The 144,179-nt window shown below is 34.1% G+C and overlaps 5 protein-coding genes across 7 annotated transcripts; 2 read left to right on the forward strand and 3 right to left on the reverse strand.

Annotated features, from left to right (window-relative positions):
* The first annotated feature begins 4,758 nt into the window (after window positions 1–4,758).
* LOC120180958 lies at window positions 4,759–19,663 on the forward strand. The gene is made up of 5 exons (XM_039186225.1): window positions 4,759–5,473; window positions 5,635–5,963; window positions 6,070–6,625; window positions 19,284–19,370; window positions 19,461–19,663. The coding sequence occupies exons 1-5, from the start codon at window positions 4,759–4,761 to the stop codon at window positions 19,661–19,663; spliced, it is 1,890 nt and encodes a 629-aa protein (XP_039042156.1).
* Window positions 19,664–24,829: 5,166 nt separating this feature from the next.
* On the reverse strand, window positions 24,830–45,008 carry LOC120180959. The gene is made up of 3 exons (XM_039186226.1): window positions 44,814–45,008; window positions 28,537–28,821; window positions 24,830–25,172 (listed from the first exon to the last, which is right to left on the reverse strand). The coding sequence occupies exons 1-3, from the start codon at window positions 45,006–45,008 to the stop codon at window positions 24,906–24,908; spliced, it is 747 nt and encodes a 248-aa protein (XP_039042157.1). The 3' UTR covers window positions 24,830–24,905.
* Window positions 45,009–64,024: 19,016 nt separating this feature from the next.
* On the reverse strand, window positions 64,025–70,205 carry LOC120180828 (heavy metal-associated isoprenylated plant protein 6-like). Of its 3 annotated transcripts, none has more exons than XM_039186121.1 (6): window positions 70,100–70,205; window positions 69,836–69,986; window positions 69,349–69,593; window positions 69,166–69,244; window positions 68,455–69,030; window positions 64,025–64,040 (listed from the first exon to the last, which is right to left on the reverse strand). In XM_039186121.1, the coding sequence occupies exons 1-5, from the start codon at window positions 70,106–70,108 to the stop codon at window positions 68,459–68,461; spliced, it is 1,056 nt and encodes a 351-aa protein (XP_039042052.1). In that variant the 5' UTR covers window positions 70,109–70,205; the 3' UTR covers window positions 64,025–64,040; window positions 68,455–68,458. The 3 variants fall into 3 exon arrangements, with proteins under 3 accessions (XP_039042052.1, XP_039042053.1, XP_039042051.1); XM_039186122.1 differs by lacking the exon at window positions 64,025–64,040 and having other exon boundaries at window positions 68,437–68,742; window positions 68,785–69,030; window positions 70,100–70,204; XM_039186120.1 differs by lacking the exon at window positions 64,025–64,040 and having other exon boundaries at window positions 68,437–69,030; window positions 70,100–70,204.
* A 10,082-nt stretch (window positions 70,206–80,287) lies between these two features.
* Window positions 80,288–88,487, forward strand: LOC120180994 (transcription factor-like protein DPB). The gene is made up of 11 exons (XM_039186254.1): window positions 80,288–80,372; window positions 80,604–80,847; window positions 81,244–81,323; window positions 81,421–81,464; window positions 82,316–82,378; window positions 82,470–82,616; window positions 82,721–82,789; window positions 82,903–83,001; window positions 83,185–83,255; window positions 83,523–84,044; window positions 88,416–88,487. The coding sequence occupies exons 2-10, from the start codon at window positions 80,606–80,608 to the stop codon at window positions 83,755–83,757; spliced, it is 1,050 nt and encodes a 349-aa protein (XP_039042185.1). The 5' UTR covers window positions 80,288–80,372; window positions 80,604–80,605; the 3' UTR covers window positions 83,758–84,044; window positions 88,416–88,487.
* An 18,369-nt stretch (window positions 88,488–106,856) lies between these two features.
* LOC120180856 (ABC transporter B family member 1) lies at window positions 106,857–113,478 on the reverse strand. Its single transcript, XM_039186142.1, has 10 exons — window positions 112,660–113,478; window positions 112,505–112,559; window positions 112,260–112,435; window positions 111,965–112,165; window positions 111,615–111,874; window positions 111,209–111,525; window positions 110,813–111,036; window positions 109,251–109,624; window positions 108,421–109,135; window positions 106,857–108,264 (listed from the first exon to the last, which is right to left on the reverse strand). Exons 1-10 carry the CDS (start codon window positions 113,110–113,112, stop codon window positions 106,978–106,980), a joined length of 4,062 nt encoding a protein of 1,353 aa, XP_039042073.1. The 5' UTR covers window positions 113,113–113,478; the 3' UTR covers window positions 106,857–106,977.
* Window positions 113,479–144,179: the final 30,701 nt, after the last annotated feature.

Below are 144,179 nucleotides of genomic sequence, written 5' to 3' on the forward strand. Positions count from 1 at the left end.
AACACCAACATCGAACCCTTTAACCAACAAAACCACACCGACATATCAACCTTCCAGCACCACCTCTGAACCTTTCTCAAGACACAAAATTTTCTCGATAAATGCCTCCCTCCCCTCCTTAAATGAAATGCCTAACATCTAACATACCTCCCATGTTTCTAATGCTTCCTCCAACAGTTTATTAAAGGTACTAGAATACACTGTTGAAATCTCTGCCAAGCCCAAAGCTTCTGTAATTAAACCCCTTCTTTCCCTTTAGAAATTTCTTCGATAACTAGAAGCAGAGAAGGAGGCCGCTGCCTTACTAGGAGAAACTTTACTACTAATCAAAGGAACCATCGAAGTACTATGCTTATGATTCAAATTACCCTCAGAACGCGTGATTTCCTTATCAGTACCCGAGCATAACCAGACTAGTCTAGCTTTTGACCTTCTATAAACTCTAACAAAGCATCCACAACCCCTCCTACCATCCGGTGCACTTCTTAAAGACATGCTTTTAAAGACTTGGTAACCCAGCTTCAGTCTCCTGGAACTCTTCACTTTCACATTGCTGCAATCACCCTGAAGTGCAGGTCCTTCATTTAGCTCCCCCATACCATTAACTACACCATCCTGAAGACCTTCAAAACACCCATCTGTAATGTTACAACCATCGTCCACCATACAACATGAGTATTCTGAACCTTATTGGGACTGTTAAATCTGTCCGAAAAGTACTCCACAGCAGGCCCCACAGGCAAAATTTTAGAAACAGATGAGTGAACCTCCTAATTAGAAACAGAATGGGCTGAAAAACTCTGACCCACTGCCACTCTCAACCCCAGACCCGCATAGTCCCTAGTGGGATCTAGCTCCATTCCAAAATTCGCTGACACTCCATTACTATTGGATTTCGTGCAAGAATTCTGTTTCAAAGAATGTTTCCCACCTTCAATGTGCATCCCACTATCTTGCCTAATCTCACTCCTCATGCCTACCTTTGACCGACCTCCCTCAACCACCACTCCCCTTATGTCATCTTCAACCCTTAGAATCCCTCCATTAACCTTCTCTGAAAAATCTGCATTGTGTCCATCCACAGAAAAAATCTGCACCTCATCTTCGTTTGCAACAGAAACTTCTGAACACTTGGATCCCATAATAATCTTGACTTTAAATGATCTACCATAAGCTCTAACTAAAATATGTTCAGAAACATCAAAGGGACTAGCTACCCTAATCAGCATTTTTGCCGAAGAAAGGTCCTCCCTATTTCTTGTTTCTTCTGGGATACTAATAAAAGTACCCCACTTTCATACTAAGATATTTAGAAATGATTCACTCCAGGTAAGGAGTGGTAATCCAACCAGCTCGACCAAGCAAAAAGACAAAGGAACACCATATTCACTCAACAGCGGGGCTACCCAGTCGAACCATAAATGAAACACCTCACGAAGATTCGACCAGACATTAACAAACTCTTCGTTTGAATTAAACACTATAGCCATGGCATTCCTTGCATACCCCCACCTAACTATTCTAACCTTGAAACCCTCCTTGCCCTGGTATTTTTTTAATACATCTTACTACCCTCAATGCAGCATCAAATGTGATTTGTTAAGATGTTGCATGAATTGACATAGGTAATGCACAACAAAAGTTATGTCAAGTCTGGTATGCGTTAGATAGATTAATCTTCCTGTAAGTCTTTGGAAGATACTCTTGTCAGACAGCAATTCATCATCCTTCTCACAAATACTATCAAACTCAGTTGTAGTAAGTTTTACATTCATTTCTAGAGGTGTAACTGCAGGTTTGGCTCCCCTACCCCTAATTATTCAAATCAATTCAATGGCATATTTCATTTGATTAATCAAAATCCCCTCTTTCGATCTCATGATTTATAGACCTAGGAAATATTTTAATTCCCCCAAGTCCTTAATTCTACAATTCTAATGAAGTAAACTTTTTAACTCATTAATCATCTCACTGTCATTACTAGTAACTAAAAGATCATCCTCATAAATAAACATAATTACAATTTTTTTGTCTTTCTTCATAGTGAACAGAGAATAGTCATACTTGCTTTGCTTGTAGCCAACACCTAAAAGAGCTTCTGTCAACTTTAAATCCCACTGTCTAGATGCTTGCTTTAACCCATAAAGGGACTTTTGCAATCGACACACCTTATTCTCCCCTACTACAAAACCTCGCTGGTAAATCCATATAAACCTCTTCTACCAGATCACCATGTAGAAAAGCATTGTAAACATCTAACTGTATCAAAGGCCAGTTGAAGATAGATGTCAAAGCAAGTATTGAATGAACAATGACCATTTTCACAACAGGGGAGAACGTATCAACATAGTCCACGCCCTCTAGCTGATTATATCCCTTGGCCACTAAACGAGCCTTAAACCATTCGACATCACTGAAGGCGGTATATTTTATCCTATAAACCTATTTGCAGCTGATTGGAACATTCCCCGGTGGCAATGAGACAACAAACCAAATCTTATTTGACTCAAGGGCTTGAATCTCCTCTTTCATAGCCTAAACCCATTCTGGATGTTGAATAAGCTAACCCCATTTGTAGCTGATTAGAACCTTCCCCAGTGACAACGACACCACATACCAAGTCTTATTTGACTCAAGGGCTTGAATCTCCTTTTTCATAGCCTAAACCCATTCTGGATGTTGAATAGCCTCATGGTAGGTTCTGGGTTCAGAATAAATGACAAATAGAGGATAAAAAAGTTTGAGTAGAAATAGGCAAATGATCATAAAAGATATAGTTGTTAATAGGATAAGCAATGGAAGATTGGGTATTACAAACAAAGTCATTTAACCATTGAGGTTATTTAGACACGTGGGATGACTTCCTAGGAAAAATCGTTTCTCCTGGAACAGAGGATTGAATCTCTTGGGATGTTTGCTCTAAAGTATGAAGAGGATGAGTATGTTGATTTATAGGTGAAAAAAAAGAGAAGAAACTGTAGGTTGAGAATCAAGTGGTAAAATAGATGAACTAGAACCACTTGTGGGTTGTGGAGTTAAAACCAAAAATTTTGAATCATGAACAATAGGATTTGAAGGCAAATTTGTCAAAATGGTGTAAGTTTGTTCCATAACAAATGCATCCAATGACTCTAAGATTTGATAGATCAAGAGTTTTTTATACAAGCTTTCATGGGGGTTTTCCAACCTAAAACAACAATAGGTAATCTGTTTATTAAATAGCAGGTCGTAAGGATGCATTCACCCCAAAATTTAATAGGAACACTGGATTGAAACCTAAGGGCTCGGGTCACCTCTAAGAGATGTATGTGCTTCCTTTCAGCTACGTCATTCTGCTAAGGGGTTCGAACACACGAGCTTTGATGTAATATTAAAATAAAGAAGAACATTCAGACCTGAAAAACTCAGTTCCATTATCACTGCGAACAGTTTGAACTATGGTTGAAAAATGTGTTTACTAAGGAGAAGAAATTTTTAAGAAATAGGACAACATCATTCTTAACCCTTAAAAGATATACCCAAGTATGCTCAAGAAATGCCTATGTCCACTATGAGTATAATACCTATAGGGTTCACATAAGTCGATGTGTATGAGCTCGAAAGGTTTTCAAGACCGTGTACTATTTAAGGAAAAAATCAGTCTAGTTTGTTTGGCTAAAGGGAAAATACTGAAATCATGAATATGATTATGATTAAGATCATCAAGAATGCAAGTAGACATTTTTTTCATAACAGAAGATGAAGCATGCATGCTCCAATCGTGCATTCCAAATATCAGTCTTATTAGGACTTGAAACATGTAATGATAATTGTGCAGAAGAAGCATAACCAACGTATTCAACATTCTTAGAGTTTTGAGAACTATTACAATGTGTACCAGAAAATAAACCAGCAGCTCTTTGATATGACTCAAAGAAATAAAGTCCCCTAAACTCTTTACCAATCCGTATGATCCTGCCATTAAAGTGATCCTGCAAGACACACAGATTAGGATAGAAAGAAATGACACTATTTTGTTCTTGAACTAATTTGGAGACAGAAAGAAGATTATGGGAGAAATTAGGAACACACAAGACATTGGAAATTTTAAGATGACTCGTTAGATAACAAGAACCTAAATATGTTACCAACACAGAACATGAAATATGATATTCTAAGCCCTCGAAATCAGATATGATGTAATCGATAGCCCCTGTATCTAAGATCCAATACAGAGAAGTACCAACAGTAGGTAAATTACAAGCAACATTACCTGCAAGATTCACACTAGAATCTGGAGTAGGAGCCTGGTTTAACAAACTCAAAATCTGGTTGTACTGTTTAGTGGTAAATGTAGGAGCCATTGAAGCAGGAGCAACAAACAACGAACTAGGATCGGCGCTCAACAACTCATTTGACTCAGTATTCACTGCCATGGATACTTGAGGATTTTTCTTCTTGGTGAACTTGAAATCAGAGGGAATCATATCAAACGATAACAGTTCTTGTTAAGAAGTTAGTTAGCAAGATTAGTTAGGAAGTTAGCTAAGCTGTTATGAGCAGTTTAGTTATTAACCAAAGTGTATAAATACAACAATAACTTGTACATAGAACGTATGCAATAAAACAAGTATTACTCAATACTGCTCTCTTTTATTTTCTTTGCTAGAAGAGATGTTAACATGGTATCAGAGGCCATCACCGGCGGTTGTTTTCGGTTAATCTTTTGATGGTGAGCTAGTTTAGTTGATAGCTTTCTGTTCTTGTTTCTGCACAAGCATGGTCCAGCCGGAGACAACTCAGATTGACTACAATCATCCTCCTTATCTTCATCCTTCCGACACTCCGGGAACAATACTCGTTTCTCATCAGCTGACTGGTGTGGAAAACTATAATCTGTGGAGCAGATCTATGCGTATTGCTCTACTTACCAAGAACAAGATTGGGTTCGTGGATGGGACTTGTTCTCGTGAAGGTCTTTCTCTAGATCTTTTGGCACAGTGGGAGCATTGCAATGCGATTGTGCTTTCATGGATCTTGAATACGGTTAGTCAAGAACTTTCTGCGGGAATAGTTTTTTCTTCGAATGCATTACGTGTTTGGGAAGATCTTAAAGAACGCTTTGACAAGATTGATGGAGCACGTGTTTATTTTCTGCATCGAGAAATTGTCTCTCATTCTCAAGGTACGTCCTCCATTTCGGTGTATTATACACGCTTACGGTTGCTATGGGATGAATATGATGCCATTGCCCCTTTCGCTATGTGTAACTGTGAAGTTTCTCGGCAGAATACGGAACATGTTAACCAACAACTACTCTTTCATTTTCTCATGGGATTGAATGATTCCTACTCCATCGTACGCAGTCAAATATTGCTGCTAAAACCTTTACCTTTTGTAAATCAAGCATACTCCATGCTGATTCAAGAGGAAGGTCAGCGTCAAAATGCAGGAAGACTAGCCAGTGTTTTAGAACCTACTGTGTTCTATTCTAGTACTCAAATAAAAAAAAACATTTCAATGGCATGTGCGACTACTGTCACATCAAGGGACACAAGAAGGAAACGTGTTACAAGCTAATTGGTTATCCAGCTGATCACAAGTTCACTAAGCGTAAGGGATCTACTGCTAATAATGTTACCTTGCACAATTAAGGAGAATCAGTACCCTCTTTGACTGAAGATTCTGTTTCTGCTAAGGTTCCTACTTTTACACATGAACAATATCAACAAATCCTTGAGTTGTTAGGGAAAGATCCGCTTGTGCAAGCTGCAACACATATGGCAGGTACTCGTTCTGTTCCCTCGCATCACGACTGGATTCTAGATACTGGTGCCACGAATCACATGACTTTTGATATTGAGAAGCTGAGTTCTCATGTTGCTTGCGACTCCTCTTCTTTTGTTCAGCTGCCAAATGGTAAAACCACCCATATAGCCCAAAAAGGAACCTATGCCTTTTCTCCTAATCACATATTAACCAATGTTTTACATATACCAGACTTTCATTATAATATGCTATCTGTATCCCAATTAACCAAAGAACTTAAGTGTTCATTAACATTTTTTTCCACAATTTTTCCTTATACAGGAACTTTGCAGTGGAGAGATGAAGGGGATTGGTAGATCTTATGATGGTCTTTACATTTTCAAGTCATCATTCAATCCATCGGTTGGTCAGTCTGTTTCCTGTAAAAATTCTTGTCTGTCTTCCACTTTGTTAAAATCAGATAATGGTGTTCTATGGCATGCACGACTTGGCCATACCTCTTTGAGTACCTTGAATAAAATGTCTCAATTACATAGCAGTTTGTCTAATATTGATCATGTTAAGAGTTGTGGTGTTTGTCTACTTGCTAAACAAAACCGTTTACCATTTCCTATGAGTGATTCTCGTGAGTCATCTGCATTCTCTCTTATTCATATTGATCTCTGGGGAGCGTATCGTGTCTCAAAGCATAGTGAACATAGATACTTTTTAACTGTTGTTGATGACCATACGCGTATGACGTGGGCATTTCTACTTAGACTCAAAAGTGATGCATTTATCACCCTTAAACAATTTTTTGCCTATGTTGGCAATCATTTTTCTGCTAAAATCAAAACAGTGAGAAGTGATAATGGTTGGGAATTCTTTAGCACTGAAGGCAACACTTTTTTTTTTCTGATCAAGGGATAGTCCACCAAAGTTCTTGTGTTCATACATCCCAACAAAACGGGGTTGCTGAACGAAAACACCAACATCTACTTAATGTTGCTCGTGCTATTAAATTTCAGTCCTTTGTTCCAATTATGTTCTGGTGGGTGAGTATATTCAAACTGCCTGCTATATAATTAACAGGTTGCCAACCAAGGTTCTTCAATGGAAAACACCATTCGAAGTATTATTGTCGCAACCGTCTTTCGGTTGGGCCCCGGAATTGGGCTTCGACTTGAAAAATGTGGATTGGGAGTCGCCACCAATCATTTACTTTACGAAAAGTGGGTTGATCAGATACCTTATTTCTTACCTGATCTGCGTCTTACCAGTGATATGTCGGATCCGAGAGTCGGCTACGGTCAATGAAGGATTAGCACCCTTGAACCGCCCTTTCGGTACTATGTAATTTCCAGTTGTCTTTAATTAAGAAAGTTGAAAGTTTAAATTGAAAGGTAAAATAACGATCCAAAACTTACATTTGATTGATTGAAAATGTACCCTTAAGAAAGTAAAAAAGCCATGTTAGATAAAATGGTAAGAAATTAATTAATTAATTAAATTAAAATGAAATGAAAAGAAAAGAAAAAAAATTAAGTAAAATGATAAAATGAAGAAAGCAAAGATAAAATAGTAAGTAAAAAAACAAATAAAAAAACATATAAAAAAAGAAAAAGAAAATAAATAAAACAAATAAACTAAATAATAATAACAAAGTACAAATAATATATATATATATAATAAATAAAAAAGTAAATATATATAAATTAATAAATTAAATGACGAAAAGAACATATACACATATAATGGTAAAAACAAAACCAAATAAAAATAATTACAATATATATATATATATATATATATATATATATATATATAGTAACAATACTAATAATGATAATAAGTAGTTAAAAAAGACAATCACACCGAAAAGGGAAGAAAAGAAAGTAAGGTTTGGTGAAGTATAATTGACGGGAAGAAAAAAATGATGAGGGTTGGGGGCAAAGTAGGTAGATATAATTAACTTGTGTAGAATATATATATATATATATATATATAATAATAAATGTATATAACAACAATAATATCGATAAAAAAAGAAAATAAAAATGATAATAAAAAATATAGAAAATTAATAGAAAAATATATGTATAATATTATAAAATATAGCACTTAAAATAAAAAAACCAAATATATATTAATAATAGGTATAAAAACTAAAATATTTAAAAAGAACATACGCATATATATATATATAACAAAATAAATAATATAAAAATAATACAAGTAATAATACAAGAATAATAAAAAGAAAGAGAAAGTAAAAAAATATAATAATAATAAAATATAAAAAATATACATATATAATATAAATAAGTAGAATAAAAAGAAAATATAATAGTAAAAATAATAATAAATATAATAGTAATAATAAAATTGCAAAGAATATATATATATATATATATATATATATATATATATATATATATATATATATGGTAATAACGTATATAAATAGAGAAAAATTAAAAAAGTGATAAATTAAAAATAAAATTAGCAAGTATGTATATATATAAAAAAACTAATTAAGGGGTTAAAATGAAAAGAATGTAAATTAAGTGGGTAAATGTCAAAGAACATTGAAGATTAAAACCGGCAAAAATAAAAAAAGTTTTCATTTTTTGATAGATTTTCGTACTCTCATTCTAAAAATGTAATTTGTTTTTTCGAAATAGCCTCTAAGGAGCGTAGATCTGAAATCAAAGTTTCGAAAAAAACTCCCTCTGGGTCATCAGATAAAATATTTGTCTTTGGGGTTCTCCAAAGAAAACACGATTAACAACGCATGCAAGTGAAGAGTAAAGAGAAACAAACGAAAGATAGAAAAAGCTTTCACCTTTATTACTTCGAATCGTTTACAATAGCCTCGAAATCACTTTTTCTTTGCTCGTATTTTTCTGGCGTTCCTTTTGTGTAACTCCTGTCTATAAATCGTGTGTTACAATAGTGAGTTACAATGGCTATCTATAGTGCTTGTGGATCCTATCTTTAGGAGTTTAAATCATAGTACAACTCTATCCTATTTTTAGGAGTTTGAATCCTAGCAAAATTCTATCCTATTTTTAGGAGTTTGAATCCTAGTAGGACGAAAAGGTGTGTTGACAGCTTTCCCTCTTTGCCCATAGTCGTGTAACGGGGATAGGGCAAAGATTAAAATACACACTTTTTGTTCGATAGAGTTGAAAATTGACTCTAATGTTTCAATAACTCCCTGTCGAATTAAGTTACGGATGACTCCTCCGTCGTGAAGCCGAGTTCATCTTGAAATGATATGAAATTGAAGCCGTAGTTCGGAATTTGAATCAGCACGTGGCTTCTCGTTGCCCTTCGGTCTTCTTCTCAGTTTAAAGACCTTGGATCGAAATTGAACTCAGAAATCTTCATTGACAGATAGCTTTTGCTTGAAAATGGTTGCTTGTCACTAAAGCACGGTTAACCCAGGTCCTCTTCTCAACTTGAAAACCTCAACTGCAACCGGAAAGTAGTGCGATTGATGTGTCATCGAGCTAAATGGAATCGAACTCGACAATTTTGATGGCAGATAACTCTTCTAGCCTTGAGTTATGCTGTAAATGATGTGCCTTGGAGCTGAGCGTAGTCGAACTCGAAGGTCTTTGTTGACAGATACTCCTTCTTTGAGTTGGATATCCTTCGTCGTGAAGTTGAAATCCAATCTAAAGATGGATGATGCTTGTGTGCACGATTCCCTTCGTCGTGAAGTTGAAACCGCGGGTGGCCCCTTCGTCGTGAAGTTGAGCCTGAAATTGGATATCCTTCGTCGTGAAGTTGAAATCCAAGTAAGTAGCATTGTTCTGAGTCCAATATCCTCCGTCGTGAAGTTGAAATTAGCTCTGGAACCGGGAAATTGTTTGTTGACAACCAGCCGTCCCTTCGTTGTGAAGTTGAACTTGTGTTGTCTTGAGTCCAATATCATTCGCTGTGAAGTTGAAATTGACTCTGAATGAAATTTTGTTGACAATCAACCGCCCTTTCGTCGTGAAGTTGAGCTTGTGTTGTCTTGGGGTCTAAGATCCTTCGCTGAGAAGTTGAAATTGGCTCTGAAATTGGGAAGTTATTTATTGACAACCAGCGGCCCCTTCGTTGTGAAGTTGAACTTGCGTTGTCTTGAGTCCAATATCCTACGCTGTGAAGTTGAAATTGGCTCTGAAATTGGGAAATTATTTATTGAAAACCAGCGGTCCCTTCGTCGTGAAGTTGAACTTGCGTTGTCTGGAGTCCAATATCCTTCGTTGTGAAGTTGAAATTGGCTCTAAAATTGAGAAGTTGTTTGTTGACAACCAGCGGTCCCTTCATCGTGAAGTTGAACTTGCGTTGTCTGGAGTCCAATATCCTTCGTTGTGAAGTTGAAATTGGCTCTGAAATTGGGAAGTTGTTTATTGACAACCAACGGTCCCTTCGTTGTGAAGTTGAACTTGCGTTTTCTTGAGTCCAATATCCTACGATGTGAAGTTGAAATTGGCTCTGAAATTGGGAAATTATTTATTAAAAACCAGCGGTCCCTTCGTCGTGAAGTTGAACTTGCGTTGTCTGGAGTCCAATATCCTTCGTTGTGAAGTTGAAATTGGCTCTAAAATTGAGAAGTTGTTTATTGACAACCAGCGGTCCCTTCATCGTGAAGTTGAACTTGCGTTGTCTGGAGTCCAATATCCTTCGCTGTGAAGTTGAAATTGGCTCTGAAATTGGGAAGTTGTTTATTGACAACCAGCGGTCCCTTCGTCGTGAAGTTGAACTTGCATTGTCTTGAGTCCAATATCCTTCGCTGTGAAGTTGAAATTGGCTCTGAAATTGGGAAATTGTTTGTTGACAACCAGCGGTCCCTTCGTCGTGAAGTTGAACTTACGTTGTCTGGAGTCCAATATCCTTCGTTGTGAAGTTGAAATTGGCTCTGAAATTGAGAAGTTGTTTGTTAACAACCAGCGGTCCCTTCATCGTGAAGTTGAACTTGCGTTGTCTGGAGTCCAATATCCTTCGTTGTGAAGTTGAAATTGGCTCTGAAATTGAGAAGTTGTTTGTTGACAACCAGTGGTCCCTTCGTTGTGAAGTTGAACTTGCGTTTTCTGGAGTCCAATATCCTTCGCTGTGAAGTTGAAATTGGCTCTGAAATCGGGAAGTTGTTTATTGACAACCAGCGGTCCCTTCATCGTGATATTGAACTTGCGTTGTCTGGAGTCCAATATCCATCGTTGTGAAGTTGAAATTGGCTCTGAAATTGAGAAGTTGTTTGTTGACAACCAGCAGTCTCTTCGTCGTGAAGTTGAACTTGCGTTGTCTGGAGCCCAATATCCTTCGCTGTGAAGTTGAAATTGGCTCTGAAATTGGAAAGTTGTTTATTGAAAACCAGCGGTCCCTTCGTCGTGAAGTTGAACTTGTGTTATCTGGAGTCCAATATCCTTCGCTGTGAAGTTGAAATTGGCTCTGAAATTGGGAAATTGTTTATTGACAACTAGCGGTCCCTTCGTCGTGAAGTTGAACTTGCGTTGTCTGGAGTCCAATATCCTTCGCTGTGAAGTTGAAATTGGCTCCGAAATTGGAAAATTATTGTTGTCAACCAGCCGTCCCTTCGTTTTGAAGTTGAACTTGTGGGTTCTTGAGTGGCACGATATCCTCCGTCGTGGATTTGAAATCGTGGATGTTTGGCTTCGAGCTAGATATCCTTCGTCATGAAGTTGAAATCCACTCTCGAGCAAATTATGTTGTTTCGAGAGAAACTTTCAATCTGTCGAGTTAGTCGAAGTGTGGCTTCTTGCTGCTGAGTTAAGCAACCAACATGAATCTTTAAAGGTGCTTTTGAATCGAGTATCCTTCATCTTGAAGTTAAAACTTGACTCTAAAAGCTACAAAAAATTATGTATGTAGAAAATGATAAATATGATGCTCTAAAATGTATGCATAAGATGCATGTAACATGAATTGGTTATATTTTATCCCCTGAAAAAGGTCTGATAATTTGCATTAGGATGTTGAATCCCCAAATAATGCCCCAATATCCAAAAATACCCCAATATTTGATGTTGAATCTCCAAAGATACCCCAAATGTTCCTCATTTCTTGCTTCAGCATTGATTCTGAGCATGAGTTTTATGTCTAAGAGTCACATGTCATTTACCAAGATCCACTCTAGAGAGACTGTCTTGTTTGAAAAAAAATGTTTTTCTTTCTCTTTTATTTTCAAAGTTCTGAAAATATCAATAAAGAGTTTCGAAAAATGTTTAATCAAAAGTTTTGAAAATATTGTCTCTTTCACGGTTTTACAATTGAGACGAATCATAAAACTAGAGTTCATTGGATATCAAATGTTTAATTACAATGTTAATCCTTCAATAAATTATAGCTATTTGACACGTGCCAAGATCAAAGCTATCTTTGGGAAATGGTTAATTAAGGAAAGGATAAAAAGGTCTCAGGTTATTGTGTTTGGTCAAAGGTTTGGCATTTGATGCTCAAAGGTTTGATGGGGTAGCTGGCATGCTCCTCTACTGGAAGTGTTCTCCGACTCCCAGCTTTCATAGTCACATTTGGATTGTGTGATGCCTTATCAAGGAATTTGTGTGATCGCCTCAGTTGCACGATTTTTATATTCGAGCCGCCTTTTCAGGTTTTCAACTCGAATCCTCCTTTGGTTTCAATACATTATTCAGGATTTATGTCTTGAACCCCCTTTGTTATTTTTCTCTACCATACATTAATTACATTGTTTTTTGCAAACAAAGATTAATCCTGATGGGCGGGATGAAATCTGAAGATATTCTCTTTTGTTTAGAAATCCATGTATGATTAGAAGGGACTTTTAAGGCACGTAATGTAGGCCAGGGTTCATGGTTATGAAAGAAAAGGATAAATAGGCCCAAACAAGTGTTTCAGGGTGTTGAACCAAGGATCAATTCATTCTGATGCCTTCAATCTTGCTCAAAATGTTTCTATCTCTTGATGCTCTATGATCTTCGAGTAAAGTGATTCAGTGATTCGGGAATGATTATGCTTGATCAATCTCATAGTTTGAAGCTTGATGTACCATTTGTCTTTAGGGAATCTTTGCATGTGTTTTTTTGTCCCTTTTCTTTTTGATTTTTGTTCTTTTTTTTGTTTTCTTCTTTTTTGCTTCTTTTCATTTTTGTTTTTTCCCTTTTTGTTCTGATTGAATCTTCACACTTGGCATTTGGTTCACCTTTTGGTATCTCATCTGAATCAATGTCTTCGCTCATGTGAGCATATTTCTTCCACCTTGCCCCCCCAGTGTGGAGGGTGATCTTTGGTTAGGGTTGAATCAGAAGAAAAATACTACAGGCTCAAAAGGGGACACAAGGGATATATTTTCTCTCCTGTTGTGAAGGGATAAAGAAAGAAAGCCGTTCATCATTTCATACATGTAAATCTTCACAGAAGAGGTATCCCCAGGGGGATAGATTTTCAAAATTAATTTTATTCACATGAAAACAGTGTAATTAATGTATGATAGAATTATTTCGAATGAATTCTTCTTCTTTTTTCCCATATGTCTCAATGTTCAGGCTCCCCACGAGATGCCCCAAGTTGGTTCTTTAGAAGAATGCTCATGTTAAAATGAATAACTCAGTGCCTTGGGTTTTAATGGTAAGAAATGTTATTTTTGAGTCTAAAAAAGACAACGGTGTGATCTTATTGACTCAAAGAAAGGTATGAGTGTATCAAAAAGATAAAGGCAATGTTCAAGAATTTCAAAAGGAGGTAATGTCAAAATTTCATCTTTTGGTAATGACCACGAGTTGTTTTGGGCAAAGAATCAAGGTATTTTATTCTGGGGTTTGAGACATGGTAAGAAAGGTCTAATATTTCCATATGTCAAAAATCTATAATTCTTGAAGAATTAAAAGAATCATTAATTCATTTAATATTCGAAGAACTAAAGATTAAAATTTGTTCAATTGCTCCACCTTAGAAAGCAGCATAAATTCAATCATTTAAAAGATTAAGCAAACATGAAAGATCAAAGACGTGTTCAAACAAAACAATCCTCTAAGTGCAAATGGTATATGCCATGCCCCCTTCTTCGGCAAGCGTCTTACAGTTTTTAGAGGAATGTTTGGGGCTTCTTATGTGCTAACAGCTAACAGCTTCAACATCGTAGCTCTTAGGATATGGGGATTCTTTTCTTAGATCATCCTGGCAGGCTTTGTTCTACAATCAGCTGATCAGGCTCCCACTGTATTGTTTTTAGTTTTTTTCTTTTGATGTTACAATCTTGCTTCCATGTGGTGTCATGTGGTTAAAACCACTTCATCGAATCCTCCATGAAGAAATTTCATGTTTATGAAAATGCTTAAAAATGAAATGTAGATGCACAACACAAAATGAAAAAACTGCATGAAATGTTCGAGGCATTGATCCAGAAAAGTGCCCATTATTATAAATAATCCTTATTTCGACAAAAATGTTTTATCTTGTAAGAGACATAAAAACAATCAAAAGTACATTTGGACTAAATCCTCTAGACCCCGAACAGCTTCCAGCAGGTTGACAAGTCTTCTGTTTTCATCTGTCACTGGTTGTATGCCTTGTTGGACCACTCCAGCTTCCCTTGCCAGGCCGTGTAGATGGCGAGCTACCTTCTGTACTTGATCCAGGAAATCTCGGATGACTGCGTCTCTGGCTTTCACCCTTTGTTGTACTTGCTCCCAACGGAAACGCCACTGCAAACCCCCGTCGAATGGTACTATCTGAAGCTCACTCGCTTGCTTTTTGAAGCTATTGTTTTACCATCTTTCTCATGTTGTTTCTCCAGATCAGCCATTTGGATTCTCAGGCGTTGGATTCTCAGGAGTTATCCTTGACTTTATCTTGGTACCCCTTTCTCAAGTCTTCAAGCTCAAAATAGACTCTTTTCTGCTCCCTTTCCAGTTTGTCTGCTCTATCTTTCTGAGAATCGGCATCTAGTTTCCATTGATAACGTTCAGCTTCAAGTTCCTTAACTCTTTGTTTCAGCTCATTATTCACAGCTTCAAACTCTGCCTTGACTATCTCAAGTTCAGAAGGGACAGGCCTGAGATGTTCCTTCATGGTCCGGGTGTCTTCACAGTCTGGCATCGGGATGCTATCATTGTTTCTCAATCTTCGCCACTCCATATAATTTGGAGTAAGCATATCTCTGGCAGCCACGACATCCATCCGAGATACTTTCTTCCATGACTCGGCTGCCTCTTTGATCCTCTTCTTATAACTGTCACCGTGATACACAAACTCTAATGTAGATAATCCGTATGTTGATAGGATAAACTGACGTGCCCCATACTGTCTAAGTGCCAACAACGGAGCATGCCCAATTGCACCCCAAAGTCCAAGTAAGGTCATAGTGTCAGAATCCCCAAATCAGAAAAAAACATCACTGAGGAACAACCAGGGGGCTCTCCAAGTAATATCCTGGTCCTGAAGATGAGTGAAGACCTTCATCCATTCTTCCTTCGAAGCGCATTCATGCCATTTCATAGTGATGAACTCTCCCAATGGTGAATAGGTAGTGCTGAATTGGCGGTAGGCAACCCCGTTAGTCTTCCAGAAGTGGCTGTGAATCCAGACTTGAAGGAGCTGAACACATCCAATGAACCTTCCTCCACCAGTTCTTCTGCAATGATTAAGAGACCGAAAGGTCTCGGCTAAGATGGTCGGCGCTGAGTTGACTCGCCTTGGAAGTTATTTAAATAGTTCTACTACGGCTGCGTCGATGCGCCCCAAGGTCTTCGGAAAGATAATCAAACCGTACAGACCCAGTGCAAAAAGATCTATAGTCTTCCATTCATCAGGGTGGTTCTTCATTAGTTGCTTTATATGGATCCACTCGATTCCTTCCCCGTTACCTTTGTGTCGAAGTCGATCAGTCACCCATTTTTCATCAACCCCTGCAATCTTAGCTAGTCCGTTCTTGAAAGGCTGACTCTTGATGTGTTTGATATATGCCCTCTCTAGTCTGATGTTTTAGCAGTGCAGTAGGGTAGTATACTCTTCAATTGTGGGCACCATGTCCTCCGGTTAAAGGTGAAACAACTATATCCCGGGTTTCAGAATTGAATTAATGCTCGGAGCAGGGGCTCATCAGTCTTGAAATGGAATAAGAGGGCAATATCACCATATCGTTAGCTGAACTTCTGCTTTCTGTCATTCCCCCAACTGTCCCAAATATTTTGCAGTTCTTGGACATCATTTTGTTTCAGGCTGACAGATGCGTAACTAACAAGCTTTGACACATAATTTCCCTGAAGACTGTCTCCCTTCTCTTTCTGAGTCTTCTTGGACCATAGTCATGCCTCAGCGTTTTTAATCTCTTGTATTACAACACCTTTGTCCATTAATTCGGATTTATTTTGTGTTTAACAAATGTTTTTTAAGGATCAATAACCTCTTGTTATGATGCAAATGCTAGAAAACAAACACAAAGGCAAAATGATTAGTAAAATAAAAATAAAAATAAAATGTCGAAAGAAAAAAACACAAAAAAGAAAATGTTTAGGGTAAAAATATCTTAGGTTTTGGAATGTGATTTCGGGGTAGGCTCTAATTCTCCATGGTTTTCCGGTTTAGGTTCTAAAAACGGTACCCGAGTTCTCCTTGCTGGTGCCCCCTTGGGCTTGCTAGACCCTTAGTCCTAAACCCATCACAGGCTTATGTGGACTAAGTTAAACTCGAGAGGACACATTCCCTTATGCCCGCACGGTGAATAAATTCACACGAAGACATAAGGTATATGAATCCTGAAGGCTACTTGCTAGGCCCGCACGGTGAATAAATTCACACGAAGGCATCGCTTTCACTCCCACTTAAGACAGGGTTTATAGCTCAGGTATAGAGCCTTAAATGAAAAAGATTTGAAGGCTGAAATCACGAGAAAACGATTAGTACAACTATTTACCCGAAAATATAATCAAAAGTAAATAAAAAAAGATCGAAATGTTACCTTAAAATTTAAACTTACCCTTTTCGTTAAAAAGACAACTGAAATTACCTTAGCCTGACTCACTTACCTGTCCCCAGCAGAGTCGCCAAGCTGTCGCAACCGTCTTTCGGTTGGGCCCCGAAATTGGGCTTCGACTTGAAAAATATGGATTGGGAGTCGCCACTGATCATTTACTTTACGAAAAGTGGGTTGATCGGATACCTTATTTCTTACCTGATCTGCGTCTTATCAGTGATATGTCGGATCCGAGAGTCGGTTACAGTCAAGGAAGGATTAGCACCCTTAAACCGCCCTTTCGGTACTATGTAATTTTTAGTTGTCTTTAATTAAGAAAGTTGAAAGTTTAAATTGAAAGGTAAAATAACGATCCAAAACTTACATTTGATTGATTGAAAATGTACCCTTAAGAAAGTAAAAAAGCAATGTTAGATAAAATGGTAAGAAATTAATTAATTAATTAAATTAAAATGAAAAGAAAACAAATTAAGTAAAATGATAAAATGAAGAAAGCAAAGATAAAATAGTAAGTAAAAAAATATATAAAAAAAAGAAAAAGAAAATAAATAAAACAAATAAACAAAATAATAATAACAAAGTACGAATAATATGTATATATAAAATAAATAAAAATGTAAATATATATAAATTAATAAATTAAATGACGAAAAGAACATATACACATATAATGGTAAAAAAACCAAATAAAGATAATTACAATATATATATATAGTAACAATACTAATAATGATAATAAGTAGTTAAAAAAGACAATCACACCGAAAAGGGAAGAAAAGAAAGTAAGGTTTGGTGAAGTATAATTGACGGGAAGAAAAAAATGATGAGGGGTAGGGGAAAAATAGATAGATATCATTAACTTGTGTAGAATATATATATATATAATAATAGTAAAATGTATATATAACAACAATAATATCGATAAAAAAGAAAATAAAAATGATAATAAAAAATATAGAAAATTAATAGAAAAATATATGTATAATATTATAAAATATAGCACTTAAAATAAAAAAAAACCAAATATATATTAATAATAGGTATAAAAACTAAAATATTTAAAAAAAACATACACATATATATATATAACAAAATAAATAATATAAAAATAATACAAGTAATAATACAAGAATAATAAAAAGAAAGAGAAAGTAAAAAAATATAAAAAATATACATATATAATATAAATAAGTAGAATAAAAGGAAAATATAATAGTAAAAATAATAATAAATATAATAGTAATAATAAAAATGCAAAGAAAATAAATATATATATATTGGTAATAACGTATATAAATAGAGAAAAATTAAAAAAGTGATAAATTAAAAATAAAATTAGCAAGTATGTATATATATAAAAAAACTAATTAAGGGATTAAAATGAAAGGAATGTAAATTAAGTGGGTAAATGTCAAAGAACATTGAAGATTAAAACCGGCAAAAATAAAAAAGTTTTTATTTTTTGATAGATTTTCGTACTCTCATTCTAAAAATGTAATTTGTTTTTGCGAAATAGCCTCTAGGGAGCGTAGATATGAAATCAAAGTTTCGAAAAAAAACTCCCTCTGGGTCATCGGCTAAAACATTTGTCTTTGGGGTTCTCCAAAGAAAACACGATTAACAACGCATGCAAGTGAAGAGTAAAGAGAAACAAACGAAAGATAAAAAAATCTTTCACCTTTATTACTTTGAATCGTTTACAATAGCCTCGAAATCACTTTTTCTTTGCTCGTATTTTTCTGGCGTTCCTTTTGTATAACTCCTGTCTGTAAATCGTGTGTTACAATAGTGAGTTACAATGGCTATTTATAGTGCTTGTGGATCCTATCTTTAGGAGTTTAAATCATAGTAGAACTCTATCCTATTTTTAGGAGTTTGAATCCTAGCAAAATTCTATCCTATTTTTAGGAGTTTGAATCCTAGTAGGATGAAAAGGTGTGTTGACAGTTGTATGGGAAGATGCCTAATCTTTCTCACCTTAGAGTATTTGGATGTCTTTGTTATGCTACTATCCCCAACAATCGTGACACATTCTCCTTTAGATCAATCCCTTATGTTTTTATGGGGTATTCCTTGGTTCAAAAAGGTTATGTTCTTTTCAACTTGAGTTCGAAGTCCTTTTTTGTTAATAGGGATGTGGTATTTCATGAATCTATATTTCCTTTTCAGTTTCCAAAAAAAAACTCTCCATTGTTTCCTATTTCAACCCTGCCTAATGACCTTGATCGAGAATTTTTGCATATTCCAGTTGTGACATCAAATAACTCACGTAATAAGCAGTTACCTGTGCATGAGAATTTACCCATACATGAATTTACAAATGACCATACAGATTTTGGTCCAGCATGTCCAGTTTTTGACAATTTATGTCCTTCATCCTCTCGGTTATCGAGTTAGCCAATTGTACCTAGTTCTTCTTATTTGAGGCATTCTACTCGAGTCACTAAACCACCTTCCTGGTTATCTGACTTTATCCATCCTCCGCAATCCTCTTCTACTTCACTGCAAGCAGGTACGACTTCATCCTTCAACCATACCTCCTCCTTTCCTTTATCTTTACCACCTTTTGCTGCTTCTTCCTTATCTTTAGTTGAACCTAAAACCTACCATGAGGCAGCCTGTGATGAACGTTGGGTAGAAGCTATGCAACATGAAATTCATGCTCTAAAGACAAATGGTACTTGGGCAGTGGTTGATCTACCACCAAATAAATGACCCATTGGTTGCAAATGGGTATACCGGATCAAGTACAACTCTGATGGTTCAGTTGAAAGGTTCAAAGCCCGATTAGTTGCTAAGGGTTATAGACAATGTGAAGGTATTGACTTCCATGATACTTTTTCACCTGCGGCAAAACAAGTTACTGTTCGTACTATCATTGCCATGGCTGCTATGTTCGGTGGGAGCTCTATCAAATGGATGTTTTCAATGCCTTCCTACAAGGGGATCTTCATGAAGAAGTCTACATGACGTTGCCAGATGTTTTCGCAACCAGGGGGAGTTTAGAGTATGCAGGTTACTCAAGTCACTATATGGCTTAAAACAGGCGTCTCGACAATGGAATTTAAAATTGACTGAGGCTCTTACTGCAGGTGGTTATGTGCAGAGTCTTTATGATTACTCGCTGTTCACAAAATGAGAAGATGAAAAGTTGGTAATAATGTTGATCTATGTGGATGATCTCTTGATCACGGGCAACGATAGTGGAATGATAGAAGAGTTAAAGACCATCCTGTAAGGGAATTTTAAGATGAAAGATTTGGGGCAGCTCAATTATTTCTTAGGCATTGTAGTTGTACGAAATACAGAAGGAATTATTCTAAGCCAACGAAAATATGCCTTGGAACTCATGACAGATTCTGGTTTGGGGAATGCACGTAGTGTTTCTACTCCTCTTAAAAAGAATCAAAAACTCACATCATCCGAATATGACATGCACATTGAGCATCAATCTGATGAGCTCTTAAAAGATATTGGAATGTATCAAAGGCTAATTGGAAGGCTTCTTTACTTAACACATACTCGCCCGGACATAATGTATGTTGTTCAGCTTTTAAGTCAGTTCATGCAAACTCCAAAGAAAGTCCATTATGAAGCAGCTATGCATGTTGTGAGGTATATATGAAAAAGTCCAGGTGAGGGTATTCTGTTTTCAAGAAAAAGTATACCTAACTTGGTAGCATTTTGTGATTCTGACTGAGCTGCTTGTCCAATGTCAAGATGTTCTGTTACTGGCTATTGCGTTAAGTTGGGAGATTCTCTCATTTTCTGGAAGTCTAAGAAGCAGAATACCATCTCACGATCATCAGTTGAGGCTGAATACAGGTGTATAGCATCTGCAGTAGCGAAATTAGTTTGGTTAAGGGGATTAACTAAGGAACTGGGAATTGAGCACCACGAGCCAACAACGTTGTATTGTGATAACCAGGTTACACTCCACATTGCAGCAAATCCAGTCTACCATGAGAGAACAAAGCATATAGAAATCGATTGTCACTTTGTGCGTGAACATATACAAAAGGGAGTTGTTTGCACCAAACATGTCTCAACTAAAGAACAACAGGCTGATATCTTTACAAAAGGCTTAGGAACAAACCAACATGAGCGTTTGAAGATCAAGTTGAGAATGAAAGACGTGAGTCATTCTCCAACTTGAGGGGGAGTGTTAAGAAGTTAGTTAGCAAGATTAGTTAGGAAGTTAGCTAAGTTGTTATGAGCAGTTTAGTTGTTAACCAAAGTGTATAAATACAACAATAACTTGTACATAGAACATATGCAATAAAACAAGTATTACTCAATACTGCTCTCTTTTATTTTCTTTGCTAGAAAAGATGTTAACAGTTCTTCTTTCGATGTCCCTTGATCTTACAATACTCACAAGCCCCTGAAAAACGCCTTCGATCGTTTCTTTTGAAACATTTGAGAACATGACAGAAGTCTTGATAGATCCCTTAGAGATCTTAATTAACTGTGAGCAACGGTTTCATGATCAAGATTTGACTCCTTATCGTCGAATACGTCTCGTTTAAACCCATCAGAAATTAAAAAAGTTTTTGTTGAACAACACGAGCCAAATTCTATCGCTCAACTTCACAATCGCATGATGAGAAAGGAACTAACGAGCTAAACTCATCCCATAGTTGTTTAAGACGAGTGTAATAAACAGAAACAGACGAATCACCTTGCACCAAAGTAGCTATCGAACAGTGAAGAAATAAAACTCTAAATCCGTCAATTTTATCGAAACGCTCCCTCAAATCTTCCCAAACACCTACAGCACTGGATGCAAAGACCATTCCAGCAGATAAGTCTTCACTCACCGAGTTAAGAATCCACGAGAAAACGATGGCATTACACCTGTCCCACTGCGGATGAAGTAACAGATTACATTGCTCCTTGAGGCAATCTCCATCAACAAAGCCAAGCTTGTTCTTCGCAAGTAAAACGATTCTCATTAAGCAACTCCAAAGACTGTAATTATCAAGACCCAGGAGCTGATGTGATACCAGACGCAGGTATGGATGCAGGTAAAGAGGATGATTACTGTCAATCTCCATCGCTGGACAGAAAAGAAGCAAAAGGAGAAAAAAACGAATGGAAACAAATAGGGATTTTGACAAGGAAGTCAACAATCCAGGAACAACGAGTCAAAAAAACTGAAACCCATCAAATTGGGCCTCAAAACCTTGCTCTCGATACCATGTTAAAATACAAAGGATTGGGAAATTTTCACTGTATTTCATCAGTAATATGTACAAACAATGTATCCTACTTATACAACAATGAAACTAAAGCAATTAACTACTAACAGAAAAGAAAATTAAATCTGTTATGGTAAACTTTAATCCTATAGCTTCTAACAAGTTCTTAAATGATCTTTTCTTGTATGGATTTCTTATTAAATTTTTGCATGCAATATCCTTATAAGCACCTTTGATTCAACAAGTACAGTTAAATGATTTCTGCAACATGTATTTACTTTATAAGATCAACAAACATAATTCAGCTGTAGCTAATTCTTGTCTTGTTCTTTTATATATAGAAAAAAACAATGCAATTTTTACTATTGATAAACATTATGTCTTTGTAACCAATAAACGAGTCGAAGAAAGGATCATTAATGAAAAACAAGTAAACACCGCGTTGTACTTCTGTACAGTGTCGCCACTGTTGTCCGGTGACAGCCGAACAAAGACGTGTTTATCAATTGCATGGGGACTTTTAATAGAGGTATGGTCTGATTTGTAGCCGTGAAATATTTCATTTGTATTAGAAATTTGTAAACCGAAAATAATCATATCCAGATTAACATGAAATAATTCAATTTTATCTACGTTCATATTAAGAGAAGAAAGAATTCATTATAAACATAAAGATGGTAAAGAGTTTAAATATATAAAATTTTATATATCTCATAAACCCAATATAATATCAAAACTATTTCAACATCTTTACAAAATTATATCTTAAAAAGAAACATCTTTACAAAATTATATCTTAAAAAGAAACGTCAAAATATTATATTTACCTAATAATTCTTCTTCTATAATTTTAAAGGTTAAAACATAATTTATATTCATTACAACAACAACAACAACAACAAAACCCAATTCCCATATGTATGGGGTAAGGGGGAGGTAGGGTAGTAGGCTGCCCCCAACGCCAGGTTGAGAGTAACTTCCGAGAAAGACCTCCGGCATTCAGAAAATTAAAAATATAGATAAAATGCAATGCATGTATAAAATAAATACATAAATACATAGCTAAACAGTATTCATATGCAGTCATTAAAATCATATGTGCGTCTGTAATGGGAATTAATCCCTGCAAAATAATCCATGCGAAAGAATTTCTGCATATAGACAGAAACATAAGACCCGGCTAAATTTAAAAGAGGAAACATGAAGAGAATGATACACAGAAGTCAACGATATCAAGCCCAGTTCTAATCCTTCATAAATACCAATAACAGAAACGTATAAAAAGTAGAAGTCATGGAAATTACTACAAAGGCATTAAAAGAAGACAGAGATGATACACCCTATAGATGTGACCCACATTACTCGACTACCCTAGTTTTTAGCCTCCATATTTTCCTATCAGAGGTCATGTCTTCGGTAAGGGCTAAATCCATCAAATCAGATCTCAAGCAGTCTTCCCACTTCCGCCTTGGTCGACCTTTCCTTCTGGCACCGTCGACTGTAATCGACTCTACCCTCCTAACCGCATCCGACGGTAGTCGCCTAAGGACATGCCCAAACCACCGTAGTCTTCACTCCCTCAATTTTTTTGGAAACAGACACCACCCCCAAGGACATCCTAATAGCAGCGTTTGTCGTCATATCCCACAGAGTCCTACCACATGTCCATCGAAGCATTCTCATTTCTGCAGCCTCTATCCTCCTTACGTGATCCTTCTTGGTTGCCCAACATTCTGATCCATACAACAGCGCTGGTCTTATTGCCATTCTATAAAATTTTCCCTTAAGTTTTAGAGGCACCTTCTTGTCACACAAAACTCCAGTAGCGGCCCTCCACTTTAGCCATCCCGCCTTTATACGGTGTGTAACGTCATCATCTACACCCCCATCTTTATGTATCATAGACCCTAGGTACTTGAAACAATCCTTTGAGGGGAGAACGTGTCCTTCTATGCATACTTCTACATCTTCATCGTTTTGGTTCCCATTGAAGTTTGAACATAAATACTCTGTCTTTTCAATATTGATCCTTAAACCTTTTTCTTCCAAAGCAGTCTTCCAGGTAGCCAGTCTACTATTCAACTCAGATTATTAAATAATTAAGTGATTTACACTAAATTATTAATTAAAATTTGAGTCTACATGAAAGTAGAGAATAAACCTAGAGCTCATAGCTTTTACCTACGTGATAGTTATTCATTTGCATGATAGTTAGGGGATTGTAAATGTAAGAAAACGACACAACACGGATCTAAACAAGTTCACTGTTGACGACAGAAAGAGCTGCTTTGTTCACTTCATGACTTTCCTTAAATTTTGGAGAATAATGTTTCAACTGATGTTTATTAGCATCGTTTTCCAATAACCACCGGTTTGAAAATACCACGTACGTATCCTTTAACCTTAACTATCTTCACAATTGCCACCCTATTCCTTATTATTTATAAGGCAAGTTATACTATATAGTCTAGATTCTAGGTTAGTTTCTCAACTTCAAATTATTTTTAATCGAATTTTTCAAATATCAATATGATCAAATTATTCAAACCCAACAGGTCTCGATCCAATCTAAATTTATATGATCATTTTTTTCCTCTTGAAATTCATGTTCAAATATTGGGTGAAAACCCTAACATGACTCGACCGGGATATTATCATTAGTCTTCACTATATATCTAGATATAATTATTATAATATCCCTTTACATATATTCAAATATGAATTTTTATCTCAAAAATCGAGTCAGATTCAAGACGGGCGAAATCTACCTATACTCGGATCGGATCCGGTAAAGGGGTAATAATGATCAGAGTCGGGAGAAACCTCCCTATTCCCACATTCTGGTTCTAGGAATTAATACACATAATAAATAGAGAAGGACCATCACTATATCATACTTTCCTTATTAACCATCAGCAATTTCACAACCACTGACTATTTTATTTTATTCCTCATAGAACAACGCTATACATAATATAGAATGAGCCAACCTCTTTCATATAGAGTGCCCTTCAAACTGTCTGCTTCCTAACAAATCCAGTGCCAGGATCATCACTAGAAGGGAAAACTTCAAGCCCTGTGACCATGGCAGCTGGTGGACCACGGCGGCACCTCTGCTCCATTTCCTGAACGGAGTCGGGGTTACCGGAGAAAAGTGCTTCCACCGAACCATCCTTCCTGTTCCTAACCCAACCTTTCAAGCCTAATTGAGTAGCATTCTCTATTGTCCAGTTCCTATAAAACACACCTTGAACCCTACCCTTTATCACTACCCTTACCTGCATCACACAAATCCTCAATTCATCACAATTAAAACATACAGAGATTGAAACCCCAAATTGCACAAGCAAAGATGAAGAGGCTCATTACTTGCACAAAGTTAAAACTTTCTAAATAGAACATCCAAAAGCCATAACCCTACTTGGAAGTTGAAACATACTAAATTAATTAACCGACACAACATTCCAAAGGTTCTCCCATTATAAATGCCAAGGATGTAAATGAATAAAGCATTTGATGAACATCTCAGTTTTTGCTCGTTTATCTAGCTGAATAAATGAACATGAATAAGATTTTGAGTTTCGTTTAAAACAAGTCATGTATAGTTCATTGTTAGAAATAACCAGAAACGAGTTACAATAGAATTGCAAACTTTCTTGAGGAAATGGGAACCTGGAATGCAGAACATGGAATTCAATATGCAGAAGCTGACAATGTGGATGCATTTGGGAAATTTTCCTTTCCAGCTTCACTCTAGGAAGGGTTGAGTTAAATAGCTAGGGCACTCGGCATTACACTGATAGAAAAACTGCAAACAAGGAGAGATTGGCTTAGGCCAAAATATGTGTTGAAATTAATGTTGACTTAAACATTCCTAGATCAATAGTATTTGAGCTTAGAAATGACACTTGTCTCAATTTAGGAGGAGATTCCGTGGGTTCCACCAAAATGCTTAACATGAAACACTTTAATCAGAGAAAAATTGTCCATGCAAGCCAGCCAAAGTTAAAACTAATGTTTGGGTTCCTAATCGGATGGAGAGGATTGTGGCTGAGCAAGAATAAATGAAAATTAACTATAATCCAGTAATGAAAGCAGCCTCAACTCCCGTCGAATTGGCTTTCCCAGTGGGGACTCCTACTGGATTGGCCTTATCGGTGGGGAATGAGAGGACAACTTGCTTGGAAAGCTTGACCAACAGATTTTCTATGCTGGAGCTAATTGTGGAACATGATGAGGGAATGCCTGTTACGGAACAAGAAGCTTTGGCTGACATTACTGCATATGATTTACGAAGGAAAACCAGAGATGAAGCTACAAGTTTTGACGAATTGATGAAGAAAATGACAAATCAGAAAAAAGTGCCTGACACCAAGAAAGTAAAGGCACGATCTTCAACCTTAGGAGGTATTGGTCTCTCAAACTTATTAATATTCTTGTGTAGAATGTTAGAACATGGGTAGTTAGATTAAAGAATTACATGTTGATATAGCATGCATATTAGAGATTAGATTTAAAGTTTCAAAAGTGCAGCTTATTGTTGCAAAGAATTTCAATCGTTGTCACATAATACTCAAGCTATTAAAGGAAGAATATGGTTCTTATTTAAAGACTCCTTAACTATCGATAAGTTGTCACATGAAGGTGACTCAAGGAACCCATGGTTTCTTCCTTTAAAGCAATATATGGGTCGAATAATGGGATAGATAGAATAAGATTATGGCTGGGTATTAGTTAGGAGTAATCGGTGAGGAAGCGTAGAATCCTGGCTGGGGATTTCAGTTTCATTACTAGTCTACCAGAGAGCTCAAGCTTTGATGGCAGCAAAAGTAGTACTTCTGATATGCGGGACTCCAATGTCACCTAGATCAGATCTCACTGGACGACCACACTTTTGTAGAGCCTTTTAACCAGGTCCAATCATTAAGTTGACCATTTAGCAAAGCAACTTGACTGGGTGCTTGTTAATGGTCGATGGTCAGTATCCTACCTTCATTTTTATCGGGAGATTATAGTGCTAGCTGTTCCAGATCATTGTGCAACACTAATAAAAACTATAATGACCTCAACATGAAATTTATGCAAACTGTGGAGGGCTCTTTGAGGCAGAGAACTTCAAGGAATCCAATGACAATTGTCCATGTCAAGTTGAACGGGTTCAAGCAAGGGTTATGGCAATTTAATCAGATCCTCTTTGAAGTTATTTTTATAGAGTTAAAATTAAAAGGAAGGGGCAGGAAGAAGTTCAGCTTTCTTTACTTAGAAGTCCAGCCAACACGGGGTTGATGAAAGCTCAAATGCAACTCACACAAGAACTTCAAGTTGCTGCTAAAGGGTGAGGAGAGTTTACACCAACAAAAGTCGAGAATAAGATGGCTGCAAAAAGGTGACCTGAATACAGGTTACTTTCATAGGATGGTACAAGTTCAGCAAAGTAGGAATTCAATCGAGGTACTTCTGGATGATGATGGGAATAGGTTGGAATCCTTTGACTAGAGCCCAACTGAAGCAGTTTTGTGGAGTAAGATTAGACCAAGGCAAGAGAAGATAATCTGGCACAAGTTCTTCACCCCCAAACACTCACTAATAGCGTTAAATATAGTTCTTGTCAGACTACCAATAAAGGACAGACTGGTACAAGGGGGATGACAATCGATGAGGACTGTTTGTTGTGCAAGGAGGAGTCTAGGAATCAAATGTTCTTCCACTGCAGATACTCCAAGAAGATATAGCAGCTGGTTTTGACAATATGTGGAATTCAGAGAGAGATAGGGGAATTGGAACAGGAACTACAGTGGGATGTAAGAAATGGCTAGGGGAAATGTTTACTATGTATGGACATAGCATGGAATGTGTTCCTTTACTGTGCATGGAGTGAACGCAACAACGGGCTTTTTCATCAACTTGAACCGGACAAGAATATGCAGCTGGAGAAAATTAGAGAAGTGATTTCCTTGGACAGCAACTTTAAAGAGACCACTGTAAACACAATTCTTTGTAGAACTGGAAGATTAATCTTACAGTACTGCCAATTCTTTTTGTACAGTTGTAAACATTGTCATGCATAGCAGCTTGCTGCATTTTTGGAAAATAGAAATTAAACTGCTTAACCAGAATTAAAAAGGGGGAGTTAGCAGTATATAATAGCATTCAAAAGTTACTAATACCTAAATTGCAGAAACAGCATGTCAATTATTTACAAGAAACAGCCGAAAGAGGTTATCATAACTGTCTAAGAAGAGGCTAAGAAAGTTGGCACAAAATAAACTCTTGTGATATTTAAACGCTGATTCAAAATAGAACTATAATAGCAACCCACAATTAACAGAAATTTTAAAGGGGACAATCAATCCATTAGTAAAACTTAGACAGTCCAATTAGTTTCATCAATATAGCCATAATCTTGACAACTATGGAAGGATAAAAATGAGTCATTTTTTTTATCAATAACATAATTCCTAAAGTAAATTTCAATGCAAAACAATCAAAACAACGATAATAGATAATCGGACTACCATATAAATTAAAAATTCAACCTTACGACCTGATGTTTGTCAAGGGAACATTTCTTTTTCAAAAAAAAAAAACCCAACATTGAAATCAATTAGAGCACTTCATTACAAGGGAGGTAGAAAAACTCACCGTTTTGGATTGGGAAGGCTGAGAGGAGTCACTGTCAGCTTGAGAAGTGGCCATTGAAGTGAAAAGGGGTCGAAGGGAACGAAAACTGAGAGGGTGAGAAAGAGAAAAGCCAGAGCAAAGCGGAGAAGAAGGCGAGTTAGAACAAGAAAGAAAGGGGAATCTAGTTGCAAATTGGGACCATTTCTTTGGAATTCGATTAAGGTTAATGGTGACCCCATTTTTGGTCTTGAAGTTTTGAAATGTTTGGATTTTATAGGTGGAGAGAATTTGAAGGACTCTTCGATTCTGTTCCAGAAAAACTGTAAAATAGTGAAATCCATCTCCTTGAGCTTGCTTAGCTACAACGATTTTTTTATTTTATTAATTAATAAAATATTTTTCTTATTTGTTAAAACATAAAATAAATAGCATATGAACTTTGTGGTGAAAATTCCAGTCGCCGTAGAAAAAATCGTAAACGGAAAAAAAGGACGGAGTATACCTCTCAAATAAGAGGTGTTTTCGCTAAAAATCACCGGTGATCAGTATATTTTTTGATCTAAAATCGGTTAGATTATATTTTCTGATCTAACACTCATAGCAGTAAATCACGCCCTTTGAACCGTGTTATATGTTGATTTGGCGTCACGTGGAGTATAATGCGCCCCCTGTACCACGCTATACGCTGACTGGGTTACACGTGGGTATAGCGCCCCCTGCTCCGCGCTATACGCCACGTAGGGGTATAGCGCGGATCAAGGGCCGCGCTATACGTCGTACCAAAATTATATTTAACGCGGTCCTTGGTCCGCGCTATATAATAATTACATATAACGCGGTGCAGGTACCGCGGCTTATATGTTTATAAATACACTCCTCCGGTTCTCACATCTCATCGCATCTCTCCTCTCAACTTATAAATTAATACAACAATTTCGTCAACGAGTAATAATTCTGACAATCTTCTCATATTTGATTTAGAAATTCGTGCGATTTTTTGTTATAAGATAATTTTGTTATAATTTTTTAATTATATTTATTGTTTATTATCATTATTTGAAAAAATATTATACTAATTATTTTCAATTAATTTTTATGTTTGTAAATTGAAAAACGGGAGCATACGTCGAAATAGTTTTGCAGTGCAGATAATAATATAAAATTATATTATTTAAATTATTTACGTTGATGTGTAAAAAAAATTTTGTGTTATATTTTCGTTCATATATAATTTATTTAATCATGTTTGTTTCATTTTTTTGCAGATATAATATTGTCGCACTTTTAAACCCAAAGAATGACGCGACTTTCAGCTATTGTTTATTATGATGGTGAAATTCGAGAAGATGAAACCGGCGTTGTTTTCGTATCAAATGAGCGTGTTAAAATATCATTCAAGAGAAACATAACTCTTGAGGAGCTGATAACGAAGATTTCAAGGAAGATTCATGTTGGAAGTAGTAGAAGAATGTCGTCGTTGCAGTATAGATTTCCAATATCATTGTTGCCATTAACCTATACAGCGTTCGAACTTTCGAACAATGATGATGTTCAAATGATGGTTGAAGCTCAAAGTAATTATTCAGACGCCGCTATTGAGATGTATGCACATTTTGTTCAAGTGCGTGTTGTTCGGGGTCAATCTTTAAGCTCACACTATGGGCTGACTGAACAAGTTGATCAAGTTGACAGCCCGACTACAGTAATGTGTAATGATTTTAATGCCATAATGGGGAGACATTCATCCGCAACTCCTTACGATATGTACCAAAGTGGGTCCACGAACAATCTGTATGGCAACACTGCGTCCAGTTCAAGGGGAAGGCATTCATCTACAAATTTCTTTGACCATATGGAGATATCATCGACGCAACCATCTGTGCAGTTTCCATTTGACACGATGGCTTCAAGCTCCAGGGGGAGGCATTCGACTGCGAGCTTTTTCGATCTCAATGTCGATATGCCTTCCAGTTCAAGGGGAAGGCGTGCAAGTAGTAGGTTCTTCGACCTAAATGTGGAGAGCATGGAGGAACCATCATCTCCACCAGAAGAACCGCTTCGTGAGCCTGGTGCGGATGGTGTTGAGACTGGACTATTCATTCACCCAGAATCACCGCAATTCAACTCCGATGATGATGAAGTTCCAGGAAATGTGACACAAACTGACCCTCCTGCACACATGTATGAAGCTGATTATGGTGCAATGTACGGGCCATAATTTGCGGATATGCCTCATCTCGGTGACTATGGATATTACTCATCAATAAATAATGGTGAGTTATCTTTAGGCATGGAGTTCTCAAGCAAAGAAGAAGTGGTGATAGCTATAAAAAATTACAATATATGTAATTCTGTTCAGTCCAGAGTCAACCGATCCACGATCGAAAAATATGTATGCTACTGTGCCCGACACGAAAACGGATGCAATTAGATGGTTCGCGTATCGAAAAGGAAGAGGAAAAACAACATATGGGAACTAACAGTATACAACGGTCCTCACACATGTTGTGCTAGAGAGGTCAACCAAGATCATCCCAACTTGGACTCTGAAGTGATATGCCAAGCCATCATGCCCATGGTAAAAGCAAGCTCTCATATAGTTGTTGCAGTGTTGATTTCAGCTATACAATCGCAGTATGAGTACACTGTCTCCTATAAAAAAGCTTGGTTGGCAAAACAAAATGCCATTGTCAAACTTCATGGTAAATGGGACAGAACGTGCGACTGCGGGTTTTTTCAAGCTCTGAAGTATCCATGCTCTCATGTGATAGCAGCTTGCTCGCATACACGTCAAGACTATAACCATTTTGTGGATCTTGTATACCTACTATCTGAAGTTTTTAAGGTATACGAATTTGAGTTTCCCCCCATAGGTAATGACAAAGACCCTGATGAGGTTCAAGATTGGCTTCCGATTGTACCAAATCCGAGTTTATTGAGGGAGCGTGGTCGTCCAAAATCCAATCGAATTTATTGCGATATGGATATTCAAGAAAGATCTAGACAAGACAGAAGATGTGGCCATTGTAGAAACCCATGACACACTAGAAAAACATGTCCACTTCTGTTGTCATCAAGTAACAATTGATGAGGAAATGATGTATTTGTTTATCAAATAATAATTCTTGTATTTTAATTTGCATTTACTTCAAGTTAATGTCATTCGATAATCTCTGATTAAGATTAAAAAAATAAACACAATCATTAAATTTTATCAAACTAATAACAATTTGGTATTTAAATACAACAAACTTACAATAAGAATTAAACGGTAAATGATAACCAAATTACAATAAATGATATTAAATGGTAATAAACAAAATTAACTGAAATAAATTAAAAAAAATCCAACAAATTTAATAAAATAAAGAAAGTATTAAATGAGAAATAATAAAAAAATTACAATTAAACAAAATAAAGTAAATACAAATATAATAAAAAAATCTATTGACGCCTGCGTCGTGAATGTGTTCCGCAGGGCGGTGGCTGTCGGTCTCGAGGAGGATTTCTTCGTATCACTGGTTCTGACTCCTCGCTGTCATCGTCGTCGTCGTCGTCCTGAGCAGGTACATTAGGTTGATGAGGAGATGATGACGATGAAGCACCTCCATAGAATAAGGACCCTGGAGGTGTATGACTGACTATCCCACCGGCCTGCGAAAACTGGGAAAACCCAGACATCGCTGAGTGTGAAAACTGTACAGGAGGTATCTGTGCTGCGGCCATGGGTGATGAGGCTGAACCCGCCAAATATCCAGCATATGAACCCCAAGTCAGATCTACAAACAAAGACCCATAATAGCCTCCAGGAGGGGTCATCTGTGACGGTGGCGGGGTCATAAAACCATGTGAAGGCGGTGGCGGCGACATCTGGTAATGGAAAGGCGATGGCGTCATCATATATGGCTGCAGTGGCTACTGGGAAGGTCCTGCTGGTGCAGCTGAGGATGAACCGGAAGCACCTGCTCTCCGTCCACGAGTCGGGGGACGATGGTGCTGTGTAGGATCACGTCTCAATCGATGTCGCGGAAAGATCTGCCCTCGTGCATCATCGGAAAGCAGAAACGATTTCCTATTACTGTTGAACCACTCATAATAACCGTCAGCATACATCAAGAGGTCATCAAAAATGGGCTCTCTACGGGGAAGGCGCCGATGTCGATCCTCCCACAACACGACCCACTCATGATGCCTCACCAGCCAATCTGTATTTGTCTTGCCGCGTCTATCTAAGCTATGCAACTAGTCCATATTGCGAGGTGCTTCCGGAATTGGTTCAAAAAACAACCAAACTGCCGGAGCACGCGATCAGTGGAGTGCCACTCGACGGTCGCATAACATATCAGAGGGACCATCGCCATCTAAACATCTGATGGACCCCTCAACTCAGGTGGGATCACCGCACTCACATCATCAGTAGAATATGGCACCCATTAAAACTAAAACAAATAATATATAATTTTTATCAAAATAATAATCTAATTATATAACTATAATCTAAAATCGATTTTTAAACATTAAAATTCATACATGTGTGCCAGCCTTCTGATCGATTAGCACCCTAATTTTTTCTAAATCATCAGGTAGCTCCTGATGATTTTTCCCATCAGTAGACCACCTATTCAAGGAAAAAAATTTGTTATACGTTGTATAAAATTATTAATATACAAAATCAGTCTTATAATTACCTCAGAAGTAGTGGAAATACGAATGGGTTCTTAACAACGGGACATAAAAAGGGCAATCGATATCATGCCCAAGACTGCAGCAGCCGGAGAGATCCGCCGATAGTATTACGCCTGTAGTCAGTGGCTCCACACATCTCCCTGTACAGTAAAGTCAAAACTGTCGAGCCCCAAATGAATGATCTAGCGAGACGAAAGTCGCTAAGATGTCACAACCACATGCAGTGAACTAGGTTGCGCAATTTGTCCGGCATCAGCAACCCTCATATCAGCTGCAATATACATGCTCGTGCATATATCTTAACCTCATCCTCAGAGGCGTCTGCGCTCAACTCCCGAAAATTGGCATCTAACCAATTTAACAGTATCCTACATCCAATAAAATTTTCCGGGACACGTCCTAGACTATCCCGACACAAAGTAGTCCAAGAACCGGAAGCTATCCCCGATATCACATCTCCATCCACCAAGCCCTAGGTGCATAGAAACATCCTCAAGCGTGATCGTGCACTCTCTGCATGGAAGATGAAATGTGTGGGTCTCCGGCCTCCACCGCTCTACTAAGGCAGAAATCAGGTCTGGCTCTATCTTACAGTGACCCTGATATCTACCTATATAACCGAATCCAGCCTCTACTAAATACGACAAGACAAGGTTGGGTATCACTAACTTAAGATTCCTAATAAAAGGATCTAATACACGGTCCTTCTCCTAAAAATAAATAATTACAAAAATTAATTTTTAATTTAATAATCATGCATTAAATAAATCAACTAATTATTACTAATATTTTAAATTAAATTAAAACATTAAAATGTTACCGTATCAGCAAAGTGTCGAGATATTTAATTCTTAATTTAATAATCATGCATTAAATAAATCAACTAATTATTACTAATAATTTAAATTAAATTAAAACGTTAAAATGTTACCGTATTAGCAAAGTGTAGAGATATATGATTTTCATCCGAGCGAAGTAGACTGTCTTCCATTATATATCTGCAAAAGAATTATATTAGTAAAATATTAAATAAAGTAAAATATGTAAATAAATTAAATACATAATAGTAAAAATATTGTAAAATATACCTTAAAAAGAGAGAATATTTGAGAGAATTTGGTGTGATAAAAGTGATTGAGGATGGGGGTATTTATAGGGAGGATTGGGATGTGGAAGGGCGGGTATTTAGGGGTATAGCGCGCTCCCTGCACCGCGCTATACCACACGTGTCAGATACCCAGGTATTAGGGGGCGCTATACCCACGTGGCGTCAAATCAGCGTATAACGCGATTCAGGGGGCGCGCTTTACTACTACGGGTGTTAGATCGAAAAATATAATCTGACCGGTGTTAGATCGATAAATATACCGATCACCAGTGATTTATTGAGAAAAACATCCAAATAAGAAAGTATTACGTGGAAAACAATTGAATAATGTTTGATTTCATTTAAAATTTATTTAATTTAGATTGGAATTAATTTAATACTAGATAAATGTAATAAATTTTACTTGAATTATATTCGTTATTGTTTAATTCATTATTTGACTTAATTTGTTACTCGTTAAGTTCGTCTGAATTTTTTATCTTATTTTTCTAAAATATATATAAAATCTAGTAATATTATATAGAATTTCATACAAACATAAATTAATAAATTTAAAAAGATATGAAAATAGAGGATGAAGTAATTTTTTCTATATTAAACTAAAAGTGATTATAAAATAATATATATTCTAAGTAATCTTAATTATTTGACAATGAAATGTTCAATCACCTTTGAAATGTAGGTGTTTAAACCTATAATCTCAAAGAACAACAATAGTTCCTTTAACCATTGAGGTAAGTTGATTTGTGCAATGATAAAGTAAATCTAAAACTTAATAAGAAATTATGAAAATATATATAATCAATAAATACGCAAAGTAACATATTAAATTAAAATAATTATTCATAAATACATCAAACTAACATATTACAATTATTCTTAAAGGAAAAAAAGTTTAACAATACATACTAAATCCTAAAAGTAATCGCCATCCTAAAAAAATTACAATAAAATTTAAAAACTACTAGCGAATTTATCGAATTGAATTAAACCTTACTCGATTTGATTTGTTATGATCTCAAGTCAAATTCGAAACGGGTATTAACCAAATCAAACTCGAACCGTTCCTAGGTTACTCAACTCAATTAACTCACCAAAAAGCAGCATTAAAGTTGTGGGGAGAGAAGGTCCAAAAGGAGGTAAACTATGTCCGAGCAAATCGCAAAGAGCAAGACGAGGACGAAGAACACAAGCGTTACGCGAAAGAGAAGGATGAATAAGATGAAAGCTGCGATTGTTTGGAAGAAGAAGAAGATTGGTGAATCTGATATCAACATTGTTGTTGCTTTTGGTGAATTCGGAGCTTTTGAATGCTTAAAAAGAGTGGAAAATTACAAGGTTGTAGAGTGTTGTAGGGTTCTCCCTGGGTTGTTGAATAACTCTTTCTCAAAACTTCTGGATCCAAGTGATGTTTATGAAAATCAATTATAGATTACATGTACAAACCCATTCTATATCCGCACGATCATTTTGCAAACGGCTTAATACCCAAATAAGTGTTCAAATTATATTTTTTTCTTAAATAGATACTACAATATTTTTTAGCCCATTTAAGTGTCTAACTTATAAATGTTACTACTTTAGGTGTTTGAATCGTCAATAGTGTTAATTTTTCCCGTTTAGTGACATGTGTCACAATATGATAATTTTGAAAAGTTTTATATAAAATTAAAAAATAAAATTATATATATTTTAAAAAAAGAAAACACATAAATTTTGAAATAATCCCAAAACTTTGAAAATCTTCATTTCAACCCCTAAACTCATGTTGACCGCTGCCCTTTGCCGTCGACGAAGCTCCACCCGACCTCGCCTTCCCCTGGTGACCAAAACCCCTATGAAATCGTGACGAATCGACATTTTATACCCCACGAACCCTAGGATGAAAATCGCGACCCCACACGATTCTGACGGTCAATTGGCAACAACTACGATGACTTATAACTAGGATGATGGCAGGGACTATGTCGGCGGCAGTGGTCGTGGTCAAAAAAGACGACGGCGGTGGGTTAGTGTTAGGATTTGGGGATTTTAGAGATTTTTAAGATTTGTTGTAATTTAAAATAAATTATGGTATTTTTATAAATATAATAATATTTTTAATATTTTTTTAAAAAAAAAATTCAAAATTATCATATTGTGAAATGTGTCACTTAACGGCCATTACTTCTCGGACACCTAAAATGATAATGTTTATAACGTTAGGCGCCTAGATGGGATAAAAAATATTGTAGGCACCAATTTAGGTAAGAAAAGTATAGTTTGAGCACTTATTTAGGTATTAATCCTTTGCAAACATCAATATCTTATGAGCCCAAAAAAGTGATATTTGTGTACTAAAAACCAAAATTTTAAACAACTTGGGCTGACTTAATTTAATAATGAAACCCTACAAACACTCTTCAAACCGCTATCTTATGAACCCAATTTGGATTCTGATTCAAGCCTCTACCCATAGTTTCCAAACATTTTTTATATTAATGTAATAATTTTAATTAAATAAATACTTTAAATTTTTTAATTTTTAGTATTTTGGGATAAAAAAGTTTATTTGTATATGTAAATTGTTAGTCAATAAATAATTAACACTCTAATAATATAGAGACATTTTTGCCCTAAAATAAAATGTTGAGGTTAAAATACTCCAAAAAAAAAAAAAGGAATAAGAGCTAAAATTACTATTCAATCAATTGATAGGAATCTTTTTGTCCTAAAATGAAACGTTGGGACTAAAATGCTCAAAAAATAATATGGGTCAAAATGATTATTTAATCAAATGTTAGGGATGGTTTTGATATTATCTCATTTATATTTTTTTATTAATTTGAGGTAAGTACAAGGTAATATATGTTCAAACATAGCTCTCAATCATTTGACATTATACACTCATATTCCTGACATTTATGATACTTGAACTCAAAATCTAAAAAAATAATAATTCATTTATTACCAAAATCGTTTTGTTCGTGTCCGTTTATATTATATGATTTCCTTATTTTGGGGCTAAAAGTTCAAAGGTGAAGGAAGTCAAAACTAAAATCAACAATCAAGACTTCAACATTTGGCCCCTAAAGTTAGACTAAAGAGAATTTGAAGTTTGAACTGGACTGCACGTGGGTTGCAAATACTACTTATTAAACGTTTCTTTTCTCCACAAACCCACGTTTACATATTCCAAATTCCATGCTCTTTTTTATATGTATATCATTCTTGTTCTTATCTCTAAGAGAGGGTGTACTCAATAAATTTAATATTCAAAATTTAGATAAATCGATCCAATAATTATTTAATTACGAAATGATTTAGTCTGATTATCAATCTTATAACTTTATTAATAAGATCATTTAATTATTTAAATAATATCAATCAAATCATATATTATTAATATTTGACGGAATAAATTTTGTACTAATTATATTTTAAAGTATATATGAGATGTATTCAATTAATAACCAATAATTAAATTTATTTTAGTGGTTTGTGTGTTTCTATACTCCCTTCGTTATTACTTTTATTTCTATTTTTTCTGACATTTAACTATAATATTAAATACATTATACGTAAAATATGTTGTAATTTATATGCAAAGTTGATCTAGTGGTCACAACTGTAGTTTACCTTAAATTTAATAGTTTAAAAGTCTTCGTAATACTATAAAAAGTATTTAAACATTTATTTGATCATTATTAAAATAATATTTTTATATAAATATAAAATATTTCATATTATAATACGATAACATATACAAACATGATATAAAATTAAAAAATATCAAATATTGATTCAAGTAAGAATTCAAAAGAATGACCATGGACTAAAAACCTTTAAATATATAGTAGCAATAAACATTTCTTTTTCTTCTCCATTTTTCTAGAAGAGGATTTTCTGTTAGTTTCGGTCGTAATAGACGTAGTAACAAACTTAGTATTAAAATAAGGAAGCATGAACCTCGATTTTTATGATTATCTTAAGTATGTGTTAACATGGACCATCAACTTTTTTATACGAGAAATAAATATGTTATCTATATAGCAAAAACATGTTTATAAATTTTAAAATAATATATAATAAAAGTCCCACATATATACTTTTTAAATCAGAATATGAATAAATTTACTTAGTTGTCAAATGTGGATTTTGAAAATTATATAAAAAAAATAGAGGAAAAAGGAAAAAAGAAGAGTAGGAAAGTGGGTAGTTGAATGAAGGGAAAGGAAAAAGGAGGGAGTTGGCTTGCAAATTCAAACTCCAGCAGAGCACCACGTTTGAGCGACGTGGAATGGGACCTAATAGTCCCCTTCATGTCTGGTGGCTAATTTTTTCATTTAAGCTCCATCAATGTCAAACCCATGATTACGATATCTAATCATGTAATTATGTATCATCGTTATATTTGAATATTCTAGTAAACCCTAATGAACGGAGAAAATATTCCTTAAATCCAAACCCTTTTCAAACCCATCATGTATGTCATGTATGTATGAGATACACATGCATTGATGCGGAACATGATGATGGTGATGCTCATCATAATGTCCTTTGCCTCCTGCCCAAGTAAATGAAGTAAACAAACTTTTAAAAGGATTATATTATAAATAAGTATTTGAAATATATATTGGTATAATGATACAATTATCTTTCAATTTTTGTATAAATGGTCAATTATCCCATATTATTTTAAAAAACATTTTACCCTTCAATGTTTCAATTCTTTGTCAAAACAACTACATGTTGAATGTAAATAGTTAGTTGACTAATGGTCAACATATGTTGTTGACGTGATATTTTTACATGTGTTTAATAGCTGACATGACACGTGACACGTCTGTAACATATGTTGACAGTTAGTCAACTAATAATTTTCATCAAACAAGAACTATTTTTGCAAAAAGTTGAAACGTTTGATGTAAAATATTCTTTAAAAAAAATAGGGACAAAGTGACTAGTTGTGCAAATGTTTGGGGGTAATTATGTCTTATTCTTATAAGTGCCTATCGGAACCGTCTTTCGGTTGGACCCCGGAATTGGGCTTCGACTTGAAATGAGTGGATTAGAGTCGCCACCGATCATTTATTTTAAAACAAATAGGTTGATCGAATACCTTTCTTTCTTACCAGATCCGCGTTGTACCAAAAACGTGTCAGGTTCGGGAGTCGGTTACGGTCAAGGAAGGATTAGCACCCTTGAACCGCCCTTTCGGTACCAATTAATTTGCTGGTTGTCTTTAATTACGAAAATTAAAAATTAAAATTAAAAATTCGATTCGAATAATTACATTTGATCAGTTGAAATTTATCGACAAAGTAAAAACGTTAGAGAGAATAAATAAATAAATAAATAAAAGAAAAAAACATTAGTATAATAAAAATAAAAAGATAAATAAATAAATTTAGTGAAAAGACAAGGAAAAAAGTTAATAAAGCAATGAAAATAAATGAAATGGAAAAAAAAATTGAACAAAATGAACAGGAAAAAAAAGGTAATAGCAAGGGGTTACATTCTAAAAAAAATGGTAAAAAATAGGGGTTTAGCTGGTAATTACATATTAAATGCACAAGATTGGTAACTAAAATGTAATTACCATGAAACCAAGAGACCAAAAATAAATAAATAAAAAATTAAATAAAAAATAAATTAAATTAAACTAGTGACTAAAATAAGTCATGCGTAAAATTGGAGTTCAGAATTAAAATAATGGGAATTACCATAAGTGATTAAAATGGAAAAAGTATAAGTTATAGGGACTGAGGACAACGTTTACCCGTGCGTGAAAATACACAGTAAGTCCCCAAGCAAAACGGCGCCGTTTTGCTTCTGGTATAACTATGTGATTCTAAGGCCAAACGGCCTAACTCCCCTCATTCTCTCTAGTAGCTCTCTCTCTACAAAAAGAGAGAACCTCTGGTTCTCTCGCTTGTCTCTAGCATGTCCCATCTGAGGGATGGCCGGCCACCGAGCCATTGTCGACGAGCGATGGTCAGGAAAGTCGAAACTCGCCTACCCGGTTCTTCTCAACCCCGAGATCCCAAATCCAAACTCCAAAACATCAAACTTGGACCCCCTCGGCGTAGATCTAACAAAAACCCTTCTGGTTCTTTACCTTTTTCTTCCGATGGCTCCTTGGTTTTGAGACGATGATGATTTTTTTTTTCTTGTTTTCGTCACTGTTTTGCTCTCTGTTGTTTATTGTTTTGGTGTTGTTATGCTTGTATTTTGGCTCGATGATGTTTGGTTGATGTCTTGGTGTTTTTGATACTGTTGGCAGTGTTTGATCTCTCGATGATGATGAGTTTTTCTGTTCGGTGAACTATTTCGCTTGGATTTCTGTATAATGTGGTTGTTTCTGACTGTGGGCTGGTTGCTCTCTGTTTCTCCCCGTTGATGTCACCGTGGTGGGGTATTTATACCCACCCCACTGGTGGCCTGCTCCGATGAAAACGGGGTTATTCCCGTCTATTTCATGTTAACGTTGTTCACGTAGCCGGGAATCCCTGGATGGTGCAGTCCCAGTTTTCCCGGCCGGCCGATGCGCCGTTTGACCGTTTGGCCCCCTATGTGGCGTTGTTGACTGACACAATTTTATTGACAAATAGCCCTTCTTGCCTTGAGCTATGTTGTAAATGATGTGCCTTGGAGCTGAGCGTAGTCGAACTCGAAGGTATTTTGGACACATATAACCCTTCTAGCCTTGAGTTATGCTGTAAATGATATGCCGTCGAAGCTGAGTGTAGTCGAACTCAAAGGTCTTTTGTTGGCAGACAACCCTTCTAGACTTAAGTTGTGCTGCAAATGATATGCCTTGTAGCTGAGCGTAGTCGAACTCGAAGGTCTTTGGTAGATAGCCCTTCTCGACTTAAGCTATGCTGCAAATGATGTGCCTTGGAGCTGAGCGTAGTCGAACTTGAAGGGTCTTTGGTTGGCAGATAACCCTTCTCGACTTAGTTATGCTGCAAATGATATGCCTTGGAGCTGAGCGTTGTCGAACTCGAAGGTCTTTTAGTGACAAATAACCTTTCTAGCCTTGAGTTATACTGTAAATGATGTTCCCTCGAAGCTGAGTGTAATAGAACTCGGGGGGTCTTTGGCAGATAGGCCTTCTTGACTTAAGCTATTCTGCAAATGATGTGCCTTGGAGTTGAGCGTATTCGAACTCGAATATCTTTGGTTGGCAGATAACCCTTCTAGACTTAAGTTATGCTGCAAATTATATGTCTTGGAGCTGAGCTTAGTCAAACTCGAAGGTTTTTTGGTGACAGATAACCCTTCTAGCCTTGAGTTATGTTGTAAATGATGTGCCCTCAAAGCTGAGTGTAATCGAACTCGGGGTCTTTGGCAGATAGCCCTTCTCGACTTAAGCTATGATGCAAATGATGTTCCTTGAAGCTAAGCATAGTCGAACTCGAAGGTCTTTGGTTGGAAGATAACCCTTCTCAACTTAAGTTATGCTGCAAATGATATGCCTTGGAGCTGAGCGTAGTCAAACTCGAAGGTCTTTTGGTGACAGATAACCCTTTTAGCCTTGAGTTATGCTGTAAATGATGTGCCCTCGAAGCTGAGTGTAATCGAACTCGGGGGTCTTTGGCAGATAGGCCTTCTCGACTTAAGCTATGCTGCAAATGATGTGCCCTGGAGCTGAGCATAGTCGAACTCGAAGGTCTTTGTTGGCAGATAACCCTTCTAGCCTTGAGTTATGTTGCGGATAGTTTGTTTAAAAAAATGGCTTCCCTTCACGGGTCGAAGCCGGTCATCATTCTTCAGGTGGTTCCTTTGAGTGAGTCCAAACTAAATAAGACGATCTTTGAATTACTCCCCTTTTACGGGAAAGCCTACTGATGAATTCTAACAACCGGATATCTTCCGTTGTGGAATTAAAATCTGGCTTGAAGACATTAACTTGAAATATGTTGCTCGTTGTTTAGTTGAGCTGAACTGGATTTGTTCTGAATTGGTTCTCGAACTCATCTGTAGTTGACTTTGAGATCTGTAGATATGTCAAGTCGGTTGAGGTGAAGCCTCTCACTGCTGAGTTAAGCAACCACCATCGTTCTTTAAAGGTGCTTGTGAATCGAGTATCATTCATCCTGAAGTCGAAACTTGACTCTAAAAGCTGCAAAAATCATGTATGCTAAAATGATGAATGTGATGCACCTAAGTATGTCTAAGATGCATGCAATATGAATGAATTATGTGTTATTTCTTGGATGGAGTCTCGTGTTTTGTCTGCCAATCTGGTCCATGGAATTGATCGTGCCCCCATCCACTTTTCAAGCTTGGGCTTTATAGACCTTTCATATATGAGAATGTTCTTGTTGAAAATGTTTTTCTCCTTTTTTCTTGTTTTATGAGGGAAAATGATAAAAATGATGTGAAATATTGTTCGCAATTGCATCAAATTATAAACGTGAATTCAAGGAATATCAAAGGAATCAAGAGCTCTTTTAACGCTTTTAGAGTTACAGCTCTTTGACAAACGTTCAAATGGATGAGTTGGCTTTAGGTTGGCCTCCTTTTTAAGGATTCGGTAACCCAAAATGTCATTTTTTTAAATATCGCAACATGCTTTGGCATTTCAATTGGGTGCGGAAAAAATGACGCGACTAGTATAATCAATTATTAGACTTTTTATTTTGGAAATCTTCCATTTGTTCAAGTTTTGTAAGCTCCTCTAATAAAGGTAGTGCAGAAATATCGGTCTAACAATGAAATTCTTGAGTGCTCGTGTGAAATTGACTATAACAGGTGTTCCTTAACTCCCTTAGTCCATCATTACCAAAAATTTCTTGCTTAGATAAATTTGTCGTTATCTGGCTAGTTGAATCCATAAAGCATGGGCGTTTAACTAATTACTTTAGAGGGACAACTTAACATTATAATCACTTTTATCAAGTTAACTGAATGGTTCATCTCATCACAAAGTCTTCGGTCGGACAATAGTAGTGGAGCAAACACCGAATTGCCAAGTGTTCGAGCAATGTCATGGTTAGAATGTATATTCATAAGGCCAGGGCTTTCAAGTTTCCTTTATAACTAATTGCCTTAGTGGAATAGCTCAGCTTTACGGATTTAATTTCTTAAGATTATCAAGAAGAATCTGTTATAGTCTAGGTGTTGTTAAAAGTCAAAAATTTCATCTTTAGAGTTCAATTTTCAAACAACTGACCTAAACTAGATTTACTTACTCGACTATTTCATCTGTAAAGATAATGATCATCATTGAACGTCTTAAATGAAAATTATAGTAATTCTCATATGCAAATGATGCCCCATGTTGTCCCCACATTATGAAAGGAAAAAGGTTAAATTTCAAGAACAGGGTACGGTGTTTGAGTATATATTCTGGGTAAGGCCAAAGTCCTTGTTTTAAATCATGCGATTTTATCAAAGATCTGTAACTTTGAACCATTTACAGATTTTCTTAATTCAAATGACATTCAAAGAATTGCAAGTTTGCAAATGTGATTCATTGCTTAACATCTTTAAAGTAACTTAAATTTATTCGAATGTCCTTACACAAACTTGAGATGAAAGAAAAAAAACAAATTCAAACAAAATGTCTCAAATGATGAAATGGTTTTCCTCACTTGGATGCCCCCAAGTTGCTGAAGTCGATCCAGTTCTGGTTACGCATCTTCTGTACGACTCTTTTGAAAGCGTAACAGTTCTCAATTCTGTGCCCTGGGCACCGCCGTGATATTCACAATGAGAATTTTCATCATACCACTTGGAGTACGAGGGCTTCATGGGTTCCACCGGATATGGTGACACTACGTGGGTGTCAAGAAGTTGCTGGTAAAGCTCCTTATAGGTCATGGGAATAGGGTCGAAATGCTCTCTTTCCTTCTGGGGTTATCTGAAATCTTGTTTAGAAGTACCTGATGGTACAACTGTAGTTGATTTTGGGCCGGAGATTGTAACACTTTTATTGACGTGTTTGATGTTGTTAATTTCTCTATACCTCTCTTTCGTAAGAGGTTTCTTATTGGTTTCCCCATCCTTAATCTAGCCCTGCTTTATGGTCGACTCGACCATTTCTACGGCCATAACCAAGTATGAAAAGCTTCCTGATGTGATCGCAACCAGGTGTTTGAAGTATGGAGTCTTCAGGGTCTGTACGAAAATTTTTCGGGTTTCATATTTCATCCAAAGGTGGATGCACTTGTACAGCCAAATCTCTCCATTTTTACGCGTATTGCCTGAAACTCTCGTTATGCTTATTTCCCATGCTTTGTAGCATAACTTGATCTGGCCTTATGTCATTGACATGCTTGTATTGTTCGAGAAATGACTTGGTCAGGTCCTTCCAGGTCTTGATATTTGATCGGCTTAATTGGTTGTACCACCGAATGGCTGAGCCCGACAGACTCTCCTAGAAGCAGTGGATCATGAGTTGGTCATTTCCTCCATATCCTATCATCTTTCGGCAAAACATGGTGATGTGAGTGGATGAGCAACTACTCCCGTCAAACTTCTTGAATTCCGAGGACTTGAATTTCGGAGGAAGAACCAAATCATAGACCAGATTGAGCTCCGCGACATCGACTCCAGGGTAGTCATGGTCCTCTATAACTACCGTCATTTGGTGCTCCAATTGCTTGATTTTCTCCTCCATCTTCTTTGATTTGTCTTCTTCGTCTGAATCTGGTATATGGTAGTAACCTGGATTGTTCTCAGGGTTAAATACAGAGGACGAGGGCTTCATTTTCGCAACAGATGAGTCCCCTCGAAGTTCCAGTAAGATTTCAGGTAAGACAACCACTTATGGGGTAGGTGGTATAGTTACCCCTTCCGGTGAACCTGCCCCAGGCGCACTAGTCTGTTGTAGGCCAACTAACATGGAAATGATCTGATCAACCAAAGACTCTTGGTTCTTCATGATTGTATTCAGAGTATTCAGACTACTCTGTTTTATCTTGTCTTCAAGTTCTTTCTATAATTTTGCCATGTTCTCCTCGATTTTCTCCATTCTTGCTTTCATCTTCTTCTTTTTCAGGCGGGTGTTATGCGGATGGTGCGTGTCCTGAGCTTGAGGTGGTACCTCCAGTATTTGTTCCTTTTCGATGAGACATGTTTTCGTTAGTTAATGTGAATGCAAAGAAAATAACAAAATGTCTAAATGCATGATGCATGAAATGTCTGAGGCATTGATCCAAAAAATGTGCATGTTATTTTGAATAATCCTTATTGTGGGGAAAAGTGTTACGTCTGAAGAGACAAAAAAAAATTTGATGGTATAGATCCCGCACAGCTTCTGACAAGTTGGTTCGTCTTCTGCCTTTTTTCATCGGTTGAATATCCTATCGAACCATTCCGACTCCTTTGGCTAAACTTGTGCAGGTGATGGGCTTCTTGCCCCAAAAAAGGTCTCGAATGACTGCATCCTCGGCTTTCACTCTATGTCGAGCTTGCTCCAAACGAAAGCACCATTAGAGCCCTCCATCCGAAGTTTACCGACTTGTTTCTAGAATTCGTTAATAATGGCATCCATCTTGTTCTCGTAGTCTTCAAAAGAAGCGTCTCAGTCCGTAGCATTTTCCTCATCTTGCCCCTGCAATCTTTGCCTCTGAGTATTCTTTGACCACGGCTGGACTTATGAGCTTTTTATCTCTTTGTATTATAACCCCTTTGTCCATTAATGCAGCTTATTCATATTAACAAACATGTTTTTAGTGGATCAACACCTCGTTTTAAATGATGCAAGTGATGAAAATAAAATGAAAGAGAGAAAAAAGAGTTAGTGAGGTAAAATAATAAAAAAATAATCATGAAAAATAAAAGTCATACCTCACATGATATCTACCTGAACATGCTTAGTATTCCTACCCGGACATGATTTCTATCCCGCATGCTAAATCCTATCCGCATATTTTTCTAATTTGCATGCTTTGAATAGAAAATAAAGCAGGAAATAAAGCAACTTAGGGTTTAGAATGAGATTTTGGGATGGGCTCTAATTCCCTATACTCTCGCAGTTTAGGTTCTAAATAGGGTACTCGAGTTCTCCTTATTGGTGCCCCCTTAGTCTTGCCAGACCCTTAGTCCTAAGCTCATTACAAGCTTGTGTGGACTAACTTAAACTCGAGAGGAAACATTCCCTTAAGCCCATACGGAGAATAAATTCACACGAAGACATAAGATATATGAATCCCGAAGGTTACTTGCTAGGCCCATACGGTGAATAAATTCACACGAATGCGTCGCTTTCGCCCCCACTTAAAAGGGTTTGGAGCTCGGGTATAGAGCTAGAGATGACAGTTTTGAAAAATCTGAAATCATTAAAAAACGTCAGTACAACTATTTATTTGAAAAATAATCAAAGATAAATAATTTGAATCAAATAAATAAATTAAAATTAAAATTTACCATTTTCGCATAAAAAGACAACCGAAAATTAATTTCGGCCTGACTCACTTACCTTTCCCCAATAGAGTCGTCAAGCTGTCGGAAACATATTTCGGTTGGACCCCGGAATTGGGCTTCGACTTGAAATGAGTGGGTTAGAGTCGCCACCGATCATTTATTTTAAAACATATAGGTTGATCGGATACCTTTCTTTCTTACTTGATCCGCGTTGTACCAGAAACGTGTCGGGTTCGGGAGTCGGTTACGGTCAATGAAGGATTAGCACCCTTGAACCGCCCTTTCGGTACCAATTAATTTGCCGATTGCCTTTAATTACGAAAATTAAAATTTTAAATTTAAATTTAAAAATTCGATTCGAATAATTACCTTTGATCAGTTAAAATTTATCTACAAAGTAAAAACGTTAGCGAAAATAAATAAATAAATAAAAGAAAAAAAGAAAAAAAACATTATTATAATAAAAATAAAAAGATAAACAAACAAATAAATAAATAAATAAATTTTGTGAAAAGACAAGGAAAAAAGTTAATAAAGCAATGAAAAAAAATGAATTGAAAAGGAAAAAAAGGTAATAGCAAGGGGTTACATTCCAAAAAAAATGGTAAAAAAATAGAGGTTTAGCTAGTAATTACATATTAAATGCATAAGATTGGTGACTAAAATATAATTACCATGAAATCAAGAGACCAAAAATAAATAAATAATAAATTAAATAAAAAATAAATTAAATTAAGCTAGTGACTAAAATAAGTCATGCGTAAAATTGGAGTTCAGAATTAAAATAATGGGAATTACCATCAGTGATTAAAATGGAAAAAAGTATAAGTTACAGGGACTGAGGACAACGTTTACCCGTGCCTGAAAATACACAGTAAGTCCCCAAGCAAAACGGCGTCGTTTTGGTTCTGGTATAACTATGTGATTCTAAGGCCAAACGACCTAACTCCCCTCATTCTCTCTAATAGCTCTCTCCCTCTACAAAAAGAGAGGATTCTCTCTAGCATATCCCATCTGAGGGATGGCCGGCCACCGGGCCATTGCCGACGAGCGACTGTCGGGAAAGCCGAAACTCGCCTACCCGATTCTTCTCAACCTCGAGATCCCAAATCCAAACTCCAAAACATCAAATTTGGACCCCCTCGGCGTAGATCTAACAAAAACCCTTCGGGTTCTTTACATTTTTCTTCCGATGGCTCCTTGGTTTTGAGACGATGATGATGTTTTTTCTTGTTTTCGTCACTGTGTTGCTCTCTGTTGTTTATTGTTTTGGTGTTGTTATGCTTGTATTTTGGCTCGATGATGTTTGGTTGATGTCTTGGTGTTTTTGATACTGTTGGCATTGTTCGATCTCTCGATGATGATGAGTTTTTCTGTTCGATGAACTGTTTCGCTTGGATTTCTCTCTGTATATTATGGTTGTTTCTGACTGTGGGCTGGTTGCTCTCTGTTTCTCCCGTTGATAATGTCCCCCCGTTGATGTCACCGTGGTGGGGTATTTATACCCACCCCACCGGTGGCCTGCTCCAATGATAATGGGGTTGTTCTCGTGTATTTCGTGTTAACGTTGTTCACGTAGCCGGGAATCCCGGGATGGTGCAGTCCCGATTTTCCTGGCCGGCCGGTGCGTTGTTTGACCGTTTGGCCCCCTATGCGGTGCTATTGACTGATACCATCTTAGGGTTCCTAAATCCTAAACTTTGATAGGCTAGATCAGGCCCATTCATTTGGACTAGATTTGGACCTTAACAAAAATAAAATAAAATAAATTAAATTAAATTAGATTAATAAAATGAAATGAAATAAAATAAAAAAATAAATATTAATAATAATATATATTATATAATAAATGTTTCAAAAAAATTATTTTTTAAACTATATATTATATTTAAAAACGTTTTCAAAACTATATATCATATAATTTTCAAAAATGATTTTAAAAATACTATATAAGTTTTCCAAAATGTTTTTTTAACTATTTATTATATAAATTTTCAAAAAATGTTTTTTTAAAAACTATATATTATATTTTCAAAATGATTTCAAAACTATATATTATATAATTTTCAAAATATTTTTAAAACTTATGTATTGTATATAAGTTTTCAAAAACGATTTAAAAACTATATAATATATATTTCAAAAACTATTTTTTGAAAACTATATATTATATTTTTCAAAAACATTTTAAAAAATTATACTATATTACTATAATAAAAAATAAATAAATAAAAAGCTCAAATTCGGACGGAAATGAGTGTCTATAGTACCCAAAGTATTTTTTTGTCAAAGTGCCTAAAGTTACAAGTTTTGTCAAAATATTTATCTAAAGTATTCTTTTGTCAAAATAAGTATTAAAATATCCAATCTTTTTTATATAAGTTCTAAAAATTTTGACATGTGACTTTATCTAAATAATACTTTAGGTATTTAGATAAAAATGATTGAATACTTTAAGTACATATTTTGACTAAAAAATACTTTAGGTATTCATTTTGAACAAAACAAATAATTTTAATTACTTATTTTTAAAAACAATACTTCAGGTACCTAGAAGAAAAAGATTATATATTTTAGATACTTATTTATAATATAAGCCATTTAAAAATAATAGGACAATTTGTGCATTATAAAATGGCTGACTTGGAGATCAGATCACTAATTAGTTGAAACCTCAGCTGCATCAACTGTTAATATGTCATTAACGTAGGATTAATAAAATAATCCGCCAGCATGAACCCATCCATCAGATTCAACTGATATGTATTTTAATGTAATTTGAATTAGAATACAAACTAATTTTTCTAATTAGAAAACTATCGACTTATTCCCATAAATAGTAAAAAAATACACATTTAATCAAGTAATTTAGTAAATTAATATTTTTTTTTAATATTATTATATAATCACCTCAAACTATTTAAAAATAACGATGAAATTTTTTTCAATTATTTCATCATCTCTAATCGCTCATTTGCCGCTGGAATTAAAAGTTTGATTTGATTTCATATATTTATTATTATCGTTGTCATACCACATTATATTATTATTTAATAGTATCTTTTTCGGAGTAGGAAAAAGGAAGAAGGAATATTTATAATACTCATTATTATATTAAATAAGGTTTATGTAAGCTGATGGTTTCTCTTTTTTAAAAATTAATTAATTAATTAACTGTTAGGTCTCACCATTTTTGTCATGTTTAACAAGGTCAAATTTGATTAAATCAGCTTATCTCCGGCCTGCTTAACACCATTTTCTGCCATGTTTGCTTGCTTCCTTCTTCACTAATATAAAACATTTATTCTGCATGTAAGACTCGTAGAACGGTACAAGTTTTGGTTTGGTACGTTGTAACAAAAAAACATTGGCCATGCTACAAATTGAGATTATTTAAGGTTAAATTTTGGTTTTAGTTTACTCAGTTTGGAAATATAGTACATGAATATTAATCATAATTTTACTATTATTTAAATGGAATCATATGAAAATATATTATGAGTGTTATATTTAAGAATTTACAAAAGGTGGTAGGGCTGTGGATTTTAAATTATCATATATATATTATAGATTTTTATTTTTGTACTTTCTATTGATAAAATATTTTCTCATTTTAGAATTTTATAAGTTGATCCCCTAAACATAAAATCATGTGTTTGTTCATGGTTGTACCTCCTTTGAATCTCCTCCTTAAATCACGTCTTCATTGTCATTCTATGTCTATCGATGCCTCAAAAAGAACTATTCCGCTAGTCAAGACCTTCGAGATCCATATCCTTCGAGCAACCATTATTATTTGACATTATCTCTGACAATCCCATGTACAAATCTATTTGTAGTTGTCATGACTCTAAATTTAATATCAACATTTAAGGTCAATATATAAACCTTCATACAAGATTGAGAGATAGATTGAAACTATCTTTCTCTCAACATCACATAATTTGTTATCCATCCTTCATAAAATTATCAATTGCAACTCGCCACTCAAATCATAGAGAATGAATATTCCTAAACCTTCGCACTCCATGTCTTACCATCAACTATGAGTATTTTCTAATGATGTTGAATTAATTCAACTAGTTTTCCATCCCAAGATTACAAAATAATTTAGGTATAAAATATAGGAATGGTGGCGTAAGGGTTGCAAAATTTTAATAGGTTCATTAATTGTGGGATTATGTGTGAGAAAAACAAAGAAGAGTGTGGGTGCAGTTAGGTAGGTGACCTCATTTGTGCTAATCCTACCAAAACCAATATTATTGCCACGATTCATAATTTCATATAGAGTCAAGACTCATGAGCCATGACATATTGGCTTACGTGCCTTCCCACTTATAACAGCCACTCCATGTTGTGTTCCTCCGGTTAAATTTGATCCCACATAATATAATAATTAATCATTATATATTTAAAAATAATTACAATAATATCCCTTTCTATTTTATTTTTCAATTAGATCTTTATTTTACATAATAAAATTAATTATATATATGTAAGTTGAGTCGGGTTAAGTGTGAGTTATGACCTAAAAGATCAAGTCAAATTTCGAGTCAGATACAATTTTTCTAAATCTAAGTTAGATCAAGTACAAATAAAAAAAAATTAAATTTCAAATAAGATTCAGATAAATTAAAAATTTGACCCGAAGTCATGAACATCTTAATCTTGAATGATGGGTTACATTAAATTCAAGAAAAGAATATGGTGCGTTTATATATATTTAGAAGGAAACTTGGGTTGTTTCCATGCTCAACATGCTATCCATCAATGGAAACAAATTGGAAACGATGATTGGAAAAAGGAGAGATTCTTTCATCGTTCGTACTGATATATATGCGATAGAAGCTGCCTGGAAAATCTAGTATTTAACACCGTTTCATTGATTTATACTGTTACAGTCACTGAATTGCATGCATAATGTCACATAGTAAGAATTTTTTAACGATTCGTACGCTCTTAGATGTTTTTTTATTGATGTAAACATATTTGTGGGCATGCATCATGTAACATCGCATGTGTCACTAGCAGTGATAGATTTAGAAATATTTTATACGGTGAACACACATATGTTAAAAATATAAAAAAATTTAATAGAGTGAACATAAATAAAATTTCAAGATGAACATCGATAATAAAATAATTAATTAATTGAAAAAAATTCAAATTTTAAGATAAATGCATGTCTATCCCCATGACAATAATATCAAATTAATCATCTTATATTCAAATTAAACTTTACTTAAACTATTAAATATATTTCAAAAATTAAATTTAGTTTTATGTGATTATCTTTTAACAAACGAATAAAATCAAAATTATGAAATTAATAAGAAGATTAAATAAAATTACGACCCCCAATCGTAATCTGAAAATAAGAAAGAATAATAAGGATGATGGAAGCCAAGGCGTGAGCTTCTTATCCTCTAAATGATTGGCGGTCCTGTGTTGTCCCATTTCCAGCAATAATATATATAAACATAAATGTGAATACGTCGCCGTTCCAAATAGAAACAAAACTCTAGTATCATCGTTCAGCATTCATGCTTTTATATTATATATGCCTTTTGAAACTTAAAAGGTTGAGCAAGTTTTAATCACATTTGACAATATCTATGCTCCTTGTCACTTGCTTCCATTGCTTAAACAATTTGCTTTTTTAATATGTAAAAAAAACACATTATTGATTTTAGAAAAAGAAAAGAGAAATCGACCGAGATAAATGTATAATTTTATATTATGGAAGAATTTATAAAGGAATAAAATTGATTATTCGATTAAAATATAAAAAAAAATATTTAAAATTTTAAAATTTTCAGAGAGAGATTATCTCCACCAATTTTTCTCTATCTATTTCTGACAAAGATCGAAGTCAAAAGAGAAAAGAGATCTATTTAATTATTTCAATTCAGCATTAATGCATTATTGGCATCAATGTGAAGATGGAAGAAGCGTTATGATTACAAATTAAGAACTGAGAGATATTAATAACCAGTTAATTTATTAAGATGAGACATTAGATTTTTTAAATAATATAAAGAGCTTGAATCATGGCGTTTAGAAACAGTGTAAATTGAGTTAAAAGAGTGGTCCTATAATGATTCTATATAAACTTGAATCTGAATTAATCGATTAATAAATAAAATATAAATGATCAATTAAAAAAAAGACAGAGAGTTGACAAAGGGTTTCATTTCTTTCTTAATCACGAATTATAATGCTTGGTTTATTATCATTTTCAAATAATTTATAAATTAAAATCAGGCTTGAAAGAATGGTGCAATAATATATAAACGTAACAATGACGACAACGAGTGTTAAAATTTTGCTTAAATAGCCTTTCTATTGCCATGAAAAGGTAAACCTGCCCTCTTTTATCACGGTCTCTTCGCTAAAATTAAACGGTTTATTTTATTTTATTCTGAATTTCTGATAGCGCAGGCGTTTGCAGCTCGTAAAGGTCAGAAATTTTACCATGCCGTATCTTTAATATATAATTAAAAAAATATGTTATCAGTTTTATTATTATTTAAATAATAAAATTGATAAAAAAAATTATCTAAAACACTATAATTTTTTTACCTAAAACATTAATATTTTTTAATATTTTCGGTAAAATATCAAACAATAACAAAATCGATAGAAAAAAATAATAAAACCGATAGAAATAATAATATTTTCGATAATTTTTTATCAATTTCATTATTTAAATAATAACAAAATCAATAACGTTTTTTTAACCGTATATTAAAGTTGTTGTATGTAATCATTTCCCCGTAAATGTTATTGTTGAAGTTAAACCACAATAACCAAACTAATTAAATTAATTAAAACTTCTTCTAGAAACAATCTTATACAAATTAATAATATTTTAATTAATTTCACTCCCTTTCGTACCGTCCCAGGATGAAATAAAATATGTACTACACAAAACCAATTTTGTACCACGCAAGAACCCAAACCTTCTCCCTATCACTATCGTCAAAACCAGAAGATTATATAAATATTAAATTAATGGGTAAAGTACATAAATGGTCCCTAACTATAAGGTGTTATTTTGTTAAGTCTTTCAATTATTAAAAGTTATAAAATAGTATTCCGACTATAGAGTTTTATTTTGTTGAGTCTCTTGACTATAAGCTATAAAATGATTATTTGACTATTTATATGTTCCAAACTCGTCATTTTCTGTTAAAAATTGGAGGTCATCTGAGTTTAACGTCAACTTGTTGAATGATATATGATAAAATATGATTATAAAAATGTTTGAGTGTTATAGTAAATTGACTCTCCATTCAAATTATATCGTTGAGCCAATGTTTGAATTATTATATCATCGAGCCTATGGGGGAAACTTCATGGGGACCAAGAGGAGCCTTGGCACCCGTCAATTTTTTTAAATATTAATTAATATTGAAAAATATATGTATATTTGAAAAATAAATAAAAAAATCTACCGGGCCCCTTCAATTAAAAAAGTTTTATTTATGAAAAATAAAAAAATTACTTTAACCTTGCCTTAATAAATTCCTAGTTCCACACCTGGTCGAGTCAGTGCTTGAAAGCAACAACGATACTAGTAGACATCACCAAAAATGATTTTATCATATATCAATCAATATATTAACGTCCAAATCAGACGATCGTTAAATTTTTAATCAAAAAAGATAAGTTTAGAAGATATAAACAGTCATGTGACCATTTTGTAACTTTTAATAGTTGGAGGACTAATAAAAAAACATCCTATAATCTGAGTATTATTTTATAATTTTTAATAATAAGAAGACTCAACAAAATAACGTCTTATAATCGAGGACCATTTGTAATGTGATATTTTAATAAATCTTAAATTAATTAAAATAAAGGGTAAATTACATATTTGATCACTTTTGTTTAAGTTTTATAAACATATAGTCACTGGATTCGAAAAACATAAATTTTGGTTACTTATGTTACCGTTTTATTAAGATTTGGTCACTTAGATGTTAGTTGCCGTGAGTTTGATGACGTGGCACGTTAGCAAAAAGGTTTATTTTTTATTTTAACACTTGAACTTTAGTTAAATTACTAATTATGGATCTTTTTATAAATCCAAAATAGTTTAGGATAAAATATCAATTTACCCATTTTTTCCATATGTTTTCTTCCTTCTCAGCCGCTTCCTCCGCTTTCGCGTTTCAACTCATCAGATATGTAAGCATGGAGCAACACTCTTCACCTGCGGCATTGCCTTCCCCTTGGGGTTGCCTTTTGCATTTCAACATTTTTTTATACAGTTGATTTCTTCTCCATTTTTAATTTTGTTAGGTATGGCTCATAAATATACCAATAAAGTACATGGTTATTTTTGTAAATATATAGCAGAGTTTATTTATTATAAAAGGAGATGTAACCAAAACTTATGAGATATTGAATAAAAATTCTAGCGTCGCCTAGGGCATCGAGGACGTAAGCACATTGCTGAACCTCGTTAAAATTCTTATGTTCTTTCCGTTTTCTTTACTCAATTATTCAACAAATTCCCAACAATATATACATATATTCACAGACGATTGAAGGGTGTTTTATTCTCACACAAACCCAGGTCTATCTTCCAAAACGATAGAGTAATAGTGTATTGATAATAGGGCTTAGTTTGTTACTGTGTTTGGTTTGAGTTTTCATCGATGTTGAGGTCATCAGAAAAGATGGTTGTTGAGATTGTCAGAGTCGAACAGTCAAATCTTTTGAGTGGGTTAAAGGGCTGTTCAATTTTTTGGAGTTAATTTTCAATATTTAGAAAAGAAAAAGAGGGTTCATGCCTCTGGATAACCCAACCACCGCTATGGTGGTCGGAAAAGAGTAAAATAATGTCGATCTACGATGGTGTGAGTTTAGGTATGTGAGTGTAACATCCTCAATACCGGGTTAGTGATCAAATTATAAAGTTTTAGAATTTGGTGACTAGAATAGAACAATGGATTAGTTTAATGATTTATTTGGAAATAAATCATAAAAGTTGTTAGTAATTATTAGATTAAGTAAAGGGCAAAATAGTCATTTGACATGAAAGATTTTTTACTTTCCCTTATAAGATAAGGAAATCACGTGGGAAGAGGGAAAAGAAGTTCTAGAGTTCTCTTCATATCTCTTCTTCCTTCACGCGTGAAAATCAAGATCCAAAGGTGAGTTTTCTGATTATTAGGTTTTTGGTTAAATTTAAGATTGGTTTTTGATTATTAGATGATAACTAAGCTTAAGGAAAGCTTAAGTTATCTTAAAATCAAAGTATGATGGACTTAGGAGGGATTAAAGATTTGAGGTTCTTAGAAGAAATCTTGGAATAGAGTTCATAACTTGAATTGGAAGTTAAATTTGACTTGTCATCAATCTAATTAAGAGCTATAAAGTAATAAAATTGAACTTGGAACATGTTAGAAATTGAGTATGATTCTTGAATTTCATTAGGAGGATAAGATTTTGAAGTTAAAGATGGTTTATATGGATATAAATTGGTTTAAGCATGTGTATATGAATTAAGAACATGAAAGGGGATGAAAGATGAAGAATTTGAGTTGATTTGAGTGGATTTTTGGGCTTAAAAATGAATTCTAGGCTATGTGCATCGATGCACATTCAATGTGCACCAATGCATCAAGGGTACATTTCCAGAAATTGTTCAGTATGTATCGATGCACCCCTTAAAAATGGAAACATTGAATGCAATTAATGCATCGATGCACATGTTAAGGGATGCATCGATACGCTATAGAATGCATCGATGCACTTCAAGGGAAATTGAAATAGATATTTCTTTTGGTCTAAGAAATGATAGATTAGAGTATATCAATGGGATACTGATATGTATCAATGTATGATTATGTAGATATCGAACATGAACAAGGTCCGGAATGATCCTCAAGTTAAGATTCAATCGAAAGAAAAGAAATAATAAAAGTGGATTGGAACTTATTGAGGCCAAGGTGAGTGCATATTATTAGATTGTGCATATTATTATATGGAAATTAGACTTGTGATAAGTCTGTTTCCAATATTTTATATGTTTGCATGAATAGAAGCATGATTAAGTTTGTATTATGTGTATATGCTTTGTTCATATTATATGTTATGAGGTGTGAATTTATATGATATGGGTTATATGGAAACGAAATATGTAAACTTGAATTAAGAGAATATAAGAAATTTGTATATAAATGAATTTATATAAGTGATATATGTTAGTGTGCTACAATATATGTTATAGGATCTATGTAAGCATAAGAGAACAAAATATGAGCTAGGGGTTATGAATATAAATGATGATATGATTATGTACAATAAATTAGGGAATTATGATCTAGGTGTTTATATGTCTATAAAATGATATAAGAATAATATATATAAGCTACGAAATAGAAACTGTGGGATTTTAGTGCTATATAACATTATCTATGTTATTAAGTACAAATATGATATCCATATATGACAATGATTTGTGAAATTGTATGAAAATGTGATTTGATCTACGAGATAATAAATCATGTGAATTATATGGAAGTGATTTGTGTGTACATGTATGATATGTCTTACATGATATGTATGATTTCATAAGAAATGACATGAGCTATGTGATTACATGATTATAAGAGATCAGACATGCAATAAGAGATAAGTGTTATGAATGTGTGAATATGAAATGACATAGATAATAATGCCCATGTTATGTGTCAAGAGAGCTAGGGGTATAGTTGGCATGCCAAGAGTCGAGGGTTTACGCGGTCCTTCGGGACATATATGTATTCCTTGGAACATGTGTGATGTCTTTTGAGACACATACTTGATCCTTTGTATATGTATATGATTCTTAAGGAATTTTTTACGTGGTCCTTAGGGACATTTTATATGGCACTTCGGTACAATTCTACGTGGCACTACGGTTCATTTCTATGCGGCACTTCGGTGCATTTATACGAGCTGTGGTGACAATATTTGTGCAAAACCTCTATAGACTCACATATATATAGTTCTCACATGTGTACATAGGCTAATAAAGAGATAATATTAATAAACTTGATATGATGATATGTTTGTTTCCTTGTGAAATGTTATGTGTGATATATGATTGTACAAATGGTAATTACAGAATCAATGATAGTGATAAGCATGAAGATGATGATATAGTTGCTTCTGTGTATGTGTTTTATGATAGGACATATATGAGTACATGTTAAAGTATATGTGAATGATTATAATTGATTTACATGATGATATAGTAACAAGTTTACAAGATAAATGATATGAATATAAGAGATCATAGGAAGTTGAGATAAAAGATATGAATAATAATGACATATGTGGATATATGTATTTATTACCTGTAAAAGATTATGAATGGTATGAATGATAGTAGTAATTGTTTATGTATGATTAGTAGTTAAAGTTTGCATTATATGTTTAGTTGCCTCACTAAGTCATAGACTTAGCGTGTGATTGTTTCACACGTAGGTTACAGAAGCAAGAAGATAAGCGAAGAAGAGCAAGACAGGTCAGTATCTCCCTTACAAAATTTCAGATCATAAAATAGATGATTTAAATGTTTTTGGTTAATTTGAATACAGTTGGCATGTACTAAGTGATTGAGTTGAATATGCTCTGATCCATTTTGGTTATTTTGGTCAATTTATGTAGATAAATCGCTTTTATTTTAATGGAAGTTTTAAAAATCCAATTTGAATTTTGGTCAAGAGTCAAAGTTTGAAAAGTCAATGTGACACCTCAGACTCCTAATCGGGTCGTGTACGGGTCTGAGGGTGTTACATTTAATGGTATCAAAGCTACGGTTTAGTCGATTCTCGGCATAAACCGGAGTCTAGAGTGTTGTATAATGTATACATGCCAACAAAATAGCAAATATTTCTAATATGAAATTGTAAGGAATATGATGTCTTGCTGATAGAATAAGTTAAATAGAATACAATAGAAATGTGATTATAAGAAATGACAAAGTGAATCGATAGCTGACAAATCTGATGGTGATTGTAATTCACCTGCCCTAGCCAGGCAGGATGAAGAGCGGAACCTCAGAAAGTGTCTTATAAGATTAAAGGTTGATTTCAGAAATTGAAATCATATCTGAATAGTGATAAAAGGTTTTCACTGTTTCGAATTGAAAAAGTGATATGGAGAAGTTTTGTTATAAAGTTAATAAGATAGAATATGGTGAACCAGTGTCACCATAAGGACGTTAAGTGCATCAGCGACAAGTGTATAAGGTATATGAAGCCAGAGTTTATGAATTTGATACAGAGGGAAATCGTAATGTGTATGGACAAGAGTACAATTTGATGAGTAGAGTGAAAGGTTGTAAAGATAATTTAAATGAAAATGATGCATACAAGTGATGTGTAGAGAGCTGGTGCCTAGATTAAAAGAAGTGTTATATGTAATATCCCAAAAGTCGGATCAATGACCAAAATGGAATTTTTGGTAATTTAGTGGCCAATCTCAGAAAGATTAAAAGTTTAGGGATTTTAATGAAAAATATTGGTGTTGGATTTTATAACAAAGTTTGGAAGTAATAAGGGTATTATGGTCATTTCTCATAAAAGATTTTATTTCCCTTTATAAAGGATAATAAGCACATGGGAAAGGAGAGAATTCTCCAGAGCTTTTTTTCTTTCTTCTTCTTCTCCAGCCGTGAGCTTCAAGAGAAATGTGAGTTTTATGAATTCTTGATTATTTGTGGAATTAAAGGTTGGGTTTTGATCATTAGATAATAACTAAGCTTAAGGAAGCTTAAGTTATCTTAGAAATCAAAACATAAAGGAGTTACAAAAGATTAAAGAAAATGAGTTTCAAAGCGAATTTCTGAAAAAGAGTTAATAAATGAATGTGGTGATGGAATTTGACTTGTCACAGGTGTGAATAAGAAGTTATAAGTGTTAAATCAAAGTTTGGATAACATGGAAAATTGGGAATGATTCTTAATTTTAAGAATCATGAAGAGTTATGAAAGATAAAGATAGCTTATATGGATATAAGTTGGTTTGTAAAGTGGTAGTTGAGTTTAATGACATGTTAGGGGCTTAAAATAGAAGAATTGAGTGAACAGTTGATGATTTTCGGGCTTGAATACAATTTCTGGGCATGATGCATCGGTACACATTCAATATGTATCGATGTACTCTTAAAAGAAGAACACTGAATGCCTGGAATGCATCGATGCAGTTTGAGTGTGCACCGATGCACCAAGATAAATTTTGAAGGTGCATCGATGCGTTAAGGGGATGCATCGATGCATAAAAAAATTCGAAGCCATTTTGTGTATCGATGCACCTATAGTGCATCGATGCACCCCTAAGGAAAATGTGAATATGGGTTTATTAAGTTCGTTTAAGTTGCTAGTATCAAATTACAAGGTGTATGTATCTAATAATCTTGAAAATGTATAATTATGTAGATTCAGAGCCTGAACGAGTTCCAGAATCATTGTCAAGTAAGATCGATCAAAGGGAAATATAAGAGATTGGAATTGACTAGTGAGGCCAGGTGAGTGCATATTCAATAGTATATGATAGGTGATGGGAAGAAGACTTGCGATGAGTCTATTTCCTGAAGAGTTACATATGAATTCATGATTAAAGGCATGAGTTGAATATGAGTGTATGTATGCTTGATTATATGAATTGATATGTTTTGTATATGCTATGTGGTTTATGTACACACCCTATTAAGTGTTAATGAGAGAATATCAAATAAGTTATGAAATTATATGAATATAGAAGATAAGTCAAGAGATGTAGGGAAATGGAAATAGAGGTTTATGAAGAATCATAGGAGAATAAATATAATAATAAGATAATGAAATATAAGACTATGTGAAATACATGGTTATGAGAATTAGTAAAATAGAGTTATTTGATTTAATGAGAATTGAGGAAACTAAATAAGATTGAATTATAGAATGGAATGAGAATAATATATCTATTAGGGAACTGGAATACAAAGCGCTGATATGTATATATATATGACAAATTATATGCTAAAGATCTATGGGGTTATATGAAAAGGTTATAAGGAATGTATGAAATTGAATTAATTAAATGGATTAAAGTATTATATAAATAAAATATGATTAAGTGTAATATATATATGTTTAGAAATACGACATTAGTTATATAATCTAAGGGAATATAAAGAAATAAAGCATAAAGTAGACGAAATGAGATAAGTTATTATATAACTATATGATATACGTTATCAGGTAATATGAGAGGATTCAGGAAACTTATATAAGCTATGTGAAAGTGATCTAGGTGTTTATATGTGAATTATTCGGTAATAAGTTATATGAAATAAGTGTAGTGATTACCAGATCATAAGAGATAAGTCAGAGAATGTGAATAATATGACTAGAAACTATGATCCTGTGTGATGAAATGAATATATGAAGACATGACTATGGGATATCTGTGAATTACATGAAAAATGTGCTACGTGTAAGTGAATTATGTGATTATATGAATATGAAATCATATGAGAATTTACATGAACTACGTGATTACATGTATGTGTGAATGAAGCTACGAGCTTATATGAATATGTGATATGTTACATGAATATGTGCAAGGATATAAAAGATAGTTCACATGTTATGTCTCTTGAGAGCTAGGGGTATAGTTGGCATGCCAAGAGTCGAGGGTCTACGCGATCCTTCGGGATATATATATATTCTTTGAAACATGTGTGAAGTCTTGTGAGACATATACTTGATCCCTAGTATATGTATATGATTCTTAAGGAATGATATGTGGTCCTTATGGACATTATTATATGGCACTACGGTGCAATTCTACGTGGCACTCCGGTGTAATTCTACGTGGCACTTCGGTGCAATTATACGAGCTGTGGTGACAGCATTAGTGCAAAACCTCTATAGACTCACATATCTATGGTTCTCACATGTGTACATGGGCTAATAAAGGAAATAATATAAAAGAACCTTGCATGATAGTATGTGATTGGTTTGTAATCTTTATGGTATGAAGTGATATATGTGATATGATGATGTGAATATAGCTTGGTTAAGAGGAATTGATGCAAAAACATATGACAAAAAGATAAAGAACGAAAATAAGACTAATAAAGAGATAATAATAAATACCTTACATATGATTTACATGTTTTGTGCTAGGAAACCTGTTATAAGAATATGTGAATGATGTGTGTGTACAAGTGGATAGTGGTTGCATGGCATAATGTATGATTTTGTATGATATAATAAGTATAGATTATGAATGCATTAGTAGTGGTTATATGTTTTTATGCCTCACTAAGTCATCGACTTAGCGTGTGAGTATTTCACACGTAGGTTTCGGAAAGCTAGAAGAAAAGTGAAGAGGAGCAAGACCGGTCAGTTACTTCTTACCTAAGATCAGATCAGAAAAGATGTCTTGAATTAGATGTATTCTGTATATTGAATATAGTTGGCATGTACTAATTGATTGAGTTAAACAAACTGCTGTGACTTTAATGAAAGTTTTAAATTTTCTCGAGTTTTTGTCATGAGTCAAAGTTTGAAAAGTCAATGTGACACCTCGGACTCGTATCCGGGTCGGGTACGGGTTGGGGGTGTTACAATATAGGTGTTGAAATGGTTCCCTTTTCAAAAAGTGGTTATTGTGTTAAGGATCTGGAGAGAACTCAGAATGATTAAAGGAACTAGTATTTCATAAATCAATACTATCGAAGAGAGATAGAGATTATGATTTTCAACTACAAACTTGGTTGAAATTGGTTGTATTCTAAGTTAAAAGATCAAATTGGAGGAATGACTTCAGAGTTTTGCTAGAAATTATACAAAGTGAAGAATAAGAAGTATTTTAAATGGATCAAGTGATGTGGATACTGTTTTGCATTCTAGAAGGAAAAAGTTAGTGTTGGCTAACAAGAACATGTGATGGGAATATACTGGAAGTATAAGATTATAGATATTTTCAGGATATGATAACCAAATATAAAATGGATCTGGATACAATTGTATATTTGGACCATAGTAAGGTGATATAGTAAAGGAAATAAGGATTTGTATATTTGAGTAAAGCTGAGGATTGATAAGAAGAGTTCAAGAATGAGTATATCGATGATCAGATTATAAGACAAAGGAAGTCAGAATGTTGAGTTTGAGCAACGAAAATTTCAGGATGTATGAGAATAGAGGTGAAATTGACAAGATAAATAAACTAATTTTGAGATAATTTCATTTGGAAAGGATATATATGATTGGTTGACTAGGGTTTGTGCCCTAGATTGAATATATATTATTGATTAGCTATCAGAGTAAAGGTAATAGATTTATAAGATTGAAGGAAAATATAAAGTTGAGTTAATCAATTCTGATGTGGATTTGAATATAGTTGTGTATTCTGATAGGATAACTATGATGTAGACAAAGAGAAAAGTAATTGTATGGAGCTTTAAGGAAGGAAATACAAGTATAAGAGATAGTAGAGAATGAAGTTCTGTATAAGAATGGGTTATCAAAGTTATGAAGATGCAATGAAGATTGATACACAGAGATGAGTATAGGTGATAGGACAAGAGTATATGAATATGAAAGGAAATATATGATTTATGTATAAGGAGATTTCAATTTGGAATGAATAAAGGAATAATGGAATAAAGAAATGAAAAGGATTGAGTTTAAGGGAGCATATATGATGAAGGTTATATGGAAGTGTAGATGATAAGTTTGATATAGAAGTACGAAAAGTGTGCAAGGTGATGTGAAAATATTCTTTAAAGTGTATGTTAATCATATTTGTAGAAGATTTAATATTGGGTTCTTGGTCAAATGATGATGGAAAATGAGTTTGGTTATTGTTATAAGGTAATTAAAGATGGATTTACGAGGTTAAGTGATGAAAATGGATGTTTCTGTCTACGTGATTAGTGACATTATATGAAATTTTAGAAATGGTTAAAGGAAAATGCACAATGGAAGGAGAGAAAAGGCATAAATGGATTAAAGTTACTAGTTGCTGTTTATATGATAAGTGATAGTAGATGAACATATAAGGGGAAAAGATAGTTGAAAAGAATAAAGGAATGAAAGATTAAATAAAGGAGGTAGCATGAGAACATTAGAAGATATGTTCTTATGGATATGTTCAATGAAAATTCGAGGACGAATTTTCTTAAAAGAAGGGGAGATTTGTAACATCCTCAATACCGGGTTAGTGATCAAATTATAAAGTTTCAGAATTTGGTGACTAGAGTAAAACAATGGATTAGTTCAATGATTTATTTAGAAATAAATCATAAAAGTTGTTAGTAATTATTAGATTAAGTAAAGGGCAAAATGGTCATTTGACATAAAATATTTTTATTTTCCCTTATAAGATAAGGAAACCACGTGGGAAGAGGGAAAAGAAGTTCCAGAGTTCTCTTCATCTTTCTTCTTCCTTCACGCGTGAAAACCAAGAGCCAAAGGTGAGTTTTCTGATTATTGGGTTTTTGGTTAAATTTAAGATTGGTTTTTGATTATTAGATGATAACTATGCTTAAGGAAAGCTCAAGTTATCTTAAAATCAAAGTATGGTGGACTTAGGAGGGATTAAAGATTTGAGGTTCTTAGAAGAAATATTGGAATAGAGTTCATAACTTGAATTGGAAGTTAAATTTGACTTGTCATCAATCTAATTAAGAGATATGAAGTAATAAAATTGAATTTGGAACATGCTAGAAATTGAGTATGATTCTTGAATTTCATAAGGAGGATAAGATTTTGAAGTTAAAGATGGCTTATATGGATATACATTGGTTTAAGCATGTGTATATGAATTAAGAACATGAAAGGGGATGAAAGATGAAGTATTTGAGTTGATTTGAGTGGATTTTCAGGCTTAAAATGAATTCTGGGCTATGTGCATCGATGCACATTCAATGTGCACCGATGCATCAAGGGTAAATTTCCAGAAATTGTTCAGTGTGTATCGATGCACAGTATGTGCGTCGATGCACCCCTTGAAAATGGAAACATTGAATGCAATTAATGCATCGATGTATAAGGAGTGCATCGATGCACATGTTAAGGGATGCATCGATACACTGTAGAATGCATCGATGCACTTCAAGGGAAATTGAAATAGACATTTCTTTTGGCCTAAGAAATGATAGATTAGTGTATATCAATGGGATACTGATATGTATCAATGTATGATTATGTAGATATCGAACACGAACAAGGTCCGGAACGATCCTCAAGTTAAGATTCGATCGAAAGAAAGGAAATCATAAAAGTGAATTGGAACTTAGTGAGGCCAAGGTGAGTGCATATTATTATATTGTGCATATTATTATATAAAAATTAGACTTGTGATAAGTCTGTTTCCAATATTTTATATGTTTGCATGAATAGAAGCATGATTAAGTTTGTATTATGTGTATATGCCTTATTCATATTATATGTTATGAGGTGAGAATTTATATGATATGGGTTATATGGAAACGAAATATGTAAACTTGAATTAAGAGAATATAAGAAATTTGTATATAAATGAATTTATATAAGTGATATATGTTAGTATGCTATAATATATGTTATAGGATCTATGTAAGCATAAGAGAACAAAATATGAGCTAGGGGTTATGAATATAAATGATGATATGATTATGTACAATAAATTAGGGAATTATGATCTAGGTGTTTATATGTCTATAAAAAAATATAAGAACAATATATATAAGCTACGAAATAGGAACTGTGGGATTTTAGTGTTATATAACATTATCTATGTTATTAAGTACAAATATGATATCCATATATGACAATGATTTGTGAAATTGTATGAAAATGTGATATGATCTACGGGATAATAAATCATGTGAATTATATGGAAGTGATTTGTGTGTACATGTCTGATATGTCTTACATGATATGTATGATTTCACAAGAAATGACATGAGCTATGTGATTACATGATTATAAGAGATCAGACATGCAATAAGAGATAAGTGTTATGAATGTGTGAATATAAAATGACATAGATATTAATGCCCATGATATGTGTCATGAGAGCTAGGGGTATAGTTGACATGCCAAGAGTCGAGGGTCTACGCGGTCCTTCGGGACATATATGTATTCCTTGGAACATGTGTGATGTCTTTTGAGACACATACTTGATCCTTTGTATATGTATATGATTCTTAAGGAATGTTTTACGTGGTCCTTAGGGACATTTTATATGGCACTTCGGTACAATTCTACGTGGCACTACGGTTCATTTCTACGCGGAACTTCGGTGCATTTATACGAGCTGTGGTGACAACATTTGTGCACAACCTCTATAGACTCACATATGTATAGTTCTCACATGTGTACATAGGCTAATAAAGAGATAATATTAATAAACTTGATATGATGATATGTTTGTTTCCTTGTGAAATGTTATGTGTGATATATGATTGTACAAATGGTAATTACAGAATCAATGATAGTGATAAGCATGAAGATGATGATATAGTTGCTTCTGTGTATGTGTTTTATGATAGGACATATATGAGTACATGTTAAAGTATATGTGAATGATTATAATTGATTTACATGATGATATAGTAACAAGTTTACAAGATAAATGATATGAATATAAGAGATCATATGAAGTTGAGATAAAATATATGAATAATAATGACATATGTGGATATATGTATTTGTTACCTGTAAAAGTGTATGAATGGTATGAATGATAGTAGTAATTGTTTATGTATGATTATTAGTTAAAGTTTGCATTATATGTGTAGTTGCCTCACTAAGTCATAGACTTAGCGTGTGATTGTTTCACACGTAGGTTACTGAAGCAAGAAGAGAAGCGAAGAAGATCAAGACAGGTCAGCATCTCCCTTACAAAATTTCATATCAGAAAATAGATGATTTATATGTTTTTGGTTAATTTGAATACAGTTGGCATGTACTAAGTGATTGAGTTGAATATGCTCTGATCGATTTTGGTTATTTTTGTCAATTTATGTAGATAAATCGCTTTTATTTTAATGGAAGTTTTAAAAATCCAATTTGAATTTTGGTCAAGAGTCAAAGTTTGAAAAGTCAATGTGACACCTCAGACTCGTAATCGGGTCGGGTACGGGTCTAAGGGTGTTACAGTGAGGGTCACGACTTGGGATTTAAATAGCGTTTGCGGTCGCTTCGAGTTTATCGCGGTTGCATACATAATGGATGTCATTGAGGTCACTGCGGGTGCCGCGGTCATAATTTTTTTAAAATTTCGCACAACTTATCCTTAAATATAATAGTTATGATTATAATTACAATTATCCATTTTTAATGATTTTTAAAATATTTTAAAGCAAAAAACATATATATATAATATAGTTTAACCAAATATAATACTAAATTAAAATAAAATTGAACGTCGAAATATTGAATGAAATTTAAAAAACAAAAAATGACTAAATTAAATATAATTAAAATAAAAGTGTAAAATTTGAATTACATAAATTTTTATTTACCTTCTAAAATGGAAGTCTATTGGCTGTTACCGGTCAACTTCTTCACCGGCAGCGAATATAAATGAACGCAAGATTTCTCTCAAAACAGTTATGTTTTGTCGGTTTATTCTCTTCCCGATTTAATCTTTGGTGAGTCTTGAGTCTTAACTTTTGATATGCTCTATTTTTTAAAAAACAAATTAGAGTTTAGAGATATATTTTTTATAATACATGTTTGAAACTTTGTTGCTGGATTTAATTTAGTGTCATTTAAACCGAGTTTGGATTTTGGATTGATATTTCTTTCTTTCTTTCTTTCTTTTTTTACTTTTGCAGTGTCATTCCTTGCATTTTTCGGATGAAAATTTTAGTTTTTCTATTTTTAAGTAGCAGTCGATTAACGTTAATAGTACCCCGTTACCGACGCTACACACTGGTACCCGTTAAATTGCGGACGCGACAGACCGTTATTGATGTGAATCCGCTACCCACCGCTAAATTTATCAATATCGGTTTCGATCGGTGATATTACCACTGTTTCGCAGATGCTATTGCATTTTCGTTCGGCTATTTGAATCCTTGGTCATGTCTGTAGAGGAGCTGTAGAGAGGAGTAAAAAGAGGTAAATTGATGTTTTATCCATGAATTATTTTGGGTTTATAAAAGATCCATTATTAGAATTTATCTATAGTTCAAGGGTTAAAATAAAAATTAAATCTTTTTAGTAATATGCCATGTCATCTAACTTACAGTAACTAACGTCTTAGTGGTTAAATATTAATAAAACGTTAATATAAGTGACCAAAACTTATTTTTTTTAGATCCAGTAACCATAAGTTTATAAAACTTAAATAAAAATGATCAAATCTGTAATTTTACCTAAAATAAAAAAAATTGCTAATCTAATTACCAGTCCCCACTGATAAACCAAACCAGGCAACCGGGCAGGCATTAATAATGTAAGCAACAAATGAAACAACATTAAATTAAACCAACGAAGGCACCACGTGGCATCCTCCATTGCCACTCGCTAATCACCACCAATGTTATTTTATCACATATAAAATGAAATTCAATTTCTATTTCATAATTCCATTTAGAAAAAATACAACAAACAAAAGAACCGACGACCCTCTCAACATCAACCCGCTCTAAGCCAAGCCGGCTTCGGCCGGTTTGATGGTTCCAAAATTCTACTATTTCCGATTAATTCGCCATTTTCATGAGCTTCCATATTTACAATTTTTTCCCTCGAAAATATTTCTATTTTACATTTGGTCCCCTCCTTTTTGTTGATCGTCCACCGTCTTACATGACGGAGCAGGCGTTTGGATTCTCGTCGCTGAACATCTGAGGTGCGTGAAGGGGATGCCGCGGGTCCATCAAATACCCTTGATTAACATACCCGGGATGAGACATGTACCCTTGATTCATGTATCCGTACTCGTTATGGTGGTGATTATGATACCCTTCCGCCACATAACTCGAACTCGGACCGTCATACACGTGTCCCTCCGACCAATACATTGGCTGTGGAGGATACCCGTACCCATGATACTCCATCTTGTTCACTTCCATCTTCGTTTCACCTCCTTCTTTCTTCTCTCCGCCGCTGCCTTCCTTCTTCTTCTCTCCGCCTTCTTTTTTCTCGCCTCCGGCAGCAGCAGGGGCTTCTTTTCCTTTCTCTTTAGTATCACTGCCGGCATCTTTCTTCTCCCCGCCGTCTTTTTTCTTCTCACCGTCGTCGTCTTTCTTAGGCGGAACCACTTCGACATTGCGTTTCAACTTATTCTTAAGATAAGGAACGAGGTCTTTCACGTCCATTGTGCCTTTTACTGTTACTAAATCTTTAGCTCCATCAACGTTCACTGATTCAACTCCTGTTTTTAATTAAAAATAAAACCACATCAACGTTGCCACATATTTAATTAAATTAATTAATCTATTAATTAACACCATCACATCATCAAACACTATTAATTTAAGCTTAAATAAATCATAATTAATTAACTTACCATGTACTTTCAAGATAATTTTTCGCATCTTGTGAATGCAGCCGTCGCAATGTGTTCTAATCTTCAAAACCACCGTACTCTGTAAATCAAACATAATTTAATTATGGTAAACTCAAACTGGTCAAAATCTAAGTTAAAATTTTCAAACATTCGCATGTAAATTCTTTTTTTGTGTAAATTTACCTCTTTTGGAGTATTTTTCTCTTCTTTCTTCGCTTCTTTTTTCTCCTCAGGTTTCTTCTCAGCGTCGGGTTTCTTATCACCACCGCCAGAGGCGGCAGGGGCGGCATCTTTCTTAGGCTGAGGAGAAATTAGGTCGACTTTCTTCTTGGTTTTCTCGGCCAACATATTCCCGACTTTGGCAGGATCCACGTTGCCAATCACCGTTAACTTGTTGGCTCCACAATCAGTCTTCACATCTTCCACACCTTCAACCAACGACAACAACAGCAACGTCCGTGTTAGGAAATTTCATTTGGATTATTTATTTATTCAAATTTCTAATTAAGATTGAAAAAAATTAGTACTCAAGTCCGATCCTTATTCAATTCGCCGATTATTCCTTAGGCGAACCATTCACAGGGACTAACTAAATCGATTTTTCAATTCAAATTTGAAAATTTCCAAAAATCAATTGTCATTATTTAATCAATCAATCAACACCAATTACCTTCGTAATGTTTAATAGAGCGTTTAATCTTTTTGGCACAACCTTCACAATGCATATCAATCTTGTAAACGAAGATAATCTTGCCGTCGTCTTTCTTAGCGCCGGCATCGGCGGCGGGCTTCTTCTCAGCTTCTGGCTTAGCTCCTTTTTGCTGGAAAACAAGAAACAAAACTATAAATTAAAACCCAAAAAAAATCTCAAATCATTGAAGATTAGAAATAGAAAGAACAAAGGGAATGTAGAAGAAAAGAACGAGTAACTAACCTCACCCATTACTTGACTAAATTTTTAAAATTAATTAAAGAAGATTTGGTTAATGAGAGATCTGTGAGGAAAAGCGAATAGCTGTTTGAACTTAGAAGTGGTAAACTCAAGGCAAAAGAAGCGTATATATAGGGAGGGAGAGGCAGTTTATGGTAATGTATGTATGATGGCGGATGGATGTTATGTATGGTTGTTGGAGAAATATATTATGGCTTCCCCCGTTATATGAGTGATGGAGTCAGGAAGGGTGGGCTAAGGGGCGTTTCTATATATAAAAAAAAAAATCATCTAAATATTATAATATTATTTATCAATCATCGTTTACTCAAATTTTTCCAATCTAGCACTAGAGTGTTTACATATGCATATTAAAGTGTTTAAGTTATGTTTCTTGACAATATGAGATAAAAGTTAAAAGGTGTACACCTTAATTTTTTATCTCTATATCTAATGAATCTACTTATACACTATTATTAAATTACATTATGTTAATATTTATTATTAAGGTTTATATTAATTAAGATTAGATATTTTTTATTTTTTAATATATTTAAATACTTAATTTTTTAATTATGAGTTCAAAAGTTTTATGTAACACAATTTAAAAATCTTGATTATCATAACGTGAAAAAATACTTCTAGGCATTACTTACATATGTGTTAGACTCTTAAGCTCGCCAATTTTCAGAAGAAAGAACATATTGTAGCTTATTCCATCTCAAATTACTACAACAAAAACATATAATTAAATAAATTACATGAAATTACTCATTATCTCATAATTTATATTTAAAACAAAAGAACATACAATATTTTACGATGTTTGAGGCGCCCGAATATAATTAATCTTATATATTATCTTACATGAGTATATTGTTTCCCCTTTGATATATATTAGTTTCAAAAGTTAATTTAGTATAAACCTTAATAATAAATATTAACATAATGTAATTATTTAAATATATTAACATATAAAAATGATCTTATCTTAATTAATATAAACTTTAATAATAAATATTAACCTAATGTAATTTAATAATAGTGTATAAATAGATTCATTAGATATAAAGATAAAAAAATTAAGGAATACACCTTTTAGCTTTTATCTCACATTGTCAATAAACATAACCTAAACATTACAATATGTGTATATAAACTAACCCCATTAAGCTCTTCAACTCATAGAATTAATATGTATTAAATTACGATATTAGTCCTTATAGTTTTGTTTTCAATTTTTAAAGTATATTTTTTTAAATGCTTTTAGGGAATCTCCTGGAAGGCGCTTCTTCACATGCGATGCCATGCCAATATTTTTCTTAGAAGACGCGCTTAAGGGAACGCTCCTTCGGTCCACTTAAGCAAATGTGTATTTCACGTAACGCGTCTTATCAGAAAGGGTGCTAGATCGATAAAATTTGGTGAATCAGTGTCTGACATGTAATATTATAATATTTGGGTGATTTTTAGGTAAAAAAGTCGGGCTAAGGTGGTTTTGGTTTTTTTATATATAATTAATTTGAAGGATAATTGTATTTGTTATTAGGTCCGTAAATTGACATGAGACAGATAGTGAGCTACTCGAGATCAATTCGATTAAAGTTCGATAAATAGTCAATTCAAATAGATTCGAACTCGAGTTTTTAACGAGCCAAAACAAATTACTTGATACTCAACTCGAAAAGCTCGTGAGTAACTCGAAAAAATATATTTAAAAAAATAAATTATTAATAATATTAACATTTATGTATTGATTTTTTTATTAAAAATAATACAATATAAGGTTTTCATGTACTTAAGGTTCAGCTCAGATCGTTTATAGTCCTATTTGTAGTCTCTGAATTTTTACAAACTAAAAATTTAATGATCACAATACAAATATTCTAAAAATTTAAAGGATATAAGTGCAATTTACTCTAATTTGAAATATATTTTTTGTTTTGCCGTCGTATTAGACTAATGGTTGTGGAGAAAACACCAACCCGTACTCCACATTTTTTCAGCTTGATCAAGGCCGTAGATTGAAAAGACTTTATTACCCCTATACAATTATATTAAATTAATTGTGTTGTGGGTAATATTGGGATTCAGCAATGAGTTCCACGTTTGGGAACGAGACTGGACTGTTGGTGGGTGATTTCAAATTTTGAAAGTCCGGCTTGTAACGTTTTACCGAGTCCGTACTGTATTCAAAACTCGAGGTTTTTTTTATATAACTATTTATATTAGATCTATTGATTTATTAATTCAGATCGAGTATTATAGAAGTGAGAGAGATCATCTTAATATAATTTGTTTCATTCGTAAACTTCAAGATTTGAATATCTAATTTTGTTTAAAAAATACTGATTGTTAATATTCAAAATTTGAGGGTTGGTTTTAGTACACTGCGGATTAATTTTTAATTAATTTTCTTATAAAGTTCATTAACTATCCGGATATAGAATTTCGTTTTACCTCACGTCTAGAAATAGCGTTTATATTAATATCTTTTAATATTAAATAAAATAATTAATGTGAAAAATTTATTATTAGCTTGTATATTAAATTATTTCCATAATATCTCTCTTATTTAATACAAATTTATAGTATAACACCTTCCCAATTTGTGATGATTTTTTAGAAAAAGAACTGATATGATAAATAAATATATATATAATACTCAAAACTTTGATTATCATCAAAATGCTAATAAATATTCAATTAATAAGTATGCACCTAATCAAATATATTCATATTGACAGGTAATATAGATATCAAGTGTGTCATTTCTTATAAACGAAGTTGTAGTATGCATTAATTGAACTATATTGATCGTAGCATTGTATATTTTCACCCTTTTCTTCTAGATAATTCGTGATTTAGTGGTCCTTTTCTTCTAGATAATTCGTGATTTAGTGGTTTACTTTTGGATTTTCCTTTATGGAGCTGGGTGGAAAACCTAAACCCTAAAAATGTGATATATAAACAAAATAAAATCATTGATCAAATTAGGGACGAGTATTTGATTCGAATTCGATGAGTTTCGATCTAATTTGATTGAGCTGATTTTATATATTAAAATTTTGAATTTGGTTCAGCACTGGTTTTTCAAAGGATGAGGGGTTCGAGTTTAGGTTGAAAAAAACTTTATTCAACCCAATCTGACTCGAGTTAATATTATAATTATCTCTTATATGTTTATGGATAATTACAATAATATCTCTTTATATTTTCTTAATTAAATCATTATTTTATCTAATAAAAATAAATTATATATATATATATATTTGGATCGAGTGGAATTGGATGTAAGTTTTATGTCAAAAATCAGGTCGAATCTTAGATTTGGTGGGATTTTCCTATATTCGAGCCGAATTTGTTACGAATGAAAATATTAAATTTTTAGATCAGATCTATCCTAACTAGATTTAACCAACCACAATGGTGAGGAACCGGAGAAGCCTAAATCCCCCGGCGTTGAGCTGGGGAACGCCAATCGCAGAAGATAGACGTTGGTTGAAGGCTTGAAATTTTGGAACGCGACTGACATTGAGATAGACAATCACCGGTCTTATTTTGTACATCTCAATGTTACCAATCCAACCAAACCCTGCCATTTGTTTTACAAGACAAGCCAAGGAAAAAGAGTCCCCCCCATTCCCCGATGATGGAATTTGTCCATTTTAAGCCGAAAACCACGGCCCACAAAGAAATTTCCCTCGAAACATCCTACGCCAAACACTTCTGCTTTTGCAACAAGGAATTCCCAGAACAACAACAACAACAAACAAGGAAACAAAAATTAGGTGTTTTTTTGTGGAACATGTTTGCCTTTGTTGATTCATGCATCCTTCTTTAATTATTGGGCTCGCACTTCGTTTTCAAGGAAATAGACAATTTTTTTCCCATTAAGGAGTTTTATTTATTTGGAATTATGATTGGTAAGCATGGAAGTTATCGCCTAAGCTTTATGATATTGACTCTTTGGTCTCGATAAACAAAACAAAGTAAATTTAACACAGTAAGTATCATACGCTATGATATACGTATCGTGATGAATTTAAAAATATTTTTTAAGATTAATGCATATATATTAATAAATAATTTTTCATATAAATAAATATAAATAAAATTTTAAGATAAATATTATTAATAAAATATATAATTAATATAAAAAAAATTGGATTACATGCACACCCTATATTCTACTTACATCCTCCACTGCTGAGATTTATCGTCCAATAGGAGACAACTCAGGACCTTCCACTGAACTTTTTCCAGGAATGTGCAGCAAGCAGCACTTCCAAACGTTCTGCACTTGCTTAACTTTTAGTTTAAATAGTAATATTTTTGGCTCATTTAATTTAGTTATACGATATTAACATTTAAACTATTATACTGATAAATATATATTTTTGAACGAAAAATATGATAAATATATATTAAATAAAGAGGTCTTAGTAATTTAAGAATGATTTATTTTTTCAATGTGTTTGATAATTTAAAATAAAAATATTCTATAAATATTTTTTAAGTTTATTTTAAAAATAGTTACTTAAAGTATATGACATTTTTATTTATGTATCTAACATAATTTTTTATCAAAGTAATTATTTGAAGTATACTGCATTTTCATTTAGGTGTCAAAATATCTTTTTTTATATATATATATATATATATATATATATATAATATCATCTTTTGTATCTAAAGTTGACACATGACATTGATTAAAAGAAATTTTAGGTACCTAGATGAAAAATGTGGTATATTTTAGGTACCCACTTTGATAAAAAAAATATTTTAGGTACCTAAATGCAAAGGACAACATACTTTGACTAAAATACATTAGATATTTAGATAAAAAAAGATGATATTCTTTAAATTAAGTCATTTTTTATAGGGTGAACTATACTTAAGGTCATTTTTACTTTTGGTCACCAATTTTGAAAAATTTATTTTTCAGTTATTTATATATGATTATTAATTCATTATGTTTTGATCGTTGATCCTCAACGTCCATTAATTTGATGATGTGACATATTAAAAATAGTAAAATTTTAATTTGACCCATAAACTGAAGAAAATGGATCAACTTTACAGTGAAGCCAAGGGGCCAAAGGTGTGCTAAGATCAGTTCAGTTCACAGCGTAAGAACTTGAAATTCAGCTGTGCTGAAGTGATTACAAATAGTTGCAGACACTTGTTTCTGTTTTCTAGTACTCCTATAAACTTAAAAGGAAAGGTTGAAAATTGATACATGTTAGAAGAAAAAGAGATTATTGTAAGATTTTTTATATTACTTGTCACTGTCATTATTCCATCATCATCTGTGGATTTTCATGGAGACTCAAAACTCAGTTTAGAAATAATAAAACAGAGAGAATTACGTTAACAGAAAACATCAGTTTGTAAGGAAAAACTCTTTGAACAATTGAGTTGATATAATGTCATTTCAGAAAAGTAATTTGATTATGCATCTCTCTCTTGCTTTTAATTAACAAGTTGTATCATCACCATCTACCATATTAATATATGTAACTGATACAAGGAAAGAAGAAGAAGAAATCAATAAACATACTTTTCGTTTATCTGCATGTAATACATTTAAAATTGCAGAAAGTTGGAAGAAGTGAACAAAATGGTTAAGCAAATGAACTGAAGCATTAAAGAATACAAATAAAGGAAATATTAAAATATCATTCTAAGTGGATCAATCGGTTAATAGATCGAATATCGGAGAATAATTAAAAAATACCATTCTAAGTTGCAATAAGCACTAGAAACCGAAGACAAAAGCTCTTCTTATCCTTTCTTCTGGAGCTAAGCAGGGAAATTTGTGAAGAGGTACGGGTGAAAGGGGAAAAAGTATCATGGCATAAACTGATTTGATTCTCTCTACACATTCCGAAACATATTATGATTGCTTGGATGGCTCTCTTGAACAGACTTCCAACAAGGGGCAGACTTCAAAGAATGGGGATTGTAACTAATGGTAATTGTGTTATCTGCAGCAAAGCACAAGAGACAAGGGACCACTTGTTCTTACAGTGCCCCTTGGATGTTTCTTTATGGGATTCCATTTTGTTCCTTAACGGGTTGAGGAGTACCACTTTGTCATGGGGATATGTTATCATGGGCTTGTGGTGCTTGGAACGGTAAGTCCCTTCTCACAACTATTTTGAAGTTAGTTTGGGTGTGCAAATATATATACCCTGTGGAGCAAAGCACAAGAGACAAGGGACCACTTGTTCTTACAGTGCCCCTTGGATGTTTCTTTATGGGATTCCATTTTGTTCCTTAACGGGTTGAGGAGTACCACTTTGTCATGGGGATATGTTATCATGGGCTTGTGGTGCTTGGAAAGGTAAGTCCCTTCTCACAACTATTTTGAAGTTAGTTTGGTGTGCAAATATATATACCCTGTGGGAGGAAAGAAATCGAAGAATGCTCCAAGGATACTCCAGAACAACTGAAGAGATTCTTAAAGTTATTAAGGAGATTGCAGGTATTCAATTAAGGGAAAGAAATATTAACAGATTAGATAGTGTTAATATTAATCTTTTGTAATATTTGGGTATAGTCTTACCGATCATTTGATTTTTTAAGTAGTTTGTTCATATGGGTTTAGGTTGGTGATTGGTTTTTTTTAGCAGAACTTTGGGTAATAAAATTTGAATTATTAAAAAAAAACCACTAGAAACCGCATGCACAAAGACTATTATTGGTAGGAAATACCGAGTGGGAGATGGGTATCGTCATGCCTCCAATTGTAAAGTAGGATTTGTGTATGATGTTAAACCAGGCTAAATTCAAACGTATTTATAAACAAAGTTGCTTAAATTCTGATCATTTAAGAGAAATTTCATTCTTTTTATCACTGAATTTACTCTTTAGATTCTTAGATTTGATAATATTAAAAGCATAAAACAGTACATAAAATTATCAATATGTATATACCATGAATTATTGACGTACAATATTAACAAACAAAAGAGTTACACCGCCTAGGGCGAGTAAAACTCGATTCAACTTGAAAAATCATATTTTTTACTTGATTCAATTCGAATCGAATTGACTTTGAGTTGTAATTTTATAAACTCGGCTCGACTCGAAAAATTTCAAGTTCAAATCAAATTATAAAATATAACTCGAATAACCCTAATAACTCAAAACTTTTAGTAATGAGTGGATTGATTTTTAAGCTTCTGCATGATATGCGTATATCACATATGAAAAAATATGAAGATATATATATATATATATATTATACGGTTATAAAAAATTATTTAAATTGAAATAAAATAATAATATAATATTATAAATATTTACAATCAAAATTTAAAAAAAACTTGAAATTTTAACTTGTCTCGAAAATTTTTTAAGTCTACTTTAAATTATAAAATAAAATTTATCAACTTAAATAACTTAAAATAATTTTACTCGATTAGATCGGATGCTTACTAAAGCTTCAGCCTTTCGCACCTGTCTCCGTGTCTTGTGAAAAATCAAAAAGAAAATTGGTTAATATTGGAAAATGTAGGTGCCCCACTTTCATGTTTCAATCATGGTTAGTCCACAGTGTAAAAGTACTCTCTGTTACAATAATTTCTCTCAGCACTACGCATTTCGTGAAGTCGAAGTTTCCTACAAGCTTCAACACTTTTGTCTGAAGTTCTATTAGCATAGCCATGTCACAACACGAGTCATTGCTAATGCCAGATTCTTACAAGGACTTTGTGTTGGATCAAACAAGTAATAAGACACTCAAGCTCATGCTTTTATTGATGTAATGAAAAGCCATTATGTTTTTTTTTGTGTTAACATGAATTTACTAACTGCCTTTTGAACTTTCAAACACGTGAAATACTCAAAGATGATATAAATTACAGATGGTTAAGCTTAGGATCCCCTTTAGTCTCTTCGGGCACATGAAGAAAAAGCTTTGGTTAGGTCAACTTTTGATGAAGAATACTAAGTAAAAATTTAGACCTGTTTAGGATTAGTTAAAAGTTGTGTTTTAGTTTATCATAGAAAAAAAAATGTTGTGCCTGATCTTAATGGTTAATAAAATATTGTTCTCTCTTGAGATTTTATATTCGAATAGTTGTATCTGTAGGATATGTACACGTTACCAATGATTTGAAAAGATCATTAACATATATTTTATAATCACATAAACCTATTAAAAAAAAGGAAGTATTTTACTATACTTATAAATTAAAATTTGTTGGATGCATCATTCTTTGATTGGAATCAGGGAGAATGTATTATTATTGTGTTCATGTATGATATTATTTTCTAGTAGATTCATTTATTATGGATTTGATTAATTTATATAACACTATTTTCTAGGACACACGATAATGTTAAAATTTCGCTTCTGGTGTATCCGTTTTCACTGAAAATATATGGAATAATAACCCATAAAATTATTTATTTTTATTTTAATAATAAATAGCACAATATTTTTTTTTGGTGTTCTTCTTAATTTTAAGATTTCGTTTTAACTAATTTAAATTATTTTGTATCGTACATCTAATTTTAATGGATAAATCTTTTAATAAAATTATTTTGCGTACACAATTACTCGATTACTCGTTGCTTAAGCGATAGCACAAGATTTTAAAGTAACAAAATTATTATTCTATACATGGGAAGTGGAAAAAAATAACTCACTAGCGTGATTTTAAGGTTGCTATGTATTTTATTTAGGATTTAAGTATTAGAACTTTAGATTTTAAGATTTATGATTTTTTAAATTTAAAATCTAAAATTTAAGATAAACTATACATTTAGTATATAAACTATTATTTTTATCTCGTTTTGATATCTAAACTTTCATTTTTTTTAAATCATACCTAACGTACATCTTTTGTTTCGTTTTGGAACGAAACTGTTGTATGTGACACTTTTTTATGAGTAAATTACATCATTCATTACTAAACTATATTCTAAGTCTTATTTTGGTCATTGAATTTTAATTTTTTAATTTAATTACTTAATTTTTAAATTACTCCTAATTTAATCTTCTAACTTTTAAAATTATTTTTTATATTTTATATATTAATAAAATAATAGTTAAAAAATGTCATGTCATAAAAATTATTAATAAAATAAATTAGAGTGATTAGAACAAACACAATTTTTGAAAAAAAAATAAACGACAAGATACCAGAATGAAACCTAAACTAAACGTTAGGTATGGTTTTGCAAAAAAATTAAAGTTTAGGTATTAAAATGGAATATAAATAATTGTTTAAATACTAAATGTGTATTTACTTTAAAATTTAATATATATATTTTTTGAATAGAATAGAGTTTAATATTATGTTTCAATGATTAAAATATTTAAGTAGAACACATAAAATTATTAAAATCTCGCTTATGAAATGTTTTGTTTTCGCTGTTATTACATAGAATAATAACCTATTAACATATATCTCATTCAAGAGTTGATTTCTTTTTATAGTATATATGTACACAAATCTTTTGAATATCCATGTTCAAATTGTTTGAATTTTCAAGATGAGATTATAAGAAAAATAATTTAAATTCTAATATAAATAGTAAAATAAATATTTAAAAATAAAAAATAATAACGAAAAGGTATTGAATTGGGTGAAATTATTAATAACATCTTTGATTTTGGCTGGTGTAGTACAACAATTTTAGTTCGTAGAAGTAAAATTGATATCTAATCCTTAAACTCAAATTTTGGGCTTAAGAATGAACAGTCCAATCGAATTTTAGAGATCTTAAGTTCGAATAATTATATATAGGTAAAAAATATGTGTATCGTCAATTGTAATCACTTCAAACTATTGAAAAAACGAATAAAATAACATAAATAAAATAATTATAATGAAAAAGATAAATTACGATATTCACCAAATTATCATTTTAATTTCATTTGTCTCTTAACTATTTTTTAAATTATATCTAATATCATGTCTTAATTTTATTTTAATCATTTACCATTAAAAATAAACAAAACTACTTACCATATATATATATATATATATATATATTAATGATGACAAGTTAATATCACTATTAATTTTTTAATGATAAATGATTAAAATATAATCAAAACATAACATTAAATATAATTTAAAAAAATTAATAGTTTGGTGAAAAAATTAAATTGATAATTCAACTATTTATCTTAAAAAAAACCTGAACCAAAACCAAACCCTTACAAAAATAATTTTTCCCTCTTTTCCACCATCTTCACTGAAAGCACTTGAAGACTCGAACCTCCCTCTCTCCTGTGGCTCCATTTTTCACAGTAAAAATCCCATCTTTACTCACTTTCAAAGTTCCATTTTCGATTATTTTATTAAATAATAGATTCGAACATAGTTTAGAAGCTACTGATTCAGATACTGATTATCCTCATTTAACTTTTCTTAATGTCCAGTACCCATTTTTCATCAAGGCCAGTTATCTTCTGGGTTTCTCTCAAATTCCTCAAAATCGCTGAATTTTTAATTTTAATTTTTGGGTTTGGTATGTTTAGGTATGGTAAGTGGTAGTAACCATAACCACCATGAAAATGGGGATAAAAAACCTACTATGGGAGAAGCTTCTAGGTCGTGGGGCACCACTGTCACGGGTCAATCCGTTTCGACCAGTAGTAGTGTTGGCTCTCCCTCCAGCCGGGGCGAGCAAGCTATGGCTACACCAGCTAGTGAGAATACTTTCTTAAGATTGAACCATCTCGAAATTCATGGAGATGATGCTGGATCTCAAGGTGCTATAGGGTGAGTGTTTCTTTCTTTCTATTGACACCCTTTTAGCTTGAATTTTATGATAATTCTGTTTAATGCTTGATTCAATTATTGGGTTTTTGTAAAAAGGGTTAGGGTCTATAGTATATTGAAGTAATCTGTCGAATATTGCTTTCGTTTATACTTGAATTGGTAAATTTCATCACATTATGCTATAATTCAGTATTGTTTGTGTGGTAGACGGCAAAGATTGCTTGAATTGGTGAATGTTAAGATTAATTAGTAGATGCTAGCATTTAGGTTGTCCATGGCACTTTACCTTGGACTACTAACAAAATATTCTGATGTTGCCCGGTCATACTATATTACTATGCTATTATAATGCTAGGGTATTCCGTGAATTTAATTGATTGCGAATTTCACTTGCAGTAGTAAAAAGAAGAAGAGAGGTCAACGTGCAGTGGGAGGCGATAGGAGTGGCAGAGGGCTCCGCCAATTTAGCATGAAAGGTTTTGTTTTCTTTTTTCTATTTCCTTTACCTTTGAAAGCACGCTGATGTTTTTATTTCTTCATATTTCTCATCATAATGTCATTGGTTTCATCCAGTTTGTGAAAAAGTGGAAAGCAAGGGAAGAACCACATACAATGAGGTCAGGTGGTTTCAGAAAGTTATTCTTTTGTTCATGTTTGTTTTTTATATTAAATTTATTAATGGTTAATGCATTAGTGCTTATCACTGCGTTTATATAATCTATATTAGTTTTGGCTAAGTGACCTGAATTTATCTGAATTCATTATTTCTGTTTTGTGACGTGCAAAAACTAAATATTTGTTCTTTGGTACTGCATCAAGGGACTATGTATATTGATTGATGGGTAACCATGATCCAAACTAATTGTGTTTTGATAGTTTCTTACTGCGGGCCAGTGTTGCATGCCATAGCTCTTCATTGCAAGACTATGGCATTAAGATATAGAACTTTTTCAATAGCACCCAAAAATCACCCTGTAGAATGCTCTTAATGCATACATGATACATCAGTGAAGATTAGACCTGGCAAATTGATGTCATGCTGGTTCCTTTCTCGTCAAGCCATTGTTCTATTCTGATTCCATACGATCTATAGTGGCAAGCATACCTCTTGATTAAGTAACTTTTGTCATTTTTAAGCACCAACCAAGCTCCCATTGTGATGCATAATTCGTCTACTCTTTCTAACTTTCAAGCAGAATGGTATTGTCTCTTTACATCATACAGAAATCTGATTCATAAATGCAAGTTTCCCTTATCATGCGATTGAGCTTGCACATGTGCAGGAAGTTGGACCTTTCTTTCATAACATTTCGATGGTTTGGAGAATTACTACTTTGTCTGCTTAAGGGAGTTGCAAGTTTCACTGCTTCTCTCCTGACCTGGCAACAGTCATTGGTTGCTCTATCTTTTGCCTGTTAATTGTTTATTTTACAAGCACATATCTTTATCTGAGAGGAAGTGATTCCAGGTAGCAGATGAACTTGTCGCTGAATTTGCTGATCCTGGCAATAGTGTAGCATCACCGGATCAGGTTTGCAATTGTTTGTTCAAAGCTTTCATCTTTTACCCTAAGAGTATGAAATTAATGATATTGGCCCTCTATTTTTCTTTTAATCTAACAGCAGCATTATGATGAGAAAAACATCCGTCGAAGGGTTTACGATGCCCTGAATGTGCTAATGGCAATGGATATAATATCTAAGGACAAAAAAGAAATACAGTGGAAGGGACTTCCTCGTACTAGCGTTAGTGATATCGAAGAATTAAAGGTAGCAATACAGCTCCATTTTTGTGTCTTTTTATGTGGGTTTGATATGCCATTTTATTAAGGATCTAATATTGAGCTTAACAAGTTCTTCAAATGTAAAAACAGACTGAACGTGTTGGACTGAGAAGTAGGATTGATAAAAAGGCTGCCTATTTGCATGAATTGGAGGAGCAGGTAAGAATAGCCCACGTTTCACATTCCACATGTTTGTAAAATTGCTTTCTGCATGCAATTAGGTTTAGAGTTCTATTTTTTTCTATTCATCATGTACTTGTTTTGCTTCTCAGTTTGTAGGTCTTCAGAATTTGATACAACGAAATGAGCAACTGTACAGCTCAGGGAATGCTCCCAGCGGGGGTGTGGCCTTACCTTTTATACTGGTGCAGGTTCGTTATCTTCTCAAGGAATTAAAAAAAGGAAGTTAATTAGAACCTTTAGTGATCGGCTTATATGCTATCATGTGGAATCAACATACTCAACAGATACAAAGTGCTTTTTTTAGTTATTTGGAATCTTCCATTAATCGTATGACGTCCTAATTCTCTTCTCTTGTCATCTTAATATTGTAGACACACCCTCATGCAACTGTTGAGGTTGAAATTTCGGAAGATATGCAGCTGGTGCATTTTGACTTTAATAGGTAAGATTTTTTAGCAATAATCATAACTTAGCAACATCCAACAGCATTTGGTGGGAATTTTGAGTGATTACCGTATAGAGTAGGACATCTCATGTTTTGATGATAAACCGCGGAATGCCAAATACAGGGAAAGGACGTAGTCTGGGTACAGGGGTAAATTCTACAGTTTGATAGCAGCCTATTGACCAAATGCTAAAATAATCTTTTTGATTCTTTGCTTACCTTATTTTTCTTCCTTTTCATACTTATTGATATTCTATTTTACAGCACTCCATTTGAGCTCCATGATGATAATTATGTTCTCAAGGCGATGAAATTCTGCGAGAGAACACAGAATGATGAAAAGACACACAATTTTTCTGCAGATGGTGAAGGTTCTAGCATGTCTGCAATGTACAAACAACAGATCCTTCCTCCCCCAAGGACAAGCACACTGGGTAGGCTTCCTATATCCCCGCCTCTTCCCGGAATACTGAAAGCACATGTTAAGCATGAACATTGATAATTCGGTTTCATGTTAAACACCAAGAGCGATTTATTTGTACATTGTGTAAAGTAATTTGCCAGGAAAGTGGTGTGTAAGATCATCGTCACCAAGAGCGGTCTATATGCTAACCCCACGATATGCCCTAGTAGCGTCCTTGCTTCAAGGGGCATCTTTCCCGGCAAGTCTTGAGCTTTTACAGCTTCATAATTTGCTCATGTATTTGTTTTATTCTATCTCTCCTCTTTTTATCCCCCCCTATGTAGCAGAAATCAGCTTTATTTGTATTAGACTATAGAGAGATTGTAACACCTCAATTTAGGGGCTAAATATTAAGAAATTATAAAGTGGCAGATTTAATTGGTATTTTGAAAGAAACAGTGGGTTAAATTATAAGATTTCAAAGTTGACAGACCGTTATAAGAAGTGAAGGAAGTTCAGTGGCTAAACTTTTGGTTTAACCATTTTTATTTATGAGATGATATATACCCTTATTCCCGTATGTTTCTGATTTTTTTTTTCATATTTTTCTCTTCATCAACCCCTCTTTAAACTCCGATCTACTCGTCGTCTGACCTCCGATCGACGAGTCGAAACCACCATCGTGTTCGTTGTCGAGCGAGAAACAAAACCCTTCAAACTTTTTGTCGTGAATTGTCGCCGTTCGTCGTTAATTTCAATCGGAAGTATCGTCGGTAATAACTCAATTTTAATTGGTTTTTCGTTGATTCACGACGATCCGATGATCCGTTTACGACACCTCTCGCACCATCGTGTTCCTTGCATCATTACGAGTTTGCCGGTGTCATCCTTGGTCTCCGTCGACGGCGGCGCGTGAGGAGGTGAAGTGGTCAAAGTTTACGATTTGTTGAAATCGAGCTCTCCGCCGTTCAAAATTGTGAACTGAGCTTTGTAAGTATCTCGAAATCGCTCAAAATAATTTTTAGAATTTTTTCCGAAAATTTAGCACATGCGCCCCCACGCGCCGCCACTGCGCGTGGGGAACGAAAAAGTGATTGGTTTGACCGGTTTTGGAATTGTTTTGACCGGTCACAACCCGACCCGACCCGACCCGTTGACATGACCCATTGACCCGACCCGACCCGTTGACCCGACCCGTTAACCGTTGATCGACGTTGACCACTGTTGACCAAAACTTTGACTAGCTTTGACCGGGCATTAAACGACCTTTGACTTTGACCGAGTATACCTATCCTGACATTTTTCTACGTTCTAAATCCGATTCCTCTGTCCGTTTTTCGAAATTCGAACCCGAAGGCCTCAAAATTGCTGGTCAAATCCGTTGACTTTGATTTTGACCGAAAATTCCAAATTTCCGAAAAGTCATATTTTATGCTTTCGACGTCCTGAATTTGAATCCGAAGTCCGTTTCGCCAAATTCGAACCCGGTAAGCTGTTTTTCACTGATTTATCACCTGATTTGATCCGTTTATCGCAATTAAGCTTCGTTTCTAATATAATTTATGTTGATATGTATCTGAGGAATTATTGGAAGTTGAATTTATGATCAAAGGCGTTCAAATGAAATTTTTATGGTCGATTAGTATTGTACGGAAATCGAGGTAATACTTTACTACCTCTTTATGCTTTATAGAACATGCTGGTATTGGTAAATGCATGAATGAAAATGTTTGGTCTCATATGTGTAATTAATGAAGATCTACATTTGATACGAATACGGTAGCAAGTAGGTAACTGAATATGGCTCAGATGACTATTTTAAGAGATTGAGGAATTGTTAGAATTAAATTACAAGTTTGTTATTGGTGATAAAGAAATCAACCCTGAATTTGTAACTTATATTTTATATCATCAAAGGTTAAATGTTAAAGGTACTTGGATGAGAAATTATGCGAATACTCCGATAGGGTAAAATTACAAAAATACCCTTAAGTTGTAAGATGTCAAAAATTGTCCCTGGAAGTTGATTAGAAACTCTGAAAGGATATATTGATATGATATAATTACAGATGTGCATAAGAAATAATAGTTTTGTTTATAAAATTCGGATAACGGGTTTTAACGCCAAAAACGGTTTGTGCAAGATACTAAAAGTTTATTAAGGAATAATTTCAAGATCGGAGAATGTTAAGGAAAGCAATTGACCATAGGAACTTTAAATTATAATTATTTTCGTTAAGAGTTAATATCGAAGTTATCTGGTTAAGAAATTACGGAAATGCTCTTGAGATGTAAAATAGTCCGAGTTGACCCTGAATTAGAAAGTACTTTAAGGATTTGTACTTGATTTGATTAAGTACGAATTTGATTGTTAAGATCCTGACTTACTGTAGAAAAATTCTTGATATTTCGTGGGTGAAAATATGAGAAGGCACTTGACCCGAAAATATCCGGGTTATGAGTAAATACTTGAAGAATAATTTATTGGGGGTATTATGCTATCAGAATTGTTCGAAAGAACTGAAATAAATGATAAGATTGAATTTAATAGTAAGATCAGACGTAATAAAAGGATTAAAATACACTGAATATGTAAAATGACCAAAATACCCCTGTAATAGAAATGTCCCAAGAATATCACCAAGCTCAGGAATGATTGGATATACTCGAGCTCTAAAATGAATGGAATAAAACTGAACATCAAAATTACCAAAATACCCTTATGGCCTATATTAAGTAAATGTCTTGGATTAATTAAGGAATCTAAATAAGCATAGGTGTTTTATTATCTTTAGAAGTTATGGAATAACTTAAGTGAGTAGATCAACCCTAAAGCTATATCAATACCTAAACGACATAGATGTTACTTGAATGTGTGTTCGTCTTCTCAAGTTTGGCTCGATGATAAATTTTGGAAGTATTCAGCTCAGCTCAACTCTAGATAGCATTCAGTAATAAGAATTGGACATTTGTTCGACAAATCAACCAAGAAGACCAAATTGAATGGAACGGAAGTACAATATGTATCTGAAATTCAGGAACGTTTGAATTACTCTGGAAAATCCCGAAGTAACTGGAATATACTTGAATGCTAAATGAATTAAGTAACCTAAATGACTAAGGATTAAGTAAGTGATTAGGATAAGCTTGGAAATTCGGATGAACTTACATGATGTATCATCCCTATGGATTATGAACCATAAATCAAGTACGTCAATATTTCATGGTATCGTGGAAGCATGAAAAGGAAATAAAGACCATTAGGATATCTGTTCGTCTCCTTAAGATATGTCCAGTGATGACTCAAAAGTTGATTTATGGACAATAATTGTTGGTATTAAAGAGTGAATACCTGGTAGGACAACGAATGGACCGATCAACATGCATTAGTTTTGGGAGTTGTTAAACTTGAGTTATTTCAATAATACGATAAATCAACGCCGACTGTAAATGTACTGAATCTTCATTTCTTCCTTATCAACTCAAGTTATATTCTGAATAACTGATGATTCCGTTAGTTATTGAACTATTCCTATAGTGGTTCTAAATTCCGACATTCTATCGGTAAACTGAAGATCATTGTTTCTCTGCCCAACAAGATTATTCAGTATCTCTGAAGAATATCTGATAAATATTTTGATCCTCTAGTGTGTTCCACATGTACTACATGACAGTTTTATATGTTTCAAATGAGTTTAACGAAAGTATTGATTTACTGGTTTATGAACCATGGCAACATGGTATGTGATCTCCGATTACGGTTTTCATCGAAAAGTATGAATTGTTCATGATTTATGAAATAATGGAATTTAATGGTTTATGATTTATGGTTAACTGAAATGTGTTATTTGGTTTCCTGTTTTCACTGGAAAATATGAATTGTTCCTGATTTATGGAATCATGGAATTTACTTGGTGTGTAGGTGGGTGTAAGGTTCTGTGGAACCTACACATTATGGAGTGTTGGTTGGAGGGAATAATATATTTTTTTATAAACGTTTTATGAGAGGGTGTTGTTGGAGGAAGTTACTGTTACAACAGACTTCTCTGCTTTGTGCTCAGGGTAAGTCCTTACTTGGTATGTAGGTGGGTGTATGGTTATGGGAAACCTATACATTATGGAGTGTTTGGTTGGAGGGATTAATATGGTTCTTGAATAAAAATATGTTTTTAAACTACTATTGTTTAAAAGAAAAGATATGTATCTCTTCACTGGTTTTATGGGAACACACTAGATAACCTATTCTGATCTCCTGAACTTAGTCTTTTGAAATACTTATCTGAATTGAAAGCCCATTGTCCGTTATCATCTGAAACATCAGTAGGATCTCCAATCAGCATAAATATCTGTAGATGTTCGGAAATAATAAGAAAATATATGTTTATCTGTATCTGCATGTTCATCAGCATCATCTGGTAGTTCTGTATTACTGAGCTTTTCGAAGCTACTCATTACTCAACATTGCAGGTTAAAAGAATTGTACCAGTGCAGCTATCGACTTCAGTAAGAGAGTTTTTCCGGCGTTGCTTGCTGAGTATGGTACATGTGATTAGGGGGCATGTAATTGTAATTTGTTTTACATGAGTCTGAAAATCTATTTTATTTCTTCATACTGATAAATCATTTTAAAGTTACATGTTTTAATAAAAGTTTTAAAATTTTCTACTATTTTTACAGTGGGTCGCTCCAGTGGCCCTAATGTGACACTCCAGATCGGATCGGGTTATCCGTATCGGTCTGAGGGGGTTACAGAGATTGTTCTCTGCATAAAGAATCTCCATATAGAATGAACTAGTTTCTAAAATTCTTTTTATTTTGCTATATTATTTTGTTGTGAATTTCAAGTACTTAATCCAAAACTTGCTAATTTATTGTAATAAGGCACATATGTGGTCCATGATTTCCTAGTAAAGTAGGATTGAAAATTCAGGAGAATAAAATATTAATAGAAATATTTCTTAAATGATATTTATTTCAGCTATTTAGCAGAGAAGGATCATAAAGAGTTTGATTCGAAATTCGAAATTTGTTGACTTTAGTTTTTATTTGTTCATATTATTGAGCTTTCAATTGATTCAACGTTAATATTAAATTTTAATTTCAATTTCAATTATATTATTGGATTGTTAATTTAACAAGGGTACAATGACATGAATGTTAAACAAAACAACGTGATTATTCTGATGTCCAAAACAATATTATTTTATTAGAGGACTAGGCCAAAGGTTCTTAAGAAGAAAAGGTCGACACCTAATTATTATACCAACTTAAAATTTGGGTACGATTTTAACTAAAATAATATATATGTTAAATTGTAGTTGAAATTAATTTAATTTATTAATGATATAACTTTATAATATTTATAATTTAATTTTATAAATTAATTGATTTTATAAATAATATTTATAATGTATTTTAAAAATAAAAGTTCATTCATAATATAATATTTGTATATATTGATTTTATAAATATCATAACAAATTTATATATAATGTTTTTCATGGTGATTTTCTTATAAAGGATTTCTGTATAAATATTTGCTCTTTCGATCACAAACCACGAAAGCAAACTTCACAAAAGGAGGGAAAATTGATTTTTTTTCAATGAATTTTGATTGAATATATTTTAGGTTTATTTGGTTTCTTCGATCTTTGTTTCTTAATGAATTTAAAAAAATATTATTAGGTTTATTTTATTATACATTTATATATCGAGTGTTTAAGAAACTGAAGATCGTTTCAATTTAGAAGGTGAGTTATTTGCTTATTGCATCATAAATTTCTGATTTTTTTTTGTTCTTAAATTGTTGGGTTTCTTCATTTTTATGTTATTTTTATTAAATTATGAGACGTGTCAACTTTTAAATTAGTGAATTTTCATTTCATTTGTGGTTTGGGTCGAATCTGGTTTGAGTTTTTTCTTTTTTATTCAGAAGTTTAAATAAAAAATTTAAGGATTTTGATTTAGTTTATATTTCTTATAAAAGTCATGCATATTTAGAAATTAATATATATTTATATTGTAAATAGTATTTTTTTTATAGAGGTGGCTGAACTTGAACAGGTTGGATTGCCCTAGTTGAGGGATTTTGACGTCGGATTAAGCCCTTGCAAGGGGGGGAGTGGCTTTGGCATATCCTTCGTCTATACGTGCTGATCAATTACTAGACATCAAAAGTGGTCCTATATTTTTTGGAATTTATAAAGGGAAAAATCCAAGAGATCCTTCCAGATTTGTATCTTGTATGTATGCATCACACTCTAATTATTCAAGTATGGGAAGCAAAGCATCATATTCAACAAGTATGAGAATCGAATGTTACTCCAAAAAACCACCACTTTTAACCCTAAAAACTCAACGGCGTCCCTACTGACCACCAAGGGTCGGTGGCGAGTGATTATTATCAGGTCAGGTGGTGAAACAGACGCATGCATGGTCCAGAAGCAGCGTCACTAATTGGCTCGTTTCTATAAAGTCCCACGTGCTTTACCCTTACATAATCACATGGATCACAGTCTACTTAGCATTTCTCCAAGTAGGAGCTAGTTCATTCAAACTCGTGCTATTATTTCTTTGCTTTGCTCGTTGATCTTCTAGCAGGAGCTGGTCTTCATAATTATATCCAAAAGGCTTTCATTTATCTGCTTTTGCACCTGCACCTCCCCTAGGCTTCGGATCTCCATGGAATGGTACCATTTGGTGACATTTTTTTGTTGGTTGGGCGGAGAGTTAGGTGCTGGTGCAGACAAATGGCCTCTTGGTCCTTGGTTTCAGTACTTTGATGCACATTCAAGTTACCTTGATTTACCATATACATGTTCCCCATATGAGGTAAGTTTATTGTCTATATACATATTGTATATATGTATGTATTGAAGGAGGATTTTATTCTTTAAGTACTGCTCATTGCATATGGATGTATGTATGTGACAAACGTCGTAATTGTCAAATAAATAAACTTAATTATCAATTTAAATAAATAAAATAAATAAAACAATATAGAGAAATAGGGTCGATCCACGGGGACTAATGAATTTCTAATTAAATCTGATTTGATCTCTAACCAGAAAATCTGCAAAACAAAATAAAAAGGGGGTTTATCGAATTTAATTGAATAAACTAAAATTAAATAAAAATAACAAATCAATAAAAATAAAAAAATTGAAAGAGATAATGATAGGAGATAGCCTCTAGCTCCACCTTGACTCGACTCACCTCAATTTAATTCTTGTTTGGATTTAACTTCGACTATCGATGTTAACGCCAATATCTTCTTCAATGCTGGAAAAGCCCGTGCTAGGATTATACGTCTCAATGAGAATCAAACTCGATCTTGATTTCCCTTATTGAATTGTGGCTAAGTTTGTTCTTAGGGATTTGAATTTGGTACAAGCTGATTCTGATCCCCAACGGTAAATCAAAACAACATTCAAGCCAAGGTGCAATCTTTGAATTAAAAGCGTAAAGAATTTAAAGATTAAGTCGTTTACCTAACATTGTTTGCCGAAAATTAAGAAAGATACCTGAAGGTATGAAGCGCTTTTCAATTCTCACAAGACGGATTGACTCATCACTCAGCTATCGGCTAAAAGATATTTAGCTAAGCACGGATTGAATCATGCTTAGCATTGTGAAAAGAAAATAATGAAAGAAAAGTAAAAAGAGGAAAGAAAAGTAGAACTTCAATAAATAACCAATGAAATATAAATTCCAATATGAGTTCAAAAGTTGAACCTAAGGAGTATTTATAACCCAAAAGTTCTAAGTAAATAAAATGACTAATTCGTAATCAAACTAAAAATCCTACCAAGAGTTCTAATAAAATAGCTAATTCCTAAATAAAATAATTAAACTAAAAATCTTAAATCTAAAAGGTTTATCACAAAAGATAAAAATAAATATTTAAGTCTTATACTTCTGGTTGAATTCTACTTCATCTTATGGATAACCTTAAACTCCAATTAAATATTCAAGACATTGACTGGACCATCGAAATTTGTTACTTTTTGGGCTAATTAATCCAATAAGGCTTCTGTTCAAAATAAATCCAAAATAAAGATAAATTTACAATATCCAATTAAAAAATAAGGAGTAAATAACAATAAATATATGCAATATAAAACACTCATCAGCATGCATGCGGTTGAATTGAAATCTGTACGTAAGGCAACAGTTTTCTTAATTTGCATGTTAGTAATTAAGAGAGAGATTACGAAGAAAAAATCAGTAACACCGAGCGCAACGACAAGTAATGATCGGTAAGGTGGTGGACAGGTGAAAAATGTTGAATGTGGTTAAGAACAAGTCTGAACAAAGGAAAATTGTTGAGCTCTTCTCAATATCATTATTCTTAGTAGAGTTGTTCTTTTGAAAGAAATCAGCTGACCCTATTCCCATATATAATGGGGTGAGGGGAGGTAAGATAATAGGCTACCCCAAAGCCAGGTTGAGTACAATTTAGTAGATCATGGAACTCTAAACTTTGAGACATGTCTACACTACCCTTAGCACTAAATAGTTAGATAAAAGAGTAAGTTTTTTGAAAACATATGTGATGACCTTGTATAGATTATTATATGTATAAATCTTTCATAAATGAGTTTTTAATCTTGTTTGAAGCCTTCAAATTTATAAAACAACAAGAATATCTTCATGTCATTAAAAGATTAAAATACCCTTAAGGTTTAATAAGTGAATTTGGAGCCCTAAGCTTTGGGTAGAAGATCAAAATACCTCTATTACTTATTAGGTGAGCTTAAGGCTCTTATAAATTTTAAAATAATTGAAATACCCTTATATGTTAAAATGATAGAATTACCCTTGAGTATAATAAAAATGACTAAAATATTATTATGTTATGAAAATGACTAAAATCACCCTTAGACTAATAAAGTTGATTATGAGTACTTTATTTGATTCGATAGGTGTGTTTTAATTTGTTTTGATGGTATTTATAATTGTGTGTGAACATTCAGTGATTATTTTATAATGTTAACAACCATGTGTCGTATTGGTGGCATTTCAAACAAATAACAATTCGACCAACTACAATTAACTTAATGTTTGGACCTCGTGGTACGAGACTATTCAAATACCTAAATTTTAATATTTGATCTAGATCGAGGCTATGAGTGTATGAATATTCGATATTTTATCTGGATTAAGACTTTGTGTAAGTGCATATACTCAATATTTTATTTGGATTCAGTCAATGAGAGTGAGTACTCAGCTTCTAATGCGCACATGCACATATTTATCGATTAAAATGCATGCTTCAATGTATGTGTCAAATCATATAATACATTGTTGATATTTCATGTTATGTTTATGTGTTGAGTCAATCGAACTAATGGAATGTTAAAGAGGAGGGTGAATTAGGAATTAAAAGATCTATGGAAGCTTTTTGCAAGAACATAAAAAATTGACACAAATAATTTTAGAGTGGTTCAACTTTCTCAATAAAGTTTACATCCACTACCTTGGCTTTCACACTAAGGATTTCAACAATTTTAGAGTGATTCAACTTTCTCAATAAAGTTTACATACACTACCTTGGCTTCTACACTAAGGATTTCAACAAATTCACTAATTTGTTCAAACCTTTTAGGACAATATATAACCTTACAACACACTTAGACTTATACCCCAAAGTCTCAAGTGTAAAATCCTTCCCGCAAGAAATTACAAATAGCAAACTATGAGAAATCCCTTACAAGAAATGTGTTTGCACAATTCAAAAAAAAAAAACACACACGTAGGAGAATGAAACAAAGAATTACACAAGTGTTATTGAAAACAAAATGAATATTTAAGAATGTTGACTTGATTTTTGACTCTATGTGATTGTTTTTGCTTTCTCGATATCTTGTCTTCACCTATGACTTGAAATCTTGTTTTTATACTCCCTCTATTAATTCTACATGTTTGGGTTATTGTGGGAGTTAATAGAGCTGTTGGAGGTATTTTACCACAATAAATGTTGCCCAAACGCTTGCTTGCAATATCGGTACTCGGTCTTTAGGTATCGGTATTCCCTGCATTAAATATAAAAATATAGTCGTTGGGGGACAGAGGGTATCAATACTATAGTTAAAAGTAGTATCGATATTGAGACTAGTATCGGTACCAAAAGTCTATATTGGATTTTGACATTTTTAAAACAAAAAAGGCTAGTATCAGTACTACTATGCGGGTTATCGATACTACTGTTAAAAGTAGTATCGGTACTGAAATAGTATCGGTACCAAAATAACATTATGTTTTCTCAAACCTACATGCAGTATTGGTACTACTGTGTTATTTTAGGCTTTAGCATCGATATGGTATCGATACTTCATGAGCAGTATCAATACTATTCTTGTAGTATCGATACTACTATGCTTAAAATGAGTTTTTAACTCGATTGAAGTTCGAAACCATTAGGAAAATTATTTCAAAAATATTTCCAGTATATGACTCAATTTTTCAATAGAGTAAGGAGTAAAAAAAATTTGACCTTAAAAACAATTTATATATTCCAAATCGAATCTAATATAATCTTAAAATTTATTAAAAATATTTATCAATTTTTGATATATCAAAATATCAAAATATGTTCAACATTATGCTTAACCTGATAACATTGCTTATTTCATGTTGTATCACTTGAGTGGTATGTATTATTGAGCTTTGTAAGCTAAACTTTCGAAGTTATTTCTATTTGCAAGTATTTAAATCTCAATATTTGCTATTTAAGGTATCAATATCTTTAAGGGAGTTCCATCAATCTATATCTTATAGTATAATAGTTAATTACTTTACTTTAGCATTTATTATTTGTAGGACCCTTGGTGTTTTGTATATGTTATCTCATTTGGTTATTCTTTGTATTTTTGTATAATTGTTTATTCGCGGAATTTCACTTTTGGAAACTATTTTTAATTCGTAAGTTTTATTAATAAATCAGTTTTTTATTTCGTAAATTATTCGAGTTTGAAGAAATTTTGTGAGTTTCTCTGGTGATCCGAATATAATATTTATAGGCTCATAAGATATTTCGGATCAAATTTAGAAGGTTATATATCAACCCTTTTTACAATGCATAACATAAGAATTTTTTTTAAAAAAAATTGTATGTTATTTTGTTTCTCTTAGAAAATATAATAAAATGTTATTTATTCATAAAATTTATATTCAAGATAATAAGTAGTTAATATTGTTCTCTTGAACTAAAGGATCGATCCCTCATATTTAAAAAGCTTGAAAATATTTTGAAATACTAAATTAAGGGCCTGTGAGTTTGGTTTTGACTCGGGTTATAAATAAGTTTTATATTTTTGTAAATTAGTCCCGAATTTTCAAATATGCAATTGAGGATCGATTTTAAGTCAAATGGTTTCGGAATTTCAACAATAGAGTTTTAATGACTTTGATTTCTTAAAACCACTGGAAATTTTAGGTTTCAAAGTAATTATTAAAAATTGTTTAGAGTATTTAATTTAGTTCTTAAAAGACATTTTTGGAATTCACTTGATAATACACCCCGTTTTGCTGAATTTTTTTGTGCTATTTTAAATAGGTATAAACTAATCGGTGAAATGAAAATGTAAATTTAAAACGTTTTCAAATATGGTGTGTAAAATGATATTTTTACCTCTATTTATACGATTAGTTTTTTTATACAAATAGAGCCATTAATTTTATTAAAAAGATGAAATATTCAAAATTACAATAAAATTCATAAACTAAACATATAATTAGAATATTTTTCTATTACCAATAACTCAAGATAATTAGTCACTCAAGATCATAGAAGGATCACACAAAGAAATGTTAAAATTAATCCAAAAACTCGAACAAAAGAAAGATATAAAGAAATCTGACTGCATCGAAAAATGGACTACGACAAATGATTAAACTACTGAAAGACCACCGATAACTGTAAATCAGAATCGAGCGTCGTGAGAAAACTATCTACGAACACAAATCGTGTATCCAAGTCTAATTCGAGGGTCCAGAGTAGGGAAGATCAACATAATAATAAATAAGCATCATCTTAATCAATCGTGGCGATGTCAAATTCAACCATGAAAAAATTAAAAGAACGAAAAAAAGACCAAACGACTGATAAAGAAAATAACACGTACCAAAAGTCAGATGAAAGTGTGTCATAAAGACAGAGAAAAGAGTGATATATAAATATAGAAAAAATAAGGTATACATGTGGTCGACAACCAACACTAAGGTTGATATCGTCGTCTACAAGCGAAAAAGAAAAATAAGGGTGTCGCGACCGTCTTTCGGGTGGGCCTTGGAATTGGGCTTCGACTGGAATTGATTGGGTTAGAGTCGCCACCGACCACTTTAAAATGAATTTAGGTGGGTCGGATACCATCTTACCTGATCTGCGTTGTACCAGAAACATGTCGAGTTCGGGAGTCGGTTACGGTCAAGGAGGATTAGCACCCTTGAACCGCCCTTTCGGTACCAATTAATTTGTTGGTTGCCTTTAATTGCGAATATTAAAAATTTAAATTAAAATTTATAAATCCGATTCGAATTACTTACCCTTTGATCAGTTGGAATTCCGACTGAAAGAATATGTTAGATAAAAATGTTAGATGATAAATAAAAATATCGAGTAAAAATTAACTAAATAATAAGGGGAAAAATAAAATAAATAAAATATAAAAGAAATGAAAAAAAGGCTAAGGTTTGAAATTAAAAAATGTTAGGAAGATAAAATAAAAATTAAAAAAAGTAAATAAATAAATAAAAGGGCCAAAATGAATTAAATTGGACTTTGTGGACTGAAATTGATACTAAAAAATGAACTGCAAAAAAACAAAATTAGAGGGTTAATTCACAAAGTATAAACAGAGACCAAATTGAAAGAAATAAAAAAATAACTCCAAAACTACAAATTAGGAACTCTTAATGACTTGTGTTTAATTAACCCAAAAATTATATTAAACTAAATAAAACCCTTGATTTTCACGTGAATTCATTTGGCCTTTTGTTCTTTTTTTTCATTTTCAGACACCAAATTCTTATCATGAACTTTTGATGGAAATGACGTAAAGCAAAGCAAAAAAAAAAAACTTAGATCACAGTCATACATCTCACTAAAAAGCTAAAATATTTTATGAATTGAAACAACAGCATTGAAGCAGTAAATATAAAAAACAATCCTCCTCAATACAAGCACTCGGTATCAAAGGGCATTACAGGCATTTGTCTATGAGGGGAGATTAGAGAATTACTCAATTATGAAGCAAATAGACAAAGTAATCAATCATCTCCGCTGAGGACCCAACTTTTTTCGACAAGCCGTATAGGACCCGACTCGGCTGCCATTGAAGAATGCTAAAATCTTCAACCCTAAAAGGTTTAGAGGCAGTGAAGCATTTTTCTGGTTTTCCATGGGATTTTGAAGCACCCCTCCTTCCGCGAGCCTCCAAGAGAGCCGAGCCCACCCTCCCATTTTATAATGTGTGCAAGGACTATAAATGGAGAAGAATTGATGGAATCCAGAGTGAAGCGGGAAAAATGGCAGCAGTTTTAGTTAGTGGGGTAGTGGTATAGTTGTGATACGTGGGGTTAAAATGGTTGTTGGGTATTGATTGAGTGAGTGAGGTAACAGTGGGGGTAGTATGGGACCTATAAAAGAAATAATAATAATAATACAATAAATAATACAATAAAATATTTTTATAGACCCGGACAAAAATGGGTGTCTACAGCTGCCCCGCTTTGCACATTTTTGTATTAACAAGAATAGGGCAAAGAAAAAAAACAATCAGTTTTTGTCCGGTTCTCTCAAATGTGATTGGGCTTCCTGGAATTGGGCCTTTGTCTTCTTCTCGGTTTAAAGATTTCGGCTTGAAATTCTTCCAGAAAGTAGTTCCTCTCTGTCATCGAGCTTAATGAAATCAAACTCGTCAGTTAACATATAGCCCTTATCGCCTTGAGCTATGTTGTATGTTTGATTTGCCTCTGAGTTGAATATAATCGAACTCGAAGGTCTTTGGTTGGCAGATAGCCTTTTTTTCCTTGAGCTATGTTGCAAATGATGTGCCTTGGAGCTAAGCGTAGTCGAACTCGAAGGTCTTTGGTTGGCAAATAACCCTTCTTGCCTTGAGCTATGTTGCAAATGAACACGATATCCTTCGTCGTGAAATTGATATCGTGGATGGCCCCTTCGTCGTGAAATTGAGCCTGGAATTGGATATCATTCGTCGTGAAGTTGAAATCCAATCTAAAGGTTAATGTTTCTGGTGAGCATGATTCCCTTCGTCGTGAAGTTGAACCTTGGAGTTGAATATCCTTCATCGTGAAGTTGAAATCCAATATAAATTGTGCTGTTTCGAGTCCAATATCCTTTGCCGTGAAGTTGAAATTGACTCTGAATGAAATTGGAAAGTTTATTGACATACACTCCTTCTTTGAGTTGGATATCCTTCTTCTAGAGATGGATGCTGCTTATGTGTACGATTCCCTTCGTCGTGAAGTTGAAACCGCGGGTGGCCCCTTCCTCGTGAAGTTGAGCCTGGTAATTGGATATTATTCGTCATGAAGTTGAAATCCAAGTATTGTTCCGAGTCCAATATCCTCCGTCGTGAAGTTGAAATTGGCTCTGGAACCAGGAAATTGTTTATTGACAACCAGCCGTCATTTCGTTATGAAGTTGAACTTGTGTTGTCTCGAGTCCAATATCCTTCGCTGTGAAGTTGAAATTGGCTCTGAAATTGGGAAATTGTTTGTTGACAACCAGTGGTCCCTTCGTCGTGAAGTTGAACTTGCGTTGTCTGGAGTCCAATATCCTTCGTCGTGAAGTTGAAATTGGCTCTAAAATTGAGAAGTTGTTTGTTGACAACCAGCGGTCCCTTCGTCGTGAAGTTGAACTTGCATTGTCTGGAGTCCAATATCCTTCGCTGTGAAGTTGAAATTGGCTCTGAAATTGGGAAGTTGTTTATTGACTACCAGCGGTCCCTTCGTCGTGAAGTTGAACTTGCGTTGTCTAGAGTCCAATATCATTCGCTATGAAATTGGGAAGTTGTTTATTGACAACCAGCGGTCCCTTCGTCGTGAAGTTGAACTTGCGTTGTCTTGAGTCCAATATCCTTCGCTGTGAAGTTGAAATTGGCTTTGAAATTGAGAAGTTATTTATTGACAACCAGCGGTCCCTTCGTCGTGAAGTTGAACTTGCATTGTCTGGAGTGGCACGATATCCTCCGTCGTGGAGTTGAAATCGCGGATGGCCCCTTCGTCGTGAAGTTAAGCCTTGACTTGAATATCCTTCGTCGTGAAGTTGAAATCCAAGTATTGTATGTTGCGGGTAAACACAATTCTCTTCGCCGTGAAGTTGAAACCGTGGAGACCCCTTTATTGTGAAGTTTGGCTTCGAGCTAGATATCCTTCGTCGTGAAGTTGAAATCTACTCTCGAGCAAATTATGTCGCTTCGAGTCCAATTTCCTTCGCTGCGAAGTTGAAATTGACTCTAGCTAAAACCTGAAAAAGTTATGCATATATGTGATGAGATGGATGCAATGCTCTTAGGTATGCCTCAAATGCATATGCAACATATGTTATTTTTGGGCACAAGAGAGAAATCTCAATCTCCGGTTGCTTTTATGAAATCTTAGTTCTGGAATCTTCAAGTTCTGATCCCTGATCTCAAATTCTTCAAATGTTCAAATCTGATGTGCACATTCTATTTTTGATTTGAGAAATGCTTCTCGATCATCCCAAGTATGTGCCTGAGCTGAGTGTAACGATTCAGATGATGCTTCAAGAGAAGTTGTCTTGAAAGAGATAGGATTCGTTTCAAGGGAAACTGTCTCAAGAGAGACAATGGTGAGCACGATTCCCTTCGTTGTGAAGTTGAAACCGTGGGTGGCCCCTTCGCCATGAAGTTAAGCCAGGAATTGGATATCCTTCATCGTGAAGTTGACATCCAACTTGAAAATGTGAACTGGATTTGTTCTGAATTAGCTCTCGAACTCACCTGAAGTTGATTCTAAGATCTGTCGATCTTTCAATATGTCAAATTGGTTGAAGTGTAGCTTCTTGCTGCTGAGTTAAGCAACCAACATCAATCTTTAAAGGTGCTTTTGAATCGAGTATCATTCATCTTGAAGTCAAAACTTGACTGTAAAAGCTGCAAAAATTATGTATGTGGGAAAAAATGATAAATATGATGTTCTAAAATGTATGCATAATATGCATATAACATAAATTGGTTATATTTTATCTCCTGAAAAAGGTCTGATAATTTGCATTAGGATGTTGAATCCCCAAATGATGCCCCAATATCAAAAATGCCCCAATATTTGATGTTGAATCTTCAAAGATGCCCCAAATGTTCCTCATTTCTTACTTCAACATTGATTCTGAGCATGAGTTTTATATCTAAGAGTCACATGTCATTTACCAAGATCCACTCTAGAGAGACTGTCTTGTTTGAAAATGTTTTTTTCTTTTTCTTTTATTTTTAAAGTTCTGAAAATATCAAAAAAAGAGTTTTGAAAGATGTTTTGTCCAAAATTTTGAAAATATTGTCACTTTCACGGTTTTACAATTGAGACGAATCATAAAACTAGAGTTCATCAGATATCAAAGAATTAATTACAATGTTAATCCTTCAATGAATTATAGCTATTTGACAAGTGCTAAGATCAAAGCTATCTTTGGGAAATGGTCAAGCAAAGAAAGGATAAAAAGTCTCAGGTTATTGTGTTTGGTCAAAGATTTGGCATTTTTGTCCATTTGATGCTCAATGGTTTGACATTTGATGTTCAAAGGTTTGATGGGGTAGCTTGCATGCTTCTCTTTTGGAAGTGTTCTCTGACTCCCAACCTTCGTTGTCACACTCGGATTGTACGATGCCTAATCAAGGAATTAGCGTGAACGCCTCAGTTTGCACAATTTTATATTCGAGCCGCCTTTTTAGGTTTTCAACTCGAACCCTCCTTTAGTTTCAAGATGTTATTCAGGATTTACGTCTTGAACCCCCTTTTGTTATTTTTCTCTACCATACATTAATTACATTGTTTTTTGCAAACAAAGATTAATCCTGATGGGCGGGATGAAATCTGAAAATAGCCCATTCTGTTTAGAAATCCATGTATGATTAGAAGGGACTTTTAAGGCACGTAATGTAGGCCAGGGTTCATGGTTATGAAAGAAAAGGATAAATAGGCTCAAACAAGTGTTTCAGGGTGTTGAACCAAGGATCAATTCATTCTGATGCCTTTAATCTTGCTCAAAATGTTTCTCTTTCTTGATGCTCTATGATCTTCGAGTGAAGTGATTCAGTGATTCGGGAATGATTGTGCTTGATCAATCTCAGAGTTTGAAGCTTGATGTGCCATTTGTCTTTAGGGAATCTTTGCATGTGCTTTTTGTCCCCTTTTCTTTTTGATCTTTGTTCTTTGTTCTTTCTTTTGTTTTTTTTCCTTTTTCCTTTTTTGTTTTTTTCCTTTTTTCCTTTTTTCTTTTTTCTTTTCTTTTTTCCTTTTTTGCTTCTTATTGAATCTTCGCACTTGGCATTTGGTTCACCTTTCGGTATCTCATCTAAATCAATGTCTTCACTCATGCGAGCATGTTTTCTCCACCTTGCCCCCCAGTGTGGAGGGTGATCCTTGGTTAGGGTTGAATCAGAAGAAAAATACTATAGGCTCAAAAGGGGACATAAGGGATATATATTTTCTCCTGTTGTGAAGGGATAAAGAAAGAAATTCGTTCATCATTTCATACATGGAAGTCTTCACAGAAGAGGTATCCCCAGGGGGACATATTTTCAGGATTAATTATATTCACATGAAAACAGTGCAATTAATGCATGATAGAATTATTTCGAATGAATTGTTTTTTCTGCTCCTTGCTCCCAACATGTCTCAATGTTCAGGCTCCCGGTGAGATGCCCCAAATTGTGTCTTGGAAGAATGCTCATGTTCAAATGAACAACTCAATGCCTTGGGTTTTAATGGTAGAAAAAGGTTAAAGACAGTTGTGTGATCTTATTGACTCAAAGAAAGGTGTGGGTGTATCAAAAAGATAAAGGTAATGTTCAAGAATTTTAAAGGGAGGTAATGTCAAAATTTGGTCTTTTTGGTAATGACCATGAGTTATTTTGGGTAAAGAATCAAGGTGTTTTATTCTAGGGTTTGAGACAGGGTAAGAAAGGTCTAATCTTGCCATATGTCAAAAATCTATAATTCTTGAAGAATTAAAAGAATCCTTAATTCATTTAATATTCAAAGAACTAAAGATTAAAATTTGTTCAATTGCTCCACCTTAGAAAGTAACATGAATTCAATCGTTTAAAAGATGTGTTCAAACAAAACAGTCCTCTAAGTGCAAATGGTATATGCCATGCCCCCTTCTTCGGCAAGCGCCTTACAGTTTTCCAGAAGAATGTTTGGGAATCCTTATGTGGCAACAACTTCAACATCGTAGCCCTTAGGAGATGGGTACTCTTTTCTCAGATCATCCTGGCAGGCTTAGTCCTACAATCAGCTGATCCAGCTCCCCCTGTACTGATTTCAGTTTTTCTTTAATTGTTAAAATCTTGCTTCCATGTGGTGTAATGTGGTTAAGACCACTTCATCGAATCCTCCATGATTTAATTTCATGTTTATGAAAATGCTTAAAAATATAGATGAAGATGCAAAAAATGCAAGAATGCATGAAATGTTCGAGGCATTGATCCAAGAAATATGATTGTTATTATGAATAATCCTTATTGGGGACAAAAATGTTTTATCTTTTAAGAGATAAAAATATCCTGACAGCTTCTGACATGTTGACTAGTCTTCTGCTTTCGTCTTTCATCGGTTGAATAACCTGTCGAATCGCTCCGGCCTCTCTGGATGAACAGTGAAAATGTTGAGTTGTTTTTTGTACTGGTCCAAGAAGTCTCGAATGATCGCATCTCGAGCATTTACTTTTGTTGAGCCTGTTCCCAACGAATTCGTCATTGGAGCCCTTAATTGATAGGAACTATGTGAAGTTCATTAATCTGTTTCTTGAATTCGCCAGCAATGGTCTCCAATTTCAGCTATCATTTTGACATTGTTGTGTTCAAAGGGACTTCCGAGATACATAACCCTTCATCTTGCCCCTGCAACCTCTGTCAGTCAGTTCTTCAAAGATAAGCTTTCATTATGCTTGATGTAGACCCGGTTCATTCTGAGTTCTTTATAATGCAGCAGAGTGATATACTCTTCAATTGTGGGCACCACGTCTTTTGGATTGAATGTGACACATAGTCGCCTTGTAGACTATCCTCTGTATTTTCATCTCTTGTATTACAACACCTTTGTCCATGGATTCAGACTATTCGAGTTTTAACAAACACGTTTTAGTGGATCAATGACCTCTTTTGAATAATGCAAGTGATGAAAATAAATAAAATAGAAGAAAGATGAAAAGAGTTAGTGATGTGAAAAATAATAAAAAATGATCATAAAAATGAAAGTCCTACCCCACATGATATCTACCTCACATGCTTATTATTCCCTACCCGAACATGATCTCTATCCCACAAGTTGATTTTGAACAAGTCCTAACCGCATAAATTTCTAGTTCACATGCTTTGAACAGAAAGTAAAGTAGGAAATAATTCTGGCATCCTAGGGTTTAGAATGAGGTTTTGGGGTGGGCTCTAACTCCTTGTAGTCTCCCGGTTTAGGTTCTAAAAAAAAGGTACCCGAGTTATCCTTTCCGGTGCCCCCTTGGGCTTACCAGACCCTTAGTCCTAAACCCATCACAGGCTTGTGTGGACTAAGTTAAACTCGGGAGGATACATTCCCTTATGCCCATACGGAGAATAAATTAACACGAATGCATAAGGTATATGAATCCCGAAGGTTACTTGCTAGGCCCATACGGAGAATAAATTCACACGAAGGCGTCGCTTTCACCCCCACTTAAATAGGGTTCGGGGCTCGGGTATAGAGCCAGAGATAGAAACTTTTCAAAAATCTGAAATCATTGAACAAAATGTCAGTACAACTATTTATTTGAAAAATGATCAAAGATAAATAATTGGAATCGAATAAATAAATTTAAAATTAAAATTAAAATTTTCGCATAAAAAGATAACCGAAAATTAATTTTGGCCTGACTCACTTACCTGTCCCCAGCAGAGTCGCCAAGCTGTCGCGACCCGTCTTTCGGGTGTGCCTCAGAATTGGGCTTCGACTGGAATTGATTGGGTTAGAGTCGCCACCGACCACTTTAAAATGAATTTAGGTGGGTCGGATACCATCTTACCTGATCTGCGTTGTACCAGAAACATGTCGAGTTCGGGAGTCGGTTACGGTCAAGGAAGGATTAGCACCCTTGAACCACCCTTTCGGTACCAATTAATTTGTTGGTTGCCTTTAATTGCGAATATTAAAAATTTAAATTAAAATTTATAAATCCGATTCGAATTACTTACCCTTTGATCAGTTGGAATTACGACTGAAAGAATATGTTAGATAAAAATGTTAGGTGATAAATAAAAATATCGAGTAAAAATTAACTAAATAATAAGGGGAAAAATAAAATAAATAAAATATAAAAGAAATGAAAAAAAGGCTAAGGTTTGAAATTAAAAAATGTTAGGAAGATAAAATAAAAATTAAAAAAAGTAAATAAATAAATAAAAGGGCCAAAATGAATTAAATTGGACTTTGTGGACTGAAATTGATACTAAAAAATGAACTGCAAAAAACAAAATTAGAGGGTTAATTCACAAAGTATAAACAGAGACCAAATTGAAAGAAATAAAAACATAACTCCAAAACTACAAATTAGGAACTCTTAAATGACTTGTGTTCTAATTAACCCAAAAATTATATTAAACTAAATAAAACCCTTGATTTTCATGTGAATTCATTTGGCCTTTTGTTCTTTCTTTTCATTTTCGGACACCAAATTCTTATCATGAACTTTTGATGGAAATGACGTAAAGCAAAGCAAAAAAAAAACTTAGATCACAGTCATACATTCTCACTAAAAAGCTGAAATATTTTATGAATTGAAACAACAGCATTGAAGCAGTAAATATAAAAAAACAATCCTCCTCAATACAAGCACTCGGTATCAAAGGGCATTACAGGCATTTGTCTATGAGGGGGAGATTAGAGAATTACTCAATTATGAAGCAAATAAACAAAGTAATCAATCATCTCCGCTGAGGACCCGAACTTTTTTCGACCAAGCCGTATAGGACCCGACTCGGGTAAGTCCGACTTGTTCTCAAGAATTTCGTCCTCTACGGACTTTTCCAGCTTCTATATTTTGGATGCATTGTCGGTTTCTTCGCCATCTTCTTCTCTCGCGCGCTTGAATTTGGAGTCCCAGTTGGCGTCGGCCTTGGCATTGGGGTTTTGGTCGGATGAATTGATGGTTTCAAGATCCATGTCTTCAATTGGTGGGTGGGCTCCGACGATGGCTCTTTCTCTGCCATTGAAGAATGCTAAAATCTTCAACCCTAAAAGGTTTAGAGGCAGTGAAGCATTTTTCTGGTTTTCCATGGGATTTTGAAGCACCCCTCCTTCCGCGAGCCTCCAAGAGAGCCGAGCCCACCCTCCCCTTTTATAATGTGTGCAAGGACTATAAATGGAGAAGAATTGATGGAATCCAGAGTGAAGCGGGAAAAATGGCAGCAGTTTTAGTTAGTGGGGTAGTGGTATAGTTGTGATACGTGGGGTTAAACATGGTTGTTGGGTATTGATTGAGTGAGTGAGGTAACAATGGGGTAGTATATGGGACCTATAAAAGAAATAATAATAATAATAAAATAAATAATACAATAAAATATTTTTATAGACCCGGACAAAAATGGGTGTCTACAAAGGGCAAGTGGCTAAGGTTGAAGGCTGAGAATATTAGGATTAGTCTAATAGCCTAAGTGCATTTTTTTATGATGTATTTATTTATATTGACTTGTAACATGCATGTTCCTGATGTTATTTGTATACTATTAACCATAGGAAAGGATTACATATGAATTTAGATTGATTTATTCTGAGTAACTTTGGTGATTAATGTGGAATCGAATATGAGAACTTGTTCCATCCTCTATAAAATATTGTTGGTTTTTAGTGGCTTTTTCGTATTAAACGACTTGTTGATAGTTCTATTGACATATACAAAATCAGACTTGTAATCAAGGGTTTTTATCGGCGACCTGATATGAATTATGATGACACCATTAGCTCACTTTTCAAACTTACATTCTATATAAAGATCAAAGGAATTTCTTTTTACTGTCTATATAATATAATGCTAAGTTTTAATTTGTCTGCAGTGTTGAAGGCTTTGGTTGGTGTACAAAGAGCCCGTTTTGCCTCCATACCTTGATGCTGTCTATATAGATATAGTTAATAGTTTTTCACATGTTGGGCTGTCATCAAACACAATTTTGTTGGATGGAAAATGATAGTGGGAAACTTCAAGCCCTCTTTCCTTGTTAGTGGAGCCATTATCTGATCTCAACAACTTGTTAAATCCATTCCATGGCTCTAAATTTAGCAAAACAATGTGTTCCTCTCATGTCATATATAATCATCATCTTCACCACCAACAAATTAGAAATTTGAACAACTCCTTTGGCCTCTCCTGTTTGTAATCATCCTCTCCTCTTGTTTTTTGTCGTTACCATTTCCAATGCAGACAAAGGAACAAGGCTTGCCAGTTCAGTACTTTGCTTTGCAGTGTGTCATCTTCAAATATTTTCCCAAAAGGAAAAAAGAGAAGAAAAGATCTCAGGCTCAGCACTTGAAAACAAAGACCCTCATCAGAAGTCCCATTCCATCAGTGGATCTATGGCCATTGCCCACTAACATAACATCCTTATATATATATATATATATATATATATATATATATATATATATATATATACTTTTAAGAAAAACAAAAGAGATTAGGTTGAAGGCTCCACAATGCTCTCATGGAATCACATGTTGAGATGAAGATGGCATGAACCCACACCATCATCTCTCTGTCATTTCCATTCCCCCTTTTGGTTCTCTGTCTATTCCTTCTTTTTTCACTCTTTGTTTCTCTTCCAACTTGCTTTCTGCACATGTGAGCTTCTCTATTATTTCTTGTTCTCCACTGCCTCCATCAATAATGTGGTTTGAGTACCAGGATAGTATGAAGGAACTAAAGATCCTTGAAAGATTAACATATATGGTTAAAAGGAAGACAAGAAGAAGAAAAGATAATGCACATATATTATATTATATCAAAACATTAAATCCAGAATAAACAGCCAAAAAATCTTAGGGGTATTTGGGATTATACTCCTTTTTCTACTATAATTCTTCAAGTTTTCGCTAAGCTTCTCTCTCATTGTCATCTTTTGGTTTTGCCGAAGAACTTGAGCCTGATGTCATTCCAACAACTTGACTATGTGTAAACCTTTGTAACTGTATCATGCGGGCGTAACACCCGTCGGGATAATTTTTAAGCAAGTGTGAATGGGATCCTTGCTCTGCAACTTTCCCGTCATCGATCACTGCAATGACATGAGCATTACGGATTGTTGACAACCGATGAGCAACCACGATTGTAGTTTTCCCGGAGGATGCACGGTCTAGAGCCTCTTGGACGGATCTCTCGGATTCGGCATCAAGGGCACTTGTTGCCTCATCGAGCAGCATAAGCTCTGCCTTCCTCACGAGAGCCCTTGCGATGGCAATTCTTTGTTTTTGGCCACCGGAGAGTTGAACTCCTCTCTCCCCGACAAATGTTTTGTAACCGTCGGGCAACGAGGATATGAACTTGTGGGCATTGGCTAGTGTAGCTGCCTCGATGATTTCGGCCTCAGTTGCTGACTCATGTCCATAAGCAATGTTTTCATAGATGGTAGAAGCAAAGAGGCATGGCTCTTGTGGAACAATTGCAATGTGTTTTCTCAAGGATTTGAGGTTGTATTTTCTAATGTCCTTTCCGTCGATCATAACACGACCAGATGATGGCTCATAGAATCTCTGAATAAGTGCAATGACCGAGCTCTTACCACATCCACTCGGACCAACAAGGGCAAGAGTTTTTCCAGCACGGGCACGAAGATTAAGGTCACGGAAGATTGGGACATCAGGACGTGAGGGATAAGAAAAGTCAACATGCTTGAGTTCTACTTCCCCACGGAGGCGGTTAGGAACTTGTGTGGCATCAGTGTCATCAGGCTCTATCTCAGTTTTACGGTCAAGAAGATCAAAGACGGATCGCATGGCTCGACCTCCCTTAATGAAGTCAGGAGCCAAGGTCAATGTTTCAGCCGCACCATTGGCGGAGACCATGAGAACCATAAATACTCGGATTGTCTTCGAAAAATCAGAGATCCCATGCTTCACAAGCCAGGAAGCATACCAAAGACCAAGGGCATAAGAAGCGTATAGTGAAAACTGAGCTACCCCGAATCCGCTTCCTGCAATTTGTCCCTTCCAGAAGCAGCGCTTCAACGGAGTTTGAAGGCTCGAAGAGAATAGGCCAACAATTTTGTTCTCCGAATTGAAGGCAGCAACAGTTCTTACATTGGCTATGGCCTCTCCAGCTAGTTGTGTAGCCTTGGCATGAGCCGCTTCTAAATCTCCTGAGAAACCTTTCATAAACATTTTCTGATGAAAATCCAACAAATTCAGTTAATGACTTGATAGGAACTAGTTTAATATACAATTCAAATAACTCAAAAACCTTTCATAACCATTTTTAATTGTTTAGAAGCATACTTTGATGTCAGCATGCATGTGCATGGGATCAGTTTTAGAACGAACCTGCAAAACTGTTGCTGCTACAACCACAGGGAAGACGGCAATGAGGATAAGGGCAAGGCGCCACTGCAAAACAAAGCCGGCAGTGCAAGCGACTAACATCAGAGCTGTGTTCTGCACAATCACTGAAATACGGTCTCCTATAGCTGATCGGACATTGTTCGCATCAAGAGCCAGCCTTGCGGAAATCCGAGCGCTCTCGTTTTCCTCTTGATCAAACCATGCAATTTCATTTTTCAGCACTGCTGTCAGCATCTTCTCTCTCACTCGTTTTGTGAGATTTTCTCCCACAATATCCCAAAAGGAATGCTGTAGTGTGTTAAAGAGAAGGGCAGCTGATGAAAGTCCAATCAATAAATAGCAGTATTTCCCAATTTCTCTTCTCATGTAAGCATGATCCGGGTTGTAGTAGACACTGAGAACAGCACTTAGAACATATGCAAAGAAAGCACTCAGGGATCCGCAAACGACGGAACCTATAGAACCAACCAAAGCATAAACCCATTCAGGAGAATTCATTTTCGCAAGGCGCCAAAAGGAACTAGCTTGCTCCTTGAAGGCAAGCTTTTCCATTCGGTAATTAGGGTGTGAGGCCTCAAGGGAAAGGCTAAAATCAGAAGTGGAAAAGTCAGAAAGCCTCCGTGAATATGGTGACCGGCCATATGATGAATTCCGGGTTATAATTGGTGAGCTTACTGAGTTCCTGGCACTAGAAGGCCTGCAGATGAACCATTACAACAGATCTCAAATTAACAGGTAGCTCTTTAGGTTTAAAAAATGTCTTAACTGTTTTTCAAGATATTAACGAACACATGCAGACTTGTGGAAACTACCTTGCACTACTTTTTCTAGCATTGTTAAGGGCAGTTTCGTGTGCCGCTTCTTGCATTCGGATGAGCTTGGCATAGGTACCATTTTCTCCTTTGGAAATGAGCTCATCATGTGTTCCAATTTCAGAAACACTCCCCCGCTGGATTACAGCTACGAGATCGGCCTTGCGAATAGTGGAAAGTCGATGCGCAATTACGAGAGTTGTCCTTCCAATCATGAAACGATCAAGAGCCTCTTGAACCAGCTTTTCTGACTCGGAGTCTAGTGCACTAGTTGCTTCGTCCAATAGAAGGATTGCTGGGTTCTTCAACATTGCCCTGGCTATAGCAATTCTCTGCTTCTGCCCACCCGAGAGTTGAAGTCCTCTCTCCCCAACCTGCCATTTCCAAATTATTACCACCAATTGGTTTATGCTTTCATGTTAAATTTGTCTTAAAATAAAAGCATGGAAATTTTTATCAGCTTGATTAGATTTCTTTGCACCAAGCTCACAATGGCATTCACATTAACATAAACAAAGCATAATTTCACCATCATTTTATGTTTTAATTAAATACATTTAACTCTGTGATTTCTGTTTTTTCTTAAGATAAATAAATAAAGGGTTTTATGCCTAATTATTAATGCATCAAGCAATAAAATATTTTGTAATTTAAAACCAATTGTTCTTACTAAATTAGAACATTCAGAAATTATTGATTTCGAGGCCTTCTATATTTTATTGTCCTTTCCTCTCTGACTGGTCGTCTCCCCCCCCTAAGTAATTTGGTCTTATTCCTGCACATGCATTGCTGACTGAACCGTGTTACCTTCTGATAAATGCATGCATAGCCAAGGACTTCCCTTGTTTGAGGGTAGTTTTGTTGTACGGCAACCAAATATAAGGTTAAGCAAAAGTATTACCGGAAGTACTAATATTTTTTTAACATTTCTGGTAGATCGCTACCTAAAATGTTAATTTTTTAACTGAAAATGTTAATTTCGCTAACTAAAATGAATATTTCCGATATTAACATTTCCGGTAGTAAAAATAACATTTTAAGTAGCGCCCGATATAAATATTTCCAGTAGAAAAAATAATATTTTAGGTAGCGCTCTACCAGAAATGTTAAAAAAAATATTAACATATCCACGCCTTTTCTTAACCTTATATTAGGTCGACTTTCCTTAGACATCCCTTATTTGACTTCAAAATATTTTACAAATTTAAATACAAGTTGGGTTCTGTTTGTTGACCAAATGAAACAACCATATGGCATTAAAATCAAACCAAATAAGGTCCCCCTATGGTCAAGATCCATGATTAAATGTCACCTTCCTTAGTGCCTACTTTACTCATTCCCTCACCTTCTCCAACTGCCATAAAGTCAACAGCCCAACTGGTATATATAATTATACAATTATAGTTCAGCATTTAATTAGTTTCATCTTATGATCTAATAGTTTTATGGCGTTGCCGACCATTTAATGTTTCGAGTGCTGCGGACGGTAGATAATCCTCGTATACAGCTTGGTAACAATTATTAGAACCGATATAAAAATGAACCGTATGAGATTAGCTAACCTGAGTGTTGAAACCATCAGGAAGCTTTACGATGAATGAATGTGCATTGGCCACTCTGGCAGCTTCTTCGATCTCGATTTGGTTCGCATCGGGCCTACCCAGAAGAATGTTTTCTCTAATGGTGGTGGCAAAGAGGGCAGGCTCTTGGCTCACGAGTCCGATTTGTTGCCTTAACCATCTCAGCTTTAACGTCTTTATGTCATGCCCGTCGAGCAGAACTTCTCCTACAGAAGAACATTAATTAATGAGATTCACAGCCTACAAACAATCACTGCAAATATGTTTATCCACATAGACTAAATGAACTCTAACAGCATAGAGATATTTACTTCAAGTGGGATAAGATTCAATGTTGTTTGTTACAGAGGTTGAAACTTAAATAGTTTAGTACGTTACCTGAGGTGGGATCGTAGAATCTCTCAATGAGGGAGACGACTGTACTTTTACCCGAACCACTGCTTCCCACCAAAGCTATAGTTTTTCCAGCAGGAACTGTTAGGGAGAAATTGTTAAGGATCCTTACATCTAGCCTTGATGGGTATGCAAAATCCACATTTTTCAGTTCAACTAAACCAGTAACCGACTCCAACTCCAAACCAGACTCGCTGTTTCTATCGATCCCTGGCTTGTGATCAATTATACGGAAGATTTTCGCCGCTGCCACTTTGGCCTTGGCAAATGCAGACATGCTTGGTGCAGACTGGCCCAAACCCCTAACAATTAAAGAGAGAATTTTTAGCAATCAGATACTTTACCAACATCAAAGAAATATAGAAAACAGAGGCAAAAACAGAGTACTTACAATCCACCAATCATAACAGCAAACATGGTGGCAATGGCAAGTCCTCCATTGGTGTAATGATGCCTAACCAGATAACCTCCATACCAAAGAAGAAGAGCATAACAACAAAAGACAACAAAGTAAGTTGCTCCCAATCCCATTCCCTTTGCGAATCCGGTTTTGTAACCGAGCTTTTGAGCAACCTTCAACGCCGAAGAGTAGGCTTGTAATGCTCTTGACTCACCAACAAAAGCCATAACAACCCGAATTTGAACGACCGTCTGCGATTAGCAAATACCCAGATGAGAAAACAGAAGGAAATCTGGGAATAAAACGATGGAAATTCAAAATTTGCACCCCTTTTTTTCTACCTGTTCTACAATATTTCCTCCTTGAGATAAAGCTTCTTGGCTTTTTGCAGAGAGCTTGGCTAATGTGGTGGTATGGATTGCTCCAATCACAGCAATGAGAGGAACCACTGCAAGTGTAACCAAAGCCAATTGCCATACCGCTGTAAAACCCACCACAAAACCAGACACGAAGGTTGCCATGTAGTGAATGAAATTGCCCAACTGCAAAAAACAAGCCAAAAGTTTCATTTTTGACACCAAAGAAGGGATGAAAAGGAATGTTTTTTTGAAGACTATATTTCAGTTTCTTTGTTACCTTCTCACTAATGGCGTCCTGTACCATCACTGCATCAGTGTTGATGGCAAACACAACATCAGATGTTCTAACCTCAGTGTCAAAGTATTGAATGTCCTGATTCAAAGCTGCTTCTAAATACTTGATCCTCATCTTTGTTGTTTGCCTCTCTCCAGTCCACATCCAACACGATATTTCTGCAAAACAATTCAGGCTTTAAACAACCCAGAATTGTTAACTTTGTTTTCTCAGCGAATTCAACTGACCTGCCCATGAAGATGCCCAAATTGCAGCACCCACCACAAGGAAGTAAAATGCATACTGCAAATCAAGAAAAAGAAAGAGCAAACGTTTATTTTTTGAGTGAAAATTCATTAGGCTTAAACAAAAGTAAAAAATAAAATTTGAAAAAAGTAATAACCTTTAAAACTTCTTGCATCATCTTGTCTATGTTATTAGCATTAGAACCAAAAGAATTGACAAGATCGGCAAAGAAACGGAGGAATATAGGCAAAGAACAGCCGTGTACAAGAGCACCTAGTGACCCAATTCCCATCAATACATAATCCAAACCATCAGCAAATCTAAAGAGTTCACAAAAACCAACTGAAGGAACATCCCCTACTTTCTCTCCATTCCCACCACCACCACCATTACTGCTCCCATCCTTTATGGCCTCCGATGAAGAAGAAGCTGCAGAGCTTTCCATTTCTCTTCTCTCTCCTGCACTTCCCTGATAAGCTTGAGCTTCAACTTGAGTTTTCTCCGGTTGTTTATCTAAAGGTTCAGATGGAGGAGACACAAGTTCAAGGCCTTGCATTTCGGACCATTTCCATTGCTCGATCGTCTTTGTCTCTTCCAAATCTTGTGACATTTGCAAAAAAGAAAAGAAAGAAGGAACAAATCCTAAGCTTTATTAACTGAAGCAGAACACCCCCACCCACCCCCCCAAGAACCAAAGACTCTTCTTTATTATCTCTTTCCCCCCACTATTTATCTGGTTTTTTCAACTCATTGTTTCCCACTATTTAACCTTGCTAATCGGTTTGTTTCTTTCTCAGTTTTTACTCCTATGTTTTGCTGTTGTTTTTAAAAACATCATCAACCATTAGCGGTTGAATGGGATTTTTATTTTCAGTTTGCTTGCAGTGTAAAAAACATGGAAAGTGACAAAACATGCAAAAGAAAGGGATTTCCACCCGACATATCCACACTGTGTGAATACTTAGTGATGGCAGTTCGACCAAAACAGCTTCAAATCTGTGGAGAACAACAAAAAGTAAAGAAAACCCAAATACCAATTAACAATCCATTAATCTTATGACTGTTAATGTTTTTTATGAGGATTTGGCTTATTTATCAAGTTAAGCAGGTTTTGCTGAAATGCTTTGTTTACAAAGTTGAAACCTTTAAATAATCTTTTTAACCTTCTTGTATGATTTTGTGTGCCAATCTCCATTAATCTCGCTGTCCTTTCCTAACCATACGTTAAAAAAACACATCCATTCACATTCATAGATGGATTGAAGGGGTGGGTACAAACAGTCATGAAAATTTAAAATTATAATATATTTTATAATTTTTTTTATAATTTTTATTAAAAATTATTTTTCTTTAAATTTTATAAATTTATCCTCTTACGTGTACAACCAAGCACCAAAACATTTTTCTTGTCAATCAGTAACACAAAATAAATTTAGTTATCCATTTACTGTCGTATTTTCGTTTTATTCATTTAATTATTTTTTTAAAATTATACATAATAATGTATTTTGATTCTATTTCAGTCACCCATTAAAAAATAAATAGAAATGTTGATAATTTTTTTTATTTTTTAATGATGATATGACATTTTTTTTATGATAACAAGTCAATATTACTGTTATTTTTTTTATCAACAATGACCAAAACGAAATCAAAACATAACATTAGGTAAGCTTTTGAAGAAAAAAATACTGAGTGATTAAAACAGAAGCACATAAATAAGCATGTGACTAAATACATAGTTTACCCGATTATTAATGGTGTCGAAATAAATGAGCTCACTCACCAACCGAATCGATCACTTAATTCAAAGTAAAGTGAAATGGAAAGGCACTTTAATGGAAGATTAAGTAGTAAACACTAATTTTTAGTATTAATTAAGTGCAATAATAGTATTTTGTCCACTAAGCAAGATTGGTTCAATAGTACAAGACACCTTATTATTTAAGGAATAAGGAGTAATCTCGACGCTTAATAAAAACGGGGTTTAAAGAGTTTAGGTATCTTGTCCTGACAACCCTATTTCAATTCAGGTTGGAAGGTCAGTAAGCAATAATAAATTTGATATTTTTGGATTTAATAATTGACTCTCAAATCTTAGTTTTTGTTTTTAACCTTTAATCCTGTATTAAACCTGGATATAAAACACGAAACTTAATACAAATTTTCACCCTAAAATATTAATGGTTGTTGAGGAAAGAAATGAGATGGGCTTTTACAATTCATTCTTTTTAATTTGGATAGAAAGTTTTAAATGACAATTTTATAGAAAGAATATATAAATTGAAGAAGATTGTTGAAGATAGAGATCATCTAATCTTACATGATGATTTATGTATATTTTTACCGTCACCATCAGACTTTGAATAATGATAGTTATTTGTAGGTGTGCAGAGTAAATAGATATGATAATTAGATAGTAGATTTAGACATCTAATTGATGAATCATATATATCTGTTAATAGATTATATCAGAATATTATTATTGATGGAAGATATAAAATTCTGTAATTTCAAAATTCGATAAAGCGAATGAATAATATAAAAATCTAATTAAATTTTGAAAGATAAACCAGGAAATTAACTTGTCGGAATAGTCTTCAAGTTTTTTTGGTTATGGCGGGGAGCGATCCAATTTATTAAAATAATTGCACAAATAAATAGATTCGGAGTCGCCATTGACCTTTGGGTTTGATAGATCGAATATCTAAAAAATATCTTTTAAAATAATTAAAAATAATAATTTTAAAAGATAAAAAGTGGTATGCATTTAACCAGAAATTCATTTTGAAAAGGGTTCGGGAGTAGATTACGCGTGAGGAAGGATGCACCCCGAAGCGCCCAAAATCAGTACCTAAGCAATTATACGTCATCTAAATATTGAAAAGTTACAAATTTGAATATACATTTAAATTGTGATCCTAATTAAAAAAATAAATTGGGTATTATTTTGTACGAACAATTCTCGAAAATACCTCCATTGTCAGTTGAGGGGCATTTCCATGGATTCTCTATACGAGATAATATTACCCTAATTTTAATGAATTACATACATTAAATAAATATATTAAAAAATCTTCGAGATGTAGGAAAGTATATATATATATCGTTTTGTACAAAAAATTCTCGGAGACGAACTCTTTGTTAGTTAAGGTACGATTCTATAAATTCATCGTACAACATGTTATCCCAACACAATATGCGTTTGCAGTAAAGAGAAACCAACGAGGGCTTAAACAAATTACCATAAATATAGGAAACTTAAATGCAATTAATATAAAATTAATCGAGTGTATGAATGAATAACCGGAGTGAAAAGATAATAACTTTATGGATTAAATAGCAAAACCAACAAAAATTGTAACACCCATCTCCCGTATACCTTTTCGTACACGAGATATAGATGTCACATCGCTTTTAAAACAATTCTTCCTTTGAAAATCCGTAAAAATTTGTTTCTTTTTATTAAACATTTTAATTAAAACTAATATAAAACATTCATTAAATTTAATTACATAACAAAAAGAAATGTTCGCACTTCATCATGGTGCATCAGTTTAAATAAAAGGCTTTTCAGAGCGTGTTTACTGAATCTAATACATGTCAGCTAAATACATCAAAAGTAGAAATGAATGTCATACTGCTACTGATGAGGCGACACTTGCTTTATGATGTCCAAAGATCACCTTACTCCGCTGCTAGTAAAACCTACGCGTGAAATTAACACACTTTAAGAGATTTCTTAGTGAGTCACGAAGAGTCATAAGTAAAATTCAAAACACAAATTATTTTATTACAATTCACATTTCAAGGGATTCTTTCAATTCATTAAACATTCTATGGTTTACATCGGTAGTGCTAATACCGTTATTTCTCAACCATTACTATAATCTATGTGGTTTGCATACCCATTACCAATATAAAAATCTACCTCCTTATTATAAATTTCTTATGTCCATACACATATTTCCCATACGGAAATTCATACACTTAGTATGAATTTCTTAACTTTTTACACACAAAGTGCCCAATACGGAAATTCATAAACTTAGTATGAATTTCTTAACTTTTTGCAGACATAGTGCCCAATACGGAAATTCATACACATAGTATGTATTTCTTAACTTTTTGCACACAAAGTGCCCAATACGGAAATTTATACACTTAGTATGAATTTCTTAGCTTTTTGCACACAAAGTGCCGAATTCGGAAATTCATACGCATAGTATGAATTTCTTAACTTTTTGCACACAAAGTGCCCAATACGAAAATTCATACACTTAGTATGAATTTCTTAACTTTTTACACACAAAGTGCCCAATACGGAAATTCATACACTTATTATGAATTTCTTAACTTTTTGCACACAAAGTGCCTAATACAGAAATTCATACACTTAGTATGAATTTCTTAACTTTTTGCACACTTAGTGTCATTTGGTAATCGACATACATACATCAATAATTCCTACAGCTATGACTATCATAGCATATACGTACATAATTAAATGCACTCACCTGGCTTGCCTCGCTTAGGTATCCAAGCGTAAAGCTGACTACTCTAGAACTTGGCCTTTGCCTTTTGATTTGCTTGATTCGAGAGCTTGATTCCGATCTTAAGCTATGGAGGGACACTCTCACCCACGGGAAGAAGAAGAAGAAGAAGAGAAATAAGTTTTTCACTTTACTCTTTTTCATAAATCTCTAATTTAAATGGGTTTTAAATTCATTTCACCTCAAAGACCAAAATACCCTTTCAATAAACTATCTCTTACTAATTGGTCTTACTTAAGTCATTTCTTATACTTTACCAATTACTCAATTTAGTCCTCCAAATTTTTAATTCCTTTAAAAAAAATCACTAACCTATTATTTGGGGTATTACAAAAATAGTGGCCATAACAAAAAATACCGCACAAACTAGGTACTAGAATCGTAATAAAACCATCATCAACATTCATGACTAAATTAAAAGTTATTAAAATAGGATACTCAAACTAAAATAAGCATAAAAATAAAATAACTAGTGCAAATGGACTAAAACAGAACGCGGGTAAAATTTAAAGTGCAAATTAAAACAAATAAGAATCTATTTCAGTGACAAAATCAGAATTTTACAAAGTTAGAGGGGCCCGGGGAGGGGTTTACCCACGTGCTGAAGCACATACTCTCCCTCTCTAAAATGGTGTCGTCCTGGAGTGGGTATATATACCCAAGCCCAAGCCGAAAATGGCATAAGTCATTCATTTTCCTCTTTTTTGTTTTTACTAAAAAAAGAAAACTCTCTTGCTCTCTTACCTCCCTCTTCTTCTCCCCGTTGAGGGAGGCCAACAACCACCGTTCGTCGGAGCTCTCCGTCGCCGCACACAGTGGTCGGGGCTCATAAAAACTAGCTCAAAACAACCATTTCTTTTCCCTAAGCCAAGATCTGAACACCCCTAAATATAAAGAACCATCGAACGCCCTAGATCTAGGGATATACCTTCAAAAAAATGAAACTTTTCGGCAAAGTTTGGAAGCTCCGATGCACAACCAAGGTTCATGGTTCTCTTCGATCTCTTGTCCCTTTTTTTCTTTACGAAAAACCCTCTATATTTCTTTGGTTGCTCTTTTTTTGGTTCCAAAAATTCTCTTGCTTTCTCCGATTTTTTGTTATTGTTGTCCCTTTTTCTCCTTTTCAATTTCCTTTTATTCTCGTTCGAAGTCTTTATTTTCTCTTTTGGTGGTATGTTGAAAGTTTTAACCTTTTGTTTGTTTTCCTCTTTTTTTTTTGTTTTTGATGCTCTGGTCGAGGAGTGAAATCTTACAATAACTACATCAATACATGGGGTAAAAATTTTAACCCTGAGGACTTTCGTCTTCTTTCAGTGACCAACGTAAAATCCGGTTGCGATGGCAGACTTCGGGAGTCAGTGAGTCACGGGCTAGTGGATCAGAACCACGGGCGCGTGGGGTAGCCAGAGAGGCGCACGTATGATGCACGCGTGAATCCGAACAGTCTGATGTCCTTGGGAGAAAGCTGGGCCGTTGGATCGCTGATCGGATCCAACGGTTGTGATGCATTGGCGGCGTCGGTTGATGTAACATTAGGGTAAAAACCCTAGTTGATCCAAATCTGATGGTCAAGATCGAGCGACGATTGGGTAGAGGGGGAAAACTAGTGTTTCCTCTAAACCCTAGCAGCTTAGGCTGTATCCGGGTTTGGGTCATGGCTATTGGGTTTGGGTCTCCTATTTTGGGCTTCTTGTAAAATTTTTATTTTTGGGCCTATAATAGTTAAATTATATTTTAGTGCATTATATATATTCGTATAATAATAATATACATATTAAATAATTAACCTAATATTCAAACTAATTAATAATATATAATTATATATAAACCCAATCAAAGCTCGAAATGAATCCCCCAACAAAATAATCATCTACATAACTCAAACATTCTTAGAAAAAAAACAAAAGTAAGTAAAATCCCAACTATCGGATCGGGTAAAATCATCCTATATATATGTAGTAAGAAGAAAAAAACAGGGGGTTTTGTTTAGATGGAGAAAAAATAACACTCTCCAACCACTCTCCTGATGATATGGTCAAATTCATATATATGATATTTTATAATTTAAAATAAGTGTTTTATAATATAAATTTGTGAAAATTTATTTGAGTAAAATAGACCAATTGAATAAATTTAAATCATTAAAATTCGATTTGTTAAAAAAAAAACTAAACATTTACTTTATTAGATGTACTTATCAAGTGAGTCGATCACGAGTTGAGTAGTGCTAGTATCGACCCGAAAACTGTTCAGTTCGTATTTGGTTTGATTCGTTGCTCGATAAAAATTTGCTCGACTTGACTAGATTCGTTGCTCGTTAAAATTTTTGTCTCGTATTTTTAAAAATAAATGTAAAGTTTAGTAATACTATATAGAACTTAATATAACCTTAAATAAACAAAGTTAACAAAAAAAATCAAAATAGTGTGCAAAGTAATTTTAAACTAATTTCTAAACTAACAATCCACAAATTAACATATTACAACCAACGTAACAATATGCACATACACAAAATTGACATATTACAACAATTCTTGGGGGAAAAAGAAGTTTAACCATTCATAATCAATCCTAAAAATAAGGCAATAATATCCTAAAAAATATTAAAAAATAAAGAGTTACAAGCGAACTTATCGAATCGAATTAAGTCTTGTTCCACTAGACTCTTTAAAATTTCGAACCGAATTCAAATTCAAGTCAAATTAACCCAAATCTAACCTTAAATCAAATTTTAATCGAATTGAACTTAAACTGCTCAACTTAGTTAGCACCCCTAAACTATATTTGTTTTGAAAATTAAATTGTCTTCAGTTTGCTAGGGCCAAGAACTCCCATGATCCATCTATTAATCTCAACCTTTTAAGATATTGTTCTTAATTATGGTAGTTTAATCTTAATTCATAGATAATTTTCTGCTAATTTATATACTACACCTGCATGTAATGAATTTCATGTTCAACATTTTCTTCTAAAAATAGTTTATTATCTTTCGAAAAAATAATGTCGTGATTTTAAATAATAGTTATCGACTCAATATATATATATATACGTGTCCAGGATTCGCATTGACTAATCTGGACCAATCCGGGTCGCACACTTGGCTGTGATGGATGAGTTTTCTAGTAAAAATTTTCTTCAAACATAAGAACTCAAACTCGAGACTTGCTTAAACGATATCAATCTACTTACCATTTCCTTTATCTTAATGATTTAATTTAGTTCCTTACATTATCATATTGTCAACACACCTTTTCGTCCTACTAGAATTCAAACTCCTAAAGATATGATAGAATTTTGCTAGGATTCAAAAAATAGGATAGAGTTCTACTATGATTTAAACTCCTAAAGATAGGATCCACAAGCACTATAAATAGCCATTGTAACTCACTATTGTAAGACACGATTTATACACAAAACATAGAGGAAAGCACGGGAAGATACAAAGGCAAAGCTATTGTAAAGGATTCGAAAAGGAAATAAAAGGTAGTATTTTCTTTTTTCTTTCTTTTGCATGTGCACGTTATTTTTTTGAGATTTGGTTCGAATAACCCAAAACGTGGGTTGCGCCGATGACCAAAATGGGTGGGGTTTCGAAGTTTCGAACCTAGATCTACCCTGAGGCTTATTTTTAAAAACCGGTTTGATTTTCGGTTAAAGGAGGGAAAGAGCTTTTTAAAAATCTATATTAGTCCCTTTATTTATTATATGGATATTTTATTCATTTATTTTATTTGATTTTTTACTATATTTTATTATTATTATTATTATATATTTCTTTAATATTTTACTTATAAGTCTAATATTACTATATATATATTAAATTATCTTTATCTAGTCGTATATATTTTTTATACTTTTAATAGTTTATTATATACATATTATTAAATATATATATCTTAATTATTTTTATTTGATTATTTCTTTATTTATGTAATATATCTTATAACTTTATATTTATATTATTTTTTATTATTTTCGTTTTTTTATTCATTATTATATATTATTATTTTTTTAAAAACCTTGTGTCTTTATCATTATCATTATTAAACATTATATTATACTACTAACCTAGAGGGCCCATTTTTTTGTCTTATTTCTTACTAGAGCCCCCATTTTCGGTGAATTGGGAGGGTAGCTTTTCTATTTTTAAGTATTTGGTGTACATATAGCTTATTTTTTTATTAATACTTTGATATATATATATATTTATATTTTTTCCTTTTTCAAATATTACTATATATAATTATTACTTTACTATTTTTTCTTATCTTACTTACTTATTTTATTTATTTTATTTTTCCCTTGTATCTTATTTGTTTTCTTTACCTTGTTTATCTAACACATTTCTCGATTTTTTTTCAAATCAATCAAGGGTAAGTAATTAGGATCGAAACTTTACCTTTTAATTTAACTTGTTATTTTTCTTAATTAAGACAACTGGAAATTACGTAGTACCGAAAGGGCGGTTCAAGGGTGCTAATCCTTCCTTGACCGTAACCGACTCCCGAACCCGACATATTTCTGGTAAGACGCAGATCAGGTAAGAAATAGGGTATCCGGTCAACCCATTTATTTTTAAATAAATGATCGGTGGCGACTCCAATCCACATTTTTCAAGTCGAAGCCCAATTCCGGGGCCCAACCGAAAGACGGTTGCGACAGCTTGGCGACTCCGCTGGGGACCGTAAGTGAGTCAGGCTAAGGTAATTTCCAGTTGTTTTTTTAATGAAAATGGTAAGTTTAAATTTTAAGGTAACATTTCGATCCTTATTGCTTACTTTTGATTATATTTTCGAAGTAAATAGTTGTACTGACCGTTTTTTAATGATTTCAGCCCTTAAAGATTTTTCATCTAAAGGCTCTATACCCGAGCTCCGAACCCTATTTAAGTGGGGGTAAAAGCGATGCCTTCGTGTGAATTTATTCTCCGTATGGGCCTAGCAAGTAACCTTCGGGATTCATATACCTTATGCCTTAGTGTGAATTTATTCTCCGTATGGGAATAAGGGAATGTTTCCTCTCGAGTTTACTTAGTCCACAAGCCTGTGATGGGTTTAGGACTAAGGGTATGGCAAGCCCAAGGGGGCACCAGCAAGGAGAACTCGGGTACCATTTTTTAACACCTAAATCGGGAGACCATGGAGAATTAGAGCCCACCCCAAAACCTCATTCCAAACCCTAGGCTGCTTTGTTTCCTGCTTTAGTTTCTGTTCAAAGCATGCGAACTAGACAAATATGCGGTTAGGATTTGTTTGAAAGTAGCATGCAGGATAGAGATCATGTCCGGGTAGGAATAATAAGCATGTGGGGTAGATATCATGTGGGGTAGGACTTTCGTTTTTATGATCGTTTTTTATTATTTTTTTCACCTCACTAACTCTTTTCATCTTTCTTTTATTTTATTTTATTTTATTTTCATCACTTGCATCATAAAAGAGGTCATTGATCCACTAAAACGTGTTTGTTAAAATTCGAATAATCTGAATCCATGGACAAAGGTGTTGTAATACAAGAGATTAAAAACCCCGAGGTACGACTATGGTCCGAGAAGACTCAGAAGAAAAAGGGAGACAGTCTTCAAGGAAGCTATGTGTCAGAGCTGGTTAGCTACGCCTATATCAGCCTAAAACAGAATAATGTGCAAAGAACTTCGAGACATCTGAGATAGTTGGAAGAATGATCGGAAACAAAAGTTCAGTCAGCGGTATGGTGACATTGTATTTTTGCTTCATGTTAAGACCGATGAGCCCTTAATCAGAGTCTTGGTTCAATTTTGGAACCTGGGATACAGTTGCTTCACTTTTAACCAGGAGGACATGGTACCTACCATCGAGGAGTATACTACATTATTGCACTGTGAAAGCATTAAACTGGAGCGAGCCTACATCAAACACATCAAGAGTGAGCCTTTCAAGAACGGGCTGGCTAAGATTGCAGGAGTTGATGAAAAATGGGTGACTGACCGACTCCGAAACAAAGGTAACGGGCAAGGAATTGAGTGGATCCACATAAGGGAACTAATGAAGGACCACCTTGATGAATGGAAGACTATAGACCTTTTTGCACTAGGTCTGGATGGCTTGATCATCTTTCCAAAGGTTTTGGGATGCATTGACGCAGCCGTGGTGGAACTGTTTGAGCAACTTCCGAAACGAGTCAACCCAGCACCGACCATCTCAGCCGAGACCTTTTGGTCTCTCAACCATTACCGAAGAGCTGGCGGAGGTAGATTCATTGGATGTGTTCAGTTCCTTCAAGTCTGGATTCACATCCACTTCTGGAAGACTAATGGGGTTGCCTACTGTAGATTTAGCACTACGTATTCACCTTTGAGAGAGTTCATCACCATGACATGACATGAAGGCGCTTTAAAAGAGAAATGGATGAAAGTCTTCACTCATCTTCAGGACCGGGATATTACCTGGAGAGCCCCCTGGTTGTTCCTCAGTGATGTTCTTTTCAAGTGTGGTAATTCTGACACTATGACCCTATTTGGACTTTGAGGTGCAGTTGGGTATGCTCCGTTGTTGGCACTTAGACAGTATGGGGCACATCAGTTTGTCCCAGCAACATATGGATTATCTATATCAGAGTTTATGTATCACAGTGACAGTTATAAGAAGATGATCAAAGAAGCAGTCGAGTCATGGAAGAAAGTATCTCGGATGGATGTCTAGAAGATTTAGTCCGAACATACCTTTTATTGTTTTTATATCTCTTACAAGATAAAACATTTTGTCTGAATAAGGATTATTTATAATAATGGACACTTTTCTGGATCAATGCCTCGAACATTTCATGCATTCTTGCATTTTGCATTTTTGCCTTTTTGCATTTTCATCTACAATTTTAAGCATTTTCACAAACATGAAATTAAGTCATGAAGGACTCGATGAAGCGAATTTAACCACATGGAAGCAAGATTGTAACATTAAAGAGCCTAATTAGCTGATGATAGGACAAAGCCGGCCATGATGATCTAAGAAAAGAATCCTCGTATCCTAAGGACTACGATGTTGAAGCTGTTAGCTGTTACCACATAAGAAGCCCCAAACATTCCTCTGAGAACTATAAGGCATTGAAGCGCAAGATCCAAAACCTGATGGATTCAGGGGCATAAAAAGCCGAAGAAGGGGACATGACATACCATTTGCACTTAGAGGATTGTTTTGTTTGAACACGTCTCTGATCTTTCATGTTTGCTTAATCTGTTAAACGATTGAATTTATGCTACTTTCTAAGGTGGAGCAATTGAACGAGTTTTAATCTTTAGTTCTTCGAATATTAAATGAATTAAGGATTCTTTTAATTCTTCAAGAATTATAGATTTTTGACATATGACAAGATTAGACATTTCTTATCCTGTCTCAAACCCCAGAATAAAATACCTTGATTCTTTGCCCAAAATAACTCATGGTCATTACCAAAAAGACCAAATTTTGACATTACCTCCCTTTGAAATTCTTGAACATTGCCTTTATCTTTTTTGATACACCCATACTTTTCTTTGAGTCAATAAGATCACACCACTGCCTTTTTAGACTCAAAATTGACATTTTAACCCAAGGCATTGAGTTGTTCATCTGAACATGAGCTTTATTCTAAAGACACAACTTGGGGCATCTTGCGGGGAGCTTGAACATTGAGACATCTGGGGAAAAAAGAAGAATTCATCCGAAATAATTCTATCACGCGTTAATTACACTGTTTTCATGTGAATAGAATTAATCCTGAAAATCTATGCCCCTGGGGATACCTTTTCTGTGAGGACTTCCATGTATGAAATGATGAACGACTTTCTTTCTTTATCCCTTCACAACAGGAGAAAATATATATCCCTTGTGTCCCCTTTTGAGCCTATAGTATTTTTCTTCTGATTCAACCCTAACCAAGGATCACCCTCCACACTGAGGGGCAATGTGGAAGAAATCTGCTCACATGAGTGAAGACATCAATCCAAAGGAGTTACCAAAAGGTGAACCAGATGCCAAGTGCAAATATTTAATCAGAATAAAAAGGGCAAAAAGAAAAAAAAAGCAAAAAAAAAAGCAAAAAAAAGAACAAAAAGAAAAAAGAAAAAGGGACAAAAAACACATGCAAAGATTCCCTAAACACAAATGGCACATCAAGCTTCAAACTACGAGATTGATCAAGCACAATCATTCCCGAATCACTTCACTCGAAGATCATAGAGCATCAAAAGAAAGAGACATTTTGAGCAAGATAAGATTAAAGGCATCAGAATGAATTGATCCTTGGTTCAACACCCTGAAACACTTGTTTGGGCCTATTTATCCTTTTCTTTCATAACCATGAACCCTGGCCTACATTACGTGCCTTAAAAGTCCTTTCTAATCATACATGGATTTCTAAACATGAGAGACTATCTTCAGATTTCATCCCGCCCATCAGGATTAATCTTTGTTTGCAAAAAACAATGTAATTAATGTATGATAGAGAAAAATAACAAAGGGGGGTTCAAGACGTAAATCCTGAATAACGTCTTGAAACCAAAGGAGTGTTCGAGTTGAAAACCTGAAAAGGCGGCTCGAATATAAAATTGTGCAACTGAGGCGATCACACAAATTCCTCGATAAGGCATCACACAATCCGAGTGTGACCATAAAAGCTGGGAGTCGGAGAACACTTCTAGTAGATGAGCATGCAAGCTACCCCATCAAACCTTTGAGCATCAAATGTCAACCATTTAGCATCAAATGAACAAAAATGCCAAACCTTTGACCAATACAATAACCTGAGACTTTTTATCCTTTCTTTGCTTGACCATTTCCCAAAAATAGCTTTGATCTTGGCACATGTCAAATAGCTATAATTTATTGAAGGATTAACATTGTAATTAATTCTTTGATATCCGATGACTCTAGTTTATGATTGTCTCAATTGTAAAACCGTGAAAGTGACAATATTTTCAAAACTTTGGATCAAACATCTTTCAAAACTCTTTTAATTGATATTTTCAGAACTTTGAAAATAAAAGAGAAAGAAAAACATTTTTTTCAAACAAGACAGTCTCTCTAGAGTGGATCTTGGTAAATGACATGTGACTCTTAGACATAAAGCTCGTGCTTAGAATCAATGATGAAGCAAGAAATGAGGAACATTTGGGGCATCTTTAAAGATTTAACATCAATATTGGGGATTTTTTGATATTGGGGCATCTTTGGGGATTCAAACATCCTAATGCAATTATCAGACCTTTTTCAGGAGATAAATATAACCAATTCATGTTACATGCATCTTATGCATACATTTTAGAGCATCATATCTATCATTCTTTCCACGTACATAAGTTTTATAGCTTTAGAGTCAAGTTTGACTTCAAGACGAAGGATACTCGATTCAAAAGCACCTTTACAGATTGATGTCGGTTGTTTAGCTCAGCAGCAAGAAGCTACACTTCAACCAACTCGACAGATAGAAAGATCGACATTCATTTTCAGATTCGACATTTCCAATATAAATTCTGTCTCGCTTGAGACAGTGTCATTTAATGCAGATGATTATCATTTGAGATTGCTTTTTTAAAACAGACTTTGTCTCCTTGGGACTGTTTTACTCGAAAGAATATTTATTTCACTCATGATTATTTTTCTTAAAACAAGATTTGTCTCTCTTGAGACAGTTTCTCTTGAAACATAAACATTGAAAACATTTCCCTTGAAATAAATTTCGTCTCTCTTGAGATAGTTTCCCTTGGAACTAAGTTTTGTCTCTCTTAAGACAGTTTCTCTTGAAACAATTTTCGTCTATCTTGAGACAGTTTCCCTTGAAACAAAACCTTTGAATTTATTTTCCCTAAAACAAATTTTTTCTCCCTTGAGACAGTTACTCTTGAAACACAAAATCTTCAAATTTATTTCCCTTAAAACATAATTTTGTTTCCCTTGAGACCGTTTCTCATGAAACAACAGATATCTTTGAGATTGTTTCCCTTGAAACGAATTCTATCTCTTTCAAGACAACTTCTTTTGAAGCATCATCTGAACCGTTACACTCAGCTCAGGCACATACTTGAGATGGTCGAGAAGCATTTCTCAAATCAAAAATAGAATGTGCACATCAGATTTGAACATTTGAAGAATTCAAGATCAGGGATCAAAATTTGAAGATTCAAGAATCAAGATTCCAGACAGGCAACTAGAGATCGAGATTTCTCTCCAGAGCCCCAAGATAACATATGTTGCATATGCATTTTAGGCACACCTAAGAGCATTGCATCCATAGCATCACATATATGCATAACTTTTTCAGGTTTTAGCTAGAGTCAATTTCAAACTTCGCGGCGAAGGATATTGAACTCAAAGCGACACGATTTGCTCGAGAGTGGATTTTAACTTCACGACGAAGGATATCTAGCTCGAAGCCAAACTTCACAATAAAGGGGTCTCCACGGTTTCAACTTCACGGTGAAGGGAATTGTGTCCACCGCAACACAATACTTGGAATTCAACTTCACGACGAAGGATATTCAAGTCAAGTCTCAACTTCACAACGAAGGGGCCATCTGTGATTTCAACTCCACGAAGGAGGATATCGTGGCACTCGAGGCAACACAAGTTCAACTTCACAACGAAGGGACAACTGGTTGTCAACAAACAACTTCTCAATTTCAGAGCCAATTTCAACTTCACACGAAGGATATTGTACTCCAGACAACGCAAGTTCAACTTCACGACGAAGGGACCGCTGCCTGTCAACACAACTTCTCAATTTCAGAGCCAATTTCAACTTCATAATGAAGGATATTGGACTTCAGACAACGCAAGTTCAACTTCACGACGAAGGGACCGCTGCCTGTCAACACTTCTCAATTTCAGAACCAATTTCAACTTCAATGAAGGATATTGGACTTCAGACAACGCAAGTTCAACTTCACGACGAAGGGACCGCTGCTTGTCCAACACAACTTCTCAATTTCAGAGCCAATTTCAACTTCACAACGAAGGATATTGGACTTCAGACAACGCAAGTTCAACTTCACGACGAAGGGACCTGCTTGTCAACAACAACTTCCCAATCGCAGAGCCAATTTCAACTTCACAACGAAGGATATTGGACTCCAGACAACGCAAGTTCAACTTCACGACGAAGGGACCGCTGCTTGTCAGCAACAACTTCCCAATCTCAGAGCCAATTTCAACTTCACAACGAAGGATATTGGACTCCAGACAACGCAAGTTCAACTTCACGACGAAGGGACCGCTGCTTGTCAACAAAATTTCATTCAGATTCAATTTCAACTTCACGACAGAGGATATTGGACTCTGAACAATGCTACTTACTTGGATTTCAACTTCACGACGAAGGATATCCAATTTCAGGCTCAACTTCACGACGAAGGGAATCGTGCACACAAGCATCATCCATCTTTAGATTGGATTCAACTTCACGGCGAAGGATATCCAACTCAAAAAGGAGTATATGTCAACAAAGACCTTCGAGTTCGACTACGCTCAGCTCCAAGGCACATCATTTACAGCGTAACTCAATGCTAGAAGGGTTATCTGCCATCAAAATTGTCGAGTTCGATTCCATTCAGCTCGATGACACATCAATCGCACTACTTTCCGGTTGCAGTCGATGTTTTCAAGTCGAGAAGAGGACCTGGGTTAACCGTGCCTTAGTGACAAGCAACCATTTTCAAACAAAAGCTATATGTCAATGAAGATTTCTGAGTTCGATTCCGATCCAAGGTCTTTAAACCGAGAAGAAGACCGAAGGGCAACGAGAAGCCACGTTCTGATTCAAATTCCGAACTATGGCTTCAATTTCATATCATTCCAAGATGAACTCGGCTTCACGATGGAGGAGTCATCCGTAACTCAATTCGACAGGGAGTTATTGAAACATCAGAGTCATTTTCAACTCCACCGAACGAAAAGTGTGTCTTTTAATCTTTGCCCTCCCCGTTACACGACTATGGGCAAAGAGGGGCACTGTCAACACACCTTCGTCCTACTAGAATTCAAACTCCTAAAGATGGGATAGAATTTGCTAGGATTCAAAAATAGGATAGAGTTCTACTATGATTTAAACTCCTAAAGATAGGATCCACAAGCACTATAAATAGCCATTGTAACTCACTATTGTAAGACACGATTTATACACAAAACATAGAGGAAAGCACGGGAAGATACAAAGGCAAAGCTATTGTAAAGGATTCGAAAAGGAAATAAAAGGTAGTATTTTCTTTTTTCTTTCTTTTGCATGTGCACGTTATTTTTTTGAGATTTGGTTCGAATAACCCAAAACGTGGGTTGCGCCGATGACCAAAAGGGTGGGGTTTCGAAGTTTCGAACCTAGATCTACCCGAGGTTATTTAAAAACCGGTTTGATTTTCGGTTAAAGGAGGGAAAGAGCTTTTTAAAATCTATATTAGTCCTTATTTATTATGGATTTTATTCTTTATTTTTATTATTCATGTTATTATTATTATATGTATATATATATATTAAATTATTTTCATTTGATATTTTACTATATTTTATTATTATTATTATATATATTTCTTTAATATTTACTTATAAGTCTAATATTACTATATATATATATTAAATTCTTTATCTAGTCGTATATATTTTTATACTTTTAATAGTTTATTTATATACATATTATTAAATATATATATTCTTAATTATTTTTATTTGATTATTTCTTTATTTATGTAATATATCTTATAACTTTATAACTTTATATTTTTTTATTATTTTCGTTTTTTTTATTCATATTATTATATTATTATTTTTTTAAAAAACCTTGTGTCTTATCATTATCATTATTAAACATTATTATATACTACTACCTAGAGGGCCCATTTTTTTGTATTTCTTACTAGAGCCCCCATTTTCGGTGAATTGGGAGGGTAGCTTTTCTATTTTTAAGTATTTGGTGTACATATATAGCTTATTTATTTTATTAATACTTTGATATATATATATTTATTTTTCCTTTTTCAAATACTATATAATTATTACTTTACTATTTTTCTTATCTTACTTACTTATTTTATTTATTTTTTTTTCCCTTGTATCTTATTTGTTTTTACCTTGTTTATCTAACACATTTCTCGATTTTTTTTCAAATCAATCAAGGTAAGTAATTAGGATCGAAACTTTACCTTTTAATTTAACTTGTTATTTTTCTTAATTAAGACAACTGGAAATTACGTAGTACCGAAAGGGCGGTTCAAGGGTGCTAATCCTTCCTTGACCGTAACCGACTCCCGAACCCGACATATTTCTGGTAAGACGCAGATCATGTAAGAAATAGGGTATCCGATCAACCCATTTATTTTTAAATAAATGATTTGTGGCGACTCCAATCCACATTTTCAAGTCGAAGCCCAATTCTGAGGCCCAACCGAAAGACGGTTGCGACACATATAAATTAAAATTACACAAATAGTCAAGAGATTTGATCATTTGATAGGGAATATAATAAGAGAAAACATGTAAAAACCAACAAGGTCGTTAAAAATTAGGTGTCAAGCAAGTGAGTCGGTGGTCGAACTTCCAATAAAATTGAATTATTATAAAAAAAATACCTGCCAAAGTATACTATTATTAATCCCAATTATTTAATTGGCAAGTGAACTGCGAATTTAGAGGGGAAGAGAGGCTAATATTGAAGTCAAAAAGGGAAACTCACCTCTCTCTTTCTTTGATTGTCTTTTGGGAGATTATTTAAATTTATTATTAATATAAGGGGATGGTACATTTTCAACCCTCGTAATATATATTTGATCCAATAGGAAAAATTAGCAAAATTCAAGGGGAAATTTCTATTACAAGTTTCTATGTTATATTTAGGGTAAAGTACATTAGGTGATGCTTTGTTGAGTGACTTGACTATTAAAAGTTACAAAATGATCCTCAATTATATGACTTAAACTCGTCATTTTATGTTAAAAAATGACGATCGTCTGTCAACAATCTCTAGAGCAAGTGGTTAAAGTTCTCAATTAACATATCATCTTTCCCCTAGGTTGTGGATTCAATACCCATTAGGAGCAAAATTCCCCTTCCCCCTCCCCTAAGTAGAAATTGTTCAAAAAACAATTGATAGTCGTCTGAACTGGACGTTAACTTGTTGATCGGGATATGATAAAATATGATCTCAAAATCATTTGAGTTGTATTTTATGGATTAACTCTCCATTTACGTTACGTCATCGAGCCCATGCTTAAAACATTATGTCACCGAGTCAGTACTTGAAAGTAATGATGGTGCTAGTAACCATTATTAAAATATGATTTTATCATATTCCAGTTAGCATATTAACGCCCAACTTAGACGACCGTCAATTTTTTACCGAAAAAGGACGAGTTTGGAACATATGAATAGTCAGATGATGATTTTGTAACTTTTAATAGTTGAGGACTCAATAAAATAGCACCCTACAGTCGGGGATTATTTTGTAACTTTTGATAGTCGGAGGACTCAACAAAGCAACACCCTATAATTGGGGAACCATTTGTATACTTTACCCTAATATTTAAAAGTTTATTTTAGTCAAAATATACATTAATTAAATTACTCTTCTTTATTTGAAGAGTGATTAATTTGCTCAATTTCAAAATTGATATAAAATCAAAGGATGTTTAACAAAAATATTTAAACTAATTAACTATAACTTTCACATTTTAAATAAAAATATTCACTTTTTTAAATGTACAAAGATTAAAATGTCCCTTTTTAGAATAGAGAGACTACAATAATCTTTTTATATAATATAGGGATTTGTAATAGAGTTTAACCAAATCCCGCTCACATATAATTCTCAAAATTGATGCATGTGATGGTCATCATGCCATCCCATTGTCTTTACTGTGATTAAGTGTGGATAAATCATTGTTAAATTATTTTATTATGTTAATCTATTAGATGCATATTAAATTAAACTGATTAATCTTTGATATATTATTAAAGTAATGAATAGTGATCATGGTTCAATGGGAGTGTGAAATCAGAGTTGAATACCTAAAAAGTGTTCAATATCAAATTAATCCAAATAAAATGATAAAACTTTTATTTGTTTAAATATATTTTTAATAAAAATATTTGTATTTAAAATGTTGAAAAATAAATTGACTGAGATCCATTAATTAATTAAATGGAAAAAGATACTCATATTATCTCATCTTATATAAGTTGGAATCTGACATTTATCTTGTAAAAATAATACCTCTCCATCTAATAAAAAAATATTAATTACTTTTAGAAAATTTATAATTAAATTGGTTCAAATCTAAATGAATTATATGAACTATCTCAAAAGTTATTTGATAAATTAAAAAATAATTATTATTAAAAAAGTAAGTATTTTATTTATATTAAGTTATTCTTTGATATATTAGTAAAATTTAAGAATGAAATATAATTATATTCTGTTAATTAAATATGTGATCGGCTGAAAAATATTATTTTATTTCATTGATATTAGGTCTTGGATTCAGTCCTAAACAATACCTCCTTCTCGTTATAAAAAAAACGACAATTATGTTCTTCGATAATAATAAATCTCTACCTTGAAAATCTTTTATTTCGTAATTTTAATCTTATTAATATGAATACCATGTTGAATAGTTTTGAATAAAGTTTAAATATAATAATTTGAATATTTATTTTTTGAAAAAAATAAAGAGATAATTTAATTTTTATATAAGTTTTTAAAAATAAAATGAACTTGTTATTTTTAATTAATATTAAGTGATACATAATTTTATACTTACATATTTTATTTAATATTTTTTGAGTAAATATCTTTAATAGCAACTCCATCTTCTCAAATAAAATAAAAAGGAAATTGATGAAGACCCCATCGTTATTATATACAATATCTTTCTTTATGATTTTCATATTGAAGAATTAATATATGGATGAATGTGTGTGGTGGTTTAATTTTATTTAGTTAATAATAAACATTAATTAATTCGATTCATTAAATTATTACATATTGTAATATTTGTTTAATAAAAAAAGCTTTGCATGATCCATTTCTCGAGCAGCGGAAACCAAGTAAAAGAGATGGTAGGGCACTTGATAGACATGTGATCCAAAAAGTTTAACAAATTTATTTATTTAGTAAATATTAGAGTAGAAGCATTAAACTTTTTGAAATCCAAAATATTTATAGAATGCAGCCTTTGGACTCTCACTTCCAAGCTTAAACTATAAGTACATTGTTCCTTTATACTTAATTACATCTGCACTTATTCCCAAAAAAAACACACACATACGTCTACACATTGCAACAAAAAGCAAACTAAAATTTACCGATTTATTAAATCAGTTTTTACGAGAACCGTTAATGATAAAAGCTAGTTGACAATGGCTATGCATTAGATGTGATGCCATTGATAACCTTGAAGAAATTGCTTGTCGACAGTACGCATTTGAGAAACTGCCAGAGAGTCGTTTGGGCGTTTGATGGAACAAAGAGAGAAGTGTTGGTATGATAGATGTCCCCTAACAATTGGGCCATCTACCTATGAGGTCGAGTTCTTTGTCATGAACATAATGCCTACCTACAACTGCCTATTAGGAAGGCCGTGGATCCACCAGGCAGGGGCAGTGTCATCCACGCTGCATCAAAAGCTTAAGTTTGTGATCGAAGGGAGGATGATATGTATCAATTCCGAAAAGGACATTATTGCTTCTATTTCCACTATTGATCCTTACGTGGAGGTAGATGAGGATAGCATCGAATGCTCCTTCAGATCTTTGGAATTTTTCAATGCCACATTCGTCGTTGAGGGGAGAAGGATATATAAGCGCAGGTTGTCCAACTGCACCTGAATAGGATTAAAGTTGACTTTAGGAAGAGAGGATAAGGCTGGAAAGGGGCTACGAAGCCGTTTATAGGGAGCTATTAACCATGTTTTCTCCACTACCAAGAAAGATCGCTTCGATTTGAGATATTAGCCGACTCTGAGAGAGAAATTAAAGGGCATCAAGAAAAGCCAGGAGAGGAGTAAAGCGAGGTTAGCTGGAGAAGAACTTAGTTGGGAGCCTATGACCTTCCCGCCATTGCATGACACCTTTATGTTTGGAGGACATATGTTTCAAGCGAGGTTAGCTGGAGAAGAACTTAGTTGGGAGCCTATGACCTTCCCGCCATTGCATGACACCTTTATGTTTGGAGGACATATGTTTCAAGGGAGTCAGCAAGACAAGGAGTCAATCTTTGAGAATGCCCTGGAAGACCTAGGTATTAATGTCATAATAGGCAATGAATCGAAAGAATGAATGGCTTTAGGATTTTATCCCACTCCGCCAAGCTTTGTGCTGAACAATTGGACCGTCGAAAAATTACCTGTATTTTACAAATCTATTTCAGAGTAATACACGAAAACTCTCCCTGTTGTTTAAACTCGGGGCAGTAGGCGATCTTATGTAAAGGGTTAACCTATATGTTTTTAACCTTTCAATGAAATATGCATTATGCTAATTCACAAAGTGGCAAACATTCTCCCATGCATTTCTTCATTCTTTATTATTTATATTATTATTTCCTTCTATTTATTTATCTTGATATGGGATAGATTCTCCTGTATGTGTATATATATCTTCTCGTTCGTTATTCTTTCAAGACCTCAAATATCAATAACATGAATACTGATGACACTGACCCCGAGATTGATTTCGAGCTGCTCATATGTTAGGGGAAAGTCGAGGGTTGTGATAATGATGAGGAATGTTACTTACCTTCTGAACAGCTAAAAATGGTGGAAAATGAGAATAAGCATATTATGCCTCATGAAGATCCTACTGAAATTTTAAACCTAGGATCAGATGAAGACAAGAAAGAAATAAAAATCGGTACCACTCTATCTGCTGAGCGATGAAAGAATTTGATTGAACTACTCTGAGAATATAAAGATATATTTGCTTGGTCATATGAAGACATGCCAGGTTTAGACACATAATTGGTGGTACAAAAGTTGCAGATAAAGCCGGAATGTAAACATGTGTAACAAAAGCTTAGAAATATGAGGCCCGAGATGCTGTTGAAAATCAAAGAAGAAGTAAAAAACCAATTCGATGTTGGATTCTTCAAAGTAGCCAAATATCCTAAGTGGGTGGAAAATATCATCCTAGTACCAAAGAATGATGGGAAGGTCCGTATGTGTGTTGACTATAAAGATCTTTATAGAGCCAGTTCGGATGATAATTTCCCTTTGCCACATATAGACACCCTGGTGGACAATAATGTTGGTAATGTCTTGTTTTCATTCTTGGATGAGTTCTCTGGCTATAATCAAATAAAGATACACCTTGAGGACATGGAGAATACTATGTTTATCACCATGTGGGGAACATTTTGCTACAAGATGATGCCATTTGGGCTAGAAATTCAGGGACAACCTACTAGAGAGCCATGGTGACATTGTTTCTTGACATGATGCATAAAGAAATAGAAGTTTATGTCGATGACAAGATCGTAAATGCTAAAAAAGAGGAAGAACACGTTGGAAATTTATGAAAACTCTTCTAGAGACTAAGGAAATGCCAGCTGAAACTCAACCCAAATAAGTGTACATTCGGGGTGACATTTGGGAAGGTTTTGGGGTTTATAGTGAGCAAAAATAGAATCGAAATAGATATAGACAAGGTCAAGGCCATTCAAAATTTGACACCCCTGCAAACACAAAAAGAAGTTCGAGGATTTCTAAGGAGGTTAAATTATATTTCTCGGTTTATCTCACAATTGACTAAGAAAATGACCCCATTTTCACCTTCTCCCCAAAAATAACTCAGAGGTATGGAGTGATGATTATCAAGAAGCTTTTGAAGTAGTCAAATAATATTTGTCAAAAACTACACTGAGAAGAAAGAGACATCAATTTACTATCTCAACAAGAAGTTCACTTATTGTTAGGCAAGTTACTCGCCAATCGAGAAGTTGTGTTGTGCTTTAGTTTGGGCTACTTGGAGGTTCAGGCAATATATGTTGTATCACACCACTTGGTTGATCTCCAAACTTGACCTTTTGAAATATCTGATGGGTGTACCTACTCTATCTGGAAGATTGACTAGTTGGCAAATTCTGTTGTTAGAGTTTGACATCCAATATGTGAGCCAAAAAGCAATTAATGGGAGTGTTATAGCATATCGCAAGAATGGCTTCTAAAGAATATGAGCCACTGAGTTTCGATTTCCCAATGAAGACTTAATGGTTATTTCGATAGAAGAAATGATTACTTTCAGCAGTGGACATTGGAAGTTGAACTTCGATGGTACTTTAAATGCCTAGGGCATTGAATCAAGGTAATTTTGGTCTCACCTAGTAGAGAACAATATCCTTTCACCAACCGACTGAATTTTGATTGCACAAACAACATGGTTGAGTATGAAGCTTGTGTTTAATCAAACATTACCAATCACTAGTGTATGTTTGAGAATTTGAAAAAAATCCTAACTGAAGGTTTAGAATTTGAGAGAATCTTTGAGAATAAATTTCTCTTATGGGAACACGTCTCGCAGCCACCAGATATGATAATCTGCCTTGACTCGAGTGTCACTTGAACCTTTCCCTTTTTGGGACTTTGAATTGGTTACTTTTATCTTGAGATTTCAGCATCTTCAACCTTCAGCTTTCTTTTGGTTTACTGATGCTTACTTACATCTGTTATCATGTATTTATGAATGTCATGATCTTATTTATGCCTAAAATGCAATTTTAGAATATTTCTTTTTTTTAATGGGGAACCCTGTTGTTAGTCATATTGTGACTCGATCCAATCTTGGGTACATGCATCACGATTGATTCACCCCAACTGACAATCTTGATCAGATACTATGTGGCTGGATATGAACTTGGTTTTATTCTTTATTAAAACCTAATAGTATTCGTGGCCAGCTACTTAATCAGTAACAATCGTTTTGGATTAGCCCCATCTTGTGGAAACTTTCTATGTACTCCAAGGTTTCAGTTTCATGTAACCCATTATCATGTAAGCCTCGTGCTAAAACCATTGTCAACTTTAGAACACCTGTACTTTTCCAAAACTTCTTTTCACAATAATACATGATGATCTCATGTTTTTCAAGTTAAACTACGTGTTTTTTAACTTTCAAAGTAGGATGCTTACAACATGGTGTTAATCGAAAAAGACCTATTTTTATTTATATAAATGTAGAGATTTTTTGGGGGTAAATACATGGCAAACTTTTAACTGGAAAAGAAAATAGAAGAAAATGAAGCATGCGTCTTCAGAAATAAAAAAACACAAATGCTTTTGAACTGGCACACCGTAGAGTGACTCAAGTCTAACTTCTGTTAAAAGGACATCGAGAATTGTGACAAGGCGTAAGGGTGTGAAGTTCCCACCAAATCTCTAGATACTAAATGCCATGAACCGGTACTGAATCTCGTCTACATTCAATTTCTTTTTTGGTTGTTTCACACAGGACATTTTCAGTCTTAAGTCCCAACTCTGACCATCATTTGATGTTACTGCTCAAGTTAGGAGCTCTTTCGACTTCAAAATCAATTCAGAACCTCCATCATGCATGAATCCTAAATTTGAATGATACCCAAACCACATTTTACGGGTTTTAAACTTGAGGCCTCATTTGGTTTCAAGACGCCCTTTACGGATTTTCATCTGTAATATGTTTGAAGGGTTCAAAATGGAGGTGAATAACATGCTGAGTGAGCTTGAAATTAGAGGAAAAAGAATAGATGAATTTGAAGCTGAAAAGAGGTAAAATGATGAGGAGTTGAAATTAGAAAAACAATATCGAGATCATGTACTCCAAGGCAAGTAGGATGAGGTATTCCTTTGGATGCAACGATGTGGGGCTAAGAATGAGCAAATTAAGGTCCTCACTCAATAGAGACAAGAGATGGAAGAAAGGCACGAGAAAGAGTTAGCTTAAGTTCAAGCCAAGAATGAAGAGTATAGTGCTTACATTTTGCAGCTAAAAAATTCCTTATTTTTAGAGAATGCTTAGTGTGGGCCGACAGATTTAAGGGTAAGCCTCAATGAGAATACCACCTTGCAAAGAAAGGTTCATGACTTATAGGATACTCTATGAAGTTTTCAAGTGCAGATCACTGGTCTTGAGCGTACTATCTGAAGCACCAGGCAGTAATGGTAGAAAGAAAATGATTATTATAAGGACTGGAAAACAAATATGAATCATGTGATAATCGAAACCACGAATCAGTTAAGTGGTATTGTAAGGAAGCTAGGGGAGATAGATATTCAAGCAAGAGTCATCCAGAGCTACACAAATCCAACATCAAATTTGGGAAAAGGGTCACTTGGCTTGTCAACGAGATAATTAAGCTGAGTATTAGAGCTAGGTCTTTTCTATAATGGATTCATCTCGTAATGATGATTTTTTCCTTAAGCAAAAGTTATTCTAAGGCTGATCTTTTTTTATGAATCAATGCCTTTCTACATACATTTGTAATTTATTTACCATTCAAGTTGTTTTCTGTATTTTATTTGTACTTTTACAGTCATTTGTTTAGCATTTCATTTCCATACAATTTATATTCATCATTAAACCATCGAAATTAACAATAAAGGATACACTACAGAATACTAAAAAACTTATAAGCACATATATAATAACCGAAAAAAGCCAATGGACGAGAGAATCGCTTAAATTGAGAGAGCCAGCTCAAAATACAGGAGAGTTTCAGGAAAACTCAAGAGGAGATACGTGAACTTTTATGAAAAGACTTTAACTATTGGTGTTACTACTAAAAAAACCCCTATACCTTCCAGGCTTTACACCACCTCTTATTAGAATACAACAAGGAGTGACTGCTCAGGTAGGAAGAGTATATATAAACTTATATGGCACTTCTGTAAGCCAACAACAAGCTGAAGAGGTCCCAGATTTTGATGAGGGGGCAGAAAGGAGCCGAACAAACAATTAGAAGAAAAATGGAAATAATTGGACAAAGAAATTAGGGTTATGAAGGAGGACAATAGCATGTATGAGATTAATACTAAAGAGTTGAGTATGGTTCCTGATTTGGTGTTACCTCCCAAACTCAAATATCTAGAGTTTGAAAAATTCGATGGCACGAAATGCCTCTCTGCTCACATAATTATGTTTTGTAGAAAAATGACTGCTATGTAGGGGATGATCAACTATTTATTCAATACTTCCAAGAGAGCTTAGCATTGAGCAGGGCTCACATCAGGTCGTGAAAGGATTTGGCTAAAGCTTTTCTAGAACAATATAATCATGTGAATGATGTGAGGCCTAATCGAATCATCATGCAAAGATGGAAAAAATATAATGAGAGCTTTAGACAGTATGTTCAAAAGTGAAGGGATGTGGTTGTACAAGTGCATCCGCCGTTGGAGGAAGAGGAAACCAATATACTTTTTATCAACGCTTTGAGAGCTCCATTTATTGGCCACCTCGTAGGGAATTTATCAAGAGGTTTTTCTGATGTGGTTAATGCATGAGAGATTATCGAAATGACAGTTAAAAATAGGAGACTCGATGGAGTTGAGTCTTACAAAAACCACTAATGAGAAAGAAGGATAACGAGGTCATCAATGTGAGGAAATATGAATCCAATAACATTACTATGTCTCGACCTCAAGCAGCAAGTTCATCCATACAAGGTCCTGCTAGGTAGGGAGCAAGGGAGCCAAGGCAAGAAAAAAAGAAACCTCAATTTGACCTGATCCCTATGTCTTACAAAGAATTATTCCAGGTCATGTATAATAGACACGTGGTGTCTCCTTGCCATGTGTGGCCTCTACAACCCCCATATCCCAAATGGTATGACGTCAATATCTAATACGAGTATCACGTAGAGGTCCCTAGACTTTCAATAGAGAACTACATTGCCTTTAAAAAGATTATCCAGAGATTGAAGCAAATGAATTTCATAGATTTCGGTGATAATGAGAAATCGAACGTGGCTCAGAACCCCCTACCAAGCAATACAGGTTCATGAGTCAATGCCATTGCTGAGGAAAAGATAAATAAGATTATGAAAAGCGTTAGTGAGGTGCAATCTCCAATGCGCTGGGTATGAGGTCAAATAATCAAGGTGGGCCTATTGTTCCCTAACCTAGCAACTGAACAAATTAAGAATGATGATGTATGCCAATATAACAACTGCGATGGACACACCCTACAACATTGTCCTGAATTTCGAGCTCTAGTACGAAGAATGATGGATGATAAAGAAATGGAGTTTTACTAAGAAGCCAATGAAGGAGAAGAATGAGAGATTTGTGCATCTAAAGGTTCATCTAGGGGAGTTTACAATGTTAGATGTCCTCTAGTCATCACACCAAAAATTCATCCGACAGAGAAAGTAACTCCAAAGGTGATAATCACGGCCCCGTCTCCATTTCCTTACAAGGACAACAAACAAGTCCCCTAGAGTTTGAGTGTAAAATTGATAATGTGTGAGCATCAAAGATTGTTGAAGAAGAAGTAAGTGAAGTATGCCATTTTACCAGGAGTGGGAGGTGTTACTCTCTGGATCAGCCTAAAGAGTCTGAAAAAAATATCTACCGTCAATAAAGGGAAGAATGTTGACCTACTGCTGAAAGAGGATGCGCCAATCATTAACGAACTTGTGACTGAGAAAGATGTTGTGGAGTTCTTGAAATTCTTGAATCACATCGAATTTAGCATTGTTAAATAGTTGTACAAACTACTTGCTCGTATCTCAGTCCTTGCCCTTCTATTGAGCTCCGAGGCACACTGAAATGTCCTGCCGAAGGTTTTGAATCATACTTTTATGCCTAAGGATGTACCTGTTGACAAGCTGGAAGAAAATCAAATAGAATATGCTCTAGCCACTTTGGCAGTCACCTTCAAAGTGAATGAACAATCAAACATGATGCCCATTGAGATGCATGCTTATGAATATTCAGCCCATTGCTATAGTATCAAAGAAAAGAATGAGGAAATTCCCTGGTATTATGATATCTTACAATACATCAGATATCGAAGTTATCCTGAGTAAGCAACCGAGAATGACAAGAGAACTATTACAATGATAGCTGCAGGGTATATGCTTGATGATGATATATTGTATAAAAATGTCCAGATCATGTTCTATTGAGGTGTGTGGATGTTAAATAAGCTAAAACAATTATCGAGAAAGTGCATGAGGGATTGTGTAGTACCCGACATGCAATGACTAGATAAATAATGAGATTCGATTATTATTGGTCAACAATGGAAACTAATTGCATAAATTATGCCATAAAATGTCACAAGTGCTAGATTTATAGAGATAGGATTTATACCCCTCCTCACCCATTGCACGTGATGATAGCTCCATGGCCATTTTTTACGTAGGGTACGGACGTCATTGGACAAATTTCGCCTAAGGCTTCAAATGGTCATCGTTTCATCTTGGTGATAATAGATTACTTCACTAAATGGGTAGAAGCAATTTCCTATGCTAACATCACTCAATTAACAGTCTACAACTTCTTAAAAAAGGATATCATATGTCGATATGGCTTACCAGAGAGAATCATCTCCGACAATGCCTTGAACTTGAACAATAACATGATGAAATTAGTCTATGAGCAATTCAAGATAAAACATCATAATTCCACTACTTACATACCAAAGATGAATGGGTAGTAGAGGAAGCTAATAAGAACATCAAGAGGCTTATAGAGAAGATAACTCAGACTTTTAGGACTGGCATAAGAAGTTGTCATTTTCTCTGTTTGCTTATCGAACTTCAGTACAGACGTCAACTGGAGCAACTCCATTATCTTTAGTTATGGGATGGAAGTTGTGTTACCTATTGAGGTAGAAATCCCCTCGCTTTGAGTTTTGTCAAAAGTGAAACTAGATGAGACAGAATGGGTACAAACCATATACGGCCAATTGAATTTGATCGAAGAAAAGAGATTGAAAGCCATTTGTCATGGTCCGATGTCCAGAAGTGCATGATACAAGCACACAATAAGAAAGTCCATCCCCGAGAGTTTCATGAGGGAGATATGGTGCTTAGAAGGATCCTACCAATTCAAAAAGATTTTCAAGGAAAATGAATGCAAAATTGGGAAGGACTTTATGTTGTGAAAAAAACTTTTTCTGGAAGAGATCTGATCCTTACTGATATGGATAGGCCAAAATTACCCAACCCAGTGAACTTCGATGCGGTCAAAATATACTTTGCCTGAAAAAGAAAGAAACAGGGGGGAAGAAAAACAAAAGAAAATACAAAAAAGGAAAAAAAAAAAAGGAAAAAAAAGGAAAAAAATAAAAGAAAAACAAAAGAATAAAAAAAGGGTTCAAGATGAAAATACATAAAGGGAATCTTGAAACTAAAGGAGGCCTCAAGTTGAAAACCCGTAAAGGGAGGCTTGAGTATCATTCAAATTCAGGATTCGTGCATGGTGGAGGTTCTGAAATTATTTTAAAGTCGAAAGAGCTTATGAATTGCGCAATAACATCAAATGATGGTCAGAGTTAGGACCGAAGACTAAAAAGGTCATGTGTAAAATAACCGAAAAAGAAATTGAATGCAGACGAGATTCAATACTGATTTATGGCATTTAGTATCTGGAGATTTGGTATTCTAAAGGGAACTTCACATCCTTACTCCTTGTCACAATTCTCAATTTCCTTTTAACAGAAGCTACACTTGAGTCACTTTGCAGCGTGCCAGTTCAAAAGCATTTGTATTATTGATTTCTGAAGTGCGTGCTTCATTTTCTTCTATTTTTCCCAGTTAAAAGTTTATCATGTATTTACCCAAAAAATATCTTTCATTTATATAAATAAAAATAGGTCTTTTCCGATTAGCATCTTGTTGGCATAAATAAGATCATGACATTCATAAATGCGTGATAACATGTAACATCCTCAATACTGGGTTAGTGACTAAATTATAAAGTCTCAGAATTTGGTGATTAAAATAGAATGATTGAATAGTATAAAGATTTATATGTAAATTATTGTATAGGATTGAATTGAAAGAAAGAAGGAATGGAAGGGCAAAGATGTCATTTATAAGGAAATAAGTAAAGAAGGGTTATATATTAATCCACGTGGGTTGAAGAGGGGAGAACACAAAGGCTTCCAGAGTTCTCTTCTTCTTCTTTCTTCCTTGTGCGTGTGAACCAAAACAAAGGTGAGTTTTCTGATTATTGAGTTTCTTGTTAAATTTAAGATTGGTTTTTGATTATTAGATGATAACTAAGCTTAAGGAAAGTTTAAGTTATCTTAAAATCAAAGGATGATGGAGTTAGGAGAGATTAAAGATTAGAGGTTCTTGAATGAAATATTGAAATAGAGTTCATATCTAGAATTGGAAGTTAAATTTGACTTGACGTTGATCTAGTTAAGACATACTAAGTGTTAGAAGTAGAATTAAATCATGTTGCAAAGTTGGTATAATTCTTGAATTTCATGAGGAGGATAGGATTTTGAGGTTTAAGATGAAATAAATGAGTATAGATTGGTTTAAGCATGTGTACTGGAGTTAAGAATATAAAAGGGGATGAAACATGAAGGATTTAAGCTAAAATGGATGAGTTTTCAGGTTCAAGAAGTGAATTCTGGGCAGAGTGAATCGGTACACATTCAATATGTAACGATGCGTCAAGGGTAAAATCTCAGAAATTTTTCAAGGTGTATCGATGCACATGAAGTATATCGATGTACTCCTTTAAAATAAAAACATCGAATGCCATAAGTGTATCGATGCACAAGTAGTGCATCGATGCACCCCCTTAAAATTAAAACATCGAAGGTGATTTGTGTACCGATGCACAAGTAGTGCATCGATGCACACGTTATGGAATGCATCGATACACTGTAGAGTGCATCGATGCATACCTTCATTAAAAGATGAATATAGCTTTCTTTTTAGCCTAAGGAGTAATAGTTTAGAATATATCAATTAGTATACTGATATGTATCAATGTATTACTATGTAGATATAGAACGTAATCTTGTTCCGGAACAATCAAAGGATTAGAATCGAATCAAAGCAAGACTAAGGTGAGTACATTTTATAGTTAAAGTGTATAGAGATAAGACTTGTGATAAGTCTATCTCTGATAGTTGAATTCATGATTATATACTCATGTACATGCATACATATATTATTGTTATAGTGATTGTATGCATAA

This window comes from Hibiscus syriacus, unplaced genomic scaffold, assembly GCF_006381635.1.
Source record: "Hibiscus syriacus cultivar Baekdansim isolate YM2019G1 unplaced genomic scaffold, ASM638163v2 tig00112503_pilon, whole genome shotgun sequence".
Taxonomy (NCBI): Eukaryota; Viridiplantae; Streptophyta; class Magnoliopsida; order Malvales; family Malvaceae; genus Hibiscus; species Hibiscus syriacus.

What these genes read in the sequence shown, in the direction of transcription:
- LOC120180958 (XM_039186225.1), top strand. Translation starts at nt 4,759, where the DNA reads ATGGTCCAGCCGGAGACAACTCAGATTGACTACAATCATCCTCCTTAT. An exon ending in GGAATTCTTTAGCACTGAAG is followed by an intron (nt 6,626 to 19,283) that starts GCAACACTTTTT and finishes CCTTATCTTTAG; the next exon opens with TTGAACCTAAAACCTACCAT. An exon ending in TCATGCTCTAAAGACAAATG is followed by an intron (nt 19,371 to 19,460) that starts GTACTTGGGCAG and finishes CTGATGGTTCAG; the next exon opens with TTGAAAGGTTCAAAGCCCGA.
- LOC120180959 (XM_039186226.1), bottom strand. Translation starts at nt 45,008, where the DNA reads ATGAAGCCCTCGTCCTCTGTATTTAACCCTGAGAACAATCCAGGTTAC. An exon ending in TCAATCTGGTCTATGATTTG is followed by an intron (nt 28,822 to 44,813) that starts GTTCTTCCTCCG and finishes TTTCTGGAACAG; the next exon opens with AATCGAAGAGTCCTTCAAAT. An exon ending in AGCCTTCCCAATCCAAAACG is followed by an intron (nt 25,173 to 28,536) that starts GTGAGTTTTTCT and finishes TGTGTGATGCAG; the next exon opens with GTAAGGGTAGTGATAAAGGG.
- LOC120180828 (XM_039186121.1), bottom strand. An exon ending in CTCTATTAAACATTACGAAG is followed by an intron (nt 69,594 to 69,835) that starts GTAATTGGTGTT and finishes CGTTGGTTGAAG; the next exon opens with GTGTGGAAGATGTGAAGACT. An exon ending in AGAAAAATACTCCAAAAGAG is followed by an intron (nt 69,245 to 69,348) that starts GTAAATTTACAC and finishes TTTGATTTACAG; the next exon opens with AGTACGGTGGTTTTGAAGAT.
- LOC120180994 (XM_039186254.1), top strand. Translation starts at nt 80,606, where the DNA reads ATGGTAAGTGGTAGTAACCATAACCACCATGAAAATGGGGATAAAAAA. An exon ending in CCGCCAATTTAGCATGAAAG is followed by an intron (nt 81,324 to 81,420) that starts GTTTTGTTTTCT and finishes GGTTTCATCCAG; the next exon opens with TTTGTGAAAAAGTGGAAAGC. An exon ending in GAAGAACCACATACAATGAG is followed by an intron (nt 81,465 to 82,315) that starts GTCAGGTGGTTT and finishes AAGTGATTCCAG; the next exon opens with GTAGCAGATGAACTTGTCGC.
- LOC120180856 (XM_039186142.1), bottom strand. Translation starts at nt 113,112, where the DNA reads ATGTCACAAGATTTGGAAGAGACAAAGACGATCGAGCAATGGAAATGG. An exon ending in ATTCTACGATCCCACCTCAG is followed by an intron (nt 111,037 to 111,208) that starts GTAACGTACTAA and finishes GTTCTTCTGTAG; the next exon opens with GAGAAGTTCTGCTCGACGGG. An exon ending in TAGCAGCAACAGTTTTGCAG is followed by an intron (nt 108,265 to 108,420) that starts GTTCGTTCTAAA and finishes GATTTTCATCAG; the next exon opens with AAAATGTTTATGAAAGGTTT.